This window comes from Eulemur rufifrons, chromosome 1 (assembly GCF_041146395.1).
Source record: "Eulemur rufifrons isolate Redbay chromosome 1, OSU_ERuf_1, whole genome shotgun sequence".
NCBI classification, from domain to species: domain Eukaryota; kingdom Metazoa; phylum Chordata; class Mammalia; order Primates; family Lemuridae; genus Eulemur; species Eulemur rufifrons.
In genome coordinates, this window is record NC_090983.1 from 68,117,958 (window position 1) to 68,262,136 (window position 144,179).

The following is a 144,179-nucleotide window of genomic DNA, read 5'->3' on the forward strand; positions in this document are numbered from 1 at the left end:
GCATATTCAGATGCTTGTGACTTTCTTATCCTGTTTGCCTTCGACTTCTGACCCCTGCCCTAACTGCCTGCGCAGTATCTCACTCCTGTCTCAGAACCAGTGTGGTGACAAGAAGAATGGGGAGGAGGATGTGGAATGCAAAAGGCACTGGGATTTGGGAACTAGTTATATAATGGAGAGTAAAAACGGAGAAAAATATGAATCTGATTTTTTGAGTTAAGAAACTAAAGAATGTTCTAGACGTTAAAAAATGTGCAAATGTTGAGTTTGTTATTGCAACTATGGAACTGGGTTCAGGAATTAAGAGATCTGGGAGTTGTTTTCTTAAGTAGGATAACTGAGGCAATGGGAATGATTGTGTTTCCTGAATAGAAGATTGCAGAAAGGGAAGAGAAGAGCCTTAAGGGCAGAATTTTAGGAAATGATTACATTCTAAGGCAGGATAAGAAAGGTCATTCCAAGGTAACCTTACTTATTACGCCAGAGAATCTAAGAGAGGGAATTTTCAAGGAGGTTAAGTTAAAATGGTCCAAGATTAAATGATGATAAAGAGGATGAAGAACAAGGGAGAAAAATAGTCAAGGTTAAGTTTTCTTCGTTAACTCTATTTATTCACATATAGGTAGATATTTTTTGTGACACTCTGAGAACAAGCTTTAAAAAAAATTGACATTGTTGATTTTTAGCTATTTCCTTTATGATTTCTATATGACAGAAAAGATGACTGTAAAGAACTAATGATCTAAGACATTTCCCATCCTGTTTCCTATCTTCTTCTTTAGCCAATTCTCTCTCCCTGTCTCTCTGTCTGTCTCCATCTCTCTCTCTCTCTCTCTCCCTCACACTTAGACCATAAGTAGAGACTCAGAAAATAATAAATACATTTTAAGTTAGAAGATAAACAACCTAGTAAACATTAGAATCCTCTGAGGCCATGTTTTCCTCCACTCAGAAAACATTTACTTCGTGTTTATCCAAAAATAAAATGGCATCCTTGGAAGGAAGAAAAGCAAATGTGTGTGCCCTCCAGAGTGAACCCTCTGCCTAGCAGGAGAAAACAGCAAAAAGCTGGTCCTATCATTTTTCATTTTTTCTTGAGAAAACACAAATTCCTTTTGATGTCAAAATAAAAGAGGGCTGAAATTTGAATAGAATACATTTCTCCAGCCTGTAAATGTTCAGTCATACAAGGACGCCAATACTAAGAAGCCCTGTCTTTTTAAATTTCAGGATCTTGACTTTTTTTGTTGTTGTTAAGACGGTGGGAGAGGAAAAAGAAAATGCTCTTGGGGAAGGAGATAGGTATAGAAATTGTGTCAGACACTCTGCTAGAATCCTCATACTTTATTTTCCTTCATTGTCTAAAACAAACAATAGCAAAAGTATTGCAACACACACTCGGAAATTCTATGCTCACTGAAAAAAGAATGGTGATGTTTTTGGCTATGAGCTTCCTTATTTCCTGGAGACCCACTCTCTACTATTCTTTACCCTCTTCTGTGTCCTGAGAGATTGCCTTGGAATTTGTCAAAGTTCTTTGTCTCTTTGCTTCCAGTGGGATTTCACCACGGAAACCCAGCAGGAGGTTGGAGAGAGGAAGGAGAATGATGTTAACTAGCATTGCAGGACTGCACTGAGGTTGCCTCACACCCACCCACGCCATGGTAAAGATCTCTTTATTGGACACTCCTCAGTGATGTGCCATCTGTTTCTGGCCCACTCCATGACTAATACACTATCCACATATGTATGACTGTGTTTTTTTTTTCCTACATAAAAATATATGTTTTACAATAATTAACATTTTCATCTCAAGCTTCTAAGCATCTGTAGAAAGAAAACAAGAAGCATTTTTTTTTTTTTAGACAAAAATCAACAAAATATTTAGCTTGGCATTCTTCAATTTTTTAAATTGTATTTAAACAAAATAAAACATCTGGTAACTGGAAACAAATGCTTGCAGTCAATTTTTTTTTATTTATTCATTTATATCTTCATTAAATACTGAATTCTCGCCATGTACTAGGAAGGCAGGTGTGGCCCTGGCTCTTTTGAAGTTTACAGTATACCGAGGAAAGCAAGTGATTAGAGATGTATCAATGACTACAAAAAGAATGAGCAAAGATTCTGATAACAGATAACAAGAAAGCCTAACTTATGGGCATGTGTACATGTGTAAGAGGGTGTGAAGAAAGGATTTTAAGGAAGTTATTTAAATTGAGACCTGAATGATGAATTAGATAAACAAAGGGTGAGAATCTGAGTCCGGTGGGCATGCTCCATAAGAGGTTCTGAAGCAGCTGGTCTTTGCTCTATGAACATTTGCCTTATGAAGAGCTAATAAAATGTTTTAAGCAGAAAAGTAATAATAGGGATATCCATTTCTTAAAATATTCCTCTGATTGATTTGTAAAGTCTGGATTGAAGACAATTAGGACTAGAGGCAATTAGATGGGTATTGCAATAGTCTAATTTGTTGGCTTGGGCCCTAATTTAAGGCAATGAACATGGACAGGGGCAGAGTTTTCAGATATAGTTAAAAAAACAGTTATATCCCAAGATATAATTATACCAACAGGACCTTGTAATTGACTAGATGGTTATAAGACTGCGGTAATACATGTAAATAGTTAAGTATAATTCCTAGGTATATGTGCAGAAAGGGTATAATTGTCAAGGAGGAATTATTTTCTATTTCAATAGGTCAATGGCTTATAGTTCCATTAACATCACTTGTATATGTTTTTCAAATTATAGTTTTATCTTGTCCACATTCTAGAGATTATGATTAAGTAGACTCCATGGGTGGGCCTTGGGCATTTGTATTAATATAAAAAGAAACCCCCCAACCAACCAAACAATAACAACAAAATTCTTTGGTGCTTCTGGTGTACTCTCTTAGTTGAGCATTTGTGAATCAGGTTCATTAGAGAGAAGGGAAATTTTCTAGACAGAGAAAACAAAAGAGGCCTGGGGGCAGAAAAAAGTATTTTATGCCTAGGTAAGGTTAGACCAGAATATGGGATGAGTCAGGTAAAAGGGCAAGAGACGAGGCTGGAAAGTTAGAAGGGTCCAAATTGTCAATGATGTTAAATACCATGCTAAAGGTTTGGGAATTTATTTTGTGTGCACTTCCCTGGTAGCTCATTCGTTAATCTAGACTTTCTGGAAACTTACACTATTCAAGCTGGATTAACGGAACTGGTAAACAGGATACTTTTGGGGCTCAGAAAACAGTACCCCAAAATGAAGGCTTCAAAAGCAGCCTCAGAAGCAAAAGTTTTTCTCTGACCTTTTCCTGCCCTCCTGTGTCTCAGCCACATTCTCCCCCGAAGCTAGCCATAGAAACTAGAATCTGTTTTCCCCAAAGCAGGTCATAGAAACCAGAACTCCTTTTCCCCAAAGCCAGCCATAAAACCTCAAAATATTACTCTAACTTTCCCTCCACCTTTCTGGGTAAAAACTGGCTGTAAATATCTGACCTACCTTGTTTGACTGTAGATCATAAGACCCCCATTCCAGAGAAGGTCCTGCCCTAGACCCAAAGGGAAGGAATGCATGCTCAGAGAAGCCGAGAAGAATACAGACAGATAGACCTTGCTGGGTTTCCCCACTCAGCCTATTAGCATTAGATCATACCCTTTTTGTCCAATCATACTTCTACATGACTATCCATACTTTGTTGAACTAAGCATAAAAACAGACAATTACCCCTGTGTCTTTGTGTTTTGATTCTGAAGGATCCGTGTATACACATTAAATACATTTGTATGCCTTTTTCCAATTAATCTGCCTTTTGTGAGTTGATATTTTAGCAAATCTTTGGAGGGCCAATGGTTCTCCTTGGCCCCTACAATACAAATAGGTGAAAAATCTGCACTGGGCTTGTAAATTATCATGGTAATTTTTTAGGCATTTTAAGCTACAGAACTGAGATCTTGATTTTTGGAACAAATACTTAGCTGAATCATAATGTGTAATCATAATGTGAAATTTCATATTTCACTTTGAAAAAAAACTTTATAATACTTAGATTTCAGAATATGAAAAATCAGACTTCATTTATGTAGTTTTTATTAAGGGCATTAAAAATTTATCCAACTGAGTCCAATGTAATCACAAGGTTCCTTATAAGTGAAAAACGGAGGTAAGAGAGTGAGTGTCAGAGTAATGTGATGGGAGAAAGACTCAATTATCTGTTGTTGGCTTTGAAGATGAAGGAATTGGTTACAAAATAGGAATGTCAGCAGCCTCTAGAAGCTGGAAAAGGTGAGGGAAAAGATGCTTCTGTAGAACCTCCAGAAGGAACACAGTCCAGTGAAACCCCTTTTGGATTTCTGACCTCCACATTGCAAGATAATAAATTTGTATTGTTTCAAATCACTAAATTTGTGGTAATTTATTATAGCAGCATAGGAAAGTGCCTTAGTCAACTAGGCACACTATAACAAAGAACAATAGACTGAGTGGCTTATAAACAGCAGACACTTATTTCTCACAGTTCAGGAGGCTGAAAGTCTAAGATCAAGGTGCCAGCATAGCTAGCTGGGTTCTGGCGAGGACCCTCTCCCAGCTTGCAGATTGTTGACCCCCTTATTATATCCTCAGAAGGCAGAAAAGGGCTGGCTAGATCCCTGGCCTATTCTCCTAAGGGCACTAATTTCATTCTTGAGCACTCCACTCTCATGAACTACTTACTTCTCAAAGGCCCCACCTCCAAAGACCAACACATTGGGATTAGGGTTTCACCACATGAATTGTGGGGGGGACACGATCAGTTCATTGCGAAACTACTATACACCTATATCAACATACACAATTAATATTAATACGTACACAAACTCATTCACCCGTATGTCTGGCCTCTGGGTTGGGGTAACTCAAAGACTAGGACTGCTGACCAGAAGTCTTATTAGGGTCTCTTCATGTAGTTTGGCTTCCTCATAGCCGAGGGTCTTTGGAATCAGTGAACTGATACAGATATTGAGGGCTCCAAGTGTAAGTGCTCCTGCGAAGCTGCACTGTCTTTCATGATGTGACTTTGGAAGTCACACAGCATTACTTGGCTGTACTCTGTTGGTTGAAGCAGTCACAAAGCTGACCAGAATCTAGGGGAGGGTACACAGATCTGATTTCTCACTCGGAGGAGTAACAAAAATTTTAAACAGGGAATTTAAACCACATGTTTTAAAACTACCACAGATGGTTTGTCTTTCTCCTACAGATTTTTCCTCACTCTTTGCTTATTATGGCTATGAACCATTTGAATCTTCTTTGTTTTGACCAGGCTGAAGATAGACAGAATATCTATCTTCATATCTTATTTTTGAAATTAAAAATTTAACATTTAAAGAAAAATGGATGAAAATTAACTAAATAACTGAATTTTCAGAGATTGTTTGAAACCAGACTAAATTTATTCATGGGCAGTAATTCAATTTGAAGGTTAATAAGTAAAACATTATGGTAAGATTCCATGTTAACAGCTATTAGAAAGTTAAGAGGAAAAAGAGTTAAATCCTGTTTGATATGATCATATTTATTTACCTTGACATCAATGCTTTATTCTGTCTCTGCTAAATCTTTTTTTTTTTAGTGTCTCTGAGTTTCTGTAACTAATGCTTGAACCAAGTATAATTTGGGGATGTTTCTTGATAATGGGAACCTGCATTTTTGATAGAATCAGAGTACCATAATTAATAAACATATTTCCGTATTTATGGTTTCAACAAACTCTATTTTGCTTAATTCCAGGTAACTTTTTTAAAAAAATAATTTGGCAGAGCAAGACTTTATTTTAATGGATGACCTATTTTGAAATAAATATGGGTTGAATTATAAATCTATCTATATTCAAGTTTGTGTCTTCAGGTGGTGTAGTTTCATTTATATTTTGTGAATAAATCTATATGTTAATAGATGCACTGCTTTACATGATAAAATATAAACAATTTTAATCATCTTGCAGAAAAGCTTTGAAAGAGACATTAATTAATACATATGGATCAATGTTCAAAACCTAATGTTCTTTTAAGAAAGATCACCTATTTAGCACTCGTGTATTTAACACATATATGCTTCAATATATTTGATTGGGACATTAATAAAACCTTATTGCTTATATTAGCATCCACTTGTATAAAACAATTAACAGGCAAGAAGAACCAGGCACAATACATTAATCACTGATACAAAAAGCAGAACAATTTAAAGAATTCGTTAAAGATAATCACTTTTGATAAAAATAGGAAAATCAAATGTAACATTATTCTCTTAATTAGTCTATATACAGAAAAGTGTAGGGGGGTGATGTTCACAGACCATAAAAAAGGAGAGGGGGAAGGGCCTTGTCACAGCCAATTCATAAGCCAAAACGATATGCTTTGTGTGTTAGTGAAAGACTGGGGTCTTCATTATAATGATCGATAGTGTATTTAAGCAACTGGTCATGTCTAAAAAGTGTTTGTTTATTTTCAAAGAACACATATATTTACCATTTTAGAATTCTTTGTAGATTGCTCAGTTAATTTTGTGATAACACAAAGGGAAGACAAACAACATTGCTGCTGTGAAGATATTTCACATACAGAAAAATTTAAATTTGGCCTTGCAATCTATCATCCAACCTTTTGCTTTCCAAAGAGGTGCTTTAGACTTATCCTACTGCACTTGTGTTCTTAATCCAGGGCCTGGTAATGCAATTCCCAAAAACCATGCTTACAGTGATACATTTTTGTAAAACTTTCCGTAACTGGTTTATTGTCAATTTCTAGAGACAGGATAATTTTTATGGAAAATTCTATCAGAAAGGGCAAATTCCCACTAGCCTAACTCTCAACCTGAGAGATCCTTCACTAAAGTGTATCTCTGAAGTTAGGGCATGGCAGCCAAAAAGACCCCAATGAGAATGCCCTTAATAATGGCTTAATAGTTTAATTGATACCACTTTGGAAAATTTGGAAAGTATGAAGGAAAGAGAAGTAAATTCGGACAGTAGTGAGGGTATGTGAAATATTGTGGCTCATAAGATATTATGGGAAGAGAAGTCTTAGTTCAGCCTTAAGTGGGAGAGTCCTAGGAGGCCAAAGAATGAGAGTATTCAATCAGTTTTTACTGAGTAACTAAATTGAAAATAAATGTGAGAGAGGAGAACAGATTGTTTATTATTTTTTATTTAGCATCTACTATCTTGAGAGCTCTGTATTAGATGCTGGAGATACATATCCATTTCTACCAAATTTCGCTGGCAAAGCTGTGATATGGCCATACCTAATGGCAAGTGAGGCTTGGAAATGCAGTCAACTGTGTGACCAGGAGGAAAAGGAATCTTATTTGGTGAACATATAGGGTCTATCTTCTTATCATACCCATTAAACAGTTCCTTTCAAACATAAATTACACACCCCCTCCCCAAGAAACATGACTCTAGATCCAGCCAAGGATCTCTGATTCTTTTCATCAAGTCTGTATGTTGTTGTTCATGGCCCAGTGAAATTACCTACCCTTCCTTTTCCCTACCAAGTCAACATACAGTTGTGGAGCAGGAATGAAAAAACATAATTAATACTCCCATTTGGAAAGAAGAACAAGAGACACAGATAAATTGCTAGCCCATAGTAATTATGAAATCCCTCTGACAATCATTATGAAGGCACCCTCCCTGGGGATAGAGGAAGTTCCTTGATTATTCTAATTTTGATTTCTGGGAGGAATTGTCTCCTCCATTGTTCTTCATGGCCCTTGGCACCACTTTCTAGTCAATTCTCCCTGTCTGTTATTTCTTTGGCTACGTCTGAGATGGGTGTTGGGCAATATGTACTTCTTGGGGATTTACAGTGTTTATAAGCTGCTTGTGCATAAATATTTAAGAACCTGGCATTATTCTAATGATCAGTAAAAGGCTTTTAATGTACAGGCTGGTGATTTTCTTTTTTGGTGATACAATTCCTTCAAAAGCATAGTAGATTTCTGATCTACTTAATTGCAGACAGTTCCATGTACCAAGATTCATGCTCAAAAGTTATTTTTAAAATAAAATAGTTAATCTAGATTTATTTATTGCTCCCCAAACCCCGTGCCTCCATCCTAATTTGCCAGTAGCTACCTTGAGACTAACTGAGACAACAGAGTTGGGTTTGGCCTGGGTGGGAAGGCCACTCCCTTAATCTCATTTTTGCTGCAAGGCTTAATCTTAATTGAGGTTTGTCACTCAAAATCTTCCTTAGTCTTATTTATAACTGCTTAGATCAAGAAGCAATCAGCTTTTTTTACCCGGAAATCCTACACATTTTAAAAGCCACTCTAGTCTCTTCCATTTCGGTTTACAAATCACATTCTTGTCTGAGCTCAACTATTTTTTTCTAGTATATTGCAAAACCAACACATACAACTAACATTCTCTTTCCACCCTCTTCCCTCACCTGTGAGATAAATGGGGAAGATTCTGAGAGCCTGAAAATGGAAAGATTAGCAGTCCCTGAGGCATTGCTTAAAGGAGAGAAACCCAGAGGAACCTGTGGACTAGCAATACCCGTGTGTAATTGAGAAATACAATTTTATTGCATTAAGCCACTAACATTTAGGAGCTTTTTGTTAAATAAACTTTCGTGGTCAGAAGTTCTCCCTTTGACTCTTTTTAACATACTTTTTCTTTTAAAGTCAATGATATATATCTTTAAATATATATTTTTATATATTTATACATAATTTCTCTCTAGCAGTATAAATTGTCTTTTAAAAAAATGTGTCCTTTTTACTAGTAGTATCTTATTCCTAGCTCTTGTAACTATTTTAAAAAATATTTTAAACATATATATTTATAGAATATATTTAAAAATTTCATATGCTAAAATTTTTAGGGGTCTAATTCTACTGTTTGCTGTTTCGGCTACCTCTCTTATGAGTAGATTGTTTTCTAGCATGTTTTAAAATTTTTGGATGGTGCATTTGGTGGAGTTTGTCTTTGAAATCCCATGGTCTGGGCTGAGAATTTGTCCATTTGGAGACTTTTTGTTTGCTTTTGCCAGGTGGCCCAGCTGTGTTGCCTTTCTAGTTCACATTCTGCAGTATATCCCCCTTATCCATGAGGAAACGTTCCAAGACCCCCAGTGGATGCCTGAAACCATGGATAGCACTGAACCCTATGTATACTATGTTTTTTCCTATACATTCATACCTATGATAAAGTTATTAATAGTTTATAAATTAGGCACAGCAAGAGATTAAAAATTTCTCATTGGCATATATTTGGCTTCTCTTTGGAATTGCCAGCATCACAACTCTTGTGCTTTAGGGCCATTATTAAGTAACATAAGGGTTGCTTGAACACAAGCACTGAGATTCTGTGACAGTGGATCTGACAACCGAGAGGGCTACTAAGTGACTAACTGGTGGGTGGCACAGACAATGCAGAGATGCTGGACAAAGGGATGATTCATGGCCCAGGAAGGAGAACAGCGTGAGATTTCATCACTCTACTCAGAACAGTACACAATTTAAAATTTATGAATAGTTTACTTTTGGAATTTTTCATTTAATATTTTCAGACCATAGTTGACTGTGAGCAACTAAATTTGTAGAAAGCAAAACCTCAGATAAGAGGGTTATCTGTATGTTAATCTAAGAAAACCTCATGATATCCAGAAAAAAACATAGTGTAATTTCCAGGCCCAAATAGGGGTGTGTGTGTGTGTGTGTGTGTGTGTGTGCATACAGAATTATGTGCTGCTTATTGTTGGGAATACATTATAAGAAATGTGTTGTTATGCGATTTCCTCATTGTGTGAACATCGTAAAGTATATTTACACAAACCTAAATGGTACAGCTACTACACATCTAGGCTATATAGTATGGCCTGTTGCTTCTAGGCTACAAACCTATGAAGCATGTTACTGTACTGAATACTGTAGGCAATTGTAACGCAAGAGATTTGTGTATCTAAATTTATCTAAACAAAGAAAACATATGTAAAAATATGATATAAAATATAAAAAAGGTGCACCTATATGGGACACTTCCCATGAATGGAGCTTGCAGGACTGGAAGTTGCTCTGGGTGAGTCAGTGGTGAGTGGTAATTGAATGTTAAGGCCTAGGACAGTACTGTCCATTACTGTAGACTTTATAAGCACTGTACACTTAGGATACACTAAATTTGTAAGGTAGATAGTGAGAGATTGCAGGTCTCCTATGGATGAAAGCCAAAATGGGCTTTCAGAGAGGCTCATGGGATATCTGCATGCTCAGTAAGACTCAGGTCATGCAGCTCCCAGTTGTCCAAACAATATGGTTTCATGGTGACCTCTGAACTACGAGGGAGGTCCCAACCCAGGCACTGTAAAACAGGATGCAGATCATAACCAAGGACCTTTTTGCACCTTTCCTTTTGCTCCTCCTTTGCTGTGACAATGGGTCTGCTCATCATCTGTGGTATAGGTGTCATGCTCTGTAAACCTATATCTTGCTCTTGCCCTATAATCCTATCTTTCTCACCTCAATAAACCTCATTTTTGTGCTTGCCTAACTTTGGCATGTCTGGTCATTCTTCGGCCATGAGAGCGCCAAGAACCAACATTTCAGACTAAAACCTGACAAATTTATAACAAATGTTTTTCTTTCTAGAATAATAAATTAATCTTAGCTTACTTTAACTTTTTTACTTTATAAACCTTTAATTTCTTTTCAACTTTTTGACTCTTTTGTAATAATACTTAGCTTAAAACACAAACACATTGTACAGCTGTACAAAAATATTTTCTTTCTTTATATCTTTATTCTATAAACTTATTTCCTTAAATTTTTTTATTTTTTACTTTTTAAATTTTTTTGTTAGAAACTAAGACAAACACACACATGAGCCTAGGCCTACACAGGATCAGGATCGTCAGTATCACTGTCTTCCACCTCCACATCTTGGCCCACTGGAAGGTCTTCAGGGGCAATAACATGCATGGAGCTGTCATTTCCTAAGACAACAAGGCCTTCTTCTGGAATACCTTCTGAAGGACCTGTTGGAGGCTGTTTTATAGTTAACTTTTTTTTTTTTTATCAACAGAAAGGATATACTCTAAAATAGTGATAAAAAGCATAGCATAGTAAATATTAATACATAAACCAGTAACATAGTCTCATCAAGTATTGTGTGTTGTACATAATTGTGTGTGCTATACTTTAACATGACTAGCAGCACGGTAGGTCTGTTTTTACCAACATCACCACAAACATGAATAATGTGTTGTGCTACAGTGTTACACGGCTATGCAGTAACTAGGTGATAGGAATTTTTCAGTTCCATTATAATATTGTGGGACCACCATCGTATACACACTCCATCATTGACTGAAATGTCATTATGAGATGTGTGATTCTCTGTGTGTGGGGGGGAGGGCTCTGGTACAACGCTGAAATGAGAATTGATTTTGCATCAAGTGTCAAGGTTATGATAGACAGACTTCCTTTTCATCTCTCCTTGTCAGGAAGTATTTTTTTTTAAAGTCTACCCTTCCATTGAGGATGTATTCTTTTGAGGATCTTGGCTTTCTATGGGGGTCTCAGTTCCCACTCTTCAGCTCACATGGATCCAGGCTTTTATCTCTTGTCCCTTAAGGCCCATAAAATACCAGCCTCTTGGTTGTCAAGGTTAGCAGCAACCATGGCCTGCCCCTTCAGTCACATCCACAACCAGGGCAGCTAAAATAGAGATAGAAGTGGTGTCCATTTCTATCTCTGACATTTAATTTTCCTCAATTTTCAGCCCTAGAGGAAGCTCTTGCTGCTACATGAGCTCAACTATGCACATAAAAGGCTTTATGTTATGTTTTATGCAATTTTCATAGGTTTTTCATAGTAAGGGAGTTTTCATAATAGCCAGTTAGTTGTCTTGCTGGAAATTCAAGTCCTAGAACTGAATTTCGATGTTGAACTATACCAGAAATTTCAGGTTATGCAGGCCCTGTAACTACAGATGAAGAAATGGAGGATTGCATCAAGGAAAAACAGGTAAATGTTATAAAAGTTTCAATATACAATATAACTATTAAATATCCAATTTTTATAACTTTAAAGTGTTAAGAATTGGGAAATATTAATACAATTTAGTTATTTTTTGCAGCTTTGTTTTTCATACATGAATAAACAGAGACCAAAAGAAGCCATGGACTTATACAAAGATACAATGCTACCAATGGGAGAGTCAGAAGCTATGTTTCCTGTCCCTCCTTACAATCTCATGTGTTTTTCTCTTTATTAGCCTGTATTGATAGAAGTTCTGAGAAACTGAATTTTAGATTTAAACTCACTAAAATTGCTTTGATAGGTTTAAAGTAATCTAAAACACTTTTTTTCTATTAAAAGAAAGCAAAACACAAAAATACCCTCAAGACTAAAAAATGCACTATGGTGACAGCAAAAATGTTACTTACTACAAATTATCTTATTCATACTGAGGAGGGCAGGACCAGTAAAGTAGCAAGCAAGGTTATGTTAAAGAGGATAAAATCAAAGGACATTCCCCCCAAATCTAATCTAATCATGATGATTAGTGCTGTTTGATTCCACTTTCATCACAGCCAAGGTTTCCCTTCCATACTTTGTGCCTGAGTGTCCCATTCTTTCCCCAGAGGGTTTATAAATGTTTAGAACTGTTGGATGGCAGCTTGTCTTTGGGTTAGGTTTGCAAGACTTGGAAAAACAATGACAATAGCCGTAGCAAAATTGGAACACCGAATAAAGTACAATTTCAGGTAAACAACAAATAATTTTTAGAATAACTGTATCCCATAAATATTCCATGGGACATACCTATACTGAATATTTATTGTTTATCTGAAATTCAAACTTAACTGGGAATCCTATATTTTATCTGTTACCCACTATGGATCATAAGTCAGAGGGAAAGACATCCACGGCAATGACAGCAAAGTGCAAAGTCCCTAATTTCCTGGTTTGCCTAAGAAAAGATCCTTTTCTCCATTTCCATTTAATGGACTCTCTACTTTCAATTTTTTCCTTTCTCTTTACAGTTGGCCTACTTGCCCCTCTTTATAATAGTGTAGAGGTAGAATACACAAAAAAACATATAGATTAACATTTCAAACTGAAGCTCTAGTAGCCTGAATCAATTTATAAAATATATATTCTATCACACAATTTAGCATTGCTTTTTCCTCCAGAAAATAATATTTCAATGTTATTCTCCATTTCTCCAATGTAATATTTAGAGAACCAGATATATTTCTTTCAATCTGGTTGCCAAATTCACCTTAACAGTTAATAAACAAGCAGGATCCTCACACTGATCCAATAATCTCTCTCTGGTTACCTTTTGTCACCATGAAAAGTTTTTATTTATGACCATACCCTCTTCTGCCCTTTAGCCAACATTCAATCCATTTCATGTACATTTATGTCTATTCTGTTTTCCTCCTTTTTTAGACCTCAATCTCTCTACCAAGACCTTGATCTCTGATGTGGAACTTTGTCAAATGCTGTCTGAAAATGTAAGAGCACACTCTTCACTGCATGAGGACAAAGCCAGAGTCTTCTTTTAAAGGCGGAAGGGCTCTGAATGAATAAACATTGGCATTTCCTGGCGGGGCTCTCCATCACCCAAGCTACTCCACATAGGAAATTTGATTAGAAATTTCAAGAGGTGCTGTATGGAAAGGCATCATTTGTTCATTGTCTAGTGATTTTGCAGATTACAATAATACTTTTTCAGATCATTTGTCAATGGACTGAGGAAGAAGACAATTGCAGTCAGGTGCTTTTGACTAAACATTGCCCCAAACAGAAGTGAAGAAATATTTTTCCTCCTTTTTGTTCAGAAAAAAAAAAAAAAAAAAAAAACAACTAGTTGGTAGTGAAGGTCTCAGGAAAAGATTAATTTGACTGCTTTATCCTGGGAGTGGCTTGGTGGAATGTGAATGAATATTCACTCTTTTTAGAGAAAATTGATTACATTTTAAGGGCTGTGATAGGTTTTATGAGCAGACATATGCACCCTCTTCCAATTTGCTGTAGAATGAATGTGGTTCTTTAGAACAAAGTGCAATTAAAATATATATAGAAACAGGATAACAAGAGTTCTCTCTTAAGAGCTGAATAAAACTGAAAACCCCTAGAATGTCAAGATTTTTATCAAGTTAAGTTTACAGCCATAAACTTCTTCAAACTCAGTTAAAATATTAACTTTAATTTTCCCCTAGTCTTCATTTTAAGAGTGGAGTGTCAGAGGTTGTACAAATAGCCACCCTGCTATTGAAAATTGGAAAAATTGGGAAATTTGGGAAAATTGTAATGCCATCTCTATCTTTTCTTTCCCTCTTCAGCTGAATCAGAACTCCCAGAGTCAGAGATTAGAGTTATGATTGTTTAAAATCCATTTCTTTTAGATTCAATAAACCAAAATGATCAACTTTCTTGCAAAATTTTCTGAACTCTATCTGCAACTGTTGACACTCATGATTTTAAAAAGTACATACTTAAAGCCACAGAATAAGGAATAAATTTATTTAAGTCAACATAGAATTTTTATTATCATTTTGTAATCTACAGAGCACTGACTTTTTAAAAAAATCAAGCAAAATATTAATTAACTTAAAAAAGTTTCAAACTCTACGTAAGTATTATGCAATAGAATTTTATGAGGATTAAGTGAGTTAATGTATAAGTGTTTAAAATATACAAAGAGCTACACAACACTTAGCTTTATTATGAATATAACTCAGGCGTATGCTGTTCAAAACTGAATTCTTGATTTCTATAAGTTAAACACCTGCTTCTCCCTTTGTTTTTCCATCTCAATAAATTGTTCTTGCATGCACCCCAGTTGCTCAAGTCTAAAACCTTGAAGTCTTCCTTGATTTCTTTCTCATGTTCCCCATATCAGTAGGTCTTGTGTCTTCCTAAGTATATGCTAAATGCATTTAACTTTCTCCGTCTCTACTGCTAATGCACACCACCATAATCTGTCATTTAGATTACTGTGACACATTCTTAAATGGTCTCTTTGTTTGACTGTTGCCCCATACGATTCATTCTATATGAGGTGGTGAAAGTGATATTTTAAAACATAAATCAAGTTATGTTACTTGATGAAAATCCTCCAATAATCATCTCATTGTACTTTTAATAATATCCAAGCCCCTTGGAATGGCCCACAGGACCCTATGTGACTGGGTCCCTGCCTACATCTCTGACCTCAGGACTCACATGTCTGTCTGTACTAATACTGGCCAGTCAGCATGGTGTCTTCCTTTTTATTAATTAACACTCTAAACTCATTTCTGCTTGAAACCCTCCTTTTCCTTCGCTGGTTTGTTCCCGCCCATCATTCAGGTTTCAGTTCAAGTGTGGCCTTCCCTAACCACTGATCTATTATTTGTCATCACCACACTTTCATTCTCTATGGTTCTCCCATATTAGTTTTTTATAGCGCTTCTTAATGTGTGAATAATTACTGTGTGAATAACTTCTTTACATAGTTATGTATTTGTTCATATGCTTGTTTACATTTGTTTGTCAGCTTCTGGAAGAAGAGGTCCTTGAGAGCAAGGACCCTGTCTGTCTTGCTCATGGAACAAAAGACTGGTATATAGCAGATGTTCAACAAATATTTCCTGCATGCATATATGAATATATTTCATTCTTCTGTTCATCCCTCTCTCCCTCCCTTCTTCGTCCTCTCTCTCTCTTTCTCTCTCTCTGTGTCTCCCTATATCTCTCTCAGTCACTCTTACACAAATATAAGTATATAATATATTTGTATACATGCAAATGGATTTGTGTTCTTAATATGTTGTAGAAATCTTTACATATCAGTATATTTAGTTATACTTTTGAAACAGCTGTGAGGCATTGTATAAAAAAATCATAATTTATTTAATCATTCCATAGTGAGGTACATCAAAATGGCTTAAAAATTTTTTTTTCTTTAATAAGCAATCAATGCCGTAATGAATACTGTGGCATAGTCTTTTTAGCTCACATGTGCTTGCATGTCTCTAAATAAATTTCTGGAAGTGAAATAACTTTGCTAGTAAAAGTCCTAAAAGACGTAATTAAAAATACAGAAGCCTGCCCATTTTTTCCACCTTCACCAAAACTGGATATTAATATCTTTCAAAATTTGTTTCTCATTTTTGACATAATATTAAAATCTTATTTTAAAGTTGTCTTAGCCTGATTCTTAGTGAGGTTGATAATATTTCTGTGTACTTACTGGCTAATTATATTTCTTCTCTGAGTTGCTTTTTCTCTTTCTTTTCTCATTGTTTGAGAATGCTTTGTTTTGCTTGTAAGAGCTAGGTGTATATTCTGAAGTCAAATGTTTTACCCCTGAGCTATACCCACTCTGGTGTATATTCTGATTATAAAAATTTTGACTCTTGTATATGTTGAAAATATTTTTCCTAGTCTGTGCCTTGCCTTTTATGTTTGGCAATAAGATTTTTGAAAATACAGAAAACATATTAGAAAAATTAATTATTTAACAAAATCCTGGGAGGGGTATTTTAACATGTAGCAATATATTCTCAACATCTTATTACCCATGTTTTCTAATTATTACATACCCTTGAGACAGAAAACCTGATTTCAAAACTGATTTTAATGAATATATTAGGTTCTCTCTCTCTCTCTCTCTCTCTCCCTCCTCCCCCATCCTGGATTCAAGGTTAAAAAATAAAATAAAATAAAGAATCCAGTTAAAAAAAAAAAAAGATTTTTGAAAATATAGAAGTATAAAAATTAGCCAAGTCTGTCAAATGTTTCTGATATGGATTTCAGATCTGTAATTTATTAGGAATGACTTTTCCATTTCAAGACTATTAAAATATTTCCAATTTTTTTCTTATATGTCATATTTAAAATTTTTTTACATTTGTTGCTGTACCTAACTAAAATATACTGTTAGGTGTGTTGTATGCATGTATGGAATTAAACTTTATATTTTCCAAATAGATGGCAAATTATTACATGGTAATTTCTAAAATAGTCCATTTTTTCAAAATGATTCAAATCCATAAATGCTGACATAGGCATTTGCCTTTTTCTGGACTCTCTATTCTCTTATCTTGGTTTATGTATATATTTAATATTTCTTCAACAAATGGGCACTATACTATATTACTATAGCTTTATTTTATGTTCTAATAATAAAATAATCACAGTATATGATATGTTTATATTTAATTATGAATTCTATTGTATGGATAATTGAAGTATAAATATTAAATACACTATCCAAAGCAGTGTAAACATTAAGTAAAAATTAAAAGATGACAAAAGTAAAAAGCTTGGTTCTGAAAATAAAAAAAAAATTTCTTGTCCTTGTAAGTTCAAATACATGAGAGCTGGGAAAAAAATCATGATTATTTATTTATTTATATTTGTCCTATTGAAGAGAATAATATGATATGGATTAACTTCTGGAAATCATCTTTTAAAGTTTAAACACATTGTTTTAAATTTTAGTTGGAGAATGGAAATGAATGTATAACTTCCAAAACCCTGTATAGAGGGGCAGAGCAAGATGGCCAAATGGAAACCTCCAGTGATCGTCCCTCTACACGAACACCTAATTCAACAACTGTCCACACAACGAATCACTTCAGAAGAACCAAAAGTCAGGCGAACAATCATATGACCGGTTTTAACATTCTATCGAGGAAAGAGTCACTCAAGAGGGGAGAAAAGACAATCTTGCATTGCCTGCTCCACTCCTCTCCCATCCCAAGACAGTGCCCCGACAGCAGGCTGAATGGAGAGTCTGTGGTGGTGAGGGCAGTGAAGAGATTGTGGGTTTCCTAAAATTTGGGTGTGAATCATCTGTTCCAGGACTTTTATTTTTAGAAAGATTTTTTATTGCTGCTGCTTCAATTTTGGTACTTGATGTTGGTCTGTTTAGGAATTCTATTTTTTACTGATTGAGCCTAGGGAGGCTGTGTATTTCTAAGAATTTGTCCATTTCCTCCACATTTTCAAATTTATGTGCATAGAGATTTTTATAATATTCATAGATGATATTTTGTGTTTCCATGGTATCAGTTGCAATTTCTCCTATTTCCTTCCTGATTTAGCTTATTAGAGTCCCTTCTTTTCTGCTTCTGGTTAATCTAGCAAGAGGCTTGTCAATTTTGTTTATTTTTTCAAAGAACCAACTTTTTGTTTTATTAATCTTTCGTATTTTTTTTTAATTATTGGTTTCATTTGATTCTGCTCTGAACTTTGTTATTTTTTTTCTTCTGCTGGGTTTGGAGCTGGTTTGCTCATCCTTTTCCAGTTCTTTGAGATGATTCATTAGATTGTTTATTGGTGATCTTTCTGTCTTTTGGATATAGATAGGTATTTATGCATATAAATTTTCCTCTCAGAACTGCTTTAGCTGTGTCCCACAGATTTTGATAATTTTTCTCTCTTTTATCATTTAGTTCAAAGAATCTTTTGATTTCCATCTTAATTCCCTCCTTAGGCCTGTAATAGTTCAGCAGAAGGTTGTTTAGTTTCCATGACTTTGTGTAGAGATGAAAGTTTCTGTTGGAGTTGATTTCTAATTTTATTCTTCTATGGTCTGAGAAGATGCATGGTATAATTTCTATTTTTTTTAAATTTTTTGAGAAATGCCTTGTGGCCTAGGATATGGGCAATCTTAGAGAATGTACCAAGAGTTGATGAGAAAAATGTATATTCAATGGTTTGGTGGTAGAATGTTCTATAAATGTCAGTCAGGCCCATTTGTTCTAGAGTTATGTTTAAGTCCATTGTTTCTTTGTTTATTTTCTGTTTGAAGGATCTGTCCTGTACTGTCAGAGGGGTGTTGAAGTCCCTGGCTATTACCATGATGCTGTTTATCATTTTGTTTAGATCAAGTAGGATTTGCTTTATGAATCTGGGTGCACCTGAATTAGGTGTATAAATATTTAGAATTGATATATCTTCTTGTTGAATTGTACCCTTCACCATTATATAGTGACCATCTTTGTCTTTCATTATATTTGTTGATTTGAAGACTAAGTTATCTGAACTCAGAACTGCTACACCAGCTTTCTTTTGGCTTCCATTTGCATGGAATATTGTTTCCCATCCCTTCACCTTGAGTCTGAATGCTAGCACTCTTTGTTGACAATATGGTCTTATATCTAGGAAACCCCAAAGATTCTGCCATAAGACTACTGGAATTGATAAACAAATTTAGCAAAGTCACAGGTTACAAATCAAGGTACAGAAATCAGTAGCATTCCTGTATACCAACAATAGTCAAACTGAGAACCAAATCAAAGACTCTATACCCTTCACAATAGCAACAAAGAAAATAAAATACCTAGAAATATATTTAACTAAGGAGGTGAAAGATCTCTATAGGGAGAAATACGAAATACTGAGGAAGGAAAGAGCAGAAGACGTAAATAGGCAGAAAACAATACCATGCTCATGGGTCAGCAGAATCAACATTGTTAAAACATCTATACTACCCAAAGTGATCTACAGATTCAATACAATCCCTATTAAAATTCCAACATCATTTTTCACACATCTAGAAAAAATAATTCTATGCTTCGTATGGAACTAGAGAAGACCCTTTATAGCAAAAGAAATGTTAAGCAAAAAGTACAAATTGGGAGGCATCAATTTACCAGACTTCAAGCTATGCTACAAGGCTATAGTAAGTAAAACAGCATGGCACTAGCACAAGAACAGAGACATAGACCAATGGAAGAAAACTGAGAACCCAGATATAAAACCATCTTCATATAGCTATCTAATCTTTGACAAATAAGACAAAAACATACACTGGGAAAAAGAATCCTTATTCAATAAATGGTGCCAGGAAAATTAGATAGCCACATGTAGAAGACTGAAATAGGATCTGTACCTCTTATCTTTCACAAAAATCAACTCACAGTGGATAACAGCCGTAAACCTAAGGCATGAAACTATAAGAATTCTAGAAGAAAATCTTGGAAAAGCTCTTATAGACATTGGCTTAGGGAAAGAATTTATGAACAAGACCCAAAAGGCAATCACAGCAACAACAAAAATAAATAAATGGGACCTGATCCAATTAAAAAGTTTCAGCACAGCCAAGGAAACTATCATGAGAGCAAACAGACATCCAACAGAATGGGAGAAAATATTCGAATGCTACACATCTGATAAATTAGAATCTATATAGAACTCAGGAAAATCAGCAAGAAAAAAATCAAACAACCCCATTAAAAAATGGGCAAAGGACACAAACAGAAACTTTTCAAAAGATGACAGATATTAGACAAACATATGAAAAAATGCTCAATATCTCTAATCATCAGGGAAATGCAAATCAAAACCACAATGAGATATCACCTAACTCCAGTGAGAATGGTCTTTATCAAAAAGTCCCCAAACAATAAATGCTGGCATGGATGCAGAGAGACAGGAACACTCATACACTGCTGGTGGGACTGCAAACTAGTACAATCTCTGTGGAAATTAATATGGAGATACCTCGAAGAGCTACTGCAAGTAGAACTACCATTTGATCCAGCAATCCCATTACCGGGCATCTACCCAAAGGGAAAAAAGACTCTAAAAAAGACATCTATGCTAGAATGTTTAGAAATTATTATAGTATATAATGTAATAACTTTTTCATTATTTCAATCTTTCTGGTAAATTTCTCTGATAAATTTCTGAATTGTTTTTCTGTTTTCTTGAAGTTCACTAGCTTATTTTAATCTAGCTATTTTGAATTCCTTTTCTGATGGTTCACATATCTCTATCTCTTCCAGGTCTATCACTGGTACCTTGTTTTGTGCATTAGGTGAGGTCTTAATTCACTAATTGTTCTTGAGCTCCTGGATGTTTGTCAATGTCTGCACATTAATGAGTTAGGAATGTGTTCCAATATTCACAATGTGGCATTGTTTGTGTCCATTCTTCCTCTATAGTGAGCCTGTCCAGAAATATAAGGAGACTGACTGTTGTCAGATCCCATGACCATTGAATACATTTCAGCTCTAGAGGGGACCCTAAGCCTTGGTTCACTGTGAATTTTGTGAGGGCTCCAAGTTTGGCATGGCTTCCTTGTCCAGATGGATCTGGGGAAGACCCAAAGAGGGTAACTGGATAGGTGGCCATAAACGTGAGTTGAGAAGACTGTCCTGTTGGCCCAGATGGGCATGTATCTCCCAGAAGATTCCTGCATAGGTGGGATGATTCTTTGACTGTATTAAGAGGGGCTGAAGCTAACTCTAGGCTCCCTCTGAATCTGCTGTGGGATGGATGCTAGTGAGCCCAGCCCAGTGACCCACATGTGTGTACGTCCCAGCAGTGTTTTTGCTCAGGCAAGAGAGTTCCTCATATGAAGCAATAGACGCTGGAGCTGAGACTGAACCCTCTCAGCAGCTGCTGTGGGACAGCAGGCCCATCAAAAAGGTTTAGATAAATGAGTAATTCCCAAGCTCTGAGGTATGTGTGAGTTTCTCTCTATATCTTTGTGTGAGCTGTAATAAGCTGAGACCACAGATGAGGGAGGCTGGAGCTGAGTTGCAGGGTAACTTTCAGATCCACTGCTGAGATAAATGTCAGCAGGCAGACTAGCATTTCTGTTGAGTCACCAGTGTGCATGATTCCTCTGAGCCCCTTTGCAGATGGTTTTGGTTGCAAGCTGAAGGCCAAATAAGAATGGAGCCATGCCCTTTGGGGAATGAGGCTATTTTCAGGTTTGAACCTAGGAACATAATTGGTGGGTCTGCTACCTGGGTGCTGGTCTGTACCCTAAAAATGACCTTCCCAGGTCTTGGCCTCCATAAAGATTTCCCAATTTTCTACCTGAATTTTGAGGCTCCCATAGAGAGACTTTTGTCCATGAACAGCTGCAGAATTCTTTTCTTAGTGGAGGTTAGGGGAGCCTTCCTTTCTATTCCACCATCTTGTTGACATCTGTTCTCCTTTATTTCCTTTATACCCCATCAGCAAATGATTTCACTCTACCTAAAAATTCATTGCCTTAAGATAATTTTAATATAAATATATCATAGATTTTATTTAATCTAATTACTCTAATATAGATTTTACTGATATTTTTGTCACATCTCCATTGTTATGAAATAACTAGGTAAAAAAATGCTTCATAGAGAAATTGACATTTTAATTAGCCCTCTAGGAAAAAGTAAAATTGGGGATGAGGTGATTTCAGGATCAAAAAATTTCAAGACTGATACTTAATAATTATGAATAATCTACAGTAATGATTCACAAAGTACAGTTTCAGGACTCACGGAGTTCTCTGAAACCAAAGTACATACTCTTTATAATGATGCCAGGATATTACTTGGCTTTTTCACTCTCATTCTATCTTGAGTGCCATGCAGTTTTCCAGAGGTTACTTGACTTATAATTAGATCATTACTCTGAACACTGATAGAATATATATTGTGTAGTCTCATATTTTAAGATATTTGCAGTTTTTAATTTCTAATATGTAACTATCAATAGATGTAACTCACATAAACAAAAATTCTTTGGGTTCTTTAATAATAGTAAAAAGTGTAAAGCAGTCTTGATACCCAAATGTTTGAGAATCACTGGTCTAAGATGATGTTTAGCACTTGCGTATAGCCTAGTATAGTTAAATACAGTGTGTGTACATATGTGTTTTAAGGTGTACTTAACCTAAAAGAGTAAATCATGGTTATTATATGGAATAAATTGCAGAATAAAAAATGTGGAACTCATTTTGTATCTCAGTGGTTTAGATCACGGGGTGACATTGCAGTTGGGCAAAAGAGGAGGAAACAAGTTGATCATCATCACTCTCGGTAGAACTTTCTAAAAAATGAAAGCTCACAGGTGAAGAAAACTTCCTGGAAAAAATATGTTTTGAAAAAGATCTTTCTGTAATTCAAATTTAACTCATGTCTACCCCCTCCCCCATAACGCCTCCTCACTCTCCCACTTCTCCCTTACCCCAAGTAACACTATTTGGATCATTAGAAATCCATATTGTTTTATAAATTTCACTGTATCTGTTTGAAAAAATGCAACAAAATAAGAAGTGTTTAAAAGGGGGGAAGATGAAACACACTTTGAAAAAAATTTTATTGAATTTAATTATTCATAAAGTAAAGGAGGAGTCAGACAATTTCTAACCTGATTCAGAAGGTAGATGGTAATATTATTTACTATGGACTGAATATATCCCCCTAAAATTCATATGTTGAAACCCCAATCTCCAATTGTATTTGGAGATAGGGCCTTTAAGGAAATAATTAAGATTAAATAGGGTCATAAGACTGAGGTCCTGATCTGATAGGATTAACACACTTATAAAGAGACAAGACAGCTCCCTCTCTGCTATCTGAGGACACAATGAGAAGGTGGTAGTCTGTAGCTGCGAAGAGAGCCCTCACCAGAGACCAAACTGACTGGAACCTAGATCTTACATGTCCAGCCTTCAGAATTGTGAAAGAAAAAAATTTCTATTGTTTAAACTACCAAGTCAATGGTATTTTTTTAATGATAGCCCAATCTAAAACATTGGGCTATCATTATGTAAGACAAAAAAACCTTGGAGAAGGGGAGTAGAGGTAGACAGATTTAAGAAGCAAAATAATGAATTGCAAAATATTACTTTCCCCCTTGAACCATCTAAGTTGACTAAAATTTCTCAACATTCTCTGGGTTTAATGCTTCTTGGTTTTTTTTTTAAGTGTTATCTAAAAGATAGAGCACAGTAAAGACTCATTTTTATTGCTCTTAAACACTTCAGTGTTGAATTTGTTACTCAGATTCACTATAATTGAATGAAACTGAGAAGAGTTAATGTATGAATAGAATAGGTAAGGAAGATTAATGGTGGCATGCTAATAGCTGGGGTTTATCACCATCTATAGGAAGACAACAGAGTCATTAATTGAATTTGAGATCTTGCAAATTGGGAAGCCCTATTTTACTGATGATAAAGCTCAATTTCAGAGTTGCAAAGTGATTTACGCATGATCCCACAACTTGTAACATGAATAACACTTAAACCCAAATGTCTTCACTCCTAAAACTTTCCACGAAGAGTCCTCAACATTTTTATTGGGTAGCTAGTGACTTTCAAGTCATAGTTTAGATGAACACTTTGGGGGATAACATGTTTGCAAGGTATTATTAAATATCAACCAGGTTTTTAAAACCTTTTTTAATTTGAAACCCTTATTGTCTCAAAACATGCAGAAATAAACAGATCTAAATAATCCTCACCAATGTCCTTTGAGTTCACACCTTCAAAGTAAAGATTTGCATTTAATTGCTGCTCCAGATATTATACTTCTACAAATGTTAATGTCTATTGAGTATAACAATTAAAAATTGCTGTGAATCAAAACAATACATATTTTTGCCATATTTGGTAAAATATATGCTTGTTTTTTAAAGTTTTACTTTTTCAAATTAATACGTAAAAGACACTTCCCTTGGAGCAGGTACAGTACAAGAATGCTCCCTTTTTGACTTGGTATGTCTTATTGAGTCCTTCATTTTCTTCACTGTTGGGCCTGTGTTTGCCAATACAGTCCCCTGTAGAGAGATTTTTAAAAATTCCCAAATGTTTTGAAGAACGCTTTAGAATGTAACTTCTGCCAAAATCTAATTAGACAGGAAACCTGGATTTGGGGAGACATTCTTTATAAGTGGCTTATTTTTTTACCCCCATTCTCGAAAAGACTCTTAAAATATTGTCTTCATAATTATCCCTTCTCCTTATTTTTGGCCTTTTCCATAATGGCTTAAAAATTCTTCTAAACAATAAGAACAAATGTTATAAACAAACTCTTTCACAGGCTTTTTCTTCATCACACCCTCCTTCTCTTCCTACACTCTGAATAAAACAAAGACAAAAACCTCACAAAGCAGATTTTTCATGAAGCAAATGCAGAAATCATAAATCTAAGAAAAATAAGGCCTGGGTCTATTTGCCACAACTTATCAATACATTTAGTTTTTCAACATGACTTTTCTATCATAGCTAAAGGAAGTTGATCCCATTAGCAACAAGGCAGCCTGGTGGTGTAAAAGCTGTCAACCATTCTGGCATTGACTCTGCCCACAAAAATATGCAGCATGTTACAAGTGGAATGTACCCTTTGACCTTTAGCTCCCCCTCTTCTCAAACCAAGAAGTATTGTTTGCACTGTGAGACCAACTTTTCCACCAGCGCAAAGTGTTTGTAGCTTATTACTAAATGATTTTAAAACAGTTCCAGAAAATATGGAATTTCTTTTCTCATGAGCACAGGGGGGAAGAAAAAAAAACAGGCCCAAAGTTGCCAGTATTCAAGAAAATAAAGTACAAATATTCTCCTAGATACTTTTTCTTTATATTTTTGATACATTTTTTATTTCAAAAGCATACTAAAAAGTATGACACAGAATTATATGCATCTAAGAGGATACAGTGATTCCTAATATTTTGATTCTCACTCATTCATTACCTTCTTAAAGTTAACTTTACTTTTAAATTACAGAAATGAATGAAAATAATTTGGAGATATTTCTAGAGTTTCTATAAACAAGGTTGGTATATACAAATAAAAAATGTCCAGCAGTCAAAAAGAGAGAACTTCATCTTTTCTTCTAAAAGAATAGAGAACATTGATTGGTCCATTATAAAAATAAGGTATGCCAAGAAAATAAGCCAAAAACTTGCATTTATATACTGCCTAAATTTTCTTTTACATGTACAAATATAAAGAATATTGTTCTGTTTTTAAACATACTGTCTGTGATTTTCATGTTTAAAAGATCTGTCCTTACTATGTGAACATTAGCTAGTATAGCCATTTTTATCCTTTTATATTCAAGAAAAAAAGTAAAATAGAAGATTGTTCAAGTGAGTGCTTGAGGTAGGAAGATTACCAAAATATAACCTTGTATCTTTCAAACCTCTTTGCTGTTGCTGAACACTTAGCTTACCAGTGTAAGAATAATTTTAAAAATGTATGAAAAGAAAATTTTGTGAAGAAAACCACTATAATACATAATGAAAGAGGGAAAAGAAGAAGAAAAGCTAGAAAGAGTTAAAATACCAAATGTGAGTTTCTTGGTTTAATCATCTCAGATTTCATATTAAGATCTGAGATTTATTTAAGTCTCTTTTGTTGAGGCATAAGGATGGAGTTCTTGTCAGAAATTTGTTCACTTTTCTTGGCTGTAGTAAAATTATAAATGCCGTACAAATAATGTTTTTTTTCATAGTCTGCCAAAAAAGTGGCAATAAAGAGTTAACTAAATATATCCACATCTCAAAAGCATTTTAATTTGAATTTTAGAATAAGATTGTAGTTAATTCACTTTTAAATGCTGTAAACTTTCTTAATTGTGAGAAGTAAAAATGGAATTTATATATGAAAAACTATGGTTTGTTAAAGAGAAAGAGAGAGAAAAAACACAGACTCAAAGTTATTGGTAATCTTTTTCTAATCTATTCAAAGACTGAATGATGTCAAGGATGAAGACCATTGCTAGTTCAATATTCTGCATTTTAGTTTAGCTAATCACGGGAGGCATAAGACGAGAAGAGACCAGCCATATACTATTCTCTCTTGTTTTATTCTTTGGTTTGAATTACAACAACTTGTCTCATTTGTTGTAACAAGGAAAAATATTTGAAACATTTTCCGAAGTATTTACTATCTCTAAAATGATCAGAGGTTCAAAGCATCACTGATTAGGTATTCTTCTTCTTGGCTGGAGGTAATGAAAAGTACAAAGGAATGCAGGAACAAGAAAAATGCATTTAATTTTTATCAGCTTTATTGATGTATAATTCACATAAAGTAAAATTTGCAAATTTAACTGTATAATTCAATAAGTTTGAAAATGCATATAGTTGCATAATCCACACCTCAGTCATAATATAGGACATTTCTTTCAGCCCAAAAAGTTCCCTTGTGCTCCTTTGTAGTCAATTCCCCCCAACCTTTGACAACAATCTGGTTTCTATCTCTGGCTTTTTAGCATTTCATATAAATCAAATAATAAAATATATAGTCTTTTGTTTCTGGCTTGTTATTTCGCGTAACAGTTTTGAAATTCGTCTATGTTGTTATATGTATCAGTAGTTTTTTTCTCTTCATTGTTGAGTTGTATTCCATTATATTCAACAAATTGTTACTTATTCACCAAGTGATAAACATTCCAGTTTTTGCCTATTGTTAATAAAGCTTTATAAATATTTGAGTTTGTTCTTCTGTGGGAACATAGGCTTTCATTTCTCTTGGGGAAATATCTAGGAGTAGGACTGCTGGTCCATAGAGTAAAAGTATATTTAACTTTATAAAAAACTGCCAAATTCTTTCCAAAAGTGGCTGTTACCATTTTGCAATTTCACAATCAATGTATTAGAGTTCCAGTTGCACCTCATTCTCAATAACACTTGGCATGATCAGCATTTTTGATTTTAACCATTCAAGTGGTATTATGGACTGAGTGTTTGCTTTTCCCCCAAATTTATTTGTTGAAGCCCTAACTCCCAATGTGATAATATAGACAGGTATGGCCTTTGGGAGGTAATGAAGTTTATATGCGGTTGTGAGGGTAGAACCCTCACAGTGGATTAGTGCCCTTACAAGGGGAAGAGACACTAGAATTTCCTCTCTCTGCCTTGTGAGGATACTGTGAGGTGGCCATCTAGAAGCCAGAAAGCCACATCAAGACTCAAATCTGCTGTCATCTTTGTCTTAGACTTCCTGGGATAGAACTGTGGGAAATAGATATGTGTTGTTTAAGACAACCAGTTTATGGTATTTGTTTTAGCAGTCTGAGTTGACTAAGATAAATGAGTATGTAGAAGTATCTCATTGTAATTTAAATTTGCATTTTCTTAATAAACAATGGTGTTGACAATTTTTTATTTGCTTGTTTGCAATCCATCAGAATAGTATCCACTTAAATCTTTGCTCATTTTTGCTCAATATTTAAATGAGGCTGGTTGTCTTTTTATTATTGAGTTGTAAGAAGAATGCTTCACATGTTCTAGATTCTAGTCTTTTTTTTTTAAGAGAGTAAAAGTTTTTTATTTTGGGTGAAGTGCAATGTATCAACTTTTTTTTGTTTTATGGATCCAGCTTTTGGAATAATATATAAGAAATGTTTAACTATCATAACGTCAAAGATTTTTCTCCTATTTTCTTCTGGAAGGTTTGTAGATTTAAGTATTATATTTAGAGCTATGGTCCATTCTGCATTAATTTTTGCAAATGGTGGGTAGTAAGGGTCAGGTTTCATTTGTTTCTTTTTGTACATAAATATCGAACTATTCCAGAACTATTTTTGAAAAAACTATTTCCCCCCATTGAACTACCTTGATACGTGTGTCAGAAATCAGTTTATGAAACATGTGTAATTCTATTTCTGAACTCTCTATTTTATTCCATAGACTAAAATGTCTATCCTTTGCCAATATCACAATGTCTTGATTACTGTAGCTTCATTGTAAGTGTTGAAATAGGGCAATGTAAGCTCTCCAACTTTGTTCTTTCTAAAAATTATTTTGGTTATTCTAATTCTTTGCATTTCACATAAATTTTAGAATCAGCTTGCAATTTTTACAAAAAGCCTACCTGGATCTTGTATGAGACTATATTGAAATCTATAAATTTGTTTTGATCTTGTTTCTTTTCTTTCAGCAGTTTTGTAGTGTTCATTGTATAAATATTACACACATCTTATTAAATTTATCTCTAAATATTTTATATAATGGCATTAAAGAAATCCAATTTTATGTTGCTAGTATATGGGAATACCCCTAATTTTTTGCATTGACCTTGTATCATATGACCTTGCTAAACTCTCTCTTTTTTTTATTAATGAGAAAGGAATGATGAGGTAGGAAGATTTCCAGATTAGTTAATTCAGTATTATGTGATATGAGCAAAGAACCAGGTATTTTCCATAGCTCAGTTCTGACATGCTCACCATGTTGGCTTTTGACCTCAGATTTATTTTATCTTAATCATAAAATGGCTACAAAAGCTCTAAAACTCATATTCTCACACACATACAGAAATCCAAAGCTTAGATGAGAAAATGTTTCTTCTGATGTTTCTTTATAAAAGAGATTTATCAAAACTATCTTCCCCTAAGGCCCACCCTTCAGAATTCCATTGCACTCCTGATCTTGAACAACCATGGTCAAAGAAATCAGATTCCCTATGACTGGCTCCCACTAATCAAGACTCATCCACTGGGGGTAGTGAAACATCAGCCCTGTCTTAAGCATGTGATTATCCCAAACCTAAACAAAATCAAGTTCTTTTCATAAGGGGTAATAAGGGTGAATGGCTAATGGGTAATCAAAAGGATTTTTTTCAGGTCTCTGATAATTTTAAGGATGCTTTTATATGCTTTTAATTACATGGCAACAGAATGATAAAAATAGTTATTTTAAACTTAACTTACATACGTTAGTGTCATGGGACAGGGATATGGTATATTATCCACATCAGTCATGATAGTTCTACGTCAAATCTTAATAGCCAAGTTAATGAAACAACAACTCATGTACAGAACTAAGGTAATTATACACAGATTTCAGAAAAACCCTTTATTTCTCTTTGACAAGCTATTATATTTAAGGTCTCTCACATTTAGAAAATCTTATTTGAGTGAAACAATGGCAAGGGAAAAGGCCTTATTCATGTTATTTTTGGGTTTTATAAATAATGGCAAAAATGACTAAGATTATATCTGTAATCTTAAAAAAAGAAAAACATTAAGGTAACTAAAAAGAAACTGGCCAACTAACACACATGAAGAGAATATAAAATAACAAAGCATAATGTTGGAAAATTGTTCATTGATCTCTTAAAATAGATATTCATATGCAAAAATGCTTGAGACTCCAAAAGGGCCTACTTAATTAAACATAAATTTAGAAAAGCATGGAAGTGAGAGTTTAGACAATTCTTTCAGTTATTTTCTTACTAAAAAAGCACGATATTTTTGGTGTATGTGATCCTAGTCATTTTACCCCCTCCTTCCTAAAAATATCTTATTTCCAAAAACCTTTAATAGAATCCTTGAGGTTTAAAGGTCAAAACTTTAAATTTGAAAAGCATTATTAAAAAATTAGACCATTCATTGCTCAATTGGCAAATCCTTACATTTCTGTATGAAAGTAACTTTAGAAAATTGTATTTTATGTCATGTATATTTTAATACTTATAGATATACATTGTGTGTGTGCGTATCACACTATAACCTCATAAAGCATGCAGGGTATAAACTCTGGCACTAAGAAAAATAAACCTGAGTATGAAAATACTTTAATTTCTTAGAATTGGGGAGATTAAGGAAGTCTCTAAAAATAAGTAGTCACAGGTAGCTGGGAGTGAGCAATGCATGGCAGCCTCCCCGGCTCTGCACAGTGGCTGCCAAGGGTAGAGTCTGGGGGACCTGGGGGCAATGTTTGTACCCGGGAACATGTGTACCAGCAGACTCTTGAACCATTTAAGTCTTTTAAATGAGGAAACATCACACATATATCCCAAAGGGAGGAAAGGGGGAAGGTTGAGGCCTCCATCACTGAGTCCAAATGGCATGGCGGTGCCCCAGGGATTTGAACGGGCCCTTTAAGACTGGGTGGAAACTGTAGGAATCAGACACTCTAGTCTCCAAAAAGGAAGATGAGAGGTGACGATATTAACTAGAACATGTGTGGTTAGCAGCTATCTAATCCTTTCTCAGATTCCCAGACATATATAGTTTTTCAATTTTCAGAGTAAAATGTACCCACCGTTACATAAAAGTTCCAGAGAGTGAAATTCTCCTTCTAAGAATACCTTGTGCCTTATTATTCTTCAGATCAGAGAGTTTGGGAGGTCAAGCACTCACTCACTGTAGGATTCTGTGGAAGATGCCAGGGATACAATGATGAACAGGACAGATTTTATCCTGCAACTCTCCTACCCCGACCCTGATTATTTTTCTGCAGCTTATAAATGTGCTCTACCACCTCTCCTACTTAAAGTAAAACAAAATCATGCAAAACAGTACAAATAAAACTACACCACCCCTGAAATCCTCTTGGACTACCAATCTCTGTTTTGTTAGCTAACTCTAAGAAAATGTCTTTTACCTTCACTATCTCAATTTATTCATCTCTTCACTAATTATTCTGGTGAAAAATGTACAATGAATTTCCAATTGCCACATCCAATGTTCTCCTTTTAGTTTTCCTTTGTCTCTTGGAAGTGATGGACTTTCTTGATTACTCTCTTCTTTCTTGGAACTCTCAACTCCCTTGGTTTCTGTGACTCCACTTTTTTTTTGTGTTTGGCCTCTGCTTTCTGACTGCTTCTTTTCAGTCTTTTCTTTCTAGCTTTCTCTTCTTTGCACCTTACATCAAGTGACCTGGTCTCCCTCTCCCTCCATCACATGTGGCTTTAAGCACGACTTGTATGCTAAGACTCTCAATTTTATATTTCCAGTCCAGACATCTCTTATTTGCTGTCGTGCCTGCTGAACATGTGCAACTGGAGGTCTTCTTAGCATTTGAAGCACAAATGTCTTTAGAATATAACTAAATACACCAAAATGAACATATATTACTCCTACTCCAAATCTCTTTTCCCTTTGTGACAAATATCTGTTAATGATTATACTCACTTACCCAAAATGGAACATGGGGTCAACTTTAACTTTTGTCTCACTTCATTCATTTAATCATCAATTCTAACAGAAGCAGCCTTTTAGCATAATGGTTTTGATGTCAGTGTTAGAAGCAGACTGCCTTTGTTTAAATCCTGGCGCTATTACTTACTAGGTCTGTGTCTTCTATAAGTTACTTAAATCTCTCTGTGCCGACCTCATCATCTCTAACACGGGGATGTTACAGCATGGAGAAAATCATGTAAAGGCAGATAGCAATCTGATAATATTGATTAGCTAAAGGGGTTGAAATGAAGGAGGTGACAGAGAGCATTATTAGCTTTTTCTTGATATGTATTTTCTCAATACTTGAAAAGACAATGCATTGTTTTATAATCTAAGCAATGAATGAAAAAATTAAAATCAAAATTATTTAATTCAAATGCCCTAAACCCAGCAGTCATCATTTAAATGCCCAAGACCATTATTCTGAGTGACAATTATCAGAATATCACAATCTCCTAGTTTCTTAATGTTTTTGATAGCCATTATCAATAAGTGCTTTCTAAATCTGTCATTGGTACCTATTACTCATATGTTCTTTATCTTAGCTCACCTGTACTCTGGATTAGCTTAATGGTGTGGCAATATTTGAGGTCTGTGTGAAGCACTCTACTCACTAAATATAGTGAGAAATAAAATTATTCTATTTATTTCAGTCACAGAGAATTCTCTGAAATACCATGATTAGCAGAAATCCTTAGAAGAGAGGAGGAAATTTCTTAAAATTTTAATTCTTTTGTATTTTGTCCTTAAACATAAGTATTCTGGAATTTGCACAGCAAATGGAACATAACTATGAATATTATCAAATGAGAAGATAGCAACAGAAATAAGGAAATAGAAGTACAAATATTAATGACAATTGTAATAGCTCCACTGAATAAACTAAATAATACAATATTCCATAGTGGATTTTTCCCTGCCAATAATGTACATCATATTCAAATGGAGCTTTCTTCTGCTTTGACCCTTTTTATAGTTTTATTACAGAAAGTGTTAGCAGATATTAACCACTTGCTAGATAAATATAAGAAAACTGCATGTCACTTATCGGTTTATCCATTGTCATCTCAAATAGGGCTGAGTGGTCTGATTTCAAAGTGACAGCTGGTGGTGTCTCTTCCTGATACATGCTAATCCAGTTTTTATTATGGAAAAACTGCCTGTGCTTTCAGACAGTGAAAGGGAGTTACTAAATGTAATCACTAAGGAGGAACCTCGGGATCGCAAACATAAAAGACTAAAATGAACAGTTTTCTCATTACAGAATGGTTTTCTGATTAAATACAGATTAAGGGCAGGGAAAAATCATTTAGAGACCTAAATAGCATTCTCCATTGTGTATATACACACAGAATCACAGATACACACATCTTTAAATGGATATAGGTGTGCAAGTTGGATGCACATGGATATAGGTGTAGATAGACTCATAGCATTTACTCTCTCCTTAATATGGACATAAAATAGTTTAAGAGTATGTGAATCAATCCCCATTTTCAAGCTGAATTTTTTTGGGTGGGAGCATAAAAGAAGAAATCGTTGTTTAAAGAAAGTGTGACTTTTACATGGATCACTGCTGTGATTTTATTACATCACTCTAGTGTACACTAAGTTGCATGAGAGAAATAGAGTCAAAGAAATGGAGGACTTCCTACAATATTTTCCCCTCACGGGAAATGAAAAGCTGGGAGGAAGCTATCAAAAAGGACTTGGTGGCTATTGCGTTGTAATTGCACGAGAGTCACCAGTACGAGCATTTAGTGTGTATAGAGGCGTATCTTCCCCATACTCTACTTTGGGATCTTGATGCTATTTGTACCATATAATAAACAGCTCTCTCGAATTTTAACTCCTAGCTGTCAATTGAAAAGGCCACCTAAGTATTTCATTATGCCTTAATTTATAATACACTTCAATAAAAAATAATTTCTTTACTATATAATTAATCAGCATGTTGAATATCTTGCCCAATACTTACTGCTAGAATAAAATAAGCATCCTCTCTGGGAGAGAACAAGGAGACTGTTTAATTGACAAAAAAGAAAAAGAGATTTAGAATCAAATTTAAAAGGAGTGATCCCCCTTTCTCAGACTATACTGAGGCTTTGATTATTTTGGACCTCAAATCAGAAATACAAATAATTGTGCTGGAGTTAGGAAGTTGTGCCACCTGATGACAATTTGCCAGCCCCATTAGCCATCTGACCCCATTTTCAAAGTGTAGGCATTGTGGGTTCAGTGCCAGACCATTCCAATAATGCAAATATCACAATAAAATGAGCCACACAAATTATTTTGGTTTTCCAGTGTGAAGTTATGTTTACACTATACTGTAGTCTATTAATTGTGCAATAGCATTACTTCTAAAAAACAATATATATATGTTAATTTAAAAATAATTTATTGCTAATGATCATCTCAGCTTTCAGTGAGTCATAATCTTTTTGTCGGTGGAAGGTCCTGTCTCCATGTTGATGGCTGCTGACTAATCCTGGCAGTGGTTGCTGAAGATTGGGGTAGCTGTGGCAATTTCTTACAATAAGACAATGATGTTTTTTACATTGAATGGCCCTTCCTTTCATGAAGACTTCTGTTTGGCACGCTGCTGTTTGACAGCATTTTACCCACAGTAGAACTTCTTTCAAAATTGTAATCAATTCTCTCAAACCCTGCTGCTGTGGTATCTACTAAGTGTATGTAATATTCAAACTCTTTTGTTGTCATTTCAACAATGTTCACAGCATCTTCACCAGCAGTAGATTCCATCTGCAGAAACCATTTTTTTGCTTATCCATAAAAAGCAACTCTTCATCTGTTAAAGTTATATCATAAGATTGCAGCAGTTCAGTCACATTTTCAGGCTCCACTTCTAATTCCAGTTTTCTTGCTATTTCTACCACATCTTGAACCCCTTAAAGTCATCCATAAACATGGAAATCAATATCTTCCAAACTCCTGTTAATGTTAATATTTTGACCTCCTTTCATAAATCATGAATGTTCTTAATGGCCTCTAGAACGTGAATTATTTACAGAAGGTTTTTGATCTACTTTGCCCATCTAAGGAATCACTATCTATGGCAGCTATAGCCTTATGAAATATATTTCTTACATAATAAGACTTGAAAGTTGAAATTACTCCTTGATCCATGGGCTAAAGAATCGATATTGAATTAGCAGGGATGAAAACAACATTAATCTCCTTGTACATCTCCATCAGAATTCTTGGGTGACTGGCCACATTGTCAATGAGCAGTAATATTTTGAAAAGAATCTTTGTTTTTCTGAGCAGTAGGTCTCAACAGGGGGCTTAAAATATTCAATAAACTATATTGTAAATAGATATGCTGTCATCTAGAGGTGTTGTTGTTCCATTCATAGAGCACAGATAAAGTAGATTTAGCATAATTTTTGAGGACTTAGGATTTTTGGAATGGTAAATGAGCACTGACTTCAACTTAAAGTCACCAACTACATTAGTCCCTAACAAGGGAATCAGTCTGTTCCTTGAAGCTTTGGAGCCAGGCATTAACTTCCCCTCTTTATCTATAAAAGTCCTAGATGGCATCTTCTTTCAACATAAGGGTGTTTCATCTACATTGAAATCTATTGTTTAGTGTAGCTACCTTCATCAGTTATCTAATGATCTTAGCTAGATCTTCTGGATAACTTGCTGCAGCTTCTACATCAGCACTTGCTACTTCACAGCGTCACCTTGCGTTTTTATGTTATAGAGAAGGCTGCTTTCTTTAAACCTCATGAACCAACCTCTGATAGCCTCAAACTTTTCATTTATAGTTTCCTCACCTCTCTCAGCCTTCATAAAATTGAGGTGAGTTAGGGCCTTGCTCTGGATTAGGTTTTGGCTTAAGGAAATGTTGTGGCTGGTTTGATCTTCTATCTAGATCACTAAAACTTTCTCCATATCAGCAATAAAACTGTTTTGCTTTTTTATCATTCATGTGTTCGGTAGAGTGACACTTTTAATTTTCCTTTTAATTTCCAAGAATTTTTCCTTTGCATTCACAACTTGGCTAGCTAGCATAAGAGGCCCAGCTTTTAGCCTATCTCGGCTTTCAATATACCTTCCTCACTAAGCATAATTACTTCTAGCTTTTGATTTAAAGTGAGAGACCTGAGACTCTTTCTTTCACTTGATCACTTAGAGGTCATGATAGGGGAACTAACTGGCCTAATTTCCATATTGTTATGGGAATAAAGAGGACCAAAAAGAAGGAGAGAGATGAGGAAACAGCTGTTGAGTCAGGGGAGAAATCAGAACACACACAACTTTTATTGATGAAGTGTGCCATCTCATATGGGTGCTGTTTATGATGTACCCAAACAATTACAATAGTAACGTCAAAGATCACTGGTCACAGATCACCATAACAGATATAATAATAATGAAAAAGTTTGAACTATTGGGAGAATTATTGAAATGTGACACAGAGACATGAAGTGAACACATGTTGGAAAAATGGCACCTATAGTCTTGGTTGATGTAGAGTTGCCACAAACCTTCAATTTATAAAAAACACAGTATCTGTGAAGCAAAATAATGTGAAGTGCAATAAAACAAGGTATGCTTGTATCAGTGCTCACAGTTTCTGCATTCTTGGGGCAATTTGTGCCCACATACAATTCTGGGTGCCAAACTTCTTGGCACAAACAGCACAAGTCAAAGGTCTAGGTCTAGTGGAAACCTCTCTCAAAATCTAGGTTTCAGTGTCAATAAACTCTTCTTTTACCAGTCTATGAATTTAAAAAAAAAACACACAAATATTCATGCTCAGTAAAAAACAAAACAAAACAAACAAACAAAAAAACTAGTTTGAGAAGGCAGACCTAACCCTACTCCTATCTAAAGTGAGGTAAAGAATTACAACTCAAAGCTGAAAGAAGTCATAGTCAAATGGCAGACAGTGGATTTGATATACAAAAGAATGACCATTTCTTTTGTATATTTAGATGCCTTTTCTTCATCTATAACCAAGGAGAGCCTTCAGAGACAACTATAGCAACGCTATAATCGAAATCATCAAATGTTACTTTAACTGATCTGTTCATAGAAAAAGGGCAGATAATAAGATTTCCTGTTCATTGACCTACTGAGAGGTAACATTGCCATTTATAAAATGGACTTTTCATCTGTACTTTTTCTAGAAATAATGGTCTTTGGTCTTATTTTTTGTTTGAATTCTGCAGTATTATAAACAGGGATCAGGAGTCTTCTATACTAATATAAGAAATGAATGAAAAGAGAAAACATATAACATGGACAAAATTATTTACCTACCACTCCACATTGATTCAGTTATGCTATTGTGAAATAGACTCAAATGAGAATTCATGATTTTATTTCAAGAATGTTGATACTATGTTCGTGGTGATATGTGTGGTGATAAGGCATAAAATAATAAATTTTTCCCTTCCAAATGGCCCATGTTTTTGTTCTAAAGAATAACCAAATTAGTCAACAGAATAAAAAATTATGTAAGTTAAATTTATATTTTGAAGTAGAAAATAGAAAATCAATGACAGAATTGCTAAGATAGAAAACTAATTTAAAGGATAAAAATGATGACTTACAGAGGTCCTGATTTAAAATATACCTGCATCTAGCAATCATTTAGAAAGTATCTTATTTTATTTCGATAGACTTGGTCTGACTTCATATAGACATCACCCAAAATTCTGGACAGAGAGTCAGAGACCTGAATTTAAGTGCTCAATGACTTCATTGATTCTCAATTTCTTCATTGGTAAAATAGATCTTATGGTAACATTTTTTTCTTCTTTGTAGTGTGAATGAGATAATATGTAATAAATCAGTTTGCAGCTTGCCAATCATCTTTTTCAGTATTTTTACTGTTCAGTTATTATTGCTGTCTTTGATTTAAGCCTGTATAAGTAGGATAGGGCCAGTTAATAAAAGGCCTTGAAATCCAAACGACAGCTCATTAACTCTTTTGGAGGTTCTATTTAAAAATTTATTCTTAACACTCCATAAAAATCACTGAACCTTTCTACTTTGTGTCTTGTCATCACTTTAAACTCAAATGTCTTCCATTCCTCTTAATTTCCCTGTTCCTGTTAATAACTTTGGTCAGGCCAAACTCCAGAATCCCCTAACCCTTCTTTTTGTTTCTCTGCCAATATCCAAACAGTTGAATATCCCTGTTGATACTTATTTCAAAACCTCTTTCATATGTATTTTTTCTTTTTCAATTCCACTATTAATGCTCAGCTCATGCTTATAATGGTATTTCCTTTCAAAAGCATCTTTCTACTTGACTTTTAATAAATTACATATTAAATGTGAAATACATAAAGATTCAGAAAAAATAAGAGTAACAAAATCCCAGTATTTTATCACCCAGAGTATACTACTGTTAATATATTTGCATAAATTTGTTTTTCTATGCATAATGTTTCTATCATTGACATCCTGTTGTATATGCAATGACATTATTGTTATTATTAACTTTTTGGAAAAGAATATTAAGCTATACAAATTATTGAAAGTCACTAACATTCCATTTAGTAAGTGCATTTTGAAGGTAAATTTTCATTATTTGAATAAGTAAAACGTGTGTGGTTCAAAACCAACACAAGATGTACTGTGCACATTAACTTTCCTTTTATTTCTCAGCCACTAAGTATCCCTCCCCAGAAGCAATCACACCTGCCAGCTTCTGGTATATTCTTCTAGCGATAATCAATATGTACGTAAATGCATATAAATAATAGTCGATTGACTACAATATGCATTAGCATATTTTTTAAAAAATGTGTCTTTTAAAAATGTATACATATACATAAAGACACACAAGTATCCAAAAATAGTAGTCTACAATAGTATAATACTTTGTTCCTTGATTTAAAAAAGGAATTATAACAACACGTTTAGTAGAGTTAAATTTAAACACAACATTTCATTACCTTTTTCTTACTTATAATATTTTACACCAAAATTAATAAGACATCCTCATGAGGCACTACCAGTCTATAAAGAGTTATCTGACAACTGACCAATGAACCATTAGCTAAGCTAAGGGATACCAAACGTGTTCAGAAAACATAAGAAAGTAGTGATTATATAAAATGTACTGTAATTGAGCCTTTTTTTTTTTTGACAGAGCAAACCATTGAGCTATGTGATTCCTTGTCATGAAATATGTGATATTTTCAGAAATTTTGTCACTCTTACTAGTATCCTCTTCAATTACAATGTACTGGCCTGGTGCAGTGGCTCATGCCTGTAATCCTAGCACTCTGGGAGACCAAGGTGGGAGGATTGCTTGAAGCCAGGAGTGTTAGACCAGCCTAAGCAAAAGTGAGACCCTGTCTCTACTGAAATAGAAAAAATTAGCTGGGCATGGCAGCATGTGCCTGTAGTCTCAGTCACTGGGGAGGTTGAGGCAGCAGGATTGCTTGAGCCCAGGAGTTCAAGGTTGCAGTGAGCTATGATCACGCCAACTGCACTCTAGCCAGGGCTACGGAGTGAGACTCTGTCTCAAAAAAAAAAAAAAAAAAAAAAAAAAATGATAATAGTATACTTACTCAAACTTTTCATTGAATTATTTCCAGAAAGTAGTAAGTTAAAATCTCCCAATATAATTGTATGTTTCAAATTCCTATAATAGTTTTTTGCTTATGTATGTTGAGGCTATGTTTTTAGGCTCAAACAGGTTTGAAATTATTACATCTTCCTGATGAATTGTTCTTTTTCTTATAATGTGATGATCACCTTTTCCCCTAAATTTTTTGTGCCTTAAAGCCTAATTTATCTGATGCTAATATTGCCATACCACCTGATTTGGTTATTATTTGCCTGGTTTTAGGTGTGTCTCTTCTGAAGAGTATGTGGACCGATTTTTATCATCTAACCTTAGAAATTTTGTTCTAAAAGGAAAGCTTTAACTTTTTACATTTATTAGGATAACAAATATATTGGACTGTGGTTCTATCATCTTATTTTGTGAATTTTGGTTATAATACTTTTTCTTATTTATATTTCTCCTCTATTGCCTTATTGACTTTCTTGACCTTTTTTGTCCCCACCTCTCCCTCTCAGCGCTCTTTCTCTCTCTCTCTCTCACCCTCTTTCTTCTAGTGGTTACTCTTGAAATTTTAGCATGCATACTTTACCTAATAAGTCCATTGGCATGTCTATCCTCTCCATACCATCACCACATCTTAACTAAAATGTCTCCCTTACATTTTCTTTTCCATGATACTGTTGTTTCATATTTTAGTTTCTTATTATTTTTAATCTCACCAAATGCTAGTTATCATTATTATAATTGTTTTATTTTATGTTATAAATATTTTTTGAATGAGTGAGTGCAGGTAGAATTTTGAATCCACACCCATATTCATTACAGGCTTGTATTTTTGATTTCTCCTCATAAATGGCTTTTTATTTTCCTACCTAAAAATTCTGGGCATAGAAAAGGGCTGAGTCTTCCCTGACTTGGTAGATTTTTTAAAAAAAAAATTCCTCATGGAGGATTAAAGCTGCACTCCCTAATTTATAGGTCCTAAATCTTGCAGCAATTTCACCTAGGATCCTGCAACATTGACTTGTGGTGGTAGCAATCTACTTTAAGCTTTGTTTTCTTTTCTGGCATTTAAGAATTTTTCTTTCTATTAAATTTTACAATGTTTCCTGTTAGCTAGCATTTCTATGTACTCACAGACTTTTAGTTGGAGAGAAATCTACATAGGCTGAGTTGAAAATATTGTTAGAACCTAAATTTATATCTATATACACACAATGTTATACTCTGTAGTTTCACTTAACGTGATATTATAAGCACTTCTTATGACCACAAATTCTTTGTAAATCTCATTTTCCATTGTTTTACAATATTCTGTGTTTTAGAGCCAGAATGTCTGAGTTTGATTCTTGGCTCTAAGTCTCTATAGCTTTAATATTCTGGATAAGGTACTTAATCTCTCTGTGCCAATTTCTGTACTCAAAAAATGGGGAAATTAATACCACAGGATTGTTATGTAAAACAAATGAGGTAACGGTTGGGGAACATTTAGAGTCATGCCATGTGTACTCTCAGTGCCCAATAAATATTAGTTATTCTTACTATTTGTTATCATTATCATCATCATCTACTGCCTCCACCCTCATCATCACCATCATTGTCATCTACCACCACCATCATCAACATCATTATCATCATCACCAACCTTTTTGGGCAGAACTTGCCTCTAAATTCAGCAATCTAAATAGTGATTTCATAAGCATGTCTTTGCACAGTATTTTTTTTTTGTTTTGAGACAAGAGTCTCGCTCTTCTGCCTGGGTTAGAGTGCCATGGCATCAGCCTAGCTCACAGCAACCTCAAACTCCTGGACTCAAGCAATTCTCCTGCCTCAGTCTCCCGAGTAGCTGGGACTACAGGTGTGTGCCACCACGCCCAGGTAATTTTTTCTATTTTTAGTTGTCTGGCTAATTTCTTTCTATTTTTTTTTTTTAGTAGAGATGGGGGTCTTGCTCTTGCTGTGGCTGGTCTAGAGCTCCTGATCTCAAGTGATCCTCCCGTCTCAGCCTCCCAGAGTGCTAGGATTACAGGCATGAGCCACCACACCTGGCCACTGCATAATCTTTATTTACATTCCATTTTTTTAGACTGGATGTTAAAAATGGAATTGTAAGGTACAGAACACTGCCATTTTAAAGGGGGTTTGAATACAGATTTCCAAATGTTTAATGTCATGTTAGTAATTTTCTCTTCTCCCAATTTCATTCTTTTTTTTTTTTTTTTTTGAGACAGAGTCTCACTCTGTTGCCCAGGCTAGAGTGAGTGCCGTGGCGTCAGCCTAGCTCACAGCAACCTCAAACTCCTGGGCTTAAGCGATCCTACTGCCTCAGCCTCCCGAGTAGCTGGGACTACAGCCATGCGCCACCATGCCCGGCTAATTTTTTCTATATATATTTTTAGTTGGCCAGATAATTTCTTTCTATTTTTAGTAGAGACGGGGTCTCGCTCTTGCTCAGGCTGGTCTCGAACTCCTGACCTCGAGGGATCCACCCGCCTCGGCCTCCCAGAGTGCTAGGATTACAGGCGTGAGCCACCGCGCCCGGCCCCAATTTCATTCTTTTTCAATATATCTGTTGGTGGTATCTTGTTCCATTTCCCCTTGTCGTCCTGAATTCACCCTCTAATGTGGTATACTATTTTAGGCATGCCTGTGGCTCCCTCCGTCTCTGTCTGAGGGTTTGCTCTAGCATTCCAAGAGGTTGCTTGACCAGAGGCAGGGAGTCAACACCTGCAGGGAAAACATTCAATCAATAAGGGATGGAAGTGAGTGGATAAATGCTCCAGCTTGCCCAATCCCTCATGGACAGGCTGGGGCATCTGTAGAACAAGCAGGAGATTTTCTCACAGGCTACCCAGTGATGCTGAGCCCTAGTTGCCCACATTGATAGCCTACTCTTTAATGCTTTTCTCTCTTCCCTCTCCTACCTCCTCTTTCCAACACCTGTGCCTCCTGAGATTTCCTCCAAATAAACTAACAACCCGTAGTCTCAGCATCTGCTTTTGGAGAAGCCCAAACTAAGACAATATCCTACAACAGTTTCATCTTTCTAAATTTCTTTATCAGTTAGCTCAACAATCTTTCATAGTTTTCATTGCAAAAGGCAAAATGCAAAATCTGCACTTTGGAAATTAAGACTCGCTCCAATCTGTCACTTCCTATATCCTGCCTCCATTTTCTCCTACAAAATGATTTTCTTAAGCAAAAAGTTTAGGTATTATTTTACAAATGCAACAGGCCTTATGCCATTTCTTCACATGAATGTATCTGTCTATAATCTAGGCCTACTTATATCTTTTGATTAAATTATACAAAGACCCATCTCCTCTGTGCACATTCTAAGACTGATCACATTAAGGAGTTGTTTGAAAATCCTTCTGAAGTCTGTAGTGTGACTGTTTTCCCCACTCATTTGGTTCTTGGAATACCTACCTTAGAATATCCTACTCTATTATAATGTCTTGAGCTTAGTCTCTTGGGGATAAGGCCTCTGTTATTAGGCTTCTATAATGCATATTCTTTACAAAAATTAACATATATTGAAAAGCAAAACAAAACTACTTTCCTATATAAAAGTAGCCAATGTCAAGATTTTGAAATACTTTATTTTAGTCTTTCCCTATGCTTGTTTTCTTTAAAAATTATTTTGATGCATAGCTAATGATCCTAACATTTATTCTGAAGGTATGCTATACAGCAGGCATTTAGGTAAGTGCTTTATACGTAATATGCTTTACAGCAGTATGAAGGATACTGATAATTGTCCCTGATAAATACATATGAGGAGCCTGAGGGTTGAAGAGTTTAAATAATTCTTCTTCTATTCAAAAACTATTAAGTAGTCAAATTGAGACTCAACTCTAAGTCTGCCTGGTTGAAAATGTTTCTAACCATTACAATATACTGCCTTTTTCAATTCCTCATTCTGTCTCAGAATTTAGGAACATAGAAATGTAGTAATCATAATCTTCAATGATGATACCCTGAGCATTAGCCCTCTTATTTTATCTATATCTACCTACCTATATCTCTCCATTTGTCTTTATGATCTATCTTCATCATCATCATCATCATCAGTCTATCTGCATTATTTAATAAAAACCCATGAATGTACCATGCAGGCTGGAATTTAACAAGAACCCTTATTTATAAGCTCTCCCCCGTTATATCACCCAAAACCATGTTTATAATTACTTTGCTTTCCTTTTTATATATTCTTGTTGCATTTATGTGATATTTGTATTATGTATAATTTTTAGCATGGTACAAAGAACACCATGTTGAACCTAATTAATTTAGATTTTCTTTTCTTATTTAATAGGTGTTTAGATTCAACCATATTGTTACATGTCACTGTAAAATCATTTTGGGAACTCTATAAAATTCTAATATGAAAATATGTAAAGTTTATATATTTATTCTTCTCTGACAAACATTCGGATTCTTCCAAATTTTGCTAGTGTGAACAATTCTTCTATGAACATTCTTACACATGTATTTTCTTTATTTATTTATCACAGATTTTAATTTAATTTTGAAATCTTACCCTGTAACACAAGCATTAATGTTTTTACTAAGTAAACTTTATTATTATTATTATTATTTTTTGGAGACAGAATCTCACTCTGTTGCCTGGGCTAGAGTGCTGTGGTGTCAGCCTAGCTGACAGCAACCTCAAACTGCTGGGCTTAAGCAATCCTTCTGTCTCAGCCTCCTGGAAACCTGGGACTACAGGCGTGTGCCACCATGCCTGGCTAATTTTTTTCTATATATTTTTAGTCGTCCAGCTAATTTCTTTCTATTTTTAGTAGAAACGGGGTCTCGCTCTTGCTCAGGCTGGTCTCAAACTCCTGACCTTGAGCGATCCTCCCGCCTTGGCCTCCCTGAATGCTAGGATTATAGGCATGAGCCACCACACCCAGCCTAAATAAACTTTAAAATAATCACGATTTTTACAATAAATTATTACCAAGTAGTCTATTGACTGAATACTGTATATTTTACTTAACCAGTTCACTGTCATAATTTGTGGATGTCCTAAACTTTTTCTATTATAAATAATTCTGTGGTGAACATCTTTGTTCTTAGAGTCTTAGAGTTTTTCATGTATAGGAGGGTCCAATCATGATCCATAAGAATTACTGGCTTCAAGACAGGAGACACAAATAATACATATATGCTAAGATTATACTCTATGAAAAGGTTATATAATTATAGTGTTTCAACTGCACAGTTAGGATATACTTTTGTCAACTGTTATGCTATTGACACTATGTTATGGTAGAGACACTATGCTGTTGCAACCATAAAAACACCTATACAATTCAGCTGTAACTTTTTGCTTTTAATAAACTATAAGTTAATTCATTTCTGAGGCCAAAAATTCTTCCTGACAGAACATTTTATGGAACTCAAATTTGAAAAGCTAAGCTTTCTCATGTGAAAGTATATAATCTGTGAGTTGGAAATGGCTCAAAGTTCTCTAGAGTAGAACTAATTTAAATGTTTATTTGACTTAAGATCTGTGTATGCATGTTGTAAAAAGAAGGCATGATTAATTTGATTCAGATCAAACAGAATGAGATACATAGGGCCATGAATAATTTTCTTTTTGCTAAATTTGCGATCTCTGGCTTCTGATCTCAGCTCAGTGGCTCACCTTCCCCTCAATACTTTGTCACTATTTATGAGTTGTCCAGAGAGAACTAACAAGGTACTCTACTTTCTTCACACCTGGAACCCATTGGCATTGTTCTTTATCTAAGCCAGAAGTTGAGAATAACTACGCTATCATCTTTGGACTATTTTTAATGGAACAGTACTTACCATTAAAATGAACATTTATAATAGCTCTCCTTAAAGATAGTCAGTTCACCTTATCCACCTGCCACGGTTTAGAAGTTGAAGGCATGTGAATTTCCAAAATTTTCCTAGAGACCGTGTAGAAACAATAAGAAAAGAGAGCAAATGAAGAAGATGTCCAGAGCAAAAGTGTTGATCTCCTTTACAAAGTTTTCGTAGGGGTAGGTTTGCATTAGTTCTGGGTTACTCTATGCTTCTGCTGGTCGAAGGCCATAAGATAGATAAAAACCTGGATATGTTATTATTGACAGTAATTGTTCTTGGTTAATAGAATTAGGCTCTAAAATATCTGCAAATCATTCCTTAAATAGATAATAGCCATATGTTTCATATGGTGCGAAAAATTTAGAGACAAACTATAAAGGTCTAATCAAATTAGCATAGATTATATTCCAACCATTTTAATATCAGAATTCTTATAAATGTGAAAACTGTCTAGTGGAGAGCAAACTGTTTAAAATCTGTCACCATGTAACAAGGCATATAAGTGCATATGAATAAAAACCATAGAGCATCGCAGCAATCTGTATACCTTGCAACCATCTTTTATTGTATTAAAATATCAAATGTAGGGGGGCTTCAAGATGGCTGACTAGAGGCACCTGGTACTCACCTCCTGCACAAAGAACTAAAATAGCGACTAGAATCACATTTTAAATAGATTATTTAAGAGAGAACTCTGGAATTTAACAGAAAGGTGTCAGGAAACACCTAAAATAAAGAAGGAGAGGGAAGGAGGCAGTCGACTTAGCCTGGAGAGGCTCCCTAATGCAGGGAAAGGCTGAAGAACTCAAAGCCAAAGTGCCCTACACAACCAACACCATAGATATATTCTGAGGAAAAACTTCTCCCCTAAAAAGCAAATCCAAAAAATTGGGAGAAGCAACTATTATGAGGGATGTGCAGATATCAATGTAAGGACACAAGAAATATGAAAATACAAGGAAATAAGACACCTTCAAAGGAACACAATATCTCCATCAATAGATTCTAGTAAAAAAAATTGTTAAATCTTGGACAAAGAATTCAAAATAATGACATTAAAGAAGCTCAGAGAAATATGAGAGAACACAGAAAAACAATACAAGGAAATCAGAAAAATAATTCAGGGTATAAATGAGAAATTTACCAAAGAGATAGATTTCATAAAAAATATCAAAGGTAGATTTCTGTGTTGAAAAGAAGTGTTCAAATTTCCCTAAAATAATTTTAAAATCACATATTTTAGTGTTTTCCAATGTAGAACAAATTAGTCAGAAAATAGGAACTCCACAATAATATTCAATACTCTATGTGAACTATTTGATAAAATAGTTATGATAATTATTTTGAATCTTATATTTTGTCATCAGTGTAATAGATTCTGTGCAATTTACAGTTTAACTGAGAAGCAGAAACCAATTTGGCTTACAAACATACTGAAAAAAAATTATTAACATAAATAAGACTAGCAACAATATGTCATGTAATTAGAGAAATGAAAGCTAAAGGTAAGAATTTTTAATTATTTGAAGCAGTTTTTTAAAAAATGACAAGAATTGTTAAAGTTATAAACAATTTTATGCAATCTGAATATAATCTGAGATTCGAGATTAATTGAAATGTTATATAATCCAATCTTTGTTTTCAACGTAAAAATACTCTCAATATCTTGAAACAAATTGAAATGTTTTTAAGTGATTTCCATATGAAGATTATAGCAAGTGAGAAATTGAGAGCCCTTCATTGTTCGTACAACTCCAGATATGCACACGTCCTTACTGTGGTGCTGAGAAATTATGCCATTTCAACTATTCCTAATATTCCCTAATATTCTCATCTGATGGATTTAAGTCAGCACCTTAATATCATTTGAGCATGATTTCTGTGGTATAATACAAAATGATTTTAGGTTAGATTTTGGTAGAAAATAGCCAGGGCCCATTTGGCTGCTACTTTTCTTGGAAGAGAAAAAAAAATAAAAGCTTTATCTTAATTAAAGTTTAATTAAGGATCACGTTTGGCAGTACTTTTCACACCGATCTACACCAGCAGATTTTCTAGGGCTTAACTTTATCGTGCAGAAAATCCTCTTTTATTACTCCCAACCTGTTGTAAAAGCTGTTGGCACAGAGCGGTGGTTGCTTCATTCAGACGCCTTGTTTGCCACTGGAAATATCCCAAGTCTCTAGAGATAGCACCACAGTGGTTCAATTTAATATCTGTCCTATCACTACAAGACTCCAGCTCATTATTAATGATACTATTCATTAATTTCTTGTTGGGCTGATGTTGTTATTTATTAAAATATTAAAGAATGCCCCTGGGACACATGCATAATGAGGGACACCTCAGTTTCATGAGCGATACCAGCTGAAGGAATGAATGAACACACTGCGGATTTACCCACCCTATGCTGTACCATTCCTTCCTCATTAGTCCTGCTACATCTCTGAGTGACACTGTAAATTCATTTTGTGCTCTGTCCAATCAGAGCTTAATACAAATGCAGGGCCCTTTTTTTTAATGAGCCATTCCTATGCAAAATGAATTGACTACTGTCTAACTCATCTAATCCGCCTGTATTTTGGGGAAGAACTAAATTGCCTGTATTTATATAGGAAATAAATAAAACTTGACATATTTTTTTCCTTTTCGGTCTTGCATTTGGAAAATTTTAACATAATAAATTCTCCATCTTAAGAACCTGCCACCTTAGTTAACTAAATCCCAGCATGACATTTAAACATGTGATCGTCGTATTTAAAAAAGCCTAAACAAGCAGTTTGTACACGGCAGTGGTCATTTGATGTGTGTTTGCACATGCATTCAGGTGCAGACTTCGGAAATTCTAAGGATGCTTGATGTATTTGCTCACCCTTTTAATACATGGATATTTAAAGACATCTTTTGAGTATGCTCAAATGTACATGGTAGTATAAAAGAGGAAATATGTGAAATGTTAAAACCATTTTCAACTATTTGGGGAATAAATCATATTAAAATACTTTTATTAGAGAAGAAAAATCTTATTTTTTGGTTCTCTTGCTTGTCACTGAATGTACAGAGTGAAATCTGCATAACAATTGAGGTAGCATCTGAAGGTAAAGTTTTAATTTGTTCTATATGGTTGTTATTTTCTCTCCTGTGCAAATAATTACTCTGGTGAAGAAATACCACACTGTTTTGAGGGGATTAACTGGGCATAATTGCAGCCTGTTTTGATCCTCCTTTTAATAATGGATTCTTTCAATCTATATCTGGTAGAGCAGCTTTGTAGGGATAGTTTAAAAGCTTTTATAGATGTCTATGCAATCATTATACTGTGAATTTATACCTGTTTGTTTCTGAGCAAAAAAAGGCTTTATATTTATATGATGACATGGAAGGTGTACATTGCAAATCTTAACCCACTTTTGCCTAAAACAATGAATTACAGTTGTTTTAATGCCTTCCAATAGTTTATATTTCAATACGCATCCCTTCTAGATTATATTCTGTTAAATGTAGAGTTTACGGCATGTTTTATTTTGAACACTGACTCATTTCATAAAACACTTTTCCTAACCAGTGCATAGGTGTTCAAAAATCATTTGCGAAAATGAAGTATGCTAAATAAAGGTGCAAAATCTTTCATTTGTTTAAATTTACAAATCTTGAAGTATTAGTGACCTGATTTCAATACTTGAGTAATATTTGCTTCACAATAGTGGCTTAGAAAAATACCGGTTATGAGGCCATATTGTTTCCAAGTCCTTATTAAGATAGATGATATCTTCCTATTTTTATTTATTAGTATTAGTTGTATTCAAGGGCATGGGGGTTTATTTTCTTCAAAGCAACTGAAACCATAATGACCAAATGCTGTGTTAGATTCTCAGGATAGTGCATCAAAATGATTTAACAAAACTTCATTTCTGAAAAAAAGGATTGAAGAATTTCCTTAAGCATATGTGTGTGTATATAGGTGTGTGTATATATGTGTGTGTGTGTATGTATAATAAAAACCAGAAAGATAAAAGTCGACGGAAGAAATATTCAAATTTTAACAAAATCATGAGAGTGCAAGGAAGAACAGATTATTATTTTTTGCACAATGTCTGAAAACTAAAACTGGACTCTTTCGCAAGGACACATTATGTAAAAATAAATGATAATAAAATAGAAAAAAATTATTGCTATAATTCCTCCTAGAAAATGAGCTACATTCTTTTTGGAAAAAAATACTTTGATGCTTTGATACTTGTCCAAAGCCCTTGGAATAGAAGGTAAAGCAAAGAGGGCCTCAGGTCAGGGGAGGAAATCAGTGTGATATCAGAGTTGAGGGTTGAGGAGAGGTGAATAGGGAGAGAAATGTGTTTATTGTTTTGGAGAGGGAACTAGTAGAAAACTGTGATAGAAAGAAGATCTGCAGATGGCTATGCCCTTTCCCTTCCTCCCAAGGTCAATAAAACCTACTCATAGCACCAAAAGTTTGGTGTGAAAAGATTTTTGGGTGGAAATGAGTGCAATGCTAATATTCAGACAACGGTATCTTCAGATGCGGGAATCCTGAAGTACAGAAAAATTATAGAACTGGGAGTTGGATCGGAAGCAATAAATTCCTTTATAGATAGGAAAACCCAGCCACAACAGGATAATACAATTTCCTATAGGTAGAGCTAGAAGGATCCATTCCCACAGATACTGTTCAATCCAAAATGCCTTCTAATTTATAGACAATGAAAAACACATTAGGAAATTAAATGGCACATCTAATTACATACTAGTTACTATAATTAGAGTAATTTCTAATCTACCACGTTTGCATAGGGTGGTTATAGGCTCGTAATGTTAAGAAGTAGTATAGAATTAAACTATATAGTCCAGAAAATCAGAGGTAAAATTATGCATGAAAATATATATGTATAATTGGGCAACACAGTTTCAGAATTTATTTAAACAGGAAGACTAACATCATAGGAAGTAGGTAGACATTATGACAAAAATTTCCTTGAATTATCATCTGAGACAAATATTGTACATGCATTCTTGTGGCACAATATTCTTGGATTCTTATGCCACTTTGATTACTTTATATGAAAAAATATTATTTTACTGCACCATGTATTTAAAATTTTGGAAGATTGAATCATAAATGAACAGTTCTTCATGAGTTATTATGAAAAGAAACATAATGATTTCTCTCTGAGATTACCTTTAAAATTCCTACTTGGTGGAATAACATCCTTATTAAATAATTGCAGTTAGATTTTGAAAGTCATGTTTTAGGATTTACGAATGTGAAATATCTTGAGATTTCTTTTGCAACGTAATCTGAATCCTTTGGATTAAGAAGCAAAAGTGCAATGTATTTAAATCAGCTAGTCAATATTTTTGTTCATTTTCATAGAAAGAATTTAAATATCTGAATTTAAAAATATAGTGTAAAAAGTGAGTATTCCACATGCAATTTTTAAATACTATTTTTATTATGTTCCAAAGAGGACAGATCAAATTGTCAACTTTCTCTTCATTCCCTTTTATCATATCTGTCTTAAATAGTTTTTGGAAACCAACCATTATTGTTTTATAATCTTTCAAGTACTAAGTTAATATTTGTATTCTCCAAAATGATTCATGGGGAATAAGAAGAGCTTAAACCAAAGAATGTCTTTTAGAAGAATTATTTTCTAAATTTACATTTTGAGTTATATATTTGAGTTTTCAATTCCCAAGGATATTAAACTTAATAAAAGAATCTCTTTTTTTCCTAACCATATATTCCCATGCACATTTAGAAATGAGTTATTTTTATATTATATTTTGTTCATATTTTCTATATCAAACAGAGAGGAGTTCTAAAAACTTTAGTGAAAATGGTTATTTAAAATCTGAATCAAAAAGGCAATTTATAATCTATAATTTTCCCCTGAAAAAGAGAAGGAATCTTAAACTGCAACCTTGTCACTACTTTTCTGGAAACTGAATTTAACAATGATGACTCAAAGTAAAAGTTTAGTTTTTAAATAGGTTTAAAAGGATAAATTCTGTCATATACATGTGGAAAAAGATTTTGTTCTTCTGAATAGAGAGTGGATAGGCAAATTTTATATTCTTGTGCTTAGAAAGGAAGTACCCTGGTATAACTACAATGAAAGTGATAATTCTTCAATATCTTAATTATTTGAAGACACAAAGTTGACTTTAAAAGTATATATGTATGTACACACATACTCATACATCTTTGAAATGAAAGCAAATTTGACTTTTAATTTTAACCTCCAAGTCGCATCTGGAGAAAACTTACTTTTCAGATTTGTAAATATAATACTATTTTTCCAGATTTAGAAGAAAAGCAAGATTTTACTTGGTAATAATTCTAAAGTTTGGTCCATCGATATTCCAAAGTCAGTAGATGTTCAAGAAGTCCCTGTTACTGTAGTAAATTTGGCTATTTCTCTTTATCCCTTTTTGTATCTGATTAATTATTCTTGACTTACTTGGAATGACCTAGTAAAAAAATTTACAATCTTACTTTGAAGTTGTATAGTTGTTATTATTGTTGTTTTAATTTTTAAAGAGGGTTTTTTTGATAGTGATAAGAATTCTGTCTCTAAGCTGAGCAATTCTCTTTGCAAGCATCATCCAGTGGCAAATATGATCATTTTCATTTTCCAAAAAAAATACCAAGAGGCATTAAAAAAAAAAATACTACTTCATGCCATAGAATGGAAAAAGAGGATTCCCATGTTGAGGTCAGACTCCAAAGCTAACGTCCACCCAGTGTCTTGTCTCTAAAATGGACAGGCAGATTAGTGGTGGTGGTGGACACACACACACACACACACACATTTATGCTTACTTATTTAGAATTATTAAAATTATATAAGTAAAACTGGGTCCACTTCTGGTTAGGATATACAAAGTTACAGCAAATCTGTACTTTTTTTTTTTTTTGAGACAGAGTCTCGCTCTGTTGCCCCGGCTAGAGTGCAGCAGCATTATCATAGTTCACTGCAACCTCTAACTCCTAGGCTCAAGGGATCCTCCTGTCTCAGCCTTCTGAGTAGCTGGGACTACAGGGGCATGCCACCATGCCGAGCTAATTTTTTCAATTTTTAGTAGAGACAGGTCTTGCTCTTGCTCAGGCTGGTCTCTAACTCCTGACCTCAAGCAATCCTCCTGCCTCAGCCTCCTAGAGTGCTAGGATTATGGGCATGAGCCACCATGCCTGGCCAGCAAATCTGTACTTTAACAACGAGAGAAAACCAGATAAACTACAATACCGTAAAAATTAAAGGTATGGGAAAGCTGTGGTTATGAGAAAGCTAAAGGAAGTAAATTCCACAGAGGAAGACAGAGAGAGAACTGAGTATCAATAGCCACTGTTCTTTGCTGTTTGCATTTGTCACGTTGGGCACAAGTGGCATAAGTGAGTGGAAGGTGGGGCTTCCTTCCCTTGGCTGAGGGATTGTATGTGGGAAGAAGAAACCAGTGACTTTTTAATGAGCAAGCAGGCCAGAGTGACCTGCCAGAATCTCAGGAACCCTGAGCTTCTGATGGTGCCCTCACTCCTCACCACCAATTTTCCCTTCAGGACTTTGTTGGGGATGAAAGACTAAGAGGCTAGGATGGAAAGGTAGAGAAAAAACAGAGTCATGATGGTTGGGACTTCTGGCAAGGGGAACGAGCAATAAACACAAGAATGTTCTTTCCCTCAAGACATTTAACATGAAGTAAAATGATACTAAGTAAAGCTGCAACCAGCCTCAATACAGCTCAGTTCTCAATTACATCCAGGCGACTAGCCCCTCACTCCACCTGCCTTATGAGAAAAGAGCATGCCTTGTCTTGGGAAACGTATATGTCAAATTACCCGCCACTTTCAAACTATGGAATTCATGGCACATGATCAAAACTATGAGATATAGAAAGATGCAAGAACATGTGACCCATATAATGCAGAAAAAAATATTTAATAGAAGCAGAAACACACATAATACAAACACTGTAATCAGCAGACAAGTAATTCAAAATAACTGCTATAGATATGTTGTAGAAAATAAAGAAAAAGATAGAAAATGGAGGAATGATGTAAAGCACAACAGAGTATTGGAAGTTTGAAGAAAAAACTGTGGATATTCTAGAAAAGAACAGGATATCTGAAATGAATTAATTGGATAGGCTTACAACAATCGAATGCTGCAGAAGAAATGCTCAGTGAACTCAAAGAGAGTATTCAGTCTGATGTACAGAGAGAAAACAAAGAATCAAAAAACAACAGAACAGAGTGTGAGAGGCATGTGGAACATTGTCACATCATCTAACATGTGTATAATTGAAGACCCGAAAGGAGAAGAGAGAAAGAACAGGACAGGAGCAATTTTGATAAGATAATTACCAAGAATGCCTTCAAAACCAATTAAGAAGAATTCAATCGACATATCCAAGAAGCTCAATAAACCCCAAGTAAGATAAACACAAAGTTCATACCTAGTATATCATAGTGAAATGCTGGAAACCAAAGGTAAAGAGAAAATCTTAAAAGTGGCCAGAGAAAAAAGATGCAATATGTTCAAGGGAGCAAGCATGATTAAAGGCTGATTTCTAAATGCAAACTGTGGAAGCCAAAATTAGAGTGAAATATTTGCTCTGAAGTTCTAGGGCAAATAACTGCCAGCTTAGAATTCTATATCCATTTAAAGCATCACTGAAAAATGGAACCAAATAAAAACATTTTAAGAAAGATTAAAACAGAGAATTCACTGCCAAAAGACCCCCACTACAGGAAATAAATATTATAGAAAAATTTTCAGGTTGAAAGAAAATGTTCTAGATAAAATCATGGGACCACAGGTATAGAAAGAGTAAATATTTGGGTAAATATAACAGATGTTTAAAAACTTTTTAAAGAAATTAACTCTTTAATGCAAGAAAAAGAATGATGCAGTGTAGGACATATAACATATATAGAGGTAATATACAGCACCCAACACCACAACATACAAAAGGACAGAGTAAATAGAAGTATGCTATTGCTAGGTTCTTACATTATTCATAAAGGAACAAAATATTAATTTGTTGTAGACTCTAATTGCTTAAAAATGCACATTATATAATCTCTAGAGTAGCTAATTAAAAATAAGTTGTAACTAAAAAGCCAGTAGAGGATTTAAATGAAATTCTAAAAGAATTTTTAATTAATCCAAAAGAAAACAAGAAAGAAAGAAGAAAGAAGCCAAAATAGATGGGCAAACAAACAAAAAAGATAACAAATATATTTAATATTTAAGCCCAACTATACAAATTATAACAGGTTTTAATAAAAGCTCCAATTTAAAAAAATTGTCAGGCAGTATAAAATAAGACCCAAATATGATATCTACATTATAATTTCAAGGTAAAAGGATGGGAAAACCTATATTTCACTATATTAATATTGCAAAAAATATTTCTTCAAAGAGAGTTCAAGTAAAAAAATAATATTGGATAAAGTAGACTAAGTCAAAGGGAATTATCAGAGCTACTAGAAGACATTCGAAAATGGTAAATGGGTCAGTTCAACAGGAATTCCTAAGAATTCTAAACGTATATGCAACTAACAACCTAATGTCAAAGTCTATGAAGGTAAAACAGAAAAAAAGATAAAAAAAGTAGACAAATCCACAATTAAGTTGAAGATTTATAGTACATGTCTTTCAGTAATTTTGAGGACAAGTAAACAATCAGTTATAGAAAAAGTCATAGAAGATTTGAAAAATACTAACCAAATTGAGCTAATTAACATTTTTATAGAACATTACACCCAACCGCTGCAGAGTACATAGGCATATAGATTTTTCACCAAAATAAGCCACATTCTGGGCCATAAAGCAAGTGTTAGATCATTTGTTGAGTAGCATCTACAGAGAATGACCTGAAAATGCTCCTTATGTGCTGGAGGAGGAGGGTTGGGAGGAAGGGGGATTCTCCTCCCAGTTCTCTCTGTCATCCCCATCCATTGATCGCTCACATTTCACGTGGCACTATGCTGCTTTGGATAGTTTTACCACTGTCTTATCTTTAGCACCTCTCTCCAGGCAGAAATCCTTTCAGACTCTGATGAAGTCATACTCCATCTCACTTCTGGATGTTTGTAACCTGCAGAGCCTCACCTTCACTCTCATTTTTTGCCCGGAAAGTTTGTTTTTGATTTTGACAATACAGCTTACAATTTCTCTTTTTTGGGAAGAGCTCCTTTGCACCTAAAGTTGTGAGGCCCTACTGTGTTTTCAAAACACCTTGTGCTTATATTTAATATTTATCATAGTTCTTATTACATTTTATTTTACTTTTACCTTTCTGACACCTAAGTTTGAACAAACCTGTAAGTTTTGTCTTGTCTTGAGGACACAGGTGTCTTGAGAACAGAGACTACATTCTTAACATCGTATCTACAGTGTCTGGAATGATAAATGTTTTTTGAGTCAAAGTGATTAAGAATAAATAAAAGGTTTTTTATAAGCATCAATATGTAGAGTCAGTGTTACCAGAAATGATAGTTTCTTTGTTCCATCTTTTGAGTTAAATCTCTTTGTTCTCTTGAGCAGCAATAACTTTGTTTAGAAGTGATCGGAAAGAGACTTTTTTTATTTTAACGGTTATGTGGAACACACATATTTTTCAAGTTCATTTTTATTTGAACTGAGAAATGTTATTCTCTCTTTCTCCATTTGGCCAAATATTTGTTGAGAGTTTGATATATACAAAGCATGGCATGGCCTGAGTGGGGGGAATGGATTAAAATTAAATTAAAAATTTTTGTGCCCTTAAAGATATTATAATCAAGTAATGAATATAACACATGTATGTCAGTAGTCCTATTAGAATGTAAAAAAGTAAGCACCATTAGGTATAAATGAAGTGCTATGGGAATTCCAGCAAAGGAGAGATTTGATTAATTACTCAAGTGTTGGGTGGTCAAGGAAAGATTCATGGAGGAGTGTACATTTCACATGACCTTTGCATGTGAGTGGGATTTCGGCAGTGTGAGATAGGAAGGAAGAACACTCAAGGTGGATGAACTATTTGAGCAAAGGTGCAGAGATGATAAATTGAGATGTGTGAAAGGAAATTTTATCAGTTACCTGGATTATAGGGTGAAGAGAATTCATTGAAAGAAAGATTGGAATGGTGCAATTGACAGCAGAGTTATGACTCTGGAGTTTATTATGCTTATGGATATTGGGTGAGGATATGTTGCATTTTCTAAAACCAGATAATTTGCTTCAGGCTCTTGCGAATTAGATGGATTATCTGTAGAGAGTGTTGCTCCTGCTTAGTATACAGGTTTCCAAAATAGCTTCCAAAAGTTCAAACGTAAAACTTAAAAACATAACCTTCCAATAAAAGCAATTTTGGGGAGCTGTTTTGAAAGAACAGTGCTAGCCTTCTTGGTAGGCATTTCTTCCGTTATTTCTATATGAATTCTGTGTGGTATTCTGAGAACATTTTCAGAATCACACTTTTTTGAATCTCAAGTATACCCTGTAAAACATTTCCTGAGGGTTGATGTGTATGTACTCCACAGTGTCAATAAAGTAGCAATTTCACATAAAGAACTAGGCAGTTGCAAATTAAACAAATTGTTAACGTTTTTTGACTCGAGTTTGTTTTGCTGTGTAAAATCTGGAGGTACTAGTTTTATAAGAGAAATAAAAAGGGTGATTATTATAATTGAATGTTTTTGAACTGCTACTATTAAGATCTCAGGAAATCTGTTGTGAGGGTTAGTAACTCTTGGTGAGGGGAAAATTTTTACACCCTCAGCAACCTGCAGGACTGTGAAATGTTTCTAAGGATAATTTCTTGAAGTTAAAGTTGGGGTTATTAAGGTTCACTCAGCAGAAAAAGTTTGGTACAATTTTCTGGAACTCTATGATAAGATGACAAGATTTCTCATTTATAACACCAGTACAGACTACTAGAGGGCCACGAACAACCCTTTGGGGACACTTCTGTAGTATTTTTTCCTCCTTGTGGAGTTCTAGTCACAAAGAAATTTGAGAGTGCTTAAGTTGAATTTTAAGTAAATAATACTTTGGTTTCTTTACTTATCTTGTTTTCCTTTGCAGTTAGAGTTTTATGAGTTCCATGAAACTCATAAAACAGTCAAAATATTATTATTAAATAAAGTCAGCCTTTAAGTATAATTTCTATTTATCAAAATTTAACGTTAATTTGTATGGGAATACTTAGAATAAATACCTCCTAATTTTAAACTCCTCTGATGTAGACAGATTTGTTTCTTAAAAAACAAGGCTCGTTTAAAAAAAATTAAAATGAACTTTTTTAGTGGAAAGTCATTTAAATATAATAATAATATTCAGATATAAGAATCAATTGGATCTTTTTTTTAAAAGTTCACATGCGTAATGGAAAATTTAGATTGTGGTGCATTCTTAATAAATGACAGAACTGCTAAAGTCTCACTAAATGGCTAACTAAGCCAAGATAGGTTTGGAAGATTCCTCAATGAGTTATCTTAAGAAAGTAATGTGCTTCCTCATGAATGGAATAGTATAGCAACTGGCATGTTGGTTTTCTTCTAGCTAGAGCAGCAAAATGAGATTAATTAGACTATAATATTCTGATAAGAAAAATCACTTTATTAAATAAATACATATTACTTTTTCCCATTTTAAAAATTAAGATATAGTTTACATAGAGTAAAATTCACCCCTTTGAATGTACGGTTGTGTGAGTTTTGCTAAACACATACAGTTTTGTAACATCAAGAAATAGAAGAGTTTTATCATCCTGCAAATTTCTAGCATGTCTCTTTTAGTCAACTTTTCCCCTTAACCCAGCCTCTGTCAACCATCGATTTGCCTTTTATACCTAAAAGTTTGTTTTTTTCCAGAATATCATATACATGAAATAGGACCAAAAAAGCCTTTGATTCTGGCTTTTTTCACTTAGCATAATGCACATGAGATGTATCCACATTGTTGTTCTATCAGTTTACCTTGTCACTGCTGAGCATATTCCATTGTATATTATTGATCCATTCCCCATGTGAGTTTTTTTCCCTTCTTGTTTTTCAAATATTTGCATTCAAGTTTTTGTGTGAACATAAGTTTTTTTATTTCACTGGGCGAACTACCAGGAGTGGGATGACTGGGTTATAAGGTAATTATATGTTTAACTTTATAAGAAACTGCATCTGTTTTGCGAAGGTGCTGCATCATTTTGGGTTTCCACCAGCAATGCATGAGTGTTCCAGTTGCTTCACATTCTCATCACCTCCACATTCTCACCAACTTTTGGTATTATCGTCATTTTTATTTTTATTATTACAATGTTAGCCATTATAATAGGTATGAATGGCATTTCATTTTGGTTTTAAATGACATTTCCCTAAGGACTAATGATGTTGGGCATCTTTTATGTGCTTAGTTGCTCTATGTATTTTTTTCTTCGTTAAAATATCTATTCAAATCTTTTCCCCATGTTTTAATTAGATGGTATATTTTCTTATTATTTAGTGTTAAGAGTTCTCTCCATATTCTGGATAATACATTTTATCAGATATGTGATTTGCAAATATTTTCTCCCAGTTTGTGTCTCATTGTTTTATGACTGTAGCACTATATTGAAGCTCAGAAATACTTAATTCTGATGTAGTCCAATTTGTCAATATTTTTTATATATTAGGAACATACTACTTTTAATTACATATTTTTAAAAGGCAAAGAATGTTGTAAAAATTGTTTTTATTTTGTATACAAAGAAAATATTTAGTGTCTTAGATAATCCTAAGTTTTCACTTTCTCAAGTTAACTTATTTGATTGTTAGTGTGGGAAAATGTAGTATTTTTTAAAAATTACAAAATTTGTATAAAAATTGAATGTTATTTTATTATTACTTATATAACTGACTTAATAACAATATAATTCTAAATTGTATGTAAAAATTTAAAATCTTTTGGTTCAATTCATCAACTCTATCTTCTAGAAATTATGTGTTGTTTAATATTAGTCTTGCAATTTTAGGTATTATAAATGCAATGAAAAAATTGGAATATTTCAGTTAATAAAAATACTATGAAGTTGTGGGCTAGGTTAAATTAGAAATATTTCTTAATAGATCATTGACACATCATTATTCACTTTAAGAATGATTTATTTATAGCAAACAGTAATTTTAATTAGTCATATTCATAGTGTAAGACATTATGTCTTCCTAAACCTTTCAATCCAAAAGTTGCCCTGGAATATTTGAGATTTTCCTAGCTCCTTTCAATGAAGGAAAAAAATCCAAATAATGATGATTCTATACTACATGAAAATTCAACTTTTACAAATTGAAGTTTATTTTCTATATTAGTTTGTGATCAGTATCCCAGATGTCAAGATTTCTGCCCCAGTAGCTTGTGGTTTTATTCGCCTGGAAACTATCTGATGATGAAGAGTTTGGGATCTCCCTGCCAGAATGTGAACAGATTTCCCAGAGCTTAGCATAACAGGATGCAAAATAGATAAAGAAACTTTGTATAATGCAAGATGTCCTCAGAGCAGTGTTAGTTCAAGTGCATTAAAAGAAAGATTGCTCTTATTAAATGTATTTTGAAACTCACAATTACCTGGTCAGGTGAAGACTGCCATGGCCAGATCCCTTTTTTTGGCAGGTGTAGTCATTTTTCTGTAGGTGTGAAGGTTGGCTACCAATAGCTCACCATTGCCTTCCGCAGCTCTTTGTTTTCCTGGAGAATTACCCTCTTTTAATAAACAGAAGCTATCTGACATAGGTGGTAGAATATCCTTCAATTCAGGAAACATATAACCAGTGATTGACTGACAAAGGGGTACAAAAAGCCTAGCCACCTTGCCACAAAGTGGGACTAACTTTGTGGTACCATTTGTGCTCTCTGGGGGGGGAACCAACTGAAGCTTGTCTCCAGCTGAGACAGTATTTTGCCCCTGAGAGAATTTTCTCAATAAATCACTTGTACCAAAATGCCTGTCTCAAGCTCTCATAATGGAACAAATACATTTGGGGTAAAACTGCTTATTACTACCCACTCTCAGAATCAGTGAACTTTGCATGTTAGAGACTGTGATATTCTGCAGTCATAAATGCTATTAATTTGTTTAATTCATAATTTTAAAAATTTATTTAACACTGGAATCATTTTTCACTATAGTAACATTTTATATCTACCAGTCCTAGTGTTTCTTGGAGCGTATTTTGAGAAAAACTACCTTAAAAGATGTGATTCTTCATTTAGATCTAGAAAGATACAAAATTTGGATTAAAGAACTATATCTGGCTTTTCTAGGACAATGTCCCATTTGGTCTACACTCTTAGTTGACTTGCAAGGATGAGTTGCATAATGTTTGAGATTTCAGTTAGATATCAACGTTGAACAATGTCTTTCAGGAAACATTCTTTGTTGCTATGACCAGCTCTTCTTGAGTACACTAACTTGGTGAATTGCTTTTCTGACTCCTCTGTGTTAGAATTCATTTTTTTTCCTCTCTCTGATTGCCTATCACTAAGAAGATTATACATACAGTTTGCCCTGCATAGTAGAGTCTTGGATTATGCTTGTTGTCCAGTGTGATTACTGACAGTGTTTCTCTCTCAAAAGTGTCCTGGTTTAGAAGATAAATTGTATTGTTACCTTGCCTACAATCAGAGATTTTCCTTGCCTGATTCGGGGACTCTTCCTAGACCTGAAATAATATCATGATGTGTGGTTGCTTTTATCACCAGTAATGTTTTGTTATTCTGTGAATCTACTCTGCCCAGAGTCCTTTGCCCTCTTGATACACTGGACTTTATTATAGAAATAAGTTGAGATTATCATGCCCAAGGAGAAGTTAATAACTTGTCTAAATTGATAGATTATTAAATATGTGAATATATTTTTTCCTCCTTATCGTAGTCTTAACATCTGCTTACCATACCACCAATTTTTTTCTTACTTCTTTAGAGAAACAGGAAGTTTGTACTTTTTTTCTTTTGTGAAATTCTAGTTCTAAGATAGAATGGTGTGAGAGCATCACTATGTATGCCAAGTTGGAGCTAAAATGGTGTGAAAATATCAGAAGTGTTGAATGTAAAACAAACTTCTGGAGAACAAATCGACAGTCTAAAAAATAGGTCACTTACAGCTCAGGACTATAAAAGTAAATAACCAAGATTCAAGAAATTTGGCTGAGTATGACAACTAGGAAAAGAAATATTTTAAGGGTTTAAAAACATTTTTTCATTCTCATGAAGATGAAAAATAAATCCTTTTCATTTTTTCTTCATGTACCATAAAATCATTTTATATTGTTTTCCTCTGAACTTAAAACACAGAATTAATTTATATATTTTAAATCTTACACTGAACTCCATATATAATACCACAAATGCTCCTTAAGGGTGACTTTTTATGTTGCCAGTAGAACTCATGTTTCACTGTATAGGAATTGGGATAAGCATTGGGAGAATAGGAACCAATCCACTTATTGGGGTAAGTGCCATATCCCTGGCAAGAAAAATAGCATAGTTCCTTATCTTGTTATATTTTTATGCTTTGACAAATTTCCTCCTCTAATTTTATATTGATTTGTAATACAAAATCCAACAAAAAATATGGTAAAGCTTTTTCTCAAAATATTGAGTTCTCTAGGAATTTTCTATTGCCTAATGTTTTTGTTTGGTTCTACAGGTATTCTAATAAAATAAAGGCTTTTAAAATGTTGATGTGTGATTAATGTAGATTAGTGACTAAATCTAAGGTTGCTTTGAGTTTCCTGATGCTTCCTCTGTAGGGTTTTCATTTACCTCACAATTCTGATTAGTACAATAACTAACAAACAGAAATAGCCAAAATTAAAGAGCTTTTTTAATTTTTAATTTTTTTTTTAAATTTCAGAATATTGTGGGGATACAAACATTTTGGTTACATATAATACCTTTGCCTCTCCCAAGCCAGAGCTGCAAGCATGCCCTTCCCCCATATAGCGCACTCTGCATCCATTAGTTGTGAGTTTACCCCCCCACCCGACCAGCATCCAATGAATATTACTTCCACGTGAGCACCTTAGTGTTGATCATTTAGTACCAATTTGATGGGGAGCACATGTGGTGCTTGTTTTTCCATTCTTTTGATACGTTACTGTGAAGGATGGGCCCAAGCTCTATCCACGGTAATATAAGAGGTGCTAGTTCAGCATTGTTTTTTGTAGTTGAGTAGTATTCTATGGTATAAATATACCACATTTTATTAATCCACTCATGTATTGATAGGCACTTAGGTTGTTTCCACATCTTTGCAATTGTGAATTGTGCTGCCATAGATGTCTTTATTACAAAATGTCTTTTTTTCCTTTGGGTAGATGACTAGTAGTGAGATTGCTGGATCAAATGGTATTTCTATTTTTAGCTTAAAGAGCTTATTTTAATGATCAAAGATGTGTACTTAGTTTTTAAAATGTCATAAATATGTCATCATTTAGTGTATGATGAAAACTATTAATACTACTTGTGGCACACCACTGGTTTACAGATCAAACTTTATAAACACTGAGTAGGCTTTTAGATCCCTAGATCTAGACTATGAACTCTGAAAAAAATTGCATCAGAGATTTGCCTACTGATGAAGGTGGAGGAGAGAAATGGTCCCATGAACTTCCAATATATAAACAATTATAAAAACTGTAGAAAATAAAAAATGTGTATTTAAGGGCACGAGGAAATGCCCAATGACAGCAGTGAAAGAGATTTTGCAGTTTCCTGTCCCAAGTGTGCTGCCTAATCTCCAAGATTATAGTTGAAGGAAACAGTATTGGGGAGTCTGAAATTCCAATAGGAAAACCACAGCTTTATCAACTAAAGGTGCCAGAAATTAGCGTTTAGGTTTAAAAATCACCGAGCAACTTAAAGGGGAAATCCCTAAAAATGAAAATACCAAGAAAGAGTAGATACCTTTAGAACATAAATTATCCAAGTCCCAGGCTGATAGTTAAATTTTGCTTGTGCAAAATAGACAATAGGGGGCATACTAAAAAAGAAGGCAGAGACCAGAGGGAAAAGTACTCTAGAAACTTAGAGTAATAAGGAGCCAGAAATGTGAATTTGATACTTTCCTTATATAAATGCATTCTCCAATTTTAAATATCTTGGGCTTCAGAAAGACTGAGGTGTAAGATTACTGAGCCCAAACCCAGCAGAGTTAAGTGGAAATTTAGGATATCCTTAAAAACAAGGAAATCTGCCAAATTATGTAGGTAAAAGAGAGTCCCACAGAGATCAGGTCAAATAAAAATGTAGTAATGGGAAAGCGTAAGAGCAGGGCAGAGATGTAAGTAGCTGCAAAACTTGGAGTAGAAAAAGCTTGCAATTTGATTCTAGGCAATGTAACTCTTACCAGAATAAAAATCCAATAATCCTTAGGAGAAAAATGACAGAATCTATAGTCACTATGATAAACTATCTATATAAAATGTGCAAATACCAACTAAAAATCACTAGACATGCAAAGAAACAGAAAAATGTGACCCATATGCAGGAAAAAAGTTTAAAACAAATTAAAAGAGGTAGGCAACATAATCTTATTCCAAGTAAGTCAAGATATTAAAATTAGCAAAGCAAGATTTTGAAAAAACCCATCAGAAATATGTTTAAAGAACTAAATGACGATATTTTCAAATATTTGAAGGCAAATATAACATCAATAATTGAAAAGAGGGAGAATCTCTATATCAAGTGAATTTATCTTTCAAAAATGAAGACAATTGTTTGATTCCATTTATAATAAAATTCTAAAATGCAAACTCATCTATAGTGACAGAAAGCAGATCAGTGGTTGCCTGAGGACTGGTGTGGAGGGAGGCTTGTACAACAGTGAGGCACTAGGCAACCTTTGAAAGTGATGGACATGTTGGTAGTTTTGATTTGGTGATGATTTCCTAAAAATATATATGTATTCACATACATATATATGTATATATAAACACATATACATATATATGTGTGAAAACCTTTGTGCAATTGTTTATTTTACTTAAAAAAAATCTGTGAAAAATGAAGACATTTTCAGATAAACTAAAACTTAGAGAATTTGTTGTCAGCAGATTGAACTATAAGAAATGCTAAATGAAATCTTCAGTCTGAAGGAAAATGACATTAGTTAGGAAATTGGATGTATTGAGGGAATGAAGAACATTAGAGAAAGTAAGCATAGAAAGAATATATTTTTTCCTCTTAATTTTAAAAAAACCCAGTATGAATAAATAAAATTTATGATATTTATTATGTTTCTAATGCATATTGATACAATATATATGACAACTATCACATTAAAATTGGGGGATCAAATGGCAATAGGCTATTGCAAACTTCTCATATTTTACCTAAAGTCATTTACTATCAATTCTAGGTAGATTAATATATTTAAGAAATATAGTTATTCTTAGTGCTATCATTAAAATTACAAGGGAAGAAGCTATATGGCTGGAAATCAACAGAGGTCTTAAAATGAAATACTACAAAATATTTGAATAACACAAAGAAATGTAGAAATAGGGGAATAGAAAAACAAAAATTCACAATAGAATAGTAGGCATAAATATTAAATCAGTAATTATAGAAAATGTAAATAGACTAAACACTTCAATAAAAAGGCAGAAATTGTCAGTGTCTATATATAAAAGTAAGAACCAATTATCTGTAGTCTACATGAGATGTACTTTAAATACAAAGACACAATTAGACTAAAGGCAAAAGACTAGAAATAGATACCCAATGCAAACCATAAGCATAAGTAAGCTGATATGACTACACAAATATCACACAAAAGAGATTTCCAGAAAAAGAAACAAGAAATGTGTCAAATCAATAACCTAAGAAACTTTTTTACTTAAGAAACTGGAAAAGGAAAAGTAGACTAAATTCAAAGTAAGCAAAAGAAATAACATAATAAACGTAACAGGAGAAATCAGTAAAATAGAAAGTAGCAACGACAGAGAAAATCAATGAAATGAAAAGCTGGTGTTCACATAACTATAGCCAAACTGATAATAATAAAGAGGAGACATAAATTACCTATATCAACATTGAAAGAAGGAACACTATACATCTTACAAAGTTTAAATGAAAATAAGGGAACATTATAAATAACTTCATGCTAAGGAATAGAATTAAATGAAATGAACATATTCTTTGAAAAACTCAAAGTATCAAAGTTTACTTGAAAAGAAATAAATAAACTGAATAACCCTACAGTCACTAGAGAAATTAAATTCATAGTTAAAATGCTTTTTAGATGATAGTATTAAATCGAGATATCTAAAAAAATTAAAGACAGCTACTAGAAGTCATAAGTGAGTTTAGCATGTTTGCAGGATACAAGTTCAGTATACAAAAATTAATTGTTTTTCTGTATACTAGCAATGAAAAACTAGAAAATTAACTTAAAAAATCAACTTATAAAAATATCACATATTTATAAATAAATATCAGAAAACGCATGATCAAACTTGCATTTCAAAAATAATAAAATATAGCTAAAAAGTTAAAAAGTCTAAATAAATAGAAATATGTTACCATATTCATAGATCTGTAGATTTTTTGCAATTAGAATCAAAATTCTTGTGAGATTTTTTGTAGAAATTGTTAATCTTATTTGAAAGTTAATATGGAAATGCCAAAGTCCTAAAGAAAGAAAAAGAATTTTGAAAAATAGGAGAAAAGACTGCAGGATGCAGACTCTTGATTTCAAGACTTAAACTGCAACAATTAAGATAGTGTGGGACTAGGATAAAAATACACGAATAGATTGATGGAACGGAATAAAGAATTCAAAATTAGACCACCCCATAAATTAATTTTGACAAAAATGTAGAGATAATTATGTGAGGCAAAGGGCATCTTTTCAACAAATTGTGCAGCAACAATTGGATATTTATGTGCCAAAAAATATCTATATACTATTATCTCACATCATATATAAAAACTAATTTCAAAATGGATCATAGGTTGCAATGTAGGACATAATTTTGAAAAATTCAAAGTTGGGCAAAGGAGTTGGGCAAAGGTTTTTTTAAAAAAAACTCAAAAACCGTGAATTATGAAGGAAAAAAGCAATAAGAAAGAACTTCAATTAAAAACTCCTGTTCTTCAAAAGATATTAAGAAAATGAATATGCAAGCCACTAAGTGGGAGAAAATATCTCCAAAATATATATCTGAGAGCTCTGTACTTTCTGCTCAATTTTGTTGTGAACCTTTAGCACTTCTCTAAAAATGTTTATTGAAAAAACTATATTGGGTTTCTCACTACACCAGCTGATATACTTCATAAACACTTATCATCACATGTGTTAATTTAACTCACATATTTATTGTTGCTATGCATTTTAATATTGCTGTCATCATAGTTTATGTTTTCTTTTTTTCACTTTCCCATTGTTTCCTTTTTGCTTTCTTTTCTTTTCCTTAATTGCATGCTTTAGATTCCCTCTTTTCTATTTAGCAGTTTTGCATTATACTTCAATTCTATTAGCAGTTGATTTTATTAATAGTTTTAATTGACGTATTTACTTTGTTACTACATACTTTCTTGTATTTTTAATATTTTACATCATTTTAATAGGGCTTGGAAAGCAACCATAGGTAAATATGCAGGTAAAACTTTCCATTCTTTTATATTCCAAAAATCAGATAGCTGATATATAAAGTTATAAATATTTTATGTAATGTATTTTACTCAAAATTTTTATTTTTTGCTTAATTTTCTCAGTATAGAAAGGTTCTGGAACATCATGAATGTAATTTCTGAAGTTGTAAAGGGAGGGAATCTTTAAAAGTTGAGGAATAGAGAAATATGAAGAATATAAAACTCATACTCAATTAAATCTACATCATTATTTGGCATTTGGTAGCAAACATGAACTTCATCATGCTTTTTGAACTAGAAAATTTTCAACAAAAGTCTCTTAAACATAAACAGAGCTCCTGTAGTTGGAAGACACCGTAAGACAGAAAGGTCCCCAAAAAGCTCAATCGAAAATGAAAAAGGGGCTATTACAACTGATACCATGGAAATATAAAATATCATCTCTGAATACTATACAAATCTCTATGCATGTAACATAGAGATTTATGGAAACATGGAGGAAATGGACAAATTCTTGGAACCACACAACTTCCTTAGGCTCAACCAGGAAGAAATAGAACTCTTGAACAGACCAATATCAAGTAACGAAATTGAAGCAGTAAGAAAAAATCTCACAACAAAAAAATGTCCTGTACCAGATGGTTTCATAACCAAATTTTACCAGACCTATAAAGAAGAACTAGTACCTATACTGCAGAAATTATTTCATGACATAGAGAAGGAAGGAATCCTCCCCAGCTCGTTCTATGAAGCCAATATCACCTTGATACCAAGGCCAGGACACAAGAAAACTACAGACCAATATCCCTTATGAACATACATGAAACAATCCTCAATAGAATTCTAGCAAACCAAATTCAGCTGCATATCAAAGAAATAATCCATCAGAGTCAAGTGGGCTTCATCCCAGTGATGTTGGGATGGTTCCACATACACAAATCTATAAATGTGATTCACCACCTGAATAGAAGCAAAAACAAAGACCATATGATCCTCTAATAGGTGTATATGTTACCTTTAGAATGACATTATTCTAAGAATTTTACATGTATTATTTTAGTAAAACTCATAATAACCTCCAAAGTAGGTGCCATTGTTATAATATATGGACTTCACAGAAAGGAAACTGAAACACAGAGAGAATAAATAAGTTCCCCAAGGCCTTAAAGTTGCAGACCAACACAAACGAATTTCCAGACTACACTTAATTACTACATCCTACACTGCCTCCACTATATTTGGGTGGTGTAAGTTGTTCCCCAAATCTGGAATCAAAGTAAACAAAGATCCTAATCACTATTGCTAAGATATAATACTGGAAAATTTATCAGAGGTTATTTCAGAATGACATGTTGGTCAAAGATTCATGTGGTTTAAGGCTATGTAATATTTCCAAAGTACACTAAATATGTTACTCCTATTCATTCATTCCTTCATTTGCAGTGAAACAATAGGACATGAACTGCCTCATCTTCCCACTACCAAATCTCATGTGAGCATGCATCTGTAGACATAACTTTGTCTTCCAGGTTGTTATACTGAAATATGTAAATGTTTCTCATCTTATCTACTGTCAAACTCTATCTTGTATTTTCTATTTCATTCTCTTGTCTATTCAGATTCTATCCTTGCATTTAACTCTCTCTTTTCCTCTTTCTCTTCCTCTTCCTCTTCCCCTTCCCCTTCTCCTTCCCGTTCCTCTTTCTCTTTCTCTCTTTCTTTCTTTTTCTTTCTCTCTCTCCCTCGTTCCTTCTCTAATGGGGTAGAGAACTTGAATTCATCTCAGTTCAGTCCATTAAAATAATGTTTTTTGAAAGGGTTTTACATGAATAACAGAATATTAATGAGAAAAATCAGTGACTAAAAGATTATATCATGCAAATATGCCTTATTACCCATTCCAAACATTCCTCCTATTCTTATCCATTATTCTTTTCATTTGTGATACCATTTGCCTGCTCCCTTTCTTAGCAAAACTTGTCAAAATGTTGTTTAAGATTGCTATTTCCATTTTATTACACTTACACTCTTTTTTTTTTTTTTTTTTTTTTTGGAACTTGCTCCTATCTTTACCACTTCTCCGGAACTAGTCTAATCAAAGTCAATAGTGACATCTTGGCCATTGTGTTCCTGATTGGGTACATCAAAACAGGTCTCTTCAATGTAGAACACCTCTTTGCTTGGTTTTCATATCACTATACTATCTTAGATTTTTTCCTTCCTCACTCGATTGCTCTCTCCTTTTCAGTCCTTTATTTCTTATTTCTTGTTCTCTATTGAAGCTTTTATGGCAAAAGCCTCTGAAGGTTTTCCTGAGCCCACATCTCTTCACTATGGAGACATCTCTTTAAGGGTAATGGATTTAAATTTAATTTATAAGTTACTAATCTTTAATTATGACCCCCAAAATTATGTCTTTAGCTTTAACCATTCCCTTTTACTATGGACTCTATAACCAACTGTCCACTCAACATTTTTCTTAGACGAATAGTAGGTTCTTTGATTTTTAACATGTTTAAAAATTATTTTTTTGTATCTACTCCTTCTCCAGTCTCCATTTCAATTAGTAACATCCCACCCATTCAACTAATCACCCCCAAAAATGTAATTTCTCACTTATCAATCATCCATGAGCAAAACCTATCAGTTGTACCTTCAAAATCTTTTCCATCATCTCTCATCCCTTTTTGCCTACCTACAGTCTGTTTTTCACAATGTGATCTTTTAAAATAATAAATTAGATACTATAATGTTTTTTATTAAAATAGTCAAATGTCTTTCTGTTACTATTAGAATAATATCCCAACTCCTTATGCTAGTAATTTTATGTATTTGCAATTTTTATAAATCTACTTTTAAGTAGAAGGTAAGTTCCATGGGGACTTGTCTAGTTCACTGTTAGTGTTAATAATAGTGCTTGGCACCTAGTAGAAACAAAAATATTTGTTGACAAAATGAATATTATTCAATTTTTTACTCCTTGTATGTACACTACACATAGAGCATCTATAACTATAATTGCTGGAAGAACCCTTAAACACTCGTCAATAGAGTTATTAACCTGAGTTACATGGATCTCCTAAGGGATCTCCAGATAGAATTGTATATCAATATAATTGGTTTCTTTTTATTTCTATTTGATTTTATAGTTTTAAAAATATTATTCTAAGAAAGATCTATAGGATGTAAATGTGTCCATGGCACAGACAAGATTAAGCACCCCTCCTTGTGGTTTAATTTATGGCTTTTTCTAGTCCTATATTTTTCCTCTGAGGCCATTAAGAAGAGAGGGATGTTAAATAATCACATAGATACCGGTTTTCACCTATTTTATACATCATGATTCCACATAATAATCACTTGAAATAATAGATTCTGTTGTTAAAATAGATTTTTTAAAACCATGAATATACTAATCTTTTTATAATATATATCAGGGAATGGGAATTCAGAAAGAGTAAAACACCTGCCCCAGATAGCTGGTGATTATCAAGGAAAAGTTATTGATAACAGAGCAGGGAACTCGAACTCAGGCCTCAGTTCAATTCAGCAAAATGAAAATATACTGAAGGTTTTCTACATAAAAAGCAGAATTCATAGGGGACATAGACATGGCTAAGAGAGTTTATAATGCAGTGGGCAGATCATATGTACAGAGGGAAAATAAGCATGGTAAAATGGAAAAATATAGAGGGAAATAAGCATGGTAAAATATCACGTGAAAGTAAAAAGTTATGGAACATAATCATGTGTGGTGGTAATAAACCTACCTGTGGAATCAAGTAGATCTAGATTTAAAGTCCAGGTTTAATACTTAATAACTGTGTGACTTCAGCCTTTGACTTAAACTCTGTAAATCTTGATGCTGATGTTTTCATCTGTAAAATGAGGATAATAATGTCTAATGTGTAGTGGACTTTTTTTTAAGGTTAGATAGTGAAGATAAAGCAGCTTAGTCCAATGCCTGCGACATACACTTTCACCTTGCATTTGTCAGTCACTATGAACTGAACTGCTTTGTCCTATCTTGTGGTACATCACCAAGAAGTATTAAAAGTTTCTGTCCTTGACTTTGATAACCTAAAAGGGAGGATAAAAATACTTTCATACCTAAATTACTCAATGATATAACATATATAGTACTTACTAAATAAATCAAATAGTTAACCTACTCTCCAAGCATTTACATTTGTTATGAAGAAGATATTGTCTTAATGTTAACTTGCCTTAGGTTAAGTTCTAAAATCCCTTACTCAGACATTTCCAGTGGCAATCAAATTAAATATTTTCACAAACTTCAAAATGTATTCACCTAAATATGGCATAGAAATTACTAATTATTTGGAGACTTAAAATGTGAATAGGTTTTTGTAGCATTTACATGTATAGAAATTTAGCTAACTACTAAACAACAATTTACAAATGTAACAGAAATTGATAAGATAGGAGTATTAGATCTTTAATTAGGTAATAAAGTCATTAGTGTTTCTAGTTAAATTTTAAATTATTGTTATTATTTCTCTGTCCATTATGGCAGCCACCAGCTATATGTGTATATTGAACAATTAAAATGTGGCTAATTTGATTATGGAAGTAAGTTTTTATTTTTATTTTATCTTAATTTAAATTTAAAAACTGATATTTGGTTCAGTTCTTTAAAAACTTAAATATATTTGGAAATTTGGGTATGTAAATCTACTTTTTCAACTGTAAATTCTATGAAATCTATATACAGATTATATATTTCCAATGAAAATTTAGTGTACAAATCAAGATGTGGTTAAGTGTAAAATACACACTAGATTTCCAAGATTTAATATAAAAAATGTAAAATATTTCATTAGTGGTGTTTTATATGAATCATATGGTGAAAAGATAATATTTTGTACATAATGGGCTAAATAAAAACATTTCAAAATTAATTTCAACCTGTGGGTTTTTTTTTTTATTTTTTGAACGTGGCTACTAGAAAATTTAAAATTATTCATGTGATTTTCATTGTATTCCTATTGGACAGTGCTACTCTATATAGTCTTGATCACTTACTTTTATTTTAATCTTTTCAAATTTCTATCTCAACACTTTTTGGGAAATATGTGAAATTTTAAAACATAGATGAAAATTATAGAGTTTTGGGTGAATTTTATAGGACCAGGATTCACATTTCAACCAGTGGGGCTGATAATTTGGGGGCAGGGAAGAGGGGTGTGTTTCTCAAAAGCAGTATGATTTTCAGTTGAGAAATTCTCTTTAGTATTAGCTATTTACTATTTCAACAGCTATCTTGAGACTAAAAATAAAAATGCTTTAGGATCTGGCATCTAATGAATGATGGAATGAGACCAGCACCATTAGAACTGTATGAACAACATGGGCATGTATTGATTGGTTTCAGTTATTTTCTCTGTCTCAGAACTCTCAGACATTTCCCTGACTTAAATTGGTAGAAGGAAATAAATGGAACCTCTTACTGAACTCTAACTTCCTTAGTTGTTCATGCCCCAGGGAACATTGTACTGCTTTTCAAAAGATAATAATTAAAGCCAAAATGATGTTCTGCAAGCTTCCCTTATCTTAATCTAGGGTAAGATTAAGATTTGGACTTCTGATTGTGTAGGGTTTTTGGAATACAATGGATGTCTACTTCAGGTTTTGGAAGAATGATAGCATATTTATACCTTGTTGAATTTATAGTATTTACCAGCCACCCAATCTTTTTGTCTGTTAACATTAATGATGCAGAAAGAGGGAGGGAAATATTGCCAAATTTATATATCTGCTACAGGCTTTTTGGATTAATTCTTATAGTTTGAGATTTTTAACTCAAATGAAAAGTTGTAAGTGAGAGAGATTTGCATGCTACATCTTTAATCATTTTTTTCCCTTTGATGCTAAAGTGAAGGAAAATATACAAGTATATTTACAAGTTGCTATGTGAGCAGTTATGTGAAATTTATGCTGTGTAATGGATTATGGAAAGTAGCTTTGAACAAAGTAAATGCCCATTTCCATTTGATCAAAGCATGTTTTTACAAATCCAATAATTATGCAATGTACATTTTTTTTTAAGTTTTCCAAAGTATGGAAAATAAGCAGTAGGTTTTCCTCATTTGCACAGTAAAATAGACTTGTAGGGTAAGGGTGATTAATGTACTGAAGTAATTTAAATTCCATACTTTCAAAGTCACAATGTATATGTTACGTGCCTATAATTATGCTCCTCTGGGTGTACAAGCCAAGAAGGTGGCAGAACCAGACACAGAAAAAAAGGAGATTGATGATATGGTATTTTGCTAACACAATGCAAAGGCACTAATAGATTATGAACCTCATTCTTGGCTTTCCTACTAGTACCTTTGGAATTGTATTTTCAAACTGATGTCTTCACTGATCTGTCATTTACAGAAACTGCCTTCATTATAAAGCAGCTCTCCTGGAAAAATTGAAAAAAGATAGACAAACAATATTTCAAATATTATAATTCACACTTCTTTGGTTTAAGGATAAAGGAACTCCCTACCCCCTCCACCACCACCATACACATACATTCATTTATTAAATTTGAGATACATATGCTTAAGTATCAATTTTCTCTTTTCTAAATTTGTGGTCATTTGAGAAAGGAGCACTGGTTTATCAAAACCAAGATAATGCATTGATGTCCTGTAAAAAGTCATGCCAAAGGAAGATAGAATATTTTGGGAGAGTATTACTCATTTCACAAATTTTAAGTTACAATTCTTGTACAGTGTTGTTTTTAAAAAGAGTGTTGTGGATTTTCTTAGGTTTCCTACAGGTTGCTAGGCACTTTCTTATTCCTAAGAGTTGAGTGACCTTAAGCAGACTGAACACTTATGGGGAATACAATTAGACTGAGTAAGCAAATTTCTACTAAATCATATATCCCAATTCTTTTATTATTCTAGTGCTATGATGTTTAATGGCCGTTTCCTTGGAGTCAGCTCAATATTGGGTTCTATAGATTCTAATTTTCTCTAAACTATTAATTAATCCGATTTAATTTCAAAGTTGCAAATATATGCTTTGTGCTTTCTTTCCCCTAATAATATGTTCTTCCATTGATACAAACATATAGTGTCACAATGTGCCTATTCAAAAAGAGAAAAAATAAACACTGCTTTACATTTTTTTTGGAGAGGGGGCTAACTTTTTATTCCATATAAAATTTCAGTTTAGTGTTCAGGTTTTTTTTAAAACTCTATTAGGCCCTTTCAGAGTAAGTTTTCCCTAGGCCTATATTGTACATTTGATGAGACAAGGAGAAAATGAGGAAGTTACACAGACATACAAAGTGGATTGATGTGTGATGTATCTGAAGGAGAGTAACAAATTAAAAATACAGAAACTTTCTACCTCTTACTAGAAAAAGGAAGATTATTTTGAATCATTTTGTTAACATTGTTTGTTTGGTTCGCTTGGAATCCTGTGGCTATGTAGTGTCACTGTGGAGATTTCCAACGTCCTCTCTTTACTTTCTGAGAAATACAATAGGCTCATCCAGCTACATTTTTTAGGTAGTGTTTTCTTTAACAGATGCTCTTTTGGCCCAGAATTTTAAAACAAGAATAATAAAACACCTCAAATAATCAATTGGTGATAATTAGTGATTTTTTTAGGGTGAAATAGCTAGATCTGGCCACTTAGGTTATAGGGAGTAGTGGCTACCCTAGCTGTATCTTTTATACGAAGGCTTGTTTTAATGTCAGTGAATGACTGATATGTGTTCTTTATGATCTTTGTGCTACACTTGCACTTTGAAGTCAGCGAGACCCACAGAGACCAATAGGGTGATGTTAATATATGTGAGCTATTGCATATATTTGAGAGCTAAATCATGGGGCTAATTTTTGAGACTATTGCATTCAAAATAACTGAGCGAGTAGAGCAATGAATCTGCATTACATTCCACCTTAATCTTGAAAATTCCTCCACGGAAGTTATTTGGATGTTTTGGAAGGCTTTCAGGTACGATGAAATGAGTGCAGTGCAGATAAAAGTGTGGCACAAACACTTCAAAGACGGTCAAGAACCTGTTGAAAGTGATCCACGTTCTGGAAGGCCTGCAACAAGCAGAACACCTGAGAATGTTGAACGTGTACGGGTTGCAATCAACAAAGATCAGTGACTGACAATGTGAGAACTAGAAGCTGACCTGAGGATTCCAAAAACTACTGTGTCCAGGATTTTGATGCAGGATCTTGGCATGAAACATGTCATGGCAAAATGTGTTCTGCAGCTTCTGCTACTAGAGCAGAAGGAACATTGTGCTGCATTTGCTAACTTGCTTCAGACCTCTACCAACGAATCAGATTTCCTCAAGAAGGTCATAACTAGAGATGAATCATGGGTCTATGGCTATGACCCAGAAACAAAGGCCCAGCCTCTCACCTGGTTCTCCACCCCTGAAGAAGGCGCAGCAAAATCTCAGCAAGATTAAGACCATGCTAACTGTGTTTTTTGATTGGGAAGGTGTTGTCCATCATGAGTAGGCTCCTCCAGGCCAAACAATTAATAAGGAGTACCACCTCAATGCTTTGCGCGGGAAAGACGCAATGCGATGAAAACTGCTGCAGCCACGGGCAACTGGTGATTGGCGGCTTCACCACCACAACACACCCACCCATGTATCACGTCTCCTGCAGAGTCTTTTGGCAAAACATTAAATAACCCAGGTGACTCAGCCGCCTACAGCCCAGATTTGGCATCCTGTGACTTCTGGCTTTTCCCAAAACTAAAATCACCTTTAAAGGGAAGAGATTTCAGACCGTCAATGACATCCAGGAAAATGTGATGAGGCAGCTGACGGTGATTCAAATCAAAGATTTTGCAGAGTGTTTTGAACAGTGGAAGAGACGCTGGGAAGACTGTGTGAGGTCATAAGGTGCCTACTTTGAAGGGGACTGAGGCGTCACTGTCCTACGTCTTTTATCTTGTATCTTCTTCAATAAACGTCTCCATTTTTCGTATTACATGGCTGGATACTTTCCGGACAGACTTTGCATAGTATATACACTTTGGGACTTTAAAATAAGAATATTGCTCAACCATGCCGTAATGGCTAGTGATTATAATATTTTCAAATATTAATAATGATGAAGTTAAAATTAGGGAGTTATAAGTACTGGACTCACTTTTTTAATGATTATTTGAAATTCATTATATCTAATAATGCAAATTATTCTCAAGTATTATTAAAATTTTTTATTATTCCATGGTTTTCTTGGAAGTACCCAGCAATCTTTGTTCACTAAAATATATTCATCAAGCTAAATAAATTAATAAAGTTGTTACCTTTTCTAATAGTTTCCTTAAGAAAGATTAGCTAAAAATGTCTTCAAAAGTGAAAAGTAACATAAGTTAACATAAATATAGGAAGTCTCCCATTCTGAAAGTTCTCTTACATTAAAAAAATAATCATTTTAACCCTTTATTTTTCCTAAAGCCAGCAAATCATATATTGTGTGTCATTACTAGTTTATTCTAGCAAATATAATTATTAATTTTTCTAATAGTTAATAATTACTGAATCCACAAATATTTATCATGTGTACAAAACAAATTGTAGGTGTTATAGACATAAGGACAAAAATATAATATTTTCCAGGTGTCAGTGAAAAGATAGAAATGCAAACACACTTATTAAAACACTTACTGCTTTAATAAAGGTATCTCAGAAAGCAGTAGGAGCATAGGAGAAGACTAAGTTCGAACGGAGAAATTCATTAAAGTTATTGTAATTCTGTGGATAGTTACAGCACTCTTTTCAAAGCCATTTTATATTTGTTGCTATGTTTACAAAAATACCTAAGCAACTGGTGACAAGTGACTATTAAACTTTTACAGAGTCTAAAGACAAATGCCATAACAATATGGACTCATTTGGGACATTGACCAGTTTTGGCATCATGTAGATCAAGGCTGCATCACCATCTTGCAGAAAATTTCAAGGAGAGTTTTAAGAACCACATATCAAATCAAGAAAGCAATAGAAAAACAATATTCTACTTTTTCTAAAAAAAAGATTTTACAGTCTGTCAAAAGTAAAATGAAAACTCAATACTAGATCCAAGAGTACTATTTGACAGTGTTAAAAGGTTTTAGGGATTAAGTAATTAGGTATTAGGTAACTTTTTTGTGGGGTCAATCCAACTACTTTAAAGAAATGGGTATCAAGAATTTGAACCAAATAAAAGGGAGCACTATTCTGATAAAGAGGTGGAGGAGTAAAGTTTAACCTCCCTGAAGTCATGAAAGTACCTCTGAGTGGTATGCTAGAACCAGATTAAACTGGCTCATGTGACTCTGTTGTGTGCGTCTCTTCCCAACTTTGCATTCAGTGATTAGTAGATTGTAATTCGCTATAGTGGGAGTATTTACATTATGGAAACTGTGAAAGGTTACAATCAGGGCTTCTTTTTTGTCTTCCAGAAAGCTAGAGTTAAGCATCTATTAATACTAGTTCAGCACTTACTACTGACTATGGACTATGAGGGAGTTGAGGAACACAACTGAGAAAAATATCTGTCTAGTGCAATATCTTCATGTTATACCGAGGAACTCAAAGACAGAATAACATTCTCTGCAGATTAATGTACTGTGACATACTGAATAGATGTTTAGAATAGACTACAAGTGATGATGTTATGAGCTGAATCATAGCCACCAAAATTCATATGTTGAAGCCATAACCTTCCATACTTCAGAATGCAACTGCATTTAGAAATAGGACCTTTAAAAAGATGATTAAGTTAAAATTAGGCCATTAGGGGTGGACCTAATCTAATTTGACTGGTTTTCTTATAAGAAGAAATTGGAACCACAAAAAGACACCAGGGAAGCTCCTGCACAGAGAAAGACCATGTGAGGACACAGCAAGAAGGTGGCCATCTACATGCCAAGGACAGAGGCCTCAGGAGAAATGGACACTGCTAACGTGTTGATCTTGGACCCCCACACCCCCCAGACTCCAGGACCGTGAGAAATCGATATCTATTGTTTAAGCCACCCAGTCTGTGGTACTTTGTTATGGCAACCCTAGCATACTAATACAGATGCTTAGGGGTCATTGCCCAAAAGCAGTTTAACACTAAAATTGACAAGCAGAGAGATCATAATGTGGCTTTACCAAGTATGTGTCTGATAGTTGTTGTACCAGTGGCTCTAAGTTGTAGAAGCCTGGTTTTCATACATACGTGCATACAGTCAAACAGATGAAGATACCAAAATCAGTCTCTGTCCTCTAGAAACCAGAGTTGATTCTTAATTCTTTTACTGTTCTTTAAGAAATAGCAGGCATTTCATTGCACCTAGCTAATCTTGCAATAATTTTGGGGACATATTTTTGCTATGATTCAGAGCAGAATAACCAGGTTCTTGGTTTAGTAAATAGGCAAATCATTCACCAGAAAAGTATGCACATGTTTGAGAAATTCTCATGGATTTTATGTGCATCTTTGGGGGAAAAAAAAGGTGAAGTGTGTTCATCTACTTCCTGATCACAAACCATATGATTTCATTTGACAAATATTGCCAATTACCTGAACAAATTGTATTGTTTCTCATTCATCACAAAATTCTCATTTTTGGGGCTTCTATTATTAAAATGTTTTCCTTCTTATTTATATTTAGATGTTATTTCCCTAGTCTTCTTACTATCTACCTCCTCACCACTGTGTTTTACAGCTTCCTCCTCTTAACCTTTCTTGTTTTTCAATTTCTCTGAAATGATGCTTCTTGACAGTAGTGAAGAAACTGATCTCTGCTATTTTTGATCTAGCAGAACATACTCGAGCATATCAGCTCAACAGTTGAAGATAAATCATCTTCCTCCTATTATTAAAAAAGCTTTAAGAAGTATTTACAGAGCAATAGAACTAGAACCCGGGCAACTATTAGCAGTAAAATGGCAAATCACTGTTATTTTCCAGAATCTGAATACAAGCAGTGTACTTGCAAAGGCATGATATCACTAGAGATGATCATTAGTGAGTTGTGTTTGTTTGTATCTTAATGTGTGATTTTCCACATGTTTATTGGTTACAAGGCCCTTTGACAACAGTATGCCATTTGACCTTCTTATTTGATGTTCAGAGTCTTGAATTCTAAACATTTGATTTACAAAGTTCAATTTTTAATGTATGTTTATCATTCTGAATACGTTCCTTCTGGGATTAAAAAATTCAGAGAAACAATACCTAGAAACACATTTCTGACTATTAATATTGCTTCTGATCTTATTCATTTCATTGTAACGTGCTAGCATTAATGTTTCAGAGAACAACTCTATATAACACAATAATTTCTATATAATTGGTAATTGTTATAAAAAATTTGATTAGAAGATGTGTGCCCTTCTTGGTAGGTATTTCTCTAAAATGCTAGAATTTAAAACATCAAGACATGTGAATGGTATTTCAGAGTAAAGGAGTATTGGAGATTAGCAATGCATCAGCTCTTCCTTGTTTCTTGATTTGGTTTTCTATTTTTTTCTTTGTGATTTGGGGGAGCAACAGAACCTCTGTACATTGTTTCATTAGAAATAGAATGAAGCTTTTTCATGCCATTAAATAATTCTTACACAAGGCCTAAAATATTTAAGCAGAAAAAGTATTGCTAATATGGAATTGTTAAATTTAAAATTATTATTATTTTTAGAATAAATGTACATAAACACCTTCTCTTCTTAGCATGAAGACAAGAATAGATGTATTCACCCCTTATGAAACATCCCTCCTTTTATGTATAGTTTTCTTTTATTTACAGGTATAAATTTTACTTTAGAAAATTTTATTTTTAATAAATGTAATGTGTATTCTAAGTTGTAACATTGAGAACCTTGTTTTGTTGTTAAATAAAGATTTTAGCAAAAGTGATATGGCTTATATTAAGATTTTCCAAAAATCTTCAGAAAAACAGACATTTGGATGAGAACAAGATTCAAAAGCTGAAGTTCTGATACTCTGTTTTGCACATTACATAGGCAGTTCTGGGGCTCCTTCAAATGTAATATTTATAGAATGTCTTCTTTTGAGGCATTCCAAATTCTTAACAAATATGATTTTACTAAGTCCACATGAAGTTACATTTTTTGAATTCCAAGAATATACTGTATATGTGGAAAACTGAGTAGCTGAAATATTTTATGTTGAAATTGCATGGCAGAGTCATTGACAGTTGCCAAACAGCTGAATTGCTTTGTCTTTTGAAACTTTCAACTAAGAAATGTACACCAGCATCCATGGAAGTGATATTAAAGAATCACAAAACAAAAAATAAAACCTTTAATTTGTTGTCTTCATTCTTGTCATTTCCCTGCATAAAACAGCGCCGGATTAATTACAATAAAATAGAATTCTCTTATTACTCGATTAAAATGTAAGACTCCATAACTTATTTTATAACCATACATCATTACTTATCATATTCCTATTGAAGAAAAATCAGTAAATATTTAGAGAGGTATTTAAAAAATTAAAAATTAAAAAGTTTACTAAACATTTTGCCTACCAAAAGATGTCTGCACCTCAGAAATGTGATAAGAATTTGGAAAAAAACCCCACAGAGTTGATCTTTATAAATATCACATAAGCCTGTAAAATTTAGAATTTTATTTTATGCAATTTTTAAATTTTACCTTTTAATTTTTAACTGTAAAAGGAAATATATCCTTGTTAAAATAAAATCAGATAGCCTAGTAATATATGCAGTGCATTGTGAAATTATACCTCCCACCCACTCCATTTCTATCCCTAGAGATACCCACTATTAGACATTTGTTGTGTATTATGCCAGATATTCTTTCCTTCTATAACCAAATAAAAATTAAAAAAACTGGATCATTCTATATATACCTTTCTGCTGTTTTCTTATTAAAAATGTAGCCACATATAATGTATATCTTTTCATTCTGGTACACAAAAACAAATTGCCTTATTCTTTGAAATGGTCTAACAGCATTTCATAATATGCCTATGTCATCATTTATTGAACTGATTTACATAGGTAGATATTTAGGTTGTTTCCAATTTTAATTCACTTTCTAGAGGAAAAGTTGTAAAAGATATGCTTTTCTTATGCTGGAGTATTGGTTATTCAGATGAAAAACACTAATCTCCTAGGAAATTCTCACTGTCCAAAGTCAGATTTAAAAAAATTAAGATCTAAGTGTCATGTTATATTTTTTAATATCAGTCTGTAACTATGTGTAGTATATTGGAAAGGGCTACAGATTTGGAGCTAAGAGATCTGGGTCTTTTTTTGAACCCTGTCACTTATCAATGATAAGACATTGGACAAACTAACTTCTCTGAGGCTTGTTTTCCCACCCACAAAATGATGGATATGAAGTAGGTGGTATCTAACAAGTCTAAAAACTCTAAACAGAAGATTCTGTGCTGCGATTGTCAAATGCTATGCAGTCATCACTGGCTAGGTGAGATGAGGATTCCTGAGAAAAACAAGCAGTCACCCACCATTTTAGGTTGCTGATTATGTGGTAGAAAAAGCTGATGAAAATCAGGGCACATAAATTGTGTTTTGCATAATAGTCAGAATTTATATCCCTGTGCATGCCTGTATTTTAGCCATTCCTTGTCCTATACTCTATACTACAGATAAATGTGGGAGAACCCAGGCTTGGTATTCCTAGGAGGGAGACACTGCACTTTGACACAGGAGTTTAATTCAATCACAGGTGCAAGAGTTTCTAATCCTTAGTCTTGGATTGATCAGGTTCTCTCAGAACCTTCCTTGTTTGGGTAGATTCTTGATGTTAGAATTGAATTAGGACAGACTATTTAGAGTATAGTGTACTAAGGAGCAGCTTCTAGAGATTCTGTCCCTAGAGAATGCACTGAATCGTTGCAAGACACTTAAGCGGTTAGCTGTCTGTCTGTGGCTTAGGACTGATTCAAGGCTCTAGTATTCTTTCAAGGCTCTTGATTCTTCTAGTTTGCTGGATGATCTACTATTGGCTCTGAATAGTTAAGTGAAGAACCGACAAGTAAGTTGATTATTTCAAATGGTAACATGGGAATAAGGGATTCTGATCACTTTGCTATGTAGTTTGATTAAAATTAAAATGGACCTCTTGGGAGGATTCCTTTAGTCATACATGCCAGACACAATCCTAGGGTCTCTGTGTTTTTGTAATAACAACAAATATTTTAAGTGTAAAAACTCTTCCTGCCAAAGTGTGTAAAACACTTGGAGGCATGTTGCTAAAAGGAAGTATTAACGTGTTATGATTTTTTTTTTATTAAGTCCAAAGTGACTATCTACAACCAAGCTAAGATGTAAATTGAAGGATGTTCCCTTTAGTGGCAGACAGGTCATCTACTTTAATTGTAAGCTCCCAGTGCCCAGGACTATTCTTATTGATGTCCTGGATGGTGTGTGGTTTTATTTGCTTTACGTTGCCTTTCCCCACAAAATATACTTCAAAATCAATTTTCTTAATGGCAATTCATACACGGTGTATTTAATAATGCCATTAATCGCTCTGTTACTAATTGTTTCATTACCTTTCTCATATTAGCAACTGTGAACGCCCGACATTATTTATCAGATATAGGAGTGCCCCCTCTCTCCTGGGTGGTGATGCTTACTTAGGAAAAGAAATGAAATCCTTTAACAGGATTCCTGCCTTTCCCCATAACTCTCACTCTCACCTGGGGTGAAGGCCAGCCCTAATTTCTAAAATAATTGCCATAAACATAGTTTATATATACTAGGAGCCCATGAAAATGGCTTCAGTGTTGATCTTCACATTAATCCCGTTTTCCTACTCTCAGAAGAAAAACTAGCATTATCCTTATATAAATAATTTATACAAAGCCGTTCGGCAGGGGAATGGGGTGGTGATGATGGTGGCTTATTTAAGAACTCTGATAGGCCAAATTACTTATTCTGGTAGAGGCTAGAAGATTTTTAATAAGGTTCCTGCATTTGTTTTAATCATTTCCATAATAAATATAGACCAGAAATCCATACCTTTTAAAATGTGGGAATTTAAATACAGAATTTTACATTTCAGTTATCAATAATAGTGTGCAAGCTTCATAGGAATTCACTGTCTTTGATAAAAAAGCTAAAATGACTACGAGTCGTGTGTGTTTTAAATGTTTTGCTGTTCACCTGCACAAAATGATTTCTTTAGTCTACCTTCTTTCTCCTTTTGGCAAGTTTAATTTAATATGAATCATGAAAGAAAATCTCAGCTGTTCATAAAACAAATTTATCTCTTTGCATTTATATATTGGGTTGGCTAACAAGCATTGTTTAATTAAAAAAAATGTTTAGCATTGTCACATTGAGCATCCTCAGATACCTGTGCTTAGTTCTAACTAAAAAGCTGTATTTTACATCTTTTGAGAATCTTGATTTTCATGCAGGCACCACTACCAATTCTGGGTGAGACGGAATGAATCCATTTTCTCAGCAAGATTTAAGCCTTCGTGCCCCCTGTTAAGACTCATGCTACGAGCAGGGTTGGTACTGTTTATGACAGATGCAAATTATGCTCAACATCTTTTGTATTTTACAATTTATAATCAGGTACACGTCCTCCAAATCCAACTCTTTCCTTTAAAGCCCCAAATTCTGGACACTTCATAAAGCAAAAAGCTTGCTGCCACCTTCAAGGAACTCAAACTATCTGATTTTTTTATTTGCTGCTGCCATTAGATTGAAATGATTTTTCTTCAGTTTGCTCAAAGCCAGATTTAAAGTCAGGTCCCAGAGGTAACAGGAAAGTCGATCCCCTAAGCTACTCAGTCGTTGTTTGCTTTTTTTACATGTAATATCCTACTTCTAAGCCAGAATATAATTTAAAATACAAAACACACTCTACATAAATATGTCCTTTAGAAATTTTGTAATCTGACATTTAATAGAAGTTAACTAAGTGCCTTATATCATGTTTGTTGAGGAAAATGGAGAAATTATAAATATCCTTCAAGACAATTATTTCTTAATAGCTTTCCACATATTTTTAATGCTACACATTTCCTTACTACTTCAAATTAATAACACTATGTGCTGCTTTTGAGCATAGACCTGCCAGATTACTCATTTGCAATGCACCTAAATAAGCCTAAAAGCATCTTAAACACTTCATACATTATGAGCTTCTGAGAACCATTCAAAGAGCTCAGGTTTGCAGTCACTTTCTGTTTGCTGGGGAACAGCAAAGGGTTACTTCAGCTCAGGCGCTGCAAGTACCAGCAACAGGAATCCATTGGCTTTAATTTGTCCATGTCTTTCATTTGATACTACCAGTATTAATAGCTTTGCAAGGAAATTCTGCAGTCATTAATCATAATAATTAATCAGATCCAATTATATTGCATATAAATGCGAACAAATTGCTGAAAAAATAATGATCTATCACCAACATGTCACAAGGAAAAAGAGACTAAAATAGTAATTAGAAGCAGGGATTTAGTTGTGTATGAGTGCCCTGCAACTGATTTTAACTGTATGATGATCCAATGATGTAATTAGTCGAAAGTCTAGCAGGCCTTTTTAGTGCACCACCTAATGACTGTGCAACTGGAGAAAATAAGGTCCACTTTTGTACGAGATCTTTTCTGCATTTGTGCCTAACTTTGCACTTCTGGATAAAGGAGATCCACTGCACTTGGTGTTCTAATACTGGGAATGAAATAGCTCCTGCATGGGTTTTCTGGGTTTCTAATGTCTATTTTTAAAGTGATGCTGTTTGTTAATTGAAGATTACTTAAGTTAGGAATCAAGATATTCTACATGGTATTTTTTTTTTTTCATTTTACTCTTGTTATCATAAGAATGTGTAACATAATTCAAATGAAATGTTTTGGTTACAGTAAGTTAACACACTGCAGGTAGCATATATGTTAGCTATTTTCACCTATCTTCTTTCGTTTGAACTGAACTTAAAACATTTCAGAAAATGGAATTACTCTGTTTTCACTTCAGTTAGCACTCTCTGGAGCACTGGCAGATTTTATCAGAAACCATTTAAAAATATATGTGTGTGTATATAAATTCTTCTTTAACAGATTCTTACACCTGACCAAAGTAAATTGCTTAATGCAAGTTATTCATGAAATAATTTTAATATGTCTCATTTCTTTTTATTGTCACTCTTGTGTCATTAAAATAGAGCTTCCAACATAGTGTTATGTACATGCATAATTAGCACTAGTTTATTGTGTGGTCAAACATGTATTTTTAAACCTTTCAAAATATTTTCTGGTTCCACTCACAGATTACACATGAAATGGTTAACCAAAGATTGATGAGCAGTTTTTATGATAGGTTTGCAACTTGAAAATAAATGTTAGGTTCATCATAGTTTTCAATACTAAGCACTGCACTTTACCGTCTTTGATCTCAGTGTTGTGACTACTACAAAGAAATAAAACCTTATCTTACCTTTTCCAGCATCTACTGCAGAAGACCTCAATAATGCATAAGAACATCTGGAAGTACGGTAATTTCAGCTATCAGAGATAAGAATTGACACAGAACAGGTAAACCCTACAAAGTCATCATGTTGAAATGAACTGATTAAGGTTTAGTAACATAAAACATCATGTATAGTGTTTCCATGCTTGCTACATCTTGCTATTTTATATTAAAAAAGGAATGTCAATTATATATATTTAATAGGTTGATTAGCTGGTAGCAATATTATATTTTACATAAAGAGACAGAAATGTCTGCAGATCTATTGCCATACACATCTATTTAGAGTTAACTGTGAGTTCATAGAAAATACATGGGCATAGTAAACAGGGTTTTGAAATGACAATTTTTTACTGGTTGCAAGTGCTAATTGCTAGTTTCTCAAGGGTATAGAATTAATCACCTGCTAGATTTACAGTCTCTAGGTTGAGACCTGAGGATGGAGGCAATAAGAAAAGCTCTTGAGGGACATATCATATGGTGAGTCTAAATATCAGTCTCTATGCATATGTAAATTGGTAACAAAGTTTTTTCAAAGCTCAAGTATGCTAATTTCAAACAGGCAAGACTAAAGCTAGCTTTTAGCAGCTGTTTAACGTCTGCCTGTGGGTGGTAGAGAGAGCTTAAAATACAAGCAAACAGTGGTGCATAAGTAATTAAGCAACATTTTGCTGGGCATAAATAATTCTGTTTATATTGCTCTTTTGAAGAGTATAGAATACAAAATAACAGATCAAGTGCACCTTTGGTCACCAGAGGTTAACTGTTCTTCCTCTTTACCTTTTCTTCGGTTTTAGACAATTTAAGGGAAATAAATAACAAAGTCTGGTGAACAATCTTTTATAACTTTATAGGAAATAAAATTATTTAAGGTGGAGAAAAAACCCTATTACAGAATCACTGCATTTGTAGTTCATTATATTGTTTTGTGGTGTATTCCTCTAACAGTTTATCAGAAGAAAATATAATATCTAATTGCAGATCTATTTATTGCCATTTTAACTTTTAGAATCATTGAAAGTAGAGTTTGAGTTGTTTGCTAAAATGGAAAAAAATCAAACTTTTTCCCAAAGTCCACAAAAGGGAAATGCCTTCAGTTTTTCAGGGCAATTTTCATTGTCCCAGGCGTTAAAAATAAATAGATAAATAAATAAATGATTCACTTAGAGATTATTGCCTAAAAATAAGGACTGCTTAAATTAATGTACTGCATATTGGACAATCACGTAATCTGAACAGCTCTTGCTAAGCCAGTAGAAGTGTCTAAAAGCAAAAGAAAAGCTGGTATAAAAAATTGCATTTGATTCAATAAAAACCTTGAAATTGACCAGAAGGAAGATGAAAGATTTAACACGATTTAGAAATACCTAGTCTGGAAAAAAGGATTATAGATACTAACTGTGAAAAGAGTCAGGGGTTTAAACTTTGTTTGCTTTAAATATTCATGGTTTAAGGAGTTAATGGTGAAAGGAAGTACTCAGTTGGGTTTCAGATCTTAGAAAGGGCTTTATAACACATAAGAATGCTAGGAAGGCAGGCGTAGCCATTTATGCACAGGATTGCTGTTTCTCTTTGCACGGAAGGAACAGGTAAATGAAATAGGATTGGGAAAATACCTCCTTTTATTCATCCTCTACATTCTAAGAAAATATGTAAAATTTGCTGAAGTAAAGAATTCTTATTTTTCTCCTGATATTTCAAAAAAATTTTTAAATTTATTATTATTATTTTTAACCTGCTATGAGGTTGGATTTTAAAACATTATTATAGAGGAGTTCATAAGGCAATGGAATGTGGGCAGACAAGATACACAGTTAGGGCTCATCCATGGTCTTTCTCTGTGAAAGATCCTGATGCTCTGCAATTTGTTCCTCCTCTTCCTCTTCCTTTTCTACAATATGTGGACATTAACATCTATTCCAGTCTCCCTAACAAAACAAAAAAGATGAAATTCAGTTAAGTGATTGGAGAGTAATCATTTCTTTGGGACAGTATTCTTTTTTTTTCATTCTTAATTTATAATTTTTTTAATTTTTTAAAATTTCAAAATATTAAAAGGGTACAAATGTTTTTGTTACCTGGCTTGAGTCAGGGCTATAAATGTGTCAATCACCAGAATAGCATTCATTGTACCTGGACAGTATTCTAAAGCTTCACAGGTTCCTGGAACATCTCATTCTGGTTCACTTGGTTGAGCAATTCATTCTCTAAGTGCCTCACCAGTGGGCATAGACCTCAGGACCTCATTTATGGAGGAGAGAATGAGCCAAGCAAGCAACAGGCTTCATATACATCTACAAAACAATAGTAAGATTTATTTAGAAATTCGGACAAAAAACGGATAGCAAAGAATCACCACTACTCACAGTAGTAGAACTGATGCTCTTTTACCTTAACTGTTATTTCCCTGATAAATGTAATAATTGTCTATGTATATCCTGAATAATGTACAGGATACATTTGTATATGTACAATTAAGAACTTGCATATTATTATATATTATTAGGTTAACATGAATCTTGACTATGTATGGTATGTCAGAAGAGAAGGTTAAATATTTGTTTTAGTAGATTTGAAATATTCTGCTTTGCCATACCACTTTTTTCTTTCTTTTCTTTTCTTTTCTTTTCTTTTCTTTTCTGATCTTCAGGCTTCTGTGTGCTGTGTAGTACCTATTGTCACTTTGGATTTTTGGACTTGCATATTCCCTGATTAGTCTGTCCCACCAAGAACGGACAGTTACTGAAAAAGAAAAGTAATGTTGGAAAGGGAAGTGCTTTAGTTTGGGTTGCTATGGTTGTACCATGAGAGCTTTGTCCTGCACCTCCTCACTCGTTTGTTAGTGGAGGCTAACTGTTTAACTGTTCAGGTACTTTACTGTAATTCATAAATAATTTTTTTTTAATTTCTATTCTCTGTAAAGGCATGAAGGCAGCCAAGTTTAGATGTTTGATGACCAGGTTAGTTTTTCATTTGTATCTATAAAACTGTTAGTGCTTATTTATGCAAAAGTATTACAATTTTTTTTAGAATGTTGAAATAATTGATACCGATCTCAGAAGTGTGATGAACTATGTCAATTCACCTTGTTCCATTGACTAAATTAATATTAACCTACAAGGTATGTGAGAACAGTGTATATCGCCAACTAGGAGAGATCCTAAATCCTCGCCAAGCACAGTGGCTCATGCCTGTAGTCTCAGCTACTCTCGAGGCTGAGGCAGGCGCATCTCTTGAGGCCAGGAGTTTGAGACCAACCAGGGCAACATAGTGAGACATCATCTCTACAAAAAATAAAAAAAAAAATTAGTCAGGTGTTGTGGTGCATGCCAGTGGTCCCACCTACTCGGGAGCCTAAGGCAGGAAGATCACTTGAGCCCAGGGATTGAGGTTGCTGTGAACTATGATTGTTCCACCATACTCTGGCCTGGGTGACAGAGTGAGACCCTGTCTCAAAAAATAAAATTAGAGGTCCAACTAGGAATAAGTGATCTGACAGACACTGAAATACAGAGTTTTATCCCAGAGTTTAAGTCCAGTGCCAAGTAGGAAGGACCTGGAAGATATAATGTATGTAAATAGTCAATTCCAGATAATTATCATAAATACTATGGCACCAGAAAAATTTAGAAAATAATTCTAATACCAGGATACAGGCTGATTTTTTTCTATAAACTTTGATGATTTTTGTAGTGTATTACCCATACCCCCCACACACACAGAGTAGCAGAGCCTCTGCAGGTATTTCTTCTCCAAGGGTGAGTGAAGCAAAGGGTTCCTATATGTCACAAGTCATGATGTCAGGAAAGTCTGTAATCCATTCCAGTTTGTCCTCAGTGTTGTAGCTCATCACAAGGAAATGCTGAGACTTACTTATTCATTTATTCACTCACTCAGCCACTGACTGTTTACTTAGGTACTGCAAAGCGTTGGACGTTGTGGAAGTTATTGCAGATGCAAAAATGTATAGGACACAATAAAACACTAAGATTAATAAATATGGAAATACTGAAAAGTCAGATTTTAGTAGTATTCATCACTGGCAGGTATTTCACTCCATTCTCTGACTTTTGAGCCAGCATTATCATGGACATTTAGAGATGGGATTATTAACAGTGTGACACAGAATATACACAGAATACGATATATCTGTGAATGCAGAATATCTGATTGCAAACTTTCCCTTTTCAGCCACTCTGCAAAATTCAGACAATGTGCCTTGCCGTATTCTTTGAAAATGATTGCACGCATATATGCTGGTATATACATGTTGTTTAGTATTTACTATTAGATTATAAAAACTTTGAATATATGGAATATACTCATTCCTAAATGGTACTACGTATGCCCACACCCACTGTTCCGAGTGATCATTCAGAAAACATTTGTAGCCTATTGATTAAAACTACCTAGTTCAGAATGAACTTTTATCTTGTCCTTGTCCTAACATATAGACTAACTTATTTTGTTCAAGTTAAATTAATTGAATATAAAAAGTCCCTCTGTTCCAAAACTGTGGATTCAAATGAAGGCTGCATAGCTTTCTGCATTCAGAAACACAATTTCAATTTGTCAATCACTTAGTAATATTTCTGTCTTTTAAACTTGGAAGCAGGACTCTCTGATTTGCTTTGAAGGTGTGCTACTGTGGAAAAGACAGTAATTATATATTGCGGAAGAGTTTATCTGGGAAAATTGGTGGGGTAAGACATTCTGGTGGAAGAGAATAGAGAAATGACCCAAAAGATATGAATGTTTAAGAGAGGATAAATCCTATTTTCCTAAAGCAATTAAACCCTTTTCCAGTTATAGTTCAGACCTTTTTGACAAGCAAGGGAACTTTGTTTTATTAATTTCCTTTGAACATATCCTCTTTCTTTTTCTATTTCTGATTATAGTCAGCACATAGAGTTAATAGACATTAGGACCAAACATCATGATGACATTGGGAAATCATATAGTAATCCAATTATTTTGAAAGAGAAATGTTCTTTATGCATTATATCTTTATACAGAATAAACACAGAATTTGTACATTCTTGGGAATAAAGAAACTTTTAAGAAAAAACTGAAATCTATCATCCTGTCTTTCCAATCAGCCCAAATCAACGGCTACAGAAAGGGTAAGTTCAGAGTGAGAGAAGATCAGAATTTCGTACTGAAGGCCCTGAGGCCCGCAGATTACATAGGAAACCTCTAACCTGGAATCATCTCATCTGCATTCCCTCCCCTTAGCTGTCAGCCTGATAGGTGTACTTACGCTGTAAAACACTCATCCTTGTTTTGCTTTCTGAACTGAGATTCTTCTTAAAGGCATCATCAAATCTGTTGACTATACCTCATGCTAAGGGAACATCCAAACAGAACCATTTCAGTATTTGTGTTTTTCATTTTATTTGTTTTTCTTCATAGCTTTTTATGGAGATGATTGTACAATGTTGAAATCAACTGCAGCTGAGAAAGTTCTCTCATTATATTTACTAATTTATATAGCAACCAAAAGGTAGAAGGGAAATAAAGCAAAAACATATTTGGTAATTTCATGAATTTAAAAACTAGCCCTGGGGGAAAATGCATCACTTTATATTTTGTATCACTGCTGTGTTTAAGAAACCTAAAAATGGGAATTTCATATTCTCATATTTTGACAAGTACTTTACATTTGCTTGAATAAATATTTTACTATGAAAGGAATATGATTAAAAAGAAAAGAACCCCCACACTATTAACTTCTCAGGAACATTAAAGCAGTAAAAGTACACATTCCATAAGCCAAGGGATGCAGCAGCATTCAGTTAATTCAACCAATCCTGGAAAGAGATTTTCTTTCTTCTTTTTAAGCTCCCAGAAACCCTGCACTTGAAGAAAGGAGAGATGTGTTCAAACTGTCATATTGACATGGCAGAATTTAGCTCTTTTCTGAAGAGCTTCCATGTCCCAAGAGCATAAAGACAATAGTACACTGTATAGAGAGCCAATAAATCAATTAGCTTTAACAGCCAGAGTTCAGGAAATGCATTTATTCTCTTCGATGAAAACACGGCTTTTCCTTGTAGCTATACTTCATACTGTTAAGGTCAATTTTTCACGTGGAAATTATATTTAGTGGCTGAAAAAAATCACTCATAAATTTTGTAAAGCAAAAAAGAAGCACTTACTAATGTAGGAGAACAAGTTTGTTTTATTTGTAATTATCTATCTTTAGAGTAATTGAGATTCTAAACAGCAGCTAATAGCCTCACTGTCTCAAATTACTACTGCCTGTAACTTTACCTTGCCAAATATCAAAGAGCTTTTCAATTGCAACACTACTACTAAAACCTGGGTCATTTTCTAGCAATTAATTGGAAGAGGTGATTAATAGCTTAATAATGGGTTGCTCTGTGTTTAAAAAGTGCAGGGGACGTGCATAGGAAAGGAATATGTAATTTTGTATCCCTGAAACATAACCTAATTGAAAAATCAGCAGTTGGTCTTATTTACTTTAGGCTTGTATTTCCAAACCCTCTTTTGATCTACTCTGAGAAAATGCGTAAATCTGGAGAGTATTTTTTAATTAACTCCTTGAACATTGAACACGCTATGAATTTAAGGAGCACAAGCCATTCCGTGGCACCTGCTGTGCTGCAGTGAACTTCACAGGAATTTGAGGGCAATACGTGTCAAGTATCTATCTGGATGTGCAGATGGTGGTGCTCATTCAGCAAGTCACCCACTATAGGGCCACCCTGAATTCCTATGGCACACTTGCCTATAGCGTAGCCTTAATAATCTGGTGTCTGGGAGCCTATGTCCACTTCTACTATGGATGCTTGTTACTTTCACCACAATTTAGTGATTGTAAAATCTGGCTGTTGCCTATCATAATGTTCTTCCAGAGATATCCATCACGACAGTCAGTGCAATTTAGTGAGTTCGTTAAGCTAGAGTTCGTTAAGCTAAAATTCGTGGTGTTCTGAGACTAGGTTTCAATGAAATGGCAAGTTACTAGTCAGAAGGAGAGTAGTTCAGTGGGGGAGGGGGCCTCACGATAAAGGTAAAGGATGAGATGAGCAGACAGAAAGGGACCAGGACTCATGTCCAACTCATTCCAAAATCAGGTTGATCCAGGGCAAGATGTTTGGATATGAAACTCACTGATATTTTTTCATCATCTGTTGCAATTGCTGTAGTTGTTCATGTGTTTTTCTCTTACATTGTTAGAAAAAAGTCAAGAATAAATCTCTGGATTTCTCATTATTTCTTTCATATTGTACATGCTTGCTTCTCATTTTAGGTCCAATCTTATCCCAGTTGAACCTAGAAATATTGGATTATTTGTTCCCCATTGTATTTACATAATGACTTAATGTTACAGGAAGTCAGGATTTTTGCTACTACCTGGCACTAGTTTCATGGGACCAAACATAAAATGAGAATGAAAAGGACATGAGAACTAAAGAAAACTTCCTGCAAATGACAGCACCACTTCTCCAGCTCTCACAAATCCAGGTATCTATTCTTGAAGTAATTAACTTTTCTAAGTTCAAGGCATCAAATGAAGACCCCACTGGTCACAGCATTTTCCTTTCAATTCTTTCCACATTTATTGGGGAATATAGAAGGATAAAGGGAACTTATGAAAATTAAAACCAAAAGAACTTGGTCTCCTATCACTAAAAGCCACACAGTCAGCCACGTCTGGTGAGCTGTGATGAAGGTGGAGCAGCAAGCCAGCGGCGGGCAAAGCCAGTCACCTGAAAACAAAGACAAGAGCGGCATTGTGAGATTGCTACCTGCTCCCAACCAGGGTCCTGCTTATTCTCAGAGCTCAAAGGCTAGAGAAGGCCTGAACGAACAGAAAACGGTTCAGCTGGAAGGAGGCCATTTTATACCTTGGAACTTCCTGCTGGGCGGGTAGCCCGAAGTTCTCGTGGCCCTGCAGCTCAGAGTGTAGGGCTCTGCTCCCAAGATGCGGTGGGGGCAGACCACCTCAGCTGGGTAGCTCTTTCCTTGCTTAGCTTTTGAGGCTTTTCCTTGAAATAATAGATTATGACTTTTAATTTGCTTAACTGTCTTTGCATTCACAGCTAAATCTCCCTGTAACCTTCAAATAGTTAGTACAATTTTCTACGTCAACTTTATTTCCTGGTTCTTTTTCTCGCAGAGGGTTCCTTGTCTCAAATCGGGTTTTATGGTTTTCAGTGTAGGCCCATCTATAGCAATACTCATCTTTTGGAATTCCATTTATTTCTCTCTTGTTTTGCTTCCTTAGTTTGCTGGAGTAAATCCTGTAATAAATGTTCTGAGAAAGAGCTCTTGGAAGGTAAGTTGTTTGACACTCTGTCTATCTGAAATATCTGTACCTGACCCTTACTCGTTCCATTGGTGGCTAGCTCTCAGTGTTTCTTCAGATAAATCTGAGACCCCTCTGATTCTTGATTCCTTGTATATTAACTTTTGTAAAGGGGCATATTTTGTTTTTCTCTTAGGAAGCAATTAGAATCTAATTTTAATATGTGACATTTTGAAATTTTATGATTTTGTGCTTTGGCATGAGTCTTTGCCTTGTCATTCTTCATACTTGGCAAATGTCTGGAGATATATATTTTTAGTTCAGGAAGCTTCCCTTTTTTTTTCTTAATAATTTCCCTATTATCATCTATTTTTTCTTTTCTTTTTTTTCTTTTTAGACAGGGTCTCACTCAGCTGTCCGTGCTACAGTGTAGTGGTGTGATCATAGCTCACAGCAACGTCAAACTTCTGGGGCTCAAGTGATCCTCCTGTCTCGCCCTCCCAAGTAGCTGGAAGTGTTGGTTAATTTTTTTAAAAATGATTTGTAGAGATGAGGGTCTCACTATGTTGCCCAGGCTGGTCTCAAATGCCTGGCCTCAAATGATCCTCCCACTTCAGCCTCCCAAAGTGCTGGGATTATAGGGATGAGCCATCATGCCTGGCCTCATTATCTATGTTTTCTACTAGTCAGATATTAGAGCTTCTAATTGTCTTATCTTTTCTCATCCAAGTCATCCCATTTTTTCTAAGATATTTCCTTGAACATATATATCAACTCTAATATTTTAGTGTGTAAATATTTTTATATTTTATAATTTCTATTGCCCATGTCTAATTCTCTGATTTTTTTCAATAGCATTCTATCTCTATGGTTGATGAACACAGTAACATCTATTATTCTTCTAAGTATACTAATGATGTTATTTTCCCCACAATTTTCTTTTATGTCAACATCATCTCTGTTTCCATTTCCTATTTATTTTGATGCTCTCTTTTTCAAGATCTTTTGCAAGTATCTGGTGATTATCATCTGTACTGATTGGAAATTTACTGTGCACAGGTAAGACTGTCAATTGGCCACTTTTACTCTAGGGTGCACAGCCTGCTCACCAGCTTGCTTGTGTTCAGGGCAGGTAGGAGACGATAAGCCTAGCTGTAGGGACTGAAAGTGGGGTGAGAAGAGGATTGGAGTGTTACTCCTAAGTGTGTAGACCTTTACTTACTTTCTTATTTACAATGTAGTACTTTTCCTCCACCATCTTCTGTACTTGGTGTCCCAGGATTTCTTTTCTTTGGTTTTGTTTGTTTTACTTTGTTTTTCCTCCAGACTTTAAAATTCCCAGAATGGTGGAGATAGAAATACAGTACTTGGCATACAAGTGGGGACTGGGGTGTCTTTTACCTAAACTACCTATTTCCAGTCAGATACTTTGCCCTGTCAATTGTTCTAATTTAGAATTTTTGCCTTGTTTTAAATGTTGATACATTTGTGATGTCTTACTTTATTTGAGGAATGCCAAAGGGATTTTCACTGAAATTCAGCATAGGCTAGGCATTATTGTAATGTTATTTTCATGATTCTTTATAACAATGACATTAGTTAAGAATTGTCATCTTTTACAGATTAAAGAATTTAAGGCTTAGAGAAGTTTCTTAAGTTGCGCAAGGTTTTACAGCAAGCAAGAGGCAGAATCAGTATTTGTGTTCCAGTTTCAAAGACTGTGGAACCCATTTTTTTAAAACACTATACTATAATGACTCCACAACAACAACAAAAAATATTTTTAATTGGGTTCTAAAGCTGATTCTAGCAGGAAAACATTTGATGAGTTATTGAGCTAGCTGGACTAGAAATGATAATGATTTTCTCTTGGCAAGGTACCATTTTTCCCCTGTCTTTATCCCAGGGTCTCCATTGTCCCCCTCCATTCACCTTATTAAAACCTGTTTTCAAAATTTTAACTTATACTATGGTATAAGTTATTGACAAAAACTTTAAAAATTACCCCTCCCAGGGGCATTTGAATGTTGATTAAAAAATTCTTTGATGAAGCTCCAGCAATATTTCTGGAGGTAGAAGACGACATATTTTGGACACAAGTTAATTCCTAAAATAATGACATAGATGGACACCTATGCTGTCCACCTACAAGAGAGGCTATTGATGTTGGGAAAAAAAGTGAATCAATATGTCATTATCAACTAATATCCCTTCATATTAGGAAGAGAGGGAGGCAGAGAAAGGTGTACTTGGGATGCTGGAATGATAGGCCAGCTCTCAAGATTCGGCTCTCGTGGCTGGGCTTGGGATGGGCAAAATATTTCATCAGAAGCAGCTAGGAATCAGGAAAGTCAGAGTATGAAGAAAAGAAAATGTGAAACAGTGGATAGAATAGATAGGAGAATGCAGAGTATTCAGAGGTTAAGATCAGACTATGAGGAGTCTTATATTACATCTTAATGTATAGCCAATGGAGAGTGAATGGTAATTTTTGCACTTGGAATTTACAGAGCCAGACCTATGTTTCAAGGGATTTAATTTGCTACCAATATCTTCCTAATCATTCTCTGCTATTAAAATAGTTTAACTTGACAAGAGTATAAATAGAATTGAGTGAATGGCCAATTCTAGAGTCACTCTAGATGGGATGACTATGATTCATTGTCCAACCAGAATACTTGTAAGACTAACAGGGAAGTGCGGGGGCAAAAGGCACAGTTAGGGAATCTCCCAGGCTCTTTGGAATGTGTAACTGTCCTTCCTAGGGAGAAATTGGAGAAAGGAGGTGGGAAATAGTACATAAGAAAACGTCTGAATAATTTCAGGAAGAGAAGGGAAATGGGAGGAATAATTAATTAATCATTATAGCAAAATCTTTGGTTTATCAATTCCATGTTTAAGGTTTTTAATAAACAAAAATACCTTTATCCTGATACAGATCTTTCTAGTTCTTAAAGATCTTACAAAAAAATTGAGTATGTGCTCTTATGAATCCACATATTCAAGGATATTAAATAGCAACTACATTTGATGATTTAAAAATTTTGCTTTTATTTGGTTAGAGAAATATATTCAATTTAGCTCCTCTAATAACCTGGCAAACAACAGTCTGTGTGTTTATTGCCTTATGTGTTCTAAGTGCTCCAAATACATGCTGAACGATTATTTAGTGATACAGAGTACTATAAAAACTCTGTGAGATGCAAATATAGTGCTTTGTTTGAAGAATAAGTTAGCCATTTGAGAGACAAACTGCATTCAAAACACTTCCCTCTCTTTCATTTGAGCAGGGCCAACTTATCCATTAGGTACTGTAGACACAGCAGTTGGGGCCCCCATACTTTTAGAAGTCCATGAAAATGTTTTAATTTATTTTAAAATCTGAAGGAAAAGCAATAAACTTTTAGGTAAAGAAAAATGTTTTAATATGCAATAACATTCATTTTATGTCAATTAGTGGTCAGAAAATATAATTTTTATGGAGAATGGGATATACAAAGCAAAAGTCCTTAGGCTCTATAAAAGTCACTGAGTCAAAGGAAGCTAAAAAAAAAATCTATTTCTTAAATAATCTTTAAAAGCCCTGTGGTATAAGGCTGTAAGAATCTTTTTTGTTCTTACCTAAGGTTTCATTTTAATTTAAGTATCTGGAACCAGATAGCATGTTTCCTTTGGGAGTTGAAAAAATCTCTAATGATAATTTTTCTCTTTCCAAAAGTATCCTTGTGTGTTTTGTGGGGAAGCACTACTTTCATTTCTTAAAGGCTTTTCACTAATAGCGGTGAAGTCCCTCCTGGGGACTATTGAGGGCTTTCCTTGGGGAAAGGTTGAGGAGATGCCCTGAGGCTGGAAGCATCAGCTGTGCCTCTCAGCTGGAAGCAAAGGGAGTGATATGGACACTGGGTGGTAGTCCAGGTCTGCAAATGAACTTGGTAGGACCCCAGCTTCACATGGCTGGGCTTCATTTAATATAGGACCTGTCCCAGGTGGCCACATTCAAGCATTTGCTAGTAGTTAATGAAGGCTAGCATCACACGTGGGGAATAAAACTAAGCACACGCCCCTGTTCCATTAACACTTTAATAGGATGCTACCGTCTTCCTAACACCTATACACACTGTATATACTATTTTTATCTCTAACTACCTATAATACTATTAATACAAATGATACCAGTGGAAAATAATTTAAAATAACAATAGTTAATGTATATTGGGTCACATGCTATTAAAATGCATTTTCCTCAATCTTCATCATAATTCTATGAAAGTTGTTGGAATGTCTACCATGTACCAGACTGTTCTAGACCATGGGAAGATAGCAAAGAACAGACTCTATCTACTTTGATAGAGTTAACATTCTACTATGATAGTAAACAAACAAGATAAATATCAGATAGTGATAATCCCAATGTAGAAAATTACAAAAGAGTGATAGGATAGAGAACATTGGTGGCTACATTAGGTAGGCTAGTCTAGCATTTTATTTAAAATATAATTTTCAGAATTGAAAATAGCCAATGTGGCTGGAACATAGTGAAAGAGAAGGAGGGCATATAAGAGGATATCAGAGAGGTGCATAAGTCCAATTGCATGGAGCACTGTAAATAAATAAAGGAGAAGAGCATGATTCTATAGAGCAGTTCTCTGGGTGGCTTGGGACGACCTGGTTCTGCCCTTTTTCTCATTTGTGGTTGTCAAGAATCAGTGTAGAATGTGCTGGGAACGCAACATCCTGAGATAAAGGCAACATCCATCCCCTGTAGCAATAGGATGTCCTGCAATGCTTTACCCCCGTGAATCATGTAACCCCACAGTGTAAACCCAGGGCAGACTGCTTTCCAGGGTCCATCAGCTGCAGTGCAAGTGGGGCATGAGCCGTCAAGACTCCATCTACCCTAGGGGAAACTCTCTTGAGCCTTAGGGGACCTCTAGTAATGAATACAAGGCTTCTTTGTCCCTTGCTGCCTATCTGTAAGTTAAAAACCCATTTCATGTAACTTCTTGTGTGTGTGGGTTTTCTTTCTCATCAAACTCAGACAAATAACCAGTGAACCTGCTTCACTGCTTCAATTCTTAGCACGATGGAAATTTGCTGGAGTATTCCAAGGAGTTCTGAAAAAAAGAAGAACATAAACTCACATTTTTGGTTTGAAAAGCTGGGCAGATGGTGGTCATCTTGCCTGAGTGAGGAAAGCTCAGGAAGGAGCAAATTGGGCAAGAAAAAATTAAAAGTGTGTGTTCATTATTTACTATGTTAATTTTGTTCCACTCTTCAAGAAGCAGGGTGAAGTGAGCAGTTGTATATGAGTTTTGAGTTTCAGAAAGATAAAGACAGAGTTGTAAAGTTAGAGCTATGGGACTAGATAAGGTCACCTAGGTGGAAGGTCTAGAGACAAAAGGGAAGGAGATGCAAGATAGTTTGTAGGTCTTCAAAATTTAGAATGTAAACTGAGTAGGCAAATCCAGCAAATGATACCTCAAAATGGCCATCAGTGGAGCAGAAAGAAAATTAAGAATGTAGGAATATTGAGGGCAAGAAAAAAAATGTTTTTAGAAACATGGAGAGACCAACTATGCCAAGTGCTAATAAGGGTTTAAATTAGGCAAGAATAGAAGCTACATCATTGGACTTGCAAATATGATGACCTTAACAAAAGCAGTATTAGTGATGCTGTGAGAATGGTAGTGAGGTTGGATTAGACTGAGGTGAGAGAGTGGTAGGAGAGGCTGCAGGGAAGGTGAATATATGCCATCATTTCAAGAAAGGTTGTTGTTAAGGAGACAGCATAAAGGGAAGTAGGCTAGAAAGAGTTGTTTTCATTCCTTTCCCTGTCCCTTCATGTCTCTCACCTCTCCTCTCTCCCTCCCTCCCTCCCTCCCTCCCTCCCTTCCTTCCTTCCTTCCTTCCTTCCTTCCTTCCTTCCTTCTTCGTTCTTCTTCCTTTTAAAAAAGATAGAATTTAGCATCTTTGTATGCCAATAGAAATCATTTTGAGAATTAATAGAAATAGTTTTGGAGGGAGGGAAGGAGGGAGCTATAGGCAATAACTGAGAGGCAAAGTTCTCATTAATGCAATGGGTGGGAAGAAGGAAGGATCCAGGGTGTAAGTTGAGGGGTTTGTTGTTGACAGGCAGTAGGATGCTGCACTCCCAGTAATAGGTGGGTCAGTGGAGCCTGTGCTGGTGACTGTTGGTCGATTTGGAGGTGGAACAATGAAGGCGTCTTTGGGCATGTTTGTGATGTAGATATTGGGGAAAGAAAAATGACATTATCTGAGGAAGGCTTTCCTAACTACTCAACAAGGAAAGATAAAAACAAGAACTAAAAGCAAGTCAGATAAAAAAGAATAGAACCTGCTTTTGCTTGATCATGTTTTACACGGACTTTTGGAGTCTTTGTACTTGTGAGCTTTTAAAGAGATCATGCATTTGAATAACGGTATTTTGTGATTATGGGCAAATCTTTTTTGGTGCAAATGTCTCATGTAAGTGTGTTCTATCAAAAACCTCTAAAGCTTTGACATGGATTTTGTCAATTTCTTACAAACAATTTCTTCATTCATTTGCCAGTCTCAGAATTCTGTAATTTAACTTGGAGACTCCTCTTGTTATTGGAGTGTCTGTGTTCCTATCCATCCTCACCTCTTCCTTGTACCCCCACTTCCTTGAGTATCTTAAATATGCCATTTTTTTCTGAAATGCCTCTGTATGAACCATATAATATCATGTTTGATCATGTATGTTCTTTCCTAATACTCATTTTATCAGATAAATTTCTCCATAAGTTTTAAACACTTTAAGATCGAAGCACTGGCTGATGGCTAATTCCCTACTCCTTCTTTAATGCCTAACCTATGCTGCAAGTGTAACAAATGCCTAATAAATGCTTACAGAAAAGGAGTGAAATATATTTTTAAGACTTATCAGCTTCTTATTTTGTTGACTTACATCTTTAAATTTTTTTTTCAAAATTAACATATATATGTTTTTAAAAAGTGAATATTGTAGCAAATAGATCTCCTCCCACCTCCACCCTTCTGAGCCTCTCCCCAGAAGCATTCCTGGTTCCACTTCCTGTGCATCCCTCTTGGTGATGTTCATTCATCTCACTCTGCAGTGTTCTCGGTTGGCAGTCAGCCCTCTTTTCCTCCAGACAGAGTATGTGTGCATACCAGAAAAAGTTCTCTTTGAGTTGAGAGACTGGTCTTATTTTTTAACTGCTGAGAAATAATTAAAAATGAATGGATACGGTTGAATTGTAGGAAGCATATTTATTATTTGAAGTAGTTATAAAAAAATTCCTTGGAATTAAAAATCATACTTTGAACAGGTCGATTAGTCAGATTTAATTTTTCTTTCACTCTCTTATATTGGTGTAAATATTTTCATCTGTTATGCATAACCAAAAAGTATATTAAACTGTCAAAAAATAAATGATTTCCTTTTGGCCACCATGGCTTGAGGGATTTATTTCAAGTCTGTTGTGCTACTATTTGCCCCTAGGATGTGTAATCTATATTTTAGGGGAATGTGGCTTACTGTAAGACACCTGTATTATTTATGTGTGATTAATATTTGCGTTATGGTGAATGAGGTCTTTTGGCCTTACTTTTCTCTTAGAGTGATTTAATCATTTCTCACAAGAATGTAGTCATTGTAATAAAACATTCCACACAGTAGTTTGTTTTTCAGCAATGACAAATGCAATTGTAGTAAAATGTGAATTTTCAGTTATTAAATATGGCATCATGAATGTAATTTACTATGCTACATCTGCAAGATGCTGCGATATGGCACTGCTGAAGCTGAAACTAAGCCAATCCTTGTTTGTATAAATTTAAATATAAACACTGGTGAACAGTATCTTTAAATCACAATGCTTAGGCCACCAGACCTAATTTTGTGTTTCTGGAAATAAATCTGCAAACTGTACAAACAGTTCGTTATATGGGTGCCTATTAAGATGGTCTCATTGTAATTTGCAAATTTGCAACAAATTATAAAGATCCTTGATCATCCCTGACAGATAATATCATTTGCCAAACTAGGACATATGTCAAATTTCCATTCTGTGGGTCGCAAGACATGAACTTTTTCACAACTTTCTTTCAGAAAAAGCACCATTTCAGAAGAGTGAGGAATTGTAAGAATTCCAAAATCTACAGGACTAAAATTCAATTAGATATTAATGTTACCTGTCAGAACAGTCTTCCTTCACAATGGTGACAATAAAACATATTGCTTTCAGCAGTTATTATACAGACTTGGGATCATGTGGATTATTGACTATAAAAGGAATTAATCTTAAAATGGCTCATATTTTCTTTCTCACCATTTGGCAAAGCTTAGCAAAACAGCATGTCTTATTTCATATATGAACATAAAAGGTGACAGATATATAGACAGACACCCTCCGTTTGTGAGAACATGGAAACAGTATCTTTTTTGTCCTTTAATGACATGTCACCTCAAATTTGAAAAGATGCAAAGAACTCTGGAATTTAAAAACTTTTCTTTTCTTTGTGTCTTGTTTATCTTTAGAGTTATGGCCTGATTTTTATGCTGTAAACTTGCAAGTGGTAAATATTTTGGAAAAAGCATCCTCTGTCAGTATGTGTCTACTAAAGGTGTGATAGAAGACTCACGCATGTAAATATTGGCACTGTGACATATTAAATACCTTTCAGGTATATATTAAAATTGTAAAAGTGCTCAAACTTATTGAGTTTCCAGAGGAAGTCATCAAGAATATTAAAGAATGATGTTGATAATTATACTAAATTCAACCAGGATACGGTGGACAAGGGCTTTAAAACTTCAGAAACATCAATTAAAGCCCAAGTTGTGTGCAATAAGCATCAAAAATTGATAAAAACTCAAATTTAGGTTTTTAGATTTAGTGTTTAAATCAATCAACTGCAAACAAGATTTAATTAAAGAATATTATTTCAAAGTGTAATTACCTACTGGGATTAGAATGAACCTCTATTGCCCATAATGTTCTCCTACTGTGATCCCACACTGAAAAATGTTGAGTTTTAGATTAATATGCATCTTGTAAGTACAAGTCCTAATCTCAATCTTAAAGGACATTTAAAACACACTTGGAACCTTCTATGCAATCAAGCCCAGTGTGACTACTCTGTCCACCATGCTAAATTTGTGATTACATTTTTTATGTGCATGATTTAAATCGCTTTAGCAGCAGACCAGGGAGCATTTTACCCTGCATATTAATTACACAAAGGCTTTGTCATGTGAGGGTCTCAGTGGTCATGGTCTGTAATCCAGCTCATTTGAACTGTGAGTACAGTTTTTGAGCATGCTGTGCACATCAAGCCCAGTTTTAAAGCTAGAATAGGCTGAGATGGTTAACAGGTATGGTTCCTGCTTAAGGAATGAATGCCATTTATTTAGTGACATCTGCAAACTAATTGCTTAAAAATCTGAAAGTGAATATTTGTGCTCAGAGGGCTGTTATTAATACATAGGGAATGAGACTCCACACCACAGCATTCCAGTTCCTATTGTCTCAAGCAAGCATCATCTATAAAATCATTTGATTCCTTCATAAAATTCTTCATGTTATAGGAAAGGGATTTTTCCCTGTTTAAATTTCAATAATTTTTCATCATCAGTCCATTTATATGTTTGGAACATTTTTAAACTTGTTATGATTTAAAGAATAATTAAATGAATCTTTATATATATTTATGTATACCTTCAAATGCCAAGAAGTAGAAAATAAAAGTGAAAGATCATTAAAAACCATAGCATTTCAACTGAAGAATTTCCAAGTATTCTGTACTTTGAAATATGTTGTTTTATTGTAACAGTTTGGTCTGAAAGATCAGAAAATTAATATTGTCTTTGTCCACATGTTTTAGTGGTTTAGTCGTATAATATTATTATATCATATATTATTAAAAGAAAAATGGAAGCTCCCATTTGACATGACACTAGAAGCTTGATGTCATGGAAGCCAGAACTGGCTCCTAAGCAGGAAGGAGAATCAGGATTATTTTAGTCAATGCCACACAGAGATACCTGGGACCCATGCCAGAATTTTAGAATCAAAACCAAGAAATAACATGGGCATGTACATGTGTATTCTGAAAAAAGACAGTGAGAATTCAGAACCACTGATGGCTACCTGAGTAATTTAATAGAAAATAATTCTGCTTTAATTTCTGTCCAAAGAAATGTAATGACAGAAATATGGAAAAGACTTTACAATAAAAAAATGACAAATGTTTCAAGATTCACTTTGCTGGGAAACTCCATTGAATCTCTGCCAACAAATGAAGTAGCAAGCAATCTTTTAATTGACACATATTACTACATTATCACACATTACTAGAAGAGCAAGGAAAGTACAATATTTTTAAATGTTAAATTACGTCTTAAAAACATAAAATGGACAGACTAAATCTGAGCTACTGAAATATTTTATAATATCTAAGTGGGATAAAATAAGAATCGATTCTTTTGTTAAGCTTAAAAAAATATGCAGCATATCTGTCATGACTAACAATATTTGAAGAAGAAATTAGTCATTGCTCAGAAAGAATATTTTTGTTTTTTAAAAATATATGTTTTCAACTAGTTATGTATACCTTCTTACTCAAAGCAATTTGCCTTTTACTTCTTAGTTTCAAAATCCAACTAGTATCTAAACCATTTGAGATTCTTGCTTGGACTCCTAGAAAAGTTCTACTCATTCAACACCCAATACAGATTTTTTTTAAATGTTCCATGCACTAGGCATTATAAATAGTGCTGAGGAGAGACAGATAGCTAAATTATGGTCTCTAGCTTAAGGAACTAACAATCTATAGGAGAAAATGACAAAAACAAAAAGATTAAAAAGTAATATAACAAGAACTTTAGAGAAATGAAGAACTTTATTTTTCTCAGCCTTTCTGCCTTCCATTGTCAGATTTATTTTTCATTATATAGTAAGTGTTTTGCAAATAAATTATTTTCCATATTCTTTGAAATAAAAATTATTTTTGAATAAAAATAGATGAAATTTGTTATAGCATTTACAAGAATTTGTATTCTATAGACTTATTTCCATTTAATCAAAGTTCATGATTTGATTAAGGTAAATCTGCTCTAAAGGTAAAGAATTTTAACATGAGTTTTGGCTCCAGGAAGAATTATGTGTAAGTTTAACCTTAGGTTATACTATGCAAAGTGTGTGTAAAGTCACAGATATTACTGTGAAATTGGCTCAAATTTATCCTATGGAATGAGTTCCATATTGAAAGGAAACTTTTTGGTGTGGTATTTGAAGAGTCAAATGCTACATTGACTTACACTTATGCATCATTGTATTATAAAAAGATTCAAGGGAAATTTGGCTATGCCATTTAGCAGGTCTGACAGCCTTTGTAGGAGTGTGAACACTCAAGAGGCCATGTAAAAATGCAGTGTCTATGTCTGAACATTTGTGCTCTCATAGTGTTGGTTTGGGTTACAAAAGATTGTGATGTTTTTTAAAGGAACAGCATCAATTCAACCAACTCTAAATATTTTAATATTAATTTCGATTTTGGTAAAGTGGTATGAAGTTTTAGGATAGATATCGAGCTAATTTAAATTATATAAGCAGTCTTTGCAATTATCTGAAGATCTCAGTAAAAAAGAATTGTCATTAGGGTGAGACTTGCTTCTGTTCTTCTTTTCTGTTTGGCCACATTCATGCCAAAAATTATGAATATTTGAAAACATCCTTGGTAATTGAATTTTCACTTTTCTTAGGGATGTTTGGCATCATATAGTCATAGTCCTCATTGAATTTTGTAGCCTTTACAATGATTTCCTAGCAGAGAAAACTATTTTATACAAGGCATATTTTAAGAGCCTATTACTTAAATCGGTTTGACTACTAAAGCCTGGCGTCATTCGATTTAAATTTTATCAAAGAAACAGAGTGTTTTCTTAAAATAACCTGTCTTCTAGTTACTGCCTAACACTATTCATAATACAGTGTAATTCATCCCAGACAAATTTGCTGGAAACTATGCTTTTGTGATCATTTATTTAAATTTCCCAGTTCTTTAGAAAACATCTTTCTTCCCTTAGAACTGTTCCAAAAGTCTGGTAATTGGAAGTTAATATGCCCTTTCAGAGTTGATGACTTTTCTGTAATGTACTTTCTCCTGTTTACTTCACAGAGTTGTACATTAAAGAAAAACCCATAGATTAAACCTATGTAGTTATTTTTCTAATGAAAAGGCTCCCTAAAATCTGGCATTTTATATCAAATTTTAATGTTTCCAATTTTGAAATCTCAGCAAAAACTGTTGATGTGAGTTCCCTTTGATAAATTATAAAGGTAAACTTTAATGAACATTGAATAGGATCACCTTTGCTACTTGGGGTAATAGAATAAAATAAAACAAGCAAACACATTTTTCTTACTGCCACATGCCTCTCCTTAATAATAACTTTTGTCTCTTCTGCAGAAATAGATGCTGTGTGAGTCTCATTAAATTACCTGACTGATGGAATAAATACACAGCCCATAGCTCTGCAGTCCATAGTAAACTGAGCAAGGGTCTGGATATCTCAAGAGTTCTGCTTATTTACACATGCCTTGGACTCTTCTCACAAATATGTAAATTATTCTGGTTAAAACTAAATGCTAAAGTCTACACCATTAGTCTTCCACTTCATGATCTCCACATGGGGCTGTTAGAGGGATAATGTACCATACAATACACGGTTTACTTTTAATTAATAGAAAAAAATGTGAAATGAATATTAAACGTAGCTTAATGTGGAAGAAAGCTCAAAGCAGTTTCGTTGTTATTTATTTATTTAGAAAATATTCAGGCCTGCTTCATGATTAGAAAATAAGTAATGCATTACCGGACTGGATACCTTGCTGGAGCCTTTGCAAGCAAAAAAGGCGCTTGGAGAGGCCTTAACGAACCAGCTAATGGCACTGGCCCTAACACAAAGAGGGGTGCTTCTGGGACAGGCTCAAGGAGCTCTGCTCTGTGCCTTTTGAATCCTCACACGGCTTTTCTCTATACTCCCTGCTGAGATTGTCCCCTGCTCTATACCATACGGATTGTAGGATCTGGTATTAAATCTTAGAGTAAAAAAGCTCATCAAATAGAGCATTTAATTAAAACACAAGATCTGTTTGTCTGTGTTAGAATTCAATGTGTCAAAATTAATGCCTCTGTTTTTAATAAATAGAATTACCAATTCGCAAACAGTTTATCACACTGTTCTCAACCACAGAATGGAATTTTAATTATATAACATTATTTATGGCAATGAAATGATCGTGTTTCATAATATTTGCCAACAGCACAAGTTAGGGTTTAAAAAGAAAAGCTCTATTAAATAATCACTTCCTCCAGTGGATTCCCTTTTGTCTCATTCGGCTCACCTAGGATAAGGTAAAGACCTTGGGAAAAGACAAAGAGCATGAACAATTCTGACTCGGCTTTAGGAGATAACAAAGTCCTCACTGAAGGCACTTATTTGCAAGATTAAAGGGTTTGAAGTAAAGCCTGAAATTAGTAACTTTTCATCTCCTTTTACCCAGACAGCCAGTGTTTTGTAATAAAATAAAGACCTTGCACTTTCAAACCTTCCTGCCAGACAGACTGTGAAACTGAATGCTACTCAATTTTAAATTATTCATACATTCTTAATTGTGATGTTATCCTTATAAATGATAGTAATGGTACTGTTTAAAACCTAAAAAACAGCAGGCACCTGCCAGTGAAACGGGTTCATTTAAAGCACAGCCATTGAATCCTTAATATGAGAGGCTATTCGAGAAGACTCAGCTAGGAGAAAGTCAGTAAGACATTCGATTTTACAGTTTAGAATTAGGTAGCTTGACGTGATTAGAAGAAGGGAAGTGAAATGCCAGTGCTTAATTTACAGAGAATTTACAGACCATTTGGAAAAATCACCCTGAGCTTAGAGAGTACTTGCAGAAGGTACTACTAACTCTCCTTGTAAGAGCATTAGCTATAAACAATTGTTTTTGTATTATTTAGCAGAGATCAGAATATCCTGTGAGGCAAAAAAGACACTCGAAACCATGAGTAAAACATCTTGCTCACTTTAAAAAATATAAAAGTTTGCGTGTGTGTGTGTGTGTGTGTGTGTGTGTCTATGTGCATCTGTGTGTGAATGGGAGTGCTTGGAAAAAAGTTTGGGAGAAAGAGCCACTTAACAATCCCAATAGTTCTGAGTATTAAGAAAACTGAGTTCAGAGTGTATAAAAACCAAGGTCTTTACAAGACATACCACACCAGTCATTTTACTTTCTCCAGCATTAAAAAAAAATGATGTTGCTTTGAATTCATTTTCAGAATCCTTTTAGTGATATCAACACTTGTCATGGTGTTGGGAGAAGAAATGTCTCTCTGAAATGTGGCCATATTCTTTTGGAACATACTTGTTAAAAAAAATAGCAACTTTTTGAGGTTGTGTCATTTTTAGATGGACATTTTTACATACATCAATTTTTGTAACCTTTTGAACAATTTTTTTTTCTGCTTGTAATTTCACATTAAAAGTCTTTAAAAAAGAATTTAACTGTTAAATATTTTATTCAACTATCAGTTTTCAGACAGACTAAATAAGTAAGGAGATTAATAACAGATTTCTATGCATCCAACTTTGAGTCCGAGACATAAGTGTCTTCAGGATTCTAATGATACTGTTTCAGGTATCATTAAATAATTCTAGCCCCATATCATTAAAGGCTTAGAAGAACTGGTGTTAGTGAACAACATTTGAATGCCTTGAAATCTGTTATTTATTTCTGAAGCCTTTTGTAGCCATTAAGAAAGGGTACTCTTATGTATGGAAGTCTAAAAGTTGATAAATATGAAATTTTAAAACTACTCTCCACAAAGTCCCAACCAAAAGGGTTTTTGTTGTTGTTAATTGTTTACATGATTACTTGTGTCTATTATGTGGCCTGAATGAAATGAACTTTTTCTATATGCATCTATACTGAAAATTGATATTTATTTTTAATTAGGATAACAAATACAGTGGTGAGATAGGAAGAGTAAGAATATTATGCCATTAAAATATGGTATTTCAGATTTGAAATGTATCCTTTACTTCAAATTTGAGATTTCAGCATTTTAGAAAATAGAGTTTAGTGTTTCAAGCATAGGTGCTTGATTCGGACTGTAGAAATGGTAAATGCCTGAGGTGATGGATACCCCAATTACCCTGATTTGATTAATTCACATTGCGTGCCTGTATCAAAACATCACATGTACCCTATAAATATATACAACTATTATGTACCCACAATAATTAAAAATAAAAAAATTTAAAAATACAGAATTTGCTCTTACTTACCACCTGTGTCCCTGGGCTCATAGGACAAAATGAGATCGTATAACCAAAGCATTTAGATAGATGCTTGGTTTCTAGTAATTGGTCAGTAGCTGTGAGGTATTTTGAAGGTCATTTTTAGGGGGGAACAATTGTACATTGTCCAATTTACATATATATTCTGTACGGTCTTACTAGCAAATGATTAGGTCATCAGCATATTGAATATGCAGGATGCAATGAGAGTAATTATAAAATCCACTTTATTAACTTATCTCACAGTTCCTTTAAACCTTTCAAGGGGATAGTTCTTATTGCAAGAACTATCCCAAAAATTATCAAAAGTTTTGACTTAATTTAATATGACATCGTTTTCCAACCTCTTTTTCCTCATGCTGACAAGGGCTGGCACTTGTGGTGGGCAGGGTGTGGCTGTCCGCTCTTGTGCCATCAAGTATACCAAGTAGAACCCCCTGCTCCACTGCGCCACCATGCTGCAAGGTTGCTAATCCAGGCTTCAGGTTCTCTTAGCGTCAAAAAGCACGGGCTGGGAGGAAAGGGGTAAGAAAATTCACCACATGATACTTTTTTTTTTTATCATATTCTTCTCTAAGATATCCTCATTTGTATACTTGAAGAACTTCATTTTGTTTTTTAAGAACTAGCTAATTCGATGTCACCTGGTCAATGTTCTAATAATGAAACACACAAAGTGCCATGGAAACATACTCAATGGACAGTTAATTCTCCCTGCAGACAGGAAAATACAGCATGATCTCACTTATATGTGGACTCTTAAAAAGTCAAACTCATAGAAGCAGAGAGTAGAATGGTAGTTCCCAGGGGCTGGGGAAAACAGGAGACTGGGGAGATATTGGTCAAAGGATACAAAGCCTCAGTTGGACAGGAACAGTAAGCTCAGGAGATCTATTGTACAATGTGGTGATTATAGTTAATAGCAATGTATTGTATACTTGAAAATTGATAAGAGAGTAGATTTTAAATGTTCTCACCACCAAAAAATTGTAAGTATGTGAGGTAATGAATATGTTCATTAGCTTGATTTAGTCATTCCACAATGTATAATATATCAAAACATTATGCTATATACCATAAATAGGTATAATTTTTGTCAATTAAAAATAATAAAAATTCTGGAAAAAAACCCACTTGACTTCTAATTCTCAGTATATAGATCTTTGTGAACATTTTTAGTTTATGAAACAATTCTGACACTTTCCTAACATTTGGCATTATTCCCACTAGGCAAGTCTTCTTGGGATAAGAAATTTATTTATTTTTGATAGTTCTGACACTATCCTAAAATTTTAAATTATTTAATTATAATCATTTTATTTATGAAAATGTATTAAAATATAGAAAATCAAAAACCAAAATAATTCACAATCCAATTTCTCACAATGGAATGGAAAATATTTTAATTTGACTGCTAAATTTAACATATTTTTAATCACTCTTGGATAGGGGGTTGAAAAAGGTTCTTTGGCCACATCTGGCCATAGTACCTGCAATTGATCAATAAAGTCTGCCATGATGCACAGAGGAGAGCTGTGAATAAGCCATCATCACCCAGTATTACCAGTAATCACATGGTAAGAATTTCATTCCAGTCATTTTTTTCTACATATGTTATTTATGTTATAATCATGGTGCTAAACAATAATTCTGATGTACGTACATGTATATGACTTAAAGTATAAACATTATCAATGTTTAAGTCTACCTCTTACCAGCCTCATTTTTGTTTCTGAATTTATTGAAATTATCAAATCCTTATGAATTACTCATTAGTGTACAAGATGGACAGGAAGAATCAATCAATCTTAACATTCCTTGTAGGAAAACATAATTGTAGGCAAGAATGCTGCTTATATTAACTCTGTTAGGAAGTATGTTTATTATGTTAAAGACAATTATTTCATTTATCCCAAATATTTAGTTTGTAATTCTGGATTAAAAGGATTACTATTATACCCTTACTTAATGTTAAAGCTGTTGGAAGAAATCTTGATAAACTCTGAACGGAATATTTTGCATCCTGTCACATTTCTCATGTGGGGGAATAAGCTTCAATGCACCTTATGGAGAGCACAAGGATAGGCTTTATTGATGCCATCTCCCCAAATATGTATTTTTACACACATACACATGCATACACACACATAAATTTGGATATTTCATTTTGATTGGCAATTTTTTCTTTAGAAATTACCACATAAATGATATGTCCTAAAGATCAGGATGAAGGCTTTATCTTGAAAAGATAGTAGTAATTGCATCTTATAGTCATATGGTTTCTTAAGTTTTTTAATTTGAGAAAATTATAGATGCACATACAGTTGTAAGAAATGATGGAGAGATCACATGTATCTTATTCTACTTTTCCCCAATGGTAACATCTTGTCACACTATAGTAGTATCATATCATAACCAAAATATTGATATTGATACAGTAAAGATACAGACAACTTCCATCATCAAAAGTATCTCTCCTGTTGCCACACCACTTCTTTCCCCTCCTCCTTTTTATATTTATACTTTTGCCCTTATGGGCATGTTATAAAGTTGGCCCTGTGTATCTGTGGCTTCCACATCCACAGATTCAACTAACTGCAGGTTGACAATATTTTAAAAAACTAATACAACAATAAAAAATAATACAAATTTTAAGATACAGTATAACAACTATTTACATAGCATTTACATTATATATAAGTAATCTAGAACTAATTTATGGCATACAGGAGAATGAGCAGAGATTATATGCAAATAGTATGCCATTTTATATTAGGGACTTGAGCATTTGCAGGTTTTGGTATCTGTGAGAGTCCTGTAACCAATCCCCCACAGATACTGAGGGTAGAATATAAATGAAATCATGTATTATAGTATTCAACCTTTTGGGATTGACACTTTTAATTTAGCTATTTCCGGGAGATTCATCCAGTTGTGTGTATCAACAGTTTGCTCCTTTTCCTTGCTAAGTAGTATTCCATTATACAGATGTACCACAGTTTGTTTAACCATTCACTGATTGAAAGGTGTCTGGGTTTTTTTATTTTTTAGCTATTACAAGAATGAACTGCTGTGAAAATTTGTGTACAGATTTTTGGGTGAACATATGCTTTCATTTCTTTGAGATAAATACACAAGTGTTCAATTCCTGAGTCATATGGTAGTTGCATGTTTAGTTTTATAAGAAATTGCCCACTTGTCTTCAAGAATGGCTATACCATTTTGCATTCTCACCACCAAGGTATGAATGATACAGTTTCTCCAAATTCTCACCAGCATTTGGTGTTATCACTATTTTTTTCCCTAGACATTCTTACTATCTATTACGGTTTTACTTTGCATTTCCCTGATGGCTAATGATGTTGAACATCTTTTCATGTCCTTATTTGACATTCGTCAATCTTTTTAGTGAAATATCTCTTCTTGTATTTTGCCCATTTTCTAATTGATTTTTTTAAATTCTTGAATTTTGAGAGTTTTTGTATATTCTAGATACTAGTCTTTTGTCAGATATGTGATTTGCATATACCTTCTCCCAGCCTATGGTCTGTCTTTTCATCCTCTTCACATAAGCTTTCACAGAGCAAAATTTTTAATTTTGATGATTTCCAATTTGTCAGTTTTTTTCTCTTATGAATTGTGTTTTGTTGTCATTCTAAAAACCTTTTTGCCTGGCCTAGATCCCAATGATTTTTCTCCTATTTTCTTTTCTAAAAGTATATTTCTTTTTTTAACTTTTTCTAAAGTTTTAAATCTGTGATCCATTATGAGTTAGTTTTTATATAAAATGTGAGATTTAAATTTAGGTTCATTTTATTAACTATAGATATTCAATTGTTCCATCTCCATTTGTTGAAAAGGCTAACTTTCCTCCATTGGATAGCGTTTGCACCTTTGTTAAAATCAGTTTAGCATATTTGTATTAACCTATTTCTGGGCTCTATTCTGTCCCATCTATATGTGCATCTATCCCTCTGTCAATACCACATGATATTGATTATTAGCTATCTAGTAGGCCTTTACATCTAGTAGAGTGATTCATCTTACTTTTTTATTGTTGTTGTTCAAAATTGTTTTAGCTATTCTAGGACCTGCAGCTTTTCATATACATTTTAGAATAAGCTTGCCTATGTCTACCGAAAATCTGCTAGAATTTTGATAAGACCTGCAGTAAACTTACAGATCAACTTAGACAGAACTGACATCTTTCTATGTTAAATATTCCAGTCTATGATCATGATGTGTCTCTACATTTACTTAGATCCTTCTTTTAGCAGCATTATGGACTTTGCAGCATATGGACCCTGTATTTATTTTGTTAGGTTTACACTCAAGTAGGTTTTTTTAAATTAAATGGTATTTTGTTTTTCATTTTGGCTTATATTGTTTTAAATTCCCCAATTGTCCAATAGTGCTCTCACATTTTAAGAACTATATGATTTGAGTCAAAGTTGTAAGCATGAAAAAAAAGAAAAAAAAAAAAGAACTATATGACCATGCACTTTGGGGCAATGCTTAAACTTCTATAATCATTTCTTATCCTAAAGAATTTACAATACAAAACAGAGAGCAGAACATAGAATTATTACATCAGTAATAATATGTATTATTATTGTACATATAACATACATATATGTATTATTGCATATATAAATATATGCTGTTGTCTAAGCTCATTATAGCCACACTGTTTGAGAGAATGAGGCTCAAGCAAATACGGATGACATAGACTTATGGACAAAATAGATGAATATTTATCTATCCGGATGCTGGATGATGGCTTAAATGGAATAACAGCTGGTTAGATTTATATCAGAAAACTTTTTGAGCACCCCAGTTATTATACATGTGCTTATGTATAATATACATATGGATTATGGTACTGCAATATGTATATTATGAAAGGGGCACAAAACTTCTCAGAATATTTTAACAGATGACATGAACATAACCAGAAATTCTACATTGTTCTTCTCTTATCTCAAAGGATCATTTTGCACATTCAAGAAGTGTATGCATTACATTTTTGAGACTTCATGCTGAAAAACCCTGTTCAAAGGGTGTTGACTAAGGGACACATCTTGATCTGAGGGGAGGTCTCAAGTATTGCGGTCCAAGCTCACACCTGTTCCATCTTTATATTGATGTGTTTTCATTTCTTCTCTTGTCAACATCCAAGCTATTATGCCCACATCAGGTAAGTGATCTTTGTAAAAGTTATATTTTGGACCATATTCTTCTATTTAAAATCTTATAGTGGCTTCCTAAAGCACATAGGGGAAAAATATGCATATCCCTTATGATAGCCTGCGTGACCTGGCCCAGCCTAACTCCCCTCCCTCCCTGCTTCTTGTAAGTGTCTCCCATGTTACCCTTGTGATTCTGGCCTTCAGTCTTTTCCTCAAACATGCTAAGCTCTGTTTCCTTTTCTTCCTTTTTTTTTTTGGCCTCCTCTGTGATTATTTACCTAGATCTTCCCTTCACTGGCTTTTATAACTTAACTTTAAAGTTTGAGATTAATATGAATTTCTCTATGTTGTCTTCCTTAATTTCTTAAAGTGGATTGTCTTCCCGCCTTGCTCTGCTATTCTCTGTCTCAGCACCCATCCCCATTACATTAATACAAATGGTAATTATTTTGTTTGTTCTCTTATTTTTTTGTCCACACTATTTTCCCCAAACAACTGTAAGCTACAAAAGGGCAGGGCACATAGGTCTCTTGTTCACCTTAGCATAGCATACAGACTCAGTAAATCTGTGCTAAGTGAGTAAATGTTCAGGATAAATAGAAGTTAAAAAAGGAACAAATCTGAAATGTATGGTTAGACCTATATTTGACTTCGAACATCACAGTAGAAGATTCCTGCAATTTTTCTTGACTGCATCCTTACCCAAACTAGTACTGTCATGGCTGAAAACTTAAGAAAATCAGTGTCCAGGACTAGGGAGGTGCTAGCCTTAGTGCATTATTCTCTGATTAGACAATTCTTGAAGTGCTGTGTTTCATTTAGGTGAATATCTTTGCTTCAGTGTTTTTTTGTTTCTCACTAAGGTATCATTTATAGCCCATAAAAATTTACCCATTTTAAGCGTAGTTTGATATGTTTCGATAAGTATATAATATCACATTAGTAACACCGCAGTCAAGATACAGAATAGTTAATGGGGTGATATTTCAAAAGGGAACATCAGTTAACCTAAAGTGTATGTAAAAGCAGATCAAAATTATGGAGTGAATGGAATTTCTGCATAACGGAGGTTGATGGAAGGAGTTGGGCATGTTTTGACTTGGAGATAATGCAGGAGTGAAACATGACACTTTCCTTCAATATGTGAAGGATCGTCACTTGAGAAAGGTATTAAATATTAAATGACTTCAGTGTGTTAAGGACTAGAACAGGGACTAATATTTGAAGATTACAGGCAGGTAGATTTTAGCTTAACTATGAGGAAGATGTTTTAGGAATTAATGCCTCACTAAGTAATGAGTTCTCCATAGTTGCAAGGATTTAACCAACAGTTAAATATGTCAGGAGTTTTTTAGCAAATTTCCTAACTTGGGTAGAGGTTAGAGAGGATGATCTCTAAGCTGACTCTCCTAAAATATTTGTTGTATGAATGAGGTCACTAGGTTAGGAGGCTCAGGTGGTGAAGTACTCACAGGAGAAGTGTGATCTGAGTTGAAGTAGGAAGGCTTAGAGGATTTCAACTTGGCACAGAGGGAAATAGGTGGAAGGAATATTCAAGAGAAAAAGTATTAGAAAGGCAAAGGTATGTAACAACACATATCCATTCAGGTTGGATTGTTCTAAATAACTACTTAGATTTTATGGATCATAGACCACTGAAATAGGAAGAAAAAGAGTACTGTCTCACATTGCTTTTTTTTTTTTTAATCCTCTTTATTCTTAAAATGGATCTAAAAGCAAGAGAAGAAAGATTTTTATCTACTTGCACAAACTCTCTGGTCTCTTAGGCAGGACTAATGATCTTAAATTTACAAATAGCACACAGCTACAAACAAATATATATTTTTCATTTAAAAACACCATGTAGGTTTGCTTTTCTTCCACGAAGATAATGGGCCTTTTTTTCCCTTATAGTTCAACTGACAAAGAATTGGTAGATTTTCTCTGTAATGTGCTATTATCCTAAAACTCAAAAGCAAACCCAAATGCCATCAGTGGTTATAAGCCGTGATGTGTTTGAAAATGGAAATTTGACCACTTCAAACAGCAAAATCTTCATTTCCATTAGTTTTATGAACTGTCTGATTGTAGATCAGGATAAAACATACACTATTCTGTAGCCTGCCACGATGCACTAGGCAAGATGATGAAAACAAAGGCAATTATTTGTACTAGAAATAGCATATTTCATTAAGCATTTCATGCATGAGTATTGCCACATTGGCACACATTGCCTTTTGTTGGATTTATACCCTCAAAGTTGCAAGCAGGTCTCCTATTTTAGTTAAGGAGATTTGCTTCCGGATATCTTTCTTGTGCATATCTTTTAATTATGCTTTTAAAATACAATATTTTATAAACCATCAACATTCAATAAATTAAACAGTCAATTGATTTGGTAATAATTTTTCCAGTCAACACACAAAAGACTACCCATTAATAAAACAAAGACAGATAAGTTGTTCTTCATTACTTTAGCAAAGGAAAATAATGAATTTTAAATAAATTATTTCTATAAGATTAAACAAAGCAAAATTTCATAGATGTTTCAGAATTTTCAGGAATAATAAAACATGTCAATAGAAATAGAATGACCTAGATATGTTCCCCCCCCCCACCCCGAGAGTGAAACGAAGTTTATCGAGGACAGACAAGATAGGTTTACAGAGCAAGAGCAAGATACAGTTTAACAAAGCAAGAGCAAGATGTGTTCGCCACAGAATGATGACCAGACCCCTCTGTCATGACAAAAGGGCCACTAGATATGGTTTGGAAAAATAATCAGACAAATTGAAACAATCTTACTTAAAAAATGATAAAGTTGGCCGGGCGCGGTGGCTCACGCCTGTAATCCTAGCACTCTGGGAGGCCGAGGCAGGTGGATCGCTCGAGGTCAGGAGTTCGAGACCAGCCTGAGCAAGAGTGAGACCCCGTCTCTACTAAAACTAGAAAGAAATTATATGGACAACTAAAATATATATATACAAAAAATTAGCCGGGCATGGTGGTGCATGCCTGTAGTCCCAGCTACTCGGGAGGCTGAGGCAGGAGGATTGCTTAAGTCCAGGAGTTTGAGGCTGCTGTGAGCTAGGCTGATGCCATGGCACTCACTCTAGCCCGGGCAACAAAGCGAGACTCTGTCTCAAAAAAAAAAAAAGAAAGAAAAAAAAGAAAAAAAAAATGATAAAGTTATGGTTCTGAATCTCCAAGCTAGGAATCAACCAGAACGAAGTCTAGACTATTTGTTTTTCTTATTGAGATAAAAATAATGTGAGTAGAAAGCCAGAACTTTTAGACTTTTGTTCTTGAGGGAAATGACAACAAATATTTCTCATCAGAAGGGAAGTGTTCACCCAGATTGTTGGCATAAATAAAAATTCTCAAAATGAATTTACTGAAATTTTCTCCTTTTGTATAGTTTAGGAATACAGACTTTTAAAGGAGGAGGTCTTCCTATCTCTAGATTCAAGGTTTTCAAATACTTCTGTCGTGGATGCACAATAGCCCCTTCATGGCTTTTGTTGTCCCAGAATGGGTTACCTGGGTGTCAATCATCCAGGTTTGCTAGTGGCTTTGTGTTATTGTTATTGTAGATTCAAAACTCTTCACACGTATTTAATCCCTGATGCTCCTTCCTGTGCAGTAGGGTAAGAATATGCCCATTTGGGCATTCTTGGAGGGTGAATTTACCACTTTTTAGCTATCTTACTTTAGACAAGTTACTTCACTGTTCCGAACTTCAGGTTTTTCTCTATGAAATGGGGACAATAATACTCATCTTAGAAGGGTTGATGTGAAGACCAGAGAGAATGCATGTGAAGTACCAACACAGCGTCAGGTTCATGACACGTGAACTCAGTGAAGCCACTATATAAATGATTGGGTCAGATAAAAATAGAGCATTATCATTTTCAGAATGAAGCAATATCAATCAAACTTGAGGGATACTAGATTTAGTTATATTGGGAATTCTGAACATTTGGCTTTAAATATTCTTATCTTCAACCACTTTTAGTCATTCATTTAATAATCATCTACTAAGTACCACTATATTTCAGTCATGACTCTAAACACTAAGTATAAAAAGGCGAACAGAAGAGAGTTCAACCCTCCTTAGGCTCCCCCATTCCAGTGGGAGAGACAGATTCATAAACAAACAGAAATACATGAAGTACATCTAAGAAGGTACAGACAAGCGCTGTGAGAGCTTACGGAGCAAGTATTAAAATCCTCTTAGAGAAGTCTGGAGAATTGCTAAAAAGAGGTGAGATTTGAGCTGAATTTTAGAAGATGAGTAACAGTTTGCCAGACAGATAGGTGGAGAAAGTAATTCCAGGAAAAGCGTCCAGCATGTACAAAAGCAGGAAGTTGAGAAAGAGCGTAGCAGGGGAGACGGACTGCATGCGGCTGAATAGACTTTTTATCGCATGATGAGAATAGTAGAAAATGAAGCTTAAAAAGTAGGCAGGGATCCTGATACCATTTCTTGGAAATTCAAGCGACCCTGGAGGATGTTAAGCAGAAATCAGACACCAGGTTTGCATTTTACAAAGATTCACCGGCATCAGTGTGGAGACCATATGTGATGGACAGTGAGTAGACGCCAGCAGATCAGTTGGAAGTCACAAGAGTGTCTCAGTGATAAAATCTGTGTCTAGTAATTTAGTATTGCAATGATTTCTAATTCAACCTTATTAATTTTGACACGTCACCACTATGTATGACAACCTATCAATGAAAATGGTCACTATTACCTCAAAATGTTTTTTTTATCATCATCTTCTGCCAAAGTCTTTTGTACTTCATAGCAAAAATAAATTTGTCAGGTGATTTTAGGAGTGAAATATAGCTGTGATTTTGTGTCTATTTAAGTTCTTTTCCCCCAGGCTTCTTTTTCAATTTGTGAAAATTATGTATATGCATTAGTATATATGCATTTTTAAAATAAAATAAATACCTGTATACTCCATACCCAGTGTAAGGAATAAAAGTTTACTAATATCTTTCACAGTTCCTTCTGTATCTTCCCCATTAGATTCTCCTCCACTTCACTGTCCTTAATTTTGTATGCTTATTCCTTTATTTTCCCTTTTTTATAAGAGCTTGGATAGTCTTGTAATTTCTTTGTTTAAGTTCTGTCCCCTGCCTCCACGAAGACCTAAGAAAGGATTAAGATTTCTAGTGTCTACCCTATGTCTGATTGACATACATGAGAATATTCCCCAGTTGGTATTACAGCACAAAGTTGGTGAGGTGAAAGCACATTTTATGTTAGCACAGACTCAAAAATACTTGGAGCACTGGAATGCACATATGTTATCTTTGAACTGCTGCCAAATCATAAGGGAATGTAAAGAAATATGAAAACTACCATATAGAATGAGATATTGTCATTAATATCCCACAGTCTTTGGTGTAAGTCATTCATATTTTCTTTGAGATAGTTTTGACTATAATAATTACTACTAAACGATTCTAAATACACTTTTCTAGATCAATAATAATTGTTTTCTACATCTGAAATATAGAGTAGGGTATTTTGCATAAAATAGTTCCTATAAAGCTCCTTAAATAGTGCCTAGCACAGAATAAGTACTCAACAAATATTAGCTAGCAATGTTGCTGTTATTGTTATTTCCAACTCCATTCTTCCAGTGGTATCCTACTATTCTATTGAAAGAAATACAGTGGTGTGAGATGTTACTATATAATTTGTGGGAAACTTACCATTAATGGTAAAGCACTCCTTTCACTATTTTATTTTGTATATAGAATTCAGTGATTCTAAAACTAAAATTTTGTGCAAACTTTCTCTCTTTCCATGTCCATCAATGTAATAATCCCTTGTTAGACCATTCTTCTCATATTCAAACATGAGAAGAACATGTCATAAACATCATCACTGCTCATCAGTATTTCTCTTTATTCTGAGCCCACTGAGCCAGCCCCACATAGCTTCAGGTAAAGCTATATGACCAATTGGCCAACGAGATGTGTCAGTTCTAGGTCAAGGCGATGAAAATCTCCTGGAACAAAATTCTCTAGTCTATATTTCTTCAATTCTAATCATGGAAAGTGTTTGCTGGGGGATGGAGCAATAAGAGGGAAATAGTTTAGATTGTTATGTTGCCAAACAGAGAACAGCTGCCCAAGACGGTGACCTGACTTATAGCACACTTTGCATGAACCAGAAATAAATTATGGGTGCTGAGCCACTGAGATTTTGAGGTTGTTTGTTACCTAGTCTGTTTTGACTAATACAAAGTACTACTTTATTTTTCATGCACAACTAATACTGGCATTTTTGCCTTAAGAGAAATAGCACATTACTCACTTTAATGTACTATCATGGTTCTTAAACTAAAAGGATGAAAACTTGGGAGATAATATTTATTGCTGTTGGAGTTCACCTGCTTTTATTCAGTATTCTAACTCTTGTTCCCAAATATTTAAAGTACATAAAATAAACTAACCTCAGAATTTTACCAATTTAGCACATAATACTAATAATCACACAATTTTTTCAGAGTTTAGTGTTAACTGTGAAAAAACATATTAATCTCTAATCCTTTCGACAACACAAATGAAGTCATCTAGATAATGATCATCTTGCCATTATTTATCAGAATAGGATCTCATTTTATATCTAACATCAAATTTAATCAGGTTAGTTTGTGGATGGTAGATTGTTGTCGGTGAAAAACTCTATCCAGGACTGAGCAAGCCATAACAAATGCTGATTGGACAGAGTTTGTGTCGGGCAGGTTAGACTAAGTTATGCTGCAGGAACGAGCACCCTCAAAGGAAGTAGCTTACAACAAGCTCATCACTCCTGTGTACTATACATCTATTCTGGGTTGGCTCTGTTCTGAGTCACATTTGTTCTGGGATCCAGGCTGAAGGCAGAAGCTGCTACCCAAGACATTGCTGATCTCTTGCATCAGGGGAAAAAGAATATTAGAATCACATGATAACCTATCTTTGAAGCGTCACACATCTCCTTCCTTGTATTCCACTGGACAAAGCAAGTTATATGGCCAAATGTGATGTCAATGGGGCAGGGGTAGATAATTCTCTTACAAGAAATGGCAACAAATATTTTGAACAGTAATACAATCTAGCCTAAGGTGAAGCGGGAGTTTGTGAGGCTGAGGGAAGGTTCAGAAAGGTAAGCCTTTGGCATTTCCAAAAACACATGATTAGTATCACCAATGACGATAGCAAATTAGACAGTTCAGAATCAATGGTGAAGACAATCAGGGAGTCTGTTCGAGAGTCTAATCTCTATTCCACACTGAAGTAAAAAGTAGGAAGCCCATATGAGTAGGTCCAAGAAAAACAAGGCACCAGGTAAATATGGTTAGAATTAAGATCAGAAATTTTGAGGTCGATTTTCAGCTGTAAATCAGAACTTGGAAAAAAAACCCCAACTTTTTGTTATTAAAGATTTCAAGCATAGCCAAAGATAAAATAACAATGAACCTCTCATCTATCCATCATCCAAATTTAACAATTTTTAATGGATGCTCAATTTCATTTTATCTATATCACCCTACTCCCTGTCCCCTGAATTATTTTGAAGAAAGTCTTGACATCATCTCATTCATGTCATTCAATTGGTATTTATCTCTAAAAGATAAGCCCTTATAAGTTAAACATACAACACTACTATCATAACAAAAATATAAAAAATAATTTCTTGGAATTGTCAAATTTGAGTCAAATTTCAAATCTCCCAATTATCTTCCTTTTCTTTTCTTTTCATATGTTTATTCAAATCAAGGTCCCAAGTCAAGTCCATTATTGTAAATAGTTTTCACATTATTGTAAATAGTTTCTTTTAAACTATAGGTTTCCCCCTTTTTCTTTTTTATTTTCCTTCTCAATTTTGTGATTGTTGTTATTGTTGAATAAACAATTAAATTTAGAATGTTGAATGCAATTTATACCAGTGGATTGTGATTCTAGCATAAAACATATGTAGAGATAAGTGGAAGCATCTAAATTGATCAAGGAAGAGAAGGTTTCTGAAACAAATGGAAAAGTAAGACTCCTTGGAATGTCCTACACTTAGGATGTGCTGAAGAAAATGTGCCTTGGAATTTTGCAGGCATTGCTGTCATTGTAAACAGGAAAGCTGTGATGCTCAAAGCACTTTATTGCTCTTATTCACAAAATGCTGGTTAGATTACCTTGGACCAATTATTAAACAACGTTGCCAGTGAGACTGTGGCAGACTGTGTTTTTAAGAAATGGCCACCATGATATCCTCTTCTCTGAAGTTATTGCTGATCTGGGTCATGATACATTTTCTCTGGGCATGCACACTTGTGCACACATTCTCTCCCCCCACCCCCTTTCTCTCTCTCTCTCTCTCTCCCTGTCAAGATTCATGCCTCGGGAGCTCTGAGCTAGCATTTAAGAAATCTGTCTACCCTGAAGCCATCAAGCTGGAAAGACCACACAGAGATTGAGAGAAATGCCAAAGTCTTCCCAGCTGTTCCAGCTCCCAGGTCTTTCTAGCCCAAGCACCAACTTGTGAATTTGTGAGCCTTCAAATGATTCCAGGCCTTGAGCAATCCCAGCTAACACCAAGTAGAGTAAGTAGGCCCAACCTAGGTCTGACCGAATTGTGATTTGTAAGCAAAATAAATATTGTGCTGTTTTAAACACCTAAGTTTTGAGGTGGTTTGTTACACAGCAATTGATATGGAAAAATGAATGACATTATTTGGTTGTGCTTTGACTCTGTTCCTGACAAGTTCCATCAAGGAATTCTGTTCAGTTTCTTTCAGCAGGTATTTATAGACTTCCTACTCTGTGGCAGGTATTGTATTCAGAAGTAAATAAGACATGGTTCCTACAATCACATAATTTATAGTTTAACACAATTGAATATAAGGGCATGATTTTTAAGCCTTCATTAAATAGTGAATGTTAAAAATATTCATCCTTTATTATACATGTGTCATATTGCCAGACATTATACAGGATGGTTACATAATTATTTCACTGAGCCTGAAATTAATCCTGTGAAATAATCATTAAGAGCTTCAATTTACACTTAAACACACTAAAATTCAAAGAACTTAAGTAAAGAGCCCAAGATAACCCAGTCAATAAATAATAGAACTAGAGCTTCTACCCAAATCTGCCTGGCTCTTGTGAATGTATATTTTTTGTTGTTATTGTTTTTCTATAATAGAACCTGTCAAATATTTTGAAGAATCAGTTTCAGTTGAACAGGGGGTTTACTTATTTTCACATTAATTCCACCCTGATGTTAAATGATATTTAAAGTAGACTCTTCAGAATGGCTTAGCAAACACAAAAGCCAACTGAGTGTACATATTCATAGTGTAAGAGGATTTTGATTGGGATGTATCCTGTTGCTCTGAAATCTGATATTAGCCCAGGAATGAAAACAAAAAGTATAACCATGGTAGCTCTAAATCATACCCACCTACAGGGAATTAGAAAAAGCACTCTTTAAGTAGATGCAGCTCTGCTCCATGGCCTGAGTTTCACGAGTGCCACAGACTAGATTTGAGCCCCCACTTGCTCCCTTGGTATGTACCCTTGTGCACGAATTACACAGAAGCAATTTCCAACAATTTGGTCATAAAACTTGATAACTTCCTGGCCACATTCTCCTACTGCCATTGGCACTCAACAACCATCTTCCTTCCTCTCTAGTCTTTGTGAGATGACTGGGGAGACAGGAAAGAAGTTTTTCTAAAAATGCATCATTTACATGGCAAAGTAGTTCTTTCCACACAAGCCAAGTGAGAAAAGAGAGTGGTTCTTTAATAAGAGTGTCTTTCATAGAGATTACAGGTGCCCCAAAGAAGAGGAAACTGAAATCTGCTTTCCTGGCTGAATGTTTGCTGAGCTATAAAATGCACAGCTCTTTCTGTTATGTCTATCAAAGCAAAAATTATGACAGAATTCTTGGAAGAGAGAGAATCGAGATATGTTTCCTGGTGATCGAAGGAGAATTTACACTTAGACCTTGTTCCTGCTCCTTATCTGGGTACTTTTGAAGGCAAATGTGATGGAATATTCCTGAGAAGATGGGAGCAAATCCAACTCAACCCACTTCTCCCCAGCTCTTGAGAGTATGAGGAAGAGCAATGTGTCAGGTTTATGGTGCCCTGTGAACAAGGCGAGGAGGTGGGAAATGAGAGGAGTTGGAAATTATGCAGGGCTGCTCTTGTGAAGTGAAGCCTTTCTGGAGAGAAAGTGTGGGCTGGGGAGAACGACTGGGGTTGAAGGAATCCAGGATTGCCCCTTTCTGAGGTCCTCTTCTGGGACAGGGGATTTGGGGTAAAACTGAACCCCATCTTCAAGAAAATCTGTGAATTAATACAGGATCCGGGCTTCAGAAAGATACAGAAGAAACCCTGGGATACCTCCAACAATGACATGCAGCCTCCTTTTTACCTCTCTCTCCTCTTTGTCTCCAGCCTCAGAGGTACCAGACCCAAAAGAAGAAATAGGCATGACAGAAAAACTCAGATACTAATCCCATTCTTTCAAATTCTTTATGCCCTTCAAGTAATCAGAAAGGGGAGAGGGGAGATCTTTGAATCAAATACAAAAAATGAAATTTTAAATTAGCCTAAGATAAGTTCTAGTAAGTAAAACTGACACAAAGTTATAGAATCTGCACCATGTCAGATGCCTCTCCCTGGCATCATATGTTTTCACCTTTATGGATCCCTTCTATGAGCACACAAATATGCAATATCTTAAAGGGCAAAAGATATCTCCTTAACCTATATTGCTTTTCAACTACTGTTCCATTCCCCCATCTAATCTCACAGAAAATCTTTGTTGAAATAATTGACTAAAATAACTTCCTTACTGCATAGTCTCTTTCCAACACACTCCAGCTGGGCTTCCGTCTCCATCACTCCACTGAGATTGCTCTTACCAAGGTTGTAAGCGAATCCATGTTTCTAATTGAGTTGTCACTCCTCTGTTATTCTCTTAACTTCTCATAAGCATTCAACATAACAAACCTTTCCTTCTTTCTTGCAATACTTTTCTTTATTTGGCTTCTGGAATACCGCCCTGTGATAACATTTCCTACTTCACTGGCCTTTCCTTTTCAGTTTCCTCTGTTTTCTTCCTCTGTTCCACCTCTAACATTGGAGGGCCCTTGGGGTCTATCTCTGCTCACTTTTATCTTGTCTATCTATATAAACTCTTTAGGTGAGTTCTGTTAGTAGCTAGTCTCCAGTGAATCTCAAATTTATCTTCTGTGCTAATTAGGCATTCTTATAGGCGTAACTGTCAGGCTCTGTAAGTTAAAACACGTCTTAAGCAAAACTTCTATTCCCCTCTCCCCCAAGGACAAGCTCTGCCCCTGTTTTTCCCTATCTGTATCAGTAGACCCACATCTACTTGGTTGATCCCCACGATTCTTGGAATTATCAGTTACTGCTCTCTTTCTGTTAGCTCTATTGCCATCTCTTTTTTATGTATGTCTTGTAAATTCTGCTTCCAAAATACATTCCAAATCCATTCAATTATTGCCATTTTCACTACCTCCTCCCTTGTTCAAGCCACCGTCTCATCTTGCTTGGACTACTGCAACAATGAATTATTTAATAACAATCCTGTTGTTTATACCCTGACTCTTCAATTCTTCCCACTGTAGCCTGAGAGACATTTTAAAATCCTGCACTGTACACATATTTCCAGGCTTAAGACCTTCTAGGAACTTCTAATGGAACTAAGCTTATTTCTGCCTTTTGACCTTTTCACTAACTCTTCTTTCGACTCAAAATGTTCTTCCCATAGATTTTATCACAGCTAGCTCCTTTGTGTCATTCAGATCTTTGCATAAATATCACATCCTCAGAGATATCTTCCTAAATCCTCAGTCTAAATTTGCATTCACTATTGAATTGCACTCTTAATTTTGTGCCAAATACTTATAACTACCTGAGAATCTTCTTGCTTATTTGTTTTCTTCCACCTGTAGTGCAAACTCTGTGAGAACAATGATGCTCTCTGCTTATTTTCTACGATGTCTGAGAATCTATATCTATTCCTGTCACATAGTAAACACTCAGTACATATTTTCCATAAGAAAAAACATAATTAGGCTTTATTAGCAAGAGTATAAACATATAGTTTAAAAATAAGTTTACCCGATCTGCATTAACAACCAACATTTAGGAAATCACATTCTCAATCTGAAAACTGATGCTATGGAATGAAAAGCAGTAAGCATTAAGTTCTGCTTACTTAAGTGGCTGTGATGTAGCAAGAAGCTAGAGAAAATTCATCAAAATAAAAAGTCCATCAATTAGAAGATTGGCAGAAAAACATCAATGTAGACAAAAGTTTCAAACCAGAGGAGTTTACCAAAGATCCGAACCTGTTGTGTGAATCATGTAGAAAAATTTTATTAGTAACACTTATGAGTCACAAATAGCAGTAAATAGAAAGACAAGAAACTAACCACAAGGTCAAATGCTGTCACTGAAGACAAGTTCATGGGAAGCCTGCTGTACTGGAGTGGCAATGGGAAGTGACAGGGTGACATCATGAGAGGTACATTATGTTGCACTCAAGAAGAAAGCAAGAAATGGAGAAAATATTATATAAATAGCAAACTGACCACAACAGAAGAAAGTAAGTGTCATTGTTGGTATATGGGATGATTAGATCATGCATTTTGGTAGTTGACTTTGTGGCATTAAGTCTTCTCCACTCAAATGAGGGCAGCAGGTAATTAAACAGATATTTCTGGTAGCATATTGTGGAAGCAGAGAAGGAGCATCCAACTGGCCAATTTGGTCAAATAGTTCAATATATTTGGTGTCAGGTGCTCAGTTTCAGTCAGACTCTTGAAATTTGCATTTCATCCACATAAAACACTCAAGTAGGCTGGGCGCGGTGGCTCACACCTGTAATCCTAGCACTCTGGGAGGCTGAGGCAAGGGGATTGCTTGAGCTCAGGAGTTCAAGACCAGCCTGAGCAAAAGCGAGACCCCACCTCTACTAAAAATAGAAAAATTAGCTAGGAGTGTTGGCGTATGCCTGTAGTCCCAGCTACTCAGGAGGCTGAGGCAAGAGGATGGCTTAAGCCCAGGAGTTTGAGGTTTCAGTGAGCTACGACGATGGCACTGCACTCTACCCAGGGAGACAGAGCAAGATTCTGTCTAAAAAAAAAAAAAAAAAAAATACCACTCAACTAGACATTTAAGAATTAGTTAAGAATTCAGTTTGTAAAAGATTTTTTTTTTTTGGTCTATGTATTTTGTTTGATCTAAACTTGTTATATAGCTACATAAAGAAAGTAGGGTTTTATTTTAAGTAACATGAGCTTCATTCATTCCATGCCAATAAGTTAAGGCTGTGATGACCGAGCCCTGACATCCTTACTTAGCAATGTGCCACTCTTGAAATGAAAAGGGCAGGAAAACACAATAAAATAGAAAGGTCCAGGAAAACACAATAAAATACGAAAACTCATCAACACTCTTCAAATAAAAGATTGAGTCCTCAATCTTTAATATGAATAAATAGAATGGTTCTCTCGACAATCAAATGGTTCTTGACTGTCAGGGCCTGATTAGCATTGCACAGGATGGAGCAGACAGAAGGGGTGTGTGCACGCAGGGAACAGAGTTCAGAGAGGCTGAGAAGAGGAAAGGATTATACTTAATAATGGATATATTTTTGAACTCCTTAGGAATGTTTTGTTGCCTTGTGACTGCAGAGCACCGTGGGATTTTGCTGTACTGTGTTTCCCTAGGGTCTTATCATGAGATGGTTACCTAATTAGCACACAGCACATTCTTGCCCATGTTATATTTGCACTGCAGATGCTTTCATTTCATACATCATTCACAATCTGCAGCAATTATAATACAAAGTGGTAAATGACCTTATGTGATAATTACACTAATAGATCTGTATTGTTTCATTTGGAAGAGTGTTTGGAGAAAAGAGGTGTCTGATTTGTACAGTATCTGGAACAGAAAACAAGCAAAAAGATAACTTTGGTCATAAAAGTTGCATTTTACCCAATCTGAAAAATTTTTAGGTAGAGATTTCTCTTTAGAATGAATATGAACTTCCTGACAATTTTTCAATGTTGCCCTTTTTCTTGGACCAACAGTAGTTGGATTTATTTATTAGAACTGATATTTTAATAAATTAATAGTATCCTTGACTGTTAGAATCAGGAAAAGAGGGACGATGATTATTTTTACCTAACATTGATCAAAAACCAGTCTTGCACTAATAGTTGTAAAAATTGATGAATAAGATATGGTCCTGGTCTTTAAAGTGGTTGCAACCAAACCAGTAGCAATTTTCAAAGGAAATGGGACTCATAAAATATGCATGCTAATACACAAGAAAAAAGAAACAAAAATAAATGATTAGGGCTTGTTTCTTCCCTCCTCTCCCTTCTTTTTATACAATGAGGCACCTTAGGAAGTTGTGTTGAGATGATTCCTAGAAAGAATTTGGATCATATGAACACACTAATAAGATAATCTAAAATTTGTATAGCTAAGTAGGTACATACAATTTCTTTGCTAGCTAGACCTTATTTCAATACCTTTTAAATTTAACCCACAGAAATAATTTTTACTCATACTTTCTGGATCTATTACAGACCTATGTGAAAATCTTTTAGGCTTACTCTATGATATAAAAATTAAAATGGAGTTTTATCAACGTATTCAATACAATCATTTTAAAGCAACTTTCTACACAAGTCTAATCTTCATAAAATATGAATCATCTGTATTGATAAAATTCACAAATTATTGATTTAGTCTCAATTTTACTTGGTACTGATCAGAAGCTTAAAGGTGAGAAAAGCATCATAATCTTTTTCTGTAACTTAAATCATTGTGAAAAAATAATTAAAATGATGAATGTGACAGAGTGACAAAAACACTTTATAGTTAGGAAAGATGTGTTCTAGTCACTGTATGGCTAATGCTTCAGTGGATTTGAAATTATTAAACAAGAAAACTTTCAGCTGTACTTGTAGTGGTATTTTCTCAAAAGTTCCATTGTCCTATGATGTGCCTATTGGGTGTCCCATGACTGACTTAGATCTCAATCTAGAAGTCTTGAAGTTACTTGTCTGACAGAGGCAAGAATGTAAAATGGATTATAGATTTAACAACAGCCTCTTTAAAGGGGAAGATAAAAGAAAGAAAATGAAGAAGGAAGGAAGGAAGGAAGGGAGGAAGGGAGGGAAAAAAGAAAAGAAATGAAAAAAGAAAAGAAAAGAAAAAAGAAAGACAAAGAAAAAGAACTAAAACATGGCCTTTTTAAATACACAAATTAATTGTAAATGCATTCGCATTTCAGAATTGTAGAAATGTGAAAAATAAATATATAATTTAGCATGAAGGGATTAAAGTGTTATTTCCCTTGCTGTGGCACACAGACCCCCTGAAAGTACAGCATCTACCAGTGACTCCATTTAACGGTCATTTGAGTTGTTTGGACTTCCATTTCTTCACCTAAATGTAAGAGGAAGTGAGGCAATAGACCACAATTTTCTAACAGGACATTTGTCTTTAGATAAATGATCTCATTCTAGATTGAGAAGAAATAGAGGTCCTTACTTTTTGAAGCAAAATCTGTAACTCATATAGGTAGACAGCAGCAAATCTCAGGGGTCACCAACCAAATATTTTATTTCTTTTTTTTATTTCAGAATATCCCAGGAGTACAAATGTTTTGGTTACATGGATTGCTTTTGCACTGCTTGAGTCAAAGTTATAAGTGTGCCCATCAGAAAGATAGTGTACATTGTACCCATTAGGTGTGATTTCACCCATCCCCTCCTCCCTCCTCCCAGGTACTTGATTTCTCCTGCGTTTTACTTCTGTCTGGCACGAGTGATGATCAGTTAATTCCAATGTAATAGCAAGTACATGTCATGTTTGTTTTCCCATTCTTGCGATACTTCACTTAGAAGAATGGTTTCCAGTTCCATCCAGATTGTTGCAAAAGGTATTAATTCATTTTTCTGGCTGAGTAGTACTCCATGGTATACGTATACCACATTTTATTAACCCACTCATGAATTGATGAGCACTTGGGTTGATTCCACATTTTTGTGACTGTGAATTGTGCTGTAGTATACATTAGAGTGCAAGTGTCTTTTTGATAAAATGACTTTTTTTCCTTTGGGTAAATACCCAGTAGTGACTCTCCATACTACTTTCCATAGGGGTTGTACTAGTTTGCAGTTCCTTTCTGTCCACATCCACTCCAGCATCTATTGATTTGGGATTTTTTTGACAAAAGCCATTCTCACTAGGGTTAGGTAATATCTCCTTGTGGTTTTGATTTGCATTTCCCTGATATTAGTGAGTTGAGCATTTTTTTCATATTTTTTTTGGCCATTAGTCTATCTTCTTTTTTTTTTTTTTTTTATTTTTGAGACAGAGTCTCACTCTGTTGCCCAGGCTAGAGTGAGTGCCGTGGCGTCAGCCTAGCTCACAGCAACCTCAAACTCCTGAGCTCAAGCGATCCTTCTGTCTCAGCCTCCCGAGTAGCTGGGACTACAGGCATGCACCACCATGCCCGGCTAATTTTTTGTATATATATTTTTAGCTGTCCATATAATTTCTTTCTATTTTTAGTAGAGATGGGGTCTCGCTCTTGCTCAGGCTGGTCTCGAACTCCTGAGCTCAAACGATCCACCCGCCTCGGCCTCCCAGAGTGCTAGGATTACAGGCTTGAGCCACCGCGCCCGGCCAACCATTAGTCTATCTTCTTTTGAAAAGCTTCTGTTCATGTCTTTTTCCCATTTTTAATGGCATTGTTGGGACTAACCAAATATTTTATTTCTATTAGCTTACAAAGAAAGCTTAAGCAACTCCATGTAGCTTTTTCTTGTTTTCCTTACTGCCCTTGATTTGCTCCAGAGGGTTTTCTGCTATACTTTTAATATGATCACCATTAAGGTCAAGTTTGTTTTCAGGCTGACTGTTAATTTTTTTCTCCTCTTCACCAGTAGCTTTTCTCACAGACATTTTCTTCGAGTCTTTCTCATTTAGTCATCCTGTGCTTTGGTGACCCACACTCCTACAGGGTGGATTTAAACTTTACTTCTTTTGTAATCCCAGGGTTTTTTTTTTTTTTTTTTTTTAGATTCTGTTATGGTAACATCATGGGACTCACTTTCCCCCCAGCCCCCGAACTAGTTGCCATCTGTCAAAATCCAGAATTGCATTATTTCATTCTCCTCTCATCATCACTATTGTTATTTTATTTTATTTTATTTTAAAACCCACACATTGTTCTTCTCTGCTCAAAGCTTGGCATTCTGAACTCTGAGTAATATTTCAAAGAGGATGAAATGAGGTAGTTGGCCACACTCTGCCAAAATGAAATGCTTGCCCCGTCTAATCAGTGCAGTTAAATAACACAGACTTTGTTGAACATCTTATTATAAAGCATTCCTAAGTACACATTTTACATGTAGCCGAGTGAGTAAACAATTGCAGTACTGTAAGTTGCTTCACAGCATAAAGCTGAATAACATAGTGAAACAACTTCAAGTGCCACCGTTCTGTTTCAGAGAATTAATGTGTTTTCCTTCATTAGAGAAGTTTCCTTCATATGTCACACTTTGGGAAACTGAGAATAGTAATTTAGGTGCTTTTTTTCTATTTGATATTCCTTGCCCCTTTCTTTTGTTTGACAACCATGGTAGAGTTCATCGGCAACAGTAACTCAAACAGACTTCTATTAGCCTTGCTAATCATGCAAATACTTTTTTTGAAAGCCACTCTGCATTTTCAATGGCAATACCACCCCCCCATATGGTGGTGGGAGGGTGAAAGAGAAGGATGGGGAAGAATGACAACTTGAAAGAAAATCATAATAAAGACAGCTTTGGAAATCTAACTCGCTGAGTACCCACTTGGCTGGTTTCCTGTGCACGAGGAAAAGAGCACAGGAACATGAGTAAGTCACACATAGGCTTTAAAGTCAGATGAGTTGCTTCAATGTCCTGACGGCCGTGCACTAGATTTGTGACCTGAGGAAGCTATTCAGCTTTTCCAAGCCTCAGACTTATCTTCTCTAAGATGGGGTAATAAGAGTTCCTACTTTTAGACTGAGAAATTTAAATGTTTCTTTCGTTTTTTTAGCATTTGCACAAAGCTCTAAATACTTGCTAATGCTGTTTCTATTGTTGCTGCCGTTGCTGCTGTTGTTGTATGGAGTTCTAAACATATACGATGAAAAATAACAAGGACAGTTACACTGCCTTAATCAAGTCCAACTATCAAGCATATATTTCACTAAAAGGATTAGCTAGAAATTAATTCATGGCTTCATGTATTTGTTTCTTTACCTAGTATCCTCCTTCTTAGTTTATATGACAAATTTTAATGAACAAATGATTTATAAAGACTTTTCTAGAAAAGATAAGCTTATAAAATGAAGCTTGAACATTGTCAGAAAGAAGAGTAATTCTTATATCGGAAAGTATAGCAAAACTTTAATTTTGGCAAAAATTTTACTTCTTTGTTTCTGTTTTTATTTCAGTTTGCTCACTTGAGAAAATAAATCCAGTTATTTTCTGGCCTATGTTGAAATGTCATAAGTAGAATGGAATAGTATAATTTTTCCTACTGGGGTTCAAGAGTTTACTTTTTCTGATGCAACAATAAATCAACTGACAAAGTGGAATTTTCTTGTAATACATATGCAACAAGTTAGATTGCATGGACAAGTTGAGCTTCAGTTTATGTATAGAAACTCTGGAGTATTTTATTACAAAGCAGTGGTTCTGGGAAGCTACTTAAAGAAGTAACTACAAGAGTAACTATGAGAAGAAGGTATATGATTAACTCAGTAGAACTTAAAAAGTGATTTCTGCAGCTCTGGAATCATTTATCCACCAAGTCAAACAGTGATACATATTGGGTGAGTATAAAATAATGCTGATTTAATTAATCTTTCCTACAGTGTTATTTCCTGAAAAAGGACAGGGTGGTAGAAATTTTAAGTGAATTGGCATGGTTTTGTTTTATTTTCATTGTAAACTGAATTTTTGAATCTACGAATCCATATTCAGCATCACATGCACTATACTTTTATGTCATCACAGGTTTGGAAAACCCCATAACCAGATCTGTTTCTTCAAGAAACAAAAGCCAACTTTGTAGTTATAGACAAGACACACACGTTAAGCCAGCTCATATTTTCCTATAGCTTCTCTTTCTAGTTAAGTCTGCAAACTAATTTGGATTAAACTAAAACAGACTTTTGCTCCAAGCATTTTGAAAGTTTAAAGAGTTTGGCTAATTTTGGTTGTCTTTTCAAAATATTTCTTATATGGCTTCATGTCTGTGTCCTGGAAGGGGACCAATATGTGCTTAAATCTTTCAAGAAGTTGCTCTTTTATTCTGCCCAGGCGTCTGAAAGGCAGAAAATACATGGAAGTTCTGAGACTTTGTGTCTGCTTTTATCAAATGAGATGCTGGGCAAAGTTCATCGCCACTAGGATTTGGAGTAATCGGGGGAGAAATGTACAATATGCATTTGTAAATATATTATTGTTCTAATATTCTAAAACTTAGTATGCACTTAAATCATTTTTTAAGGAAAATAAAAAGAACAGACAAGTATGTTCCAAATACTTTTGCATCTTTGTTCCTCCCTGGTTCATACTATGACTTAATTTCTTACCAGTTGAACCTGAAAGCATGCTATTTTAATTTCTAGTTGAGATTCTGTGCTATCATTGGTATATGGTACTACACTGTGATGCTGTTTAAATGAAGAAATCTACTCTTCTAAAAAATCTTTGCCACTGATGCCACATACAAATACCGTATGGACTAGCTCTCAGAGCCAAAGCAGGAAAAATCGCCAAAGGGTAAAAATAGTTCTTGATATGATGATATGCTGCTAAAAGCCACATGGTGTTTGGGTGCAGTATTTCACAGTCAAACAATCATAATTTCATGCCTAAAATGTGCATGTTATTTCAGGAAAATACAAAATCTGAGCATTGCACATTTGCTACAGAATGACCAGTGAGTGTTGCTATAATGATTTGTTTTTCTTTTACAAATGAATATTTCTTGCTGAGCCTTTTCATGCCATATTGCCTGGGGTGGCAATGGGAGTAAGGACAGGCTGAGGTTAGCGGAGGAAGTACTGAGGATATCTGTGCTTTTCTGCTAAGTTCCTATAATTCTACAAACTAGGTATGGTGTAAAAGAAGCTTCCCTTCTTTTCTTTCTCCCTTGAAATGTTAAGTACTGTAGTCTTCATCTCAGAAGAAGAACTGTGCTCTGTGAGGCCTGATTGTAGTGGACAGCTTTTCAGAAAAGGGTTTATATCTTGCCCCTAAAAGTGCTACAGTTCCCACGTAATCTTCAGTAAATATTTGTGGTATAGAACTCTCCTTCCCTTAAAGTTGTGATGGATTTGAGAATAGTTCAATAATTGGTCTGAGGCCATGACTATTGCAGTGGAGATGCAAGAACATAAATGACGATTTCTCTAAAATACTCTTCACATTTTATTTAAGGTATACGACGCTCCACAGTCAGGGTGAATGGGGAGAGGACTGTGAGTTGTAAGGAGGAATCTGTAGGGGATAAAAATTGGAAACAATGGGAAAAAGAATTAAGATTTTGTTTTGTTTTGTTTTATTTTGGTAACAAAAATAGCGTACTCAAGGAAAAAAAGAAACTCTCAAAGCTATTAAACAAAAGTGAAAGGTTTATGGTATCTAGAAAACTAGAAAAATATTCAAAGGCCTGGAGACAAAAGAACCAGTTGAAAAGTCATGCTATGCATGAGGATAGATAATTAATCTCAGGATCAACCCAGGTTAAATGGAAAAGGAGCTGATTTCTTACCATAATAATAGTTAATAGTTGATAGCATTATATAAATCTTATTGTGTGCCAGGTACTTCAAGAAAATTAGATTATTTAATTTTTTGTAAAAAACTTTATAGGTATTATTACTATACCCATTGTACAGAGGAGAAAACTGAGGAACAGAGAAATTAAGATACTATAGGAAGACCTTTAGAACCCTGGCCAGTTGGTAAGCTGAATGACTCTAAGTCTTAAAGAGTTGGAGACTGAGGCTGAAGGTACAGAGAAGTAACCTATTGATATGAAGCCAACATTGAGCTAGAAATAGAAAAACACTAAGTGTTGTATTAATAAAAGCATGTAAAAAGGAAATTCTAATAAAAACTATTTAATATAATTGAGTGATGCTACTCTGTACACTTGTCATCTATCTCAAACTCAATAATCTATAGCCCCAGCAACAATGTGTTTCAGAACTGGAGAGAATCTTATGGGTTATCTCTTTCAATGGAACTCAACATTTTTCTGATTGATACTCACATGAGGGACAACACTCCTGTGAAGGTCACATCCTGAGTTGAAGACACCAAGGGCTAGAAAGATTAGCTCACAACTTCACAGATAATTAGTAGTACTGTAGGGGCTCTGACCTAGTTGTTTTGATTCCACGATCAAATTATTGAACATATGTATGGTGAAGGATAGAAGGAGAAGACAATGTCTATGAGACCATGCTACTAAAGTAGATACTGGGGATATTCATTGACTACTATGTCTACAGTGTTGTTATAATGCACAGAACAGAAGTAATTCTAATCTTTGTGGATCCTATGGCTAGTGAAGGAAACTGGTCAGTTGCAATACAGTGGTCCTCCCTCATCTGTGGTTTCCCTTTCTGCGGTTTCAGTTACCCATAGTCAACTGAAAATATTCAATGAAAAAATTGAAAATATTCAATGAAAAATTCCAGAAATAACCAATTTATAGTTTTAAGTTGCATGCCGTTTTGGATAGTGTGTTGGAATCTCTCATTGTCCTACTCTGTCCCCTTGGGACATGAATCATCCCTTTGTTCACCATATCCATACTGTATTTACTATCTGCCTGTTAGTTATCAACATTGTTTGCTCCTGACATCCAGCTGATATTGTTATAGCTCAATGTTCCAGGATCACCCAAAGCCGATGATCTTCCTTCTGACATATCATCAGAAGGTCAGGAGTAGCCTAACACTATGACCCAGTGCCTGCATCATTCACTTCACTTCAGTTCATTAGGTGGAAATTTTTTTTTTTTTTTTTTTTTTTGAGACAGAGTCTCGCTTTGTTGCCCGGGCTAGAGTGAGTGCTGTGGCATCAGCCTAGCTCACAGCAACCTCAAACTCCTGGGCTTAAGCGATCCTACTGCCTCAGCCTCCCAAGTAGCTGGGACTACAGGCATGTGCCACCATGCCCGGCTAATTTTTTTTTCTATATATATTTTAGTTGGCCAGATAATTTCTTTCTAGTTTTAGTAGAGACAGGGTCTCGCTCTTGCTCAGGTTGGTCTCGAACTCCTGACCTTGAGCAATCCACCCGCCTCAGCCTCCCAGAGTGCTAGGATTACAGGCGTGAGCCACCTCGCCCGGCCATTAGGTGGAAATTTTTTCATCTCACGTTAGCACAAGGAGAGTGAGTACAGTACAGTAAGACATTTTGAGAGAGAAAAACTATATTCACATAACTTTTATTATAGTATATTGTTATAATTGTTCTATTTTATTGTTAATCTCTTACTGTACCTAATTAATAAATTAAACTTTATCATAAGTATGTAATTATAGTCAAAAACATAGTATATATAGGGTTCAATACTATCTGAGGTTTTAGGCATCCACTGGGCATATTGGAATGTATTCCTTATGGATAAGGCAGGAGAACTGTATAGTTGAAATAGAAGAGAGTATTTTTAGGTCATGGAGAATAGGAGTCAAAGCTTTGACGAAGATTTCTCAAATGGTGTCTGAAAAATGGATAAGAGTTGGTCAAATGAAAAAGTGGAGAAAGAAAGATTCAGCCAGATTTGAAGAGAGAGCATTGTATAGGATAGCAAGTAGAGGAAATTTGACTTGAATGCCAGAGTCTAATGGGAAGTGCCAAAGGTTGAGCATAAAGTAGTAGGTAGGGACCAACTATTAGAGAGTATTACATGCAATATTAAGAAGTTTGAACTTTATCTCAAGGATATGGCAGTATTTTAATAAGAAATTGATGTTTATCAGTTTTAAATTATAGCAAGATCACCCACTTTGCAGCATGAATAGACTCAGGAGAAAGAAACCAATGTAAAAGGCATTTAGCAATAACCCAAATGGGAGGGGAAGTGGCTCGCAGTTTTGGAAAGCACATTGAGAGGAATGGATAGATTTGAGGTGTTTAAGGGGCAGAATTGTAAGTCCTGTGTTAAGTATGATATGGATGGTAAGAGAGCAAGATGTAAAAATCAAAGACAATGCTAAGCTTTATAGTTTGTTTCTTATATCTACTATCCTGTTACATAATAGTGACATTTGCCAATTTTGGAAGCAATGGAAGATGGATTTTAACTGTGATTCTCAGAGGTGGAAACTGACAAGAAAAAGACATTTAAGCAAAAAATCCTGAAAATGTAGTGTGACAGAAGTCATGAGACGATATCTTTAAAGAGGGAGGGGCCAACATTATCAAATGCAGTGGAGGACAAGAAAATTAAGAACTAAAAGGAATTTACTGGCTCTATCAATTGGAAGCTTGTTGAGAATAACTTTAATGGTGGGGTATAACTATTGAAGAATTAGAGAAGGCTGAGTGTGTTACCAAGAGAATGCTCCACTCAAACTTCCTGCTGCAGGAATTTAATTGAATGATAGCTCCAGGTGTTGCATTTTTGAATTCACCACCATTGGAGCAGAGGCCATATTTACCATTGGCTGCCTATAGCCAATGACTGAACACAGTGGGATGTATTAGCCCATTTCCTGCTGCTATAACAGAATACTTGAGACTGAGTAATTCATAAAAGAAAGAGGTTTATTTTGGATCATAATTCTGGGGGCTGGGAAGTCCAAGAAGCATGGAACTGGCATCTAGTGGGGTTGTACTAACTGCATCACAATATGGTGAATGACATCACATGGCAGGAGCATGTGCAAGAGAGGGAGGAGAAAGAAGGCTGACCTGCTTTATAACAACCCACTCTCACAAGAACTAATTCACTCCTTTTGTGAGAACTAACCCAGTCTCACAAGAAAGGCATTAATCTATTTGAACAACCTAATCTTCTCTTAAAGGACCACCTCTTAACACCATTACATTGCCAATTACATTTCAATATGAAATTTGGTGTAGACAAACGACATCCAAAGTATTGTGCCCTTACCCCCCCCAACTTATGTCCTTTTCACATGCAAAGTATAATCATTCCATCCCTATAGTCCCCAAAGTCTTAACTTGTTCCAGCACCAACTTAAAGTCCAAAGTCTTATCTGAGACTCAGGGCAAACTTTTCCACCTGTGAGTTTACAAAATCAAAATCAAGTTATCTACTTCCAAGATATAATGGTGGGACAGGCATAGTGTAAAGATTCCCATTCCAAAGGGGAGAAATAGGTAGAAAGAAAGGAGTAACCAGACCAAAGCAAGTGTGAAACCCAGCAGGGTAGACATTAAATCTTAAAGCTCTAAAATAATCTTTCACTCTGTGCTGCCTCTTGGAAACAGTGTGAGACTTTTCCTAACCAGTCCTTCCTGCATCCTCTCCTTTACAGGGATCCTCATCACAGTCTGAAGCTTTCCCCATCTTTTCATGCTCCCTCCTTTTCCTCCTTTGTAGGCATTTTCCCAAAGACATCTATTCTTGCACATTTAATCTTTTCCTGGTATCTATTCCTCAAAAATGCAAATTGATGTTGAGTGCTATGAATATTTTCCCCCTCCAAAACTCATGTTGGAATGTAATCTCCAATGTGGCAGTATTGAAATGTGGGAGAATTTAAGAGGTTATTGGGTAATGAGGTCTCTACCCTTAGGAACAGATTAATCCACTCATGAGTTAATGGATTAATAGATTAATGGGTTAATGGATTAATGGGTTTTTGTGGAAGTGGGGCTGGTGGCTTTATAGAAAAGGAAGAGAGATCTAAGCTAGCACCTTCACTGTGTGATGCCCTTCTTTGCCTCGAGACTCTGCAGAAAGTCCTTCCAGCAAGAAGGCCATCACCAAATGTGCACCTTAGGTCTTGGACTTCTCAGCTTTCATAACTGTGAGAAATAAATCCATTTCTGTCATAAATTACCCAGTTTCAGGTATTCCATTATTTTCAGGTATTCCATTAAGCAGCAGGAAAAAGATTATGACGCTAAGGAATCAATAAGAGGTGAAAACTAGAGACATCAAGTGGCATTTGCCAGATGTGTTCTTATGAGGAAGGAGAGACCATTTAATGGACACAATAGGTTCTCTGAGAAGTCAGAGGGGTAGACTCTTGAGACCAGCAGAAATGGTAGCTTTAGAAAAATGTGAACCCTTTTCATTTTCTTACAAAAGGGGAGGAAAAGAGGATAAAGATGCAGGTAATTTGTAGATTTAATGGAAGGATCTTAAAGCAAATTTCACTGGGTTGTTGGTATTCTGTGAATTAGAAGGTGAGATATCCCTTAAGAGTGAAGGGGAAGGTTAGGGATTTCAGGAAGGAAGTCTGAAGTAGACACTGGTTCCTGCAATGTAGAGCATTGGAGAGAGAGCAAACTAAGAAACACAGCAGGACTTCGGGGCATCTTCACAGACCAATGTGCATTTGGTTGATTGCTCTTATCTTTCTTAAATGAGCTCAGTAATCTTGTTATAGGATGATAGAAGGCAGAGAGCTAAATTTAAATTTTCATATTTTCAGAAATTGTTCTGACTACATTCCTGTCAGTATCCTTCGGTGTTTGGGCAACTTGAGTAAAAGCATTTCTCTGAGATTTTAAACTAGAGTGACAATTGTTTCAAGATTTCTGACGTCTTTAAGGACCCTGAAAGAGAATCCCTTTATCACTACTAGAGAGACTCTTTGACTTTTAGTATGAGTAATTCTACATGATTTCTAGTTCATGATTAATATAAATAAAAATGCTAAAACAATAAAAAGATAATCCTCTATCTCTTCTCACTTCTCCATTGCATATCTCTCCTGAGGCATTTTTGTCTTCTGAATGGAGCTACTTTCCATGTTGTATCTGCTATCTTGTACCACTACTCATAAATAATGGAAAACCCAAAAAGAATCCATCAGGGGTAATATTTTACCACATTGGTACCCTGAAGACACATTGTCACTTTTATAATTATAATTTGTAAGACTTCACAATGGTAGCATTGGATTTAAAAAAATGGGGAAGAGAAGTGAGTATTTGATGTATCCTACAGCAAGGAAAAGCAATCTAGCAACAAATTGAAGATAAAATGATTCAAAGATTATGATGAGTTTTATTTCTTAGGCGATAAATAAAAAGACAATATGATTAGTTGTAATATGGACTTTGGGTGTAGCTACATTGTACACAGAAAAAAGTATCAGTTTTTTCATTGTATTTTTTAAATCCCATTGGTAAAATTGTTGGTAGATTGGGATATTATGGAGAATTTAAGAGTACAGATATATTTTTAACTGTTAATTATATAGATCATTTGCAGAAAATTCTATCACCTGAAGGCAGAATCAAATATGAAAGCAGTCGACCTGTTCCCTTGATGAAAGAAAGAATTGAAGAGGTGTTCCAAAATGAAATAACATAGAAAATGATAGTAATTAAGAGATAAATCAATCCTAAACATATTAATTACATTCCAAGAAGAACTAGAAGAAAACTATTCTGTATTTATAAAGCTTTAATAACCCTAGACTTTCTATTTTTATTTTTCATTCTCCTTCCTTTAAAATTATTTATTTGATTGAAATTCTCCTACAAAATGTAAGAGATTTAAGATAACACAAATTCACATTTTCTTCTTTGAGGAAAATGTATACTCATGAGTTCACTGAGGATTTAAGAATCATTATACATTAAGATACTCATAAAAGTACTATAAAATATATTATTAATATTTTCATGATATCATATTTATATTCAAGAAGAAGATGCCTTCACTATTTTTGAATTTTAACATGAGGTACACATCTTTTTCAATTTTATTTTATCAAATTCTTATCTAGTCATGGTACAAACACAAGGAACTGCAATTAGACAGAATTTCCCAGAATTATTGTGTGTGTGGTATATGCATGTATATATTCATATATGTATGTAAATATACAAATATTAAATGTCAAGAAATCTGATATGAGAGCTATTTTAAAAAGCATTCTCAAGGTAATAAATAAGCTTATCCTAATAATACAAACCATCAATATCTACTATAATTCACAAGTTATTGCTCAGAGATTTTCATGAGTTTGAGGACCATAAGATCATCAAGATTTTCTAAGTAATTGAACAAAAATCAAAGAAATAGTCAATATTTAATATAAATTCTATGGGATGCATATTTTACTTCTTAATAATCCATGTGTTGGATATATGTTAACTTTTAATTAACTAGAACATCATTTTCAAATTATTTTGCTTAAGTGGCAGTTTAACAGCATTTTTTATGAATTTTTTATTTTAAAAAAGAGAAATATATATTTAATATCATGAAAGAAGTTTTTCAAACTGTGTTTTTAGATAATAAATCAATAACAATGTCTTTGCATTTTGTAAATAAGACATTTTTATAATAATAGTATCTTTTAGGTGTTTCGTTTAAATTCTCAAAAACTGTTATTCTACAACAATCAATTTTTGTATATTATGTTTAAGACATGCAGTTGGATGGTGCTTTTGAATAGCATACAGAAAACTTGGAAGCTCATCTACCTTTTACATTCATGCATACCCCAAATTTATGTAATTTCTTTAACTTTTACAGGCTTCATTTTGATTCCTGTGATTCTTGACACATCTAATGTTGTTTGAGTAATTTCAACATTTTTAATACCTTCTCTTAGTGTGTGAACTAATTCGGTTTGCAATTTAACACAATTATGAATAAATACTGTGGGCACATGTCTTGTCTCAAACACATCACTATGTAGTTCCAGCGGAGGTCTCACCATTTCATGCTTACATACTAAGGGAATTTTTACAGTTCTCTTTATAATGGCTGCCATTGTGACAAAAAACAAAAAAGGGCTGAACCGGCGTGAATAGCAATTGAACAGCAATGTTTTCCCCAGTGATTTCTGGATAAATCTGTTTCTCCCTTGGACTCTAGTGCTCTGTGATTTTTATTTCCCTTTCTAAAACCACATTTATTGAGACTTTCATTTTTTTTTAATTTTATCAAACTTCATGAGAAAATAGCCTAAGAAATCACTCTCAAAACTCAAATTCACACTATTTTTAAATCGGACTTGAGAGTGATAAGCAAGTCATTTCCAGGGACAACCTCAGCAGGGAAGAAAGCGCCTTGGGCCCCAAACAGCTGAATGCCCCAGGCAATCTGTATCTACAGAACTGCTCTCTGGACGTAAGCTGGGAGTACTTCTCACTGGACAGATTTGCTTGTTGGAGACTTTTTTTTTTTTCTCCCTGGTTTTGTATCAGGATGGAGAAATTATTTTGCTGTGACATTGTTTTTAAAAAGGCAGGTAAGACTTAAGTCATGAAGTGTATATTCTCTGCTCAGTATGTGCCTGAAACACCCACCTACGCTGATGTCAATTATGCAGATGCCGGCAAAAGAAAGTAGACCCCTTTTAACATTAAACATCACATTTGGGTTTCCCCAGAGAATGCTGGTTACTGGACTTGCTGTGAATGATGCATTTTCGCAGAATGTGTCAGCCATAAATCAGTCCTGAATTGTACTTTTTCTAGAGTTCTTTTCTACTCTTCGGAAATCCTAGCGTATCACGCATGTACCGGCTCTATTTCAGACTGAGCCTAAATACATTTACCAAAATAAGATTCAAATAATTAAATGTGACTTTCATAATTGTTTTCCTCTGAAGATCCAGAGCCTAATGTGGCTCTGGTTAATCATTTTAATTTGACTTTTAATACAGTGTCGGTTTATTTAGTTGGAATTAGTTTTCTATTTCTCTCCTTTCTGTAAGCGCTGCCTGTTTACTTAACAATATTTGGCTTTGCCTAATGATATGTACAGAAGACAGTGCTAAGTGGAACATCAGCTGTTTACATCAGCTCTAACAATTAATGCATGTTAATTTTTAATTACACTGATTGTACTAGAGGCAGAATGTATGTTTCTTCACAGAACAGATGTACTAGTCAGCTTGGCTGGTGAACATGCATATCGATCAGATGTTGATGCTGCCAGCAATTCTGCAAAGTCTGCTAAGAGTGTCGGCTTCTAATGTACTTACAAGTTTACGGCTTAGAGTCCTGGTGGAGGCAATACAGCTCAATGCTATATCCTCTGATGTTTACAGATAATCACAATATGTCTGTTTTGTGGTTAGCAATCTACAGCGTATGATTAGAAGATTGAATAGGTATGAGAGGATCCAAAGGTATCTTTGCCTCTGAACTGCTTCCTCCATTCCTTTTTGCTACAGTCTCTTCAAAGATTTCATTTTGCCATTAGGAAACGTTTTCCTTTAACCCATGGTTCTTGCGTTAATGCTAGGTCTCTGACATAGATAACCACTGTTATTTTAAGGAGAAATCAAAATATAATTAATTACTTGCAAAGAAATCTGTTTCTGTTGAGTATCATTGCCAAAGCTGGACGGGAAATACATAGAAAATGTAAAGCAGCAAGATAGCAGACAGCCGACAGGCTCTTAGTCAATGGTCAATCAATCAAGAGGCATTTATTGAATGTTTCAACACATTGAGCATTTCACTAGGTACCATGGGCTACCTAGCCATGAGGGGCAGCAAGAAATCTCAAAGTCCTTTGCCCCTAGGAAATTTATACTCTTATTCATAACCCGTGAAAAATAAGACTCATATCCACAAAGCAATTAAGAAATGTTATGCTACAGTTGATAATGTGCAGTTGATACAGTATAGTTGGTAATGTGTACATTCAGAATGCAGGAAATGCCTTATGATGTAGTTGAGCTAGAGTTGAACTACGGTTGTTTACCCAAAAGTATGGCTGGAAATTAAAGGTACTAGTAGTAGTTTGTTAATTAGCTTTGTCAAAATCTTCTACTTCATTCTACAAATAAAAATATCAAACTTAAATATCTCTTCTTTTACTTTAGCCTATTCCCAACTGTTTTCTTCTAAAACATTTATA